General features: G+C 38.3%; 2 protein-coding genes across 2 annotated transcripts; both read left to right on the forward strand.

Annotated features, from left to right (window-relative positions):
- Positions 1–28,587: 28,587 nt before the first annotated feature.
- Positions 28,588–58,562, forward strand: LOC140139935 (uncharacterized). The gene is made up of 6 exons (XM_072161718.1): positions 28,588–28,817; positions 47,887–48,282; positions 49,933–50,277; positions 51,998–52,423; positions 54,658–54,806; positions 56,933–58,562. Exons 1-6 carry the CDS (start codon positions 28,763–28,765, stop codon positions 57,206–57,208), a joined length of 1,647 nt encoding a protein of 548 aa, XP_072017819.1. The 5' UTR covers positions 28,588–28,762; the 3' UTR covers positions 57,209–58,562.
- A 13,023-nt stretch (positions 58,563–71,585) lies between these two features.
- LOC140139937 (uncharacterized) lies at positions 71,586–101,251 on the forward strand. The gene is made up of 6 exons (XM_072161719.1): positions 71,586–71,781; positions 91,656–92,051; positions 93,316–93,660; positions 94,950–95,375; positions 98,195–98,343; positions 99,613–101,251. The coding sequence occupies exons 1-6, from the start codon at positions 71,727–71,729 to the stop codon at positions 99,886–99,888; spliced, it is 1,647 nt and encodes a 548-aa protein (XP_072017820.1). The 5' UTR covers positions 71,586–71,726; the 3' UTR covers positions 99,889–101,251.
- Positions 101,252–141,663: the final 40,412 nt, after the last annotated feature.

Genomic DNA, 141,663 nt, shown 5'->3' on the forward strand with positions numbered 1-141,663 from the left:
AGCAACATTTTGACCATGTTAAACTGTATTTATAATCCCATTAACATCAGGAAAGTGACTTGGTTTACAAAAATTTATGTACAATCACAATTTAACATGACCGAAAAGCGACATGTGATCATTTCACCCCCCCACTCTTAGATCATGCATACTATAAGGACGTGTCAATAGGCATATGCCTTAAGTTTGGGGGGGTGTGTTATGGGTAGATAGAACGGTAATTTGACACTCTAAAATGTTAAATTTCCAAGTTGCGTGTATTATTTTTGCAAGATCTAAAATTAAGAAACCCCATCATTAGAATTAATTGATAAATTTCTCTCTTGGGAATTGAACATTTGGTCATGAGATAAAAATGCCGTTATTTTGTCATCATTAGGCCATAATATAGTATGCTTTGACTTTAAATGTCTATTGAGACCCAATTAAAGGTTCAGTGATTATTTTCAAAACGGTTATAATTGAGTTTTGATCTTATAATTACATTTTGCATCAAAATAATTCCAAAGATGTTTCATTTTTTCAGCACCGAGATAACCAAAAGTGACCACTTCTATGATATTGGGGCCAAAATAGCTCAATTTCAAGCACGGTCTTAAATTGTCAATTCGACGGGAACTTGCGTTTTGAAGCTAATTTCTCGTGCGTTTAAGAATGAAATCGCGTATTTGTAGACGGAAATAGAAAAACAGACTTTTTTTTCTTTGCAAAGACATCAGTTTCAGTCAAAAATCTCAACTTTTGGCACTTAAAATCAGGTAATAATCATGTCCATAGCATTTAAAAATGAGTCTTCGAAGGGCACACACCACTAAATAATCGTCCCATTGAAATACACGGGAAAATGCAAGAAAGTAAGTTTGTTTTTCTACCCCATGTAACAACATTTTTAATATTTTGATCAAACCAATGTCTTAAATAAAGATTAAACTTTTATTTAAATTAAATTTTTTGGGACAAGTTAAGACAAACTTGAGAGATACGAACTCCTGAACAGCGCCATCCCGAATTTCAGCCGACACGCTCGCCTCCTTACCAGTTCCGGCCATGATATTGTTCCGAGGGCCTATTACCCATGCACATTCGATTCAGAAAATTTTCTGAACAGATATGTAATGTTGAGCTCCTATTCTATCTTTTTTATCAAAACAACCAAGAGTCACTCAAATTTGGTTCCCTCGGGACGCCGATATATTTCGCATAGGTGCTATTTTTTACTGGAACTATGAAGGGTTACACCAAATGCCGAAGGATTTAGTGTAGTGCACCCTTATAAGAAAAAATATTTTTGATATTCTTTATTTTTGGAATCAGTGGTCAACATCCTAAAAAGTGTAATTGCTTTTTATCGCTAGTCACTCCAAAGTTATAAAACAGGGCTCCAAACAAGCTCGGACTGAGTGAAAATATGATACTTTTCGCAATTTTCAGCATTCAAGGGCCAGAGCAACATTTTGACCATGTTAAACTGTATTTATAATCCCATTAACATCAGGAAAGTGACTTGGTTTACAAAAATTTATGTACAATCACAATTTAACATGACCGAAAAGCGACATGTGATCATTTCACCCCCCCACTCTTAGATCATGCATACTATAAGGACGTGTCAATAGGCATATGCCTTAAGTTTGGGGGGGGGGTGTGTTATGGGTAGATAGAACGGTAATTTGACACTCTAAAATGTTAAAATTCCAAGTTGCGTGTATTATTTTTGCAAGATCTAAAATTAAGAAACCCCATCATTAGAATTAATTGATAAATTTCTCTCTTGGGAATTGAACATTTGGTCATGAGATAAAAATGCCGTTATTTTGTCATCATTAGGCCATAATATAGTATGCTTTGACTTTAAATGTCTATTGAGACCCAATTAAAGGTTCAGTGATTATTTTCAAAACGGTTATAATTGAGTTTTGATCTTATAATTACATTTTGCATCAAAATAATTCCAAAGATGTTTCATTTTTTCAGCACCGAGATAACCAAAAGTGACCACTTCTATGATATTGGGGCCAAAATAGCTCAATTTCAAGCACGGTCTTAAATTGTCAATTCGACGGGAACTTGCGTTTTGAAGCTAATTTCTCGTGCGTTTAAGAATGAAATCGCGTATTTGTAGACGGAAATAGAAAAACAGACTTTTTTTCTTTGCAAAGACATCAGTTTCAGTCAAAAATCTCAACTTTTGGCACTTAAAATCAGGTAATAATCATGTCCATAGCATTTAAAAATGAGTCTTCGAAGGGCACACACCACTAAATAATCGTCCCATTGAAATACACGGAAAATGCAAGAAAGTAAGTTTGTTTTTCTACCCCATGTAACAACATTTTTAATATTTTGATCAAACCAATGTCTTAAATAAAGATTAAACTTTTATTTAAATTAAATTTTTTTTTACAAGTTAAGACAAACTTGAGAGATACGAACTCCTGAACAGCGCCATCCCGAATTTCAGCCGACACGCTCGCCTCCTTACCAGTTCCGGCCATGATATTGTTCCGAGGGCCTATTACCCATGCACATTCGATTCAGAAAATTTTCTGAACAGATATGTAATGTTGAGCTCCTATTCTATCATTTTTATCAAAATAACCAAGAGTCACTCAAATTTGGTTCCCTCGGGACGCCGATATATTTCGCATAGGTGCTATTTTTTACCGGAACTATGAAGGGTTACACCAAATGCGGAAGGATTTAGTGTAGTGCACCCTTATAAGAAAAAATATTTTTGATATTCTTTATTTTTGGAATCAGTGGTCAACATCCTAAAAAGTGTAATTGCTTTTTATCGCTAGTCACTCCAAAGTTATAAAACAGGGCTCCAAACAAGCTCGGACTGAGTGAAAATATGATACTTTTCGCAATTTTCAGCATTCAAGGGCCAGAGCAACATTTTGACCATGTTAAACTGTATTTATAATCCCATTAACATCAGGAAAGTGACTTGGTTTACAAAAATTTATGTACAATCACAATTTAACATGACCGAAAAGCGACATGTGATCATTTCACCCCCCACTCTTAGATCATGCATACTATAAGGACGTGTCAATAGGCATATGCCTTAAGTTTGGGGGGTGTGTATGGGTAGATAGAACGGTAATTTGACACTCTAAAATGTTAAAATTCCAAGTTGCGTGTATTATTTTTGCAAGATCTAAAATTAAGAAACCCCATCATTAGAATTAATTGATAAATTTCTCTCTTGGGAATTGAACATTTGGTCATGAGATAAAAATGCCGTTATTTTGTCATCATTAGGCCATAATATAGTATGCTTTGACTTTAAATGTCTATTGAGACCCAATTAAAGGTTCAGTGATTATTTTCAAAACGGTTATAATTGAGTTTTGATCTTATAATTACATTTTGCATCAAAATAATTCCAAAGATGTTTCATTTTTCAGCACCGAGATAACCAAAAGTGACCACTTCTATGATATTGGGGCCAAAATAGCTCAATTTCAAGCACGGTCTTAAATTGTCAATTCGACGGAACTTGCGTTTTGAAGCTAATTTCTCGTGCGTTTAAGAATGAAATCGCGTATTTGTAGACGGAAATAGAAAAACAGACTTTTTTCTTTGCAAAGACATCAGTTTCAGTCAAAATCTCAACTTTTGGCACTTAAAATCAGGTAATAATCATGTCCATAGCATTTAAAAATGAGTCTTCGAAGGGCACACACCACTAAATAATCGTCCCATTGAAATACACGGGAAAATGCAAGAAAGTAAGTTTGTTTTTCTACCCCATGTAACAACATTTTTAATATTTTGATCAAACCAATGTCTTAAATAAAGATTAAACTTTTATTTAAATTAAATTTTTTGGGACAAGTTAAGACAAACTTGAGAGATACGAACTCCTGAACAGCGCCATCCCGAATTTCAGCCGACACGCTCGCCTCCTTACCAGTTCCGGCCATGATATTGTTCCGAGGGCCTATTACCCATGCACATTCGATTCAGAAAATTTTCTGAACAGATATGTAATGTTGAGCTCCTATTCTATCTTTTTTATCAAAACAACCAAGAGTCACTCAAATTTGGTTCCCTCGGGACGCCGATATATTTCGCATAGGTGCTATTTTTTACCGGAACTATGAAGGGTTACACCAAATGCGGAAGGATTTAGTGTAGTGCACCCTTATAAGAAAAAATATTTTTGATATTCTTTATTTTTGGAATCAGTGGTCAACATCCTAAAAAGTGTAATTGCTTTTTATCGCTAGTCACTCCAAAGTTATAAAACAGGGCTCCAAACAAGCTCGGACTGAGTGAAAATATGATACTTTTCGCAATTTTCAGCATTCAAGGGCCAGAGCAACATTTTGACCATGTTAAACTGTATTTATAATCCCATTAACATCAGGAAAGTGACTTGGTTTACAAAAATTTATGTACAATCACAATTTAACATGACCGAAAAGCGACATGTGATCATTTCACCCCCCCCCCCCCCCACTCTTAGATCATGCATACTATAAGGACGTGTCAATAGGCATATGCCTTAAGTTTGGGGGGGGTGTTATGGGTAGATAGAACGGTAATTTGACACTCTAAAATGTTAAAATTCCAAGTTGCGTGTATTATTTTTGCAAGATCTAAAATTAAGAAACCCCATCATTAGAATTAATTGATAAATTTCTCTCTTGGGAATTGAACATTTGGTCATGAGATAAAAATGCCGTTATTTTGTCATCATTAGGCCATAATATAGTATGCTTTGACTTTAAATGTCTATTGAGACCCAATTAAAGGTTCAGTGATTATTTTCAAAACGGTTATAATTGAGTTTTGATCTTATAATTACATTTTGCATCAAAATAATTCCAAAGATGTTTCATTTTTTCAGCACCGAGATAACCAAAAGTGACCACTTCTATGATATTGGGGCCAAAATAGCTCAATTTCAAGCACGGTCTTAAATTGTCAATTCGACGGGAACTTGCGTTTTGAAGCTAATTTCTCGTGCGTTTAAGAATGAAATCGCGTATTTGTAGACGGAAATAGAAAAACAGACTTTTTTTTTTTTTTTTTACATCAGTTTCAGTCAAAAATCTCAACTTTTTGGCACTTAAAATCAGGTAATAATCATGTCCATAGCATTTAAAAATGAGTCTTCGAAGGGCACACACCACTAAATAATCGTCCCATTGAAATACACGGGAAAATGCAAGAAAGTAAGTTTGTTTTTCTACCCCATGTAACAACATTTTTAATATTTTGATCAAACCAATGTCTTAAATAAAGATTAAACTTTTATTTAAATTAAATTTTTTGGGACAAGTTAAGACAAACTTGAGAGATACGAACTCCTGAACAGCGCCATCCCGAATTTCAGCCGACACGCTCGCCTCCTTACCAGTTCCGGCCATGATATTGTTCCGAGGGCCTATTACCCATGCACATTCGATTCAGAAAATTTTCTGAACAGATATGTAATGTTGAGCTCCTATTCTATCTTTTTATCAAAACAACCAAGAGTCACTCAAATTTGGTTCCCTCGGGACGCCGATATATTTCGCATAGGTGCTATTTTTTACCGGAACTATGAAGGGTTACACCAAATGCGGAAGGATTTAGTGTAGTGCACCCTTATAAGAAAAAATATTTTTGATATTCTTTATTTTTGGAATCAGTGGTCAACATCCTAAAAAAGTGTAATTGCTTTTTATCGCTAGTCACTCCAAAGTTATAAAACAGGGCTCCAAACAAGCTCGGACTGAGTGAAAATATGATACTTTTCGCAATTTTCAGCATTCAAGGGCCAGAGCAACATTTTGACCATGTTAAACTGTATTTATAATCCCATTAACATCAGGAAAGTGACTTGGTTTACAAAAATTTATGTACAATCACAATTTAACATGACCGAAAAGCGACATGTGATCATTTCACCCCCCCCCCCCCCACTCTTAGATCATGCATACTATAAGGACGTGTCAATAGGCATATGCCTTAAGTTTGGGGGGGGGTGTTATGGGTAGATAGAACGGTAATTTGACACTCTAAAATGTTAAAATTCCAAGTTGCGTGTATTATTTTTGCAAGATCTAAAATTAAGAAACCCCATCATTAGAATTAATTGATAAATTTCTCTCTTGGGAATTGAACATTTGGTCATGAGATAAAAATGCCGTTATTTTGTCATCATTAGGCCATAATATAGTATGCTTTGACTTTAAATGTCTATTGAGACCCAATTAAAGGTTCAGTGATTATTTTCAAAACGGTTATAATTGAGTTTTGATCTTATAATTACATTTTGCATCAAAATAATTCCAAAGATGTTTCATTTTTTCAGCACCGAGATAACCAAAAGTGACCACTTCTATGATATTGGGGCCAAAATAGCTCAATTTCAAGCACGGTCTTAAATTGTCAATTCGTCGGGAACTTGCGTTTTGAAGCTAATTTCTCGTGCGTTTAAGAATGAAATCGCGTATTTGTAGACGGAAATAGAAAACAGACTTTTTTTTTCTTTGCAAAGACATCAGTTTCAGTCAAAATCTCAACTTTTGGCACTTAAAATCAGGTAATAATCATGTCCATAGCATTTAAAAATGAGTCTTCGAAGGGCACACACCACTAAATAATCGTCCCATTGAAATACACGGGAAAATGCAAGAAAGTAAGTTTGTTTTTCTACCCCATGTAACAACATTTTTAATATTTTGATCAAACCAATGTCTTAAATAAAGATTAAACTTTTATTTAAATTAAATTTTTGGGACAAGTTAAGACAAACTTGAGAGATACGAACTCCTGAACAGCGCCATCCCGAATTTCAGCCGACACGCTCGCCTCCTTACCAGTTCCGGCCATGATATTGTTCCGAGGGCCTATTACCCATTCACATTCGATTCAGAAAATTTTCTGAACAGATATGTAATGTTGAGCTCCTATTCTATCTTTTTTATCAAAACAACCAAGAGTCACTCAAATTTGGTTCCCTCGGGACGCCGATATATTTCGCATAGGTGCTATTTTTTTTTGGTTTTATGACGGGTTACACCCAATGCGGAAGGATTTAGTGTAGTGCACCCTTATAAGAAAAAATATTTTTGATATTCTTTATTTTTGGAATCAGTGGTCAACATCCTAAAAAGTGTAATTGCTTTTTATCGCTAGTCACTCCAAAGTTATAAAACAGGGCTCCAAACAAGCTCGGACTGAGTGAAAATATGATACTTTTCGCAATTTTCAGCATTCAAGGGCCAGAGCAACATTTTGACCATGTTAAACTGTATTTATAATCCCATTAACATCAGGAAAGTGACTTGGTTTACAAAAATTTATGTACAATCACAATTTAACATGACCGAAAAGCGACATGTGATCATTTCACCCCCCACTCTTAGATCATGCATACTATAAGGACGTGTCAATAGGCATATGCCTTAAGTTTGGGGGGGGGTGTGTTATGGGTAGATAGAACGGTAATTTGACACTCTAAAATGTTAAAATTCCAAGTTGCGTGTATTATTTTTGCAAGATCTAAAATTAAGAAACCCCATCATTAGAATTAATTGATAAATTTCTCTCTTGGGAATTGAACATTTGGTCATGAGATAAAAATGCCGTTATTTTGTCATCATTAGGCCATAATATAGTATGCTTTGACTTTAAATGTCTATTGAGACCCAATTAAAGGTTCAGTGATTATTTTCAAAACGGTTATAATTGAGTTTTGATCTTATAATTACATTTTGCATCAAAATAATTCCAAAGATGTTTCATTTTTTCAGCACCGAGATAACCAAAAGTGACCACTTCTATGATATTGGGGCCAAAATAGCTCAATTTCAAGCACGGTCTTAAATTGTCAATTCGACGGAACTTGCGTTTTGAAGCTAATTTCTCGTGCGTTTAAGAATGAAATCGCGTATTTGTAGACGGAAATAGAAAAACAGACTTTTTTTTCTTTGCAAAGACATCAGTTTCAGTCAAAAATCTCAACTTTTTGGCACTTAAAATCAGGTAATAATCATGTCCATAGCATTTAAAAATGAGTCTTCGAAGGGCGTCTTCAGAACCTCTGAATACGAGCTGTACTGGTTACCGAGTATTATACGGCAGGCACGCTTTTGGATAAGTTCCATCTGGTCAGCTTGGTGTTTAGTGATACTACTGTGCCACAGAGGACTGGCATATTCTAATACCGGACGCACGTACATTTGGTAGACCGAGGTCAGATCACTAGCAGAAGCTCTGAATCGCTTAAGAACATAGAGCATGTACATTCTCTTTGAAGCCTTTGTAATCATTTGACCAACTTGGATATCCCACTGGAGATTGTTTTGAATTGTGACTCCCAGAAGTTTCATACTGTTAGTGGTATCGACCTTCTTGCCATTGATAGTAAAAACTGGAAACTGGGGCTCATTTCTAAGAGAGCAAACATGCATAATGTGACATTTCTCTGGCTTGGGAACCATATCATTTTCATTGCACCTAGTCCCAAGTTGGTTAAGATCATTTTGCAACTGGGAGCTGCCTTTGGACTTCACACAAACAATTTCCCCAAGGGTTAAATCGTCCACATATTTCCACCGCAGTGGGGCATCAATGGCAGAGTCATTTGCCACAGCAGAGAAAATTATGGGGCCAAAGTTGGTCCCTTGCGGAACACCACCCCATACGTGGAGAGATGTAGACGACTTGCCTTGTATCCTAACAGTCTGTTTACGATTGGTTAGAAAACTGCATATAACCGGTATTATAGATCTACGAACACCAATATCAATCAATTTCGTGATTGCTACATTATGGTTGATCCTGTCGAAAGCCTTAGTGAAGTCGATTGCACATAATGACGCATAATGGCCTGGCTTATCAACTCCTCTAAGGACTGTGTCGACAAGATCAACCAAATAATGCGTGGTGGAACTATTCGGCAAATTGCCATATTGTTTGGGGTCAATATGCGGAGAAAAATCCTCTAAGGTCCAGTCAGCCAAGTATTTTTCAAAAATTCTACCAAACAACTTCGTGAGACTTATAGGCCTCAGTTTATCAAGAGTCTTGGCATTTTTAACCTTAGGGACTGGCGTAATTGACGAAGTTTTCCAAACCCCTGGGAATATACCCTCATTCAGACATGAATTAAAAATGTGAGTGAGTGGCATTGTTAGTTCAAAAGCAAATTCTTTCACAATTTTTGATGGTATGTCGTTTGGGTGTGTTGCCTTACGAGTCTTGATTTTGTTAAGACTTTTTCCAACCTCACTTGGAAGTATTTCTGGTGTAGGTAAGTTAGGGCAATACGCCTGCAAATTTGCAAGATCAAGAATAGGCATTTGGTTACAAACGCTGGCAAAATGTTTGTTGATTATGTCAGCAAGCTCCACTGGATCCTTTGACAAGTGATCCATATTTATAGAAGAGGATGTTTTGGACCCAGTCAGATTTTTAACATGACTGTGCCATTTCCCTGTGCTATTGGTTCTCAGGCCTTCAATATTGTAAAAATATTTGCACCAGGCAAACACAGAAATGTTATTTATTAAAACCATATTTATACAGGGTTACCCTTCAGATAAATCTGCTAAATCTGCCCTGTGTCATGAAAACAATATACATAACAATTTGTAGAATTATACATAGGCCCTATATATGTAAGAATTTTTTTTAAACATAAACATCAAAAATTCATACATCAAATATATCAAAATTCATTAAAGTATTTACATTTCTTTGTTTTATACAATTTATGTAACACTTGTAGAGTAATATATATATATTAAATTAATTAAGAACACAGACAAAATACATCATTCATTAAAAGACATAAAAGTTAAAACATTTGGTTCATTATTTACATTTCTCATTAAAACGAACAGAAAACTTTCCTGATTAATAATATTTTGTATTTGGCAAAGAATAAGGATGCAATTGTAATATTTCTCAATGTGCAATCGTAACATATTGTTCGTAAATAAATATCTTTGTATGCATGTATTTCTTGACAAGTTTATACCGGTACGCGGCCGCGGGGCCCGGGGGCTTGTCAAGCAATCGATCGTACGTCACTAGGCATATGGCACTTTTGCGAGTCTGTTTACGGTACCATTGATTGAACCCACACCATACCCGGCGCTTTCCCGTAAGTCATTCATTTAGATTACATAATGGGTTGAAGAAGTCACACCTTATGTCAAGCAGTCGATCCGGTACGGGTATGTTCTGGGACGAATATATGCGTGCTACTGCCTAGTCACCGTAGGCTACCATTGCATTGATTGAACCCATGTCACGCCCGGCGCTTTCGCGTACTAGTGGCAGCTAATACTCGCGGTGAAGAAAGGTGGCGAAAGTCAGCACAGCATATTTATCGCAAAGCTGCTGCCAGGCATTTGTTTTGCTTGTGCGCATTTTGTCTAAATATTTTTTTCCCATTAGTTTCATGTCAAAGAAGATCAATTCGGTAACATAAAGATGGGATAAAATTATAAATTATAAGCCATCAAATTTTTGGCCATATCAATATTAGGCCCTATATAAATTTTATAGGCCATAAATAATTTAACACTAAATTATATAGCTATTAATAAAGTACTAATAAGGTAACATAATTAATTCTAATAATAATAATAATATAATAATATGATAATAATAATAATAATAATAATAATAATAATAATAATAATAATAATAATTATATAAAAATAATAAATAGGCCTAAAATAAAATAAAAAACGCTGGACTCAGTACCGGTACTGCAAACACAGACAATCAACACTAAACAGTCAACCAATACTATACACATACAACATCCCACTGTACCGCCGGGAGTTGAAGCGATCGATCATCAATCAACAGCAGCACATTACCCGCTGTTTAAAAAGGGGGCGAAAGTGCACGGGTGCGAAATTGAAAGGGGGCGAAAGTGCACGGGTCCGAAATTGAAAGGGTGCGAACCGTCCTGTTTCCATGTAGATTACAAATTAATTTAAAATTGTTAAAAAAAAAAAAAACAAGTTGAAACTAACTTTTAAGCTACGGGGACTTGAACAGCGCCACCCTTATTTTCAGCTTGCACGAATACCTATTTTGTGTGTCTGACACCACGGATAATTACCCTATTTATCAATTTACTATTTCATTGAAATATAATTTTGTTGGATCCACACATAATCGTTCATTTACTCAACGTAATATTCATTCTATTACAATAATTTTACAAATCGCCTTCAATTCCCGGCTTCAATTAGGCATATTAGGGCCTATTGGAATCAGTGTCGGAGAGCAGTCAGAGAGGGGGGGGGGGGGGGGGGTGCAATTTTCTGGGGAAAAAAAAGAATTATTGCGATTGCAAAATGTGCAAAAATAGTCCAATTTAAGTTTGAAATGGCCGAAAATTTGCGAAAAACGGCCCGGTTTAAGCCAGTGGGGTGTCTGAGGGGGGATGCTTTTGCAAAATGAAGACCTAATTAATTGAAACCATTTGGTGGACCATTTAAAATATTAGCTTGAAGAAGCCGAAAATATCTAATTTGCGAAATGACAGGCCAATTGAAGCCACTTTTTCACTGTTATTGTATGAATTATTGGTTTAAGGGGGTACTACACCCCTGCCCAATTTTGTGCCTATTTTGCATTTTTCTCAAAAATTATAGCGTATTGGTGACAAGTAGGCCTAAGATATGTATATCATAGGGGCAAGGACTACAACTAATGCACTGGAAATTTTATTGCAGCACAGACAACAGTTGTGGAGTTACAGTCAAAAATGAGGGAAAACCAATATTTGATCAGTAAATCAATAACTACTACTTGCCTTGAGTTGCTGAATTTTCAGTGCAGTAATTGTAGTTTTGCCCCTATAGGCCTAATATACATATCTTACCTGTCACCAATGCGCTATAATTTTTGAGAAAAATGCAAATATAGGCACAAAATTGGCCAGGGGTGTAGTACCCCCTTAAACAGCATGTGATGGGTGTTAAAACGGGCAGTTGTTTATATACGCAGGGGTGCCTGATGTCCCCCTCAGAAGTTTTGAAATTTTGCACTGAAGGTCCAATTGAAGCCATTTGGTGCATCATTTTTACACTATTATGTCATTGCTTTTTAAAACAGAAAAGGGCCCGAACTCAATTTAAAAAAATTTAAATGTTACACTGACACTTTACTGGCCTAAGACTTTAAGAATTAAATCATGCATGGATCGATGTTGAATTGAAGTCAGTCATGGAGTCAGGGCCGTTCCGACCATTAGGCCAGGTACGGCGGTCGCCTAGGGCGGCAAACGCAGAGGGGCGCAATAAACAAAAACAAAAACGGGAATTGGGAAAGAAAAGGGAAGAAAAAATGAGGGCGGCTATAAGAAAAATTGGGAGGGATAAAATTACAGAAAAGAAGGAAAACGGTCGTGGGCAGCAGTGGCGTAGCGACGGGTGAGTGAACGTGCCCTGGGCGCCACCCTTATGGAGGCGCCGAATTGACCAATTCAGCATCGATTCTGCGCCCCTCCAAGCGATAAAAGTCAAAATTTTCTCGCGCTTCGCGCGCATTTCACTACAAAATCATTTTAAAGATCAATATATAATTCATTATAGCCAAAATTTATTAGTGAACGGCCCTATTGGTGCAAATTTTCAAAGGGGTAACCCCCCTTATCACTTTTTGGTACGCTTTGGTGGGGCGGCAGGAAGAGCCTTTGCCTAGGGCGGCAAAATCCCTAGGAACTTCCCTGCATGGAGTCCGTCTTACTAGGCCTAACTGACTTTGGTGACAAAATGTGACGGGCCCTGCATAATGCATATTTGCAGGGCCCGCCGTAAAATTGGGAGTAAGTGGTCACAGTGTGCTTAGGTGTCAAGAGGGGGTGTGTGTGTGGTGTGATGGGGTGAGTGTGGAGATAAGCTTTTATAATTAGGCCTATGTGCAATATAATTCTGAATATTTATGTTTTTCTTATGCGTATTTATTGTAATACTAGGCGGTTACCCGTATTTCGCGGTTCTCGGCTGTCATAGTTATTGGCTTTTGCAGATCTCAAACCTGGGCTTCCTTGGCCGAAGTTACACCCACCGACCAAGTTTGAGCTGCAATGAAATCTTTGTTTTTTGACCTATGACCTCTCAACCGTAGGTAGCTTCAATGAAATCTTTGTTTTTTGACCTATGACCTCTCAACCGTAGGTCTGACAAAAAGGTCACAATGGAACTTTTGTTTGTTAGTCCAATTTCCACATACCCACAAAGTTCGAGGGGCAATTTGAAATTTTGACCTTTCTTGACCTATGACCTCTTAACCGTAGGTCTGATGAAAAGGTCACCGTGGAAACTTTTGTTTGTTAGTCCAAGGTCCACCCACCTACCAAGTTTGAGATCCATAGGGACAATTGAAAATTTTGACATTTCTTGACCTATGACCTCTTAACCGTAGGTCTGACGAAAAGATCACCGTGGAAACTTTTGTTTGTTAGTCCAAGGTCCACCCACCTACCAAGTTTGAGCTCAATGGGAGCAATTTAAAATTGTTACCTTTCTTGACCTATGACCTCTTAACCGTAGGTATGACGAAAAGGTCACCGTGGAAACTTTTGATTGTTAGTCCCAGGTCCACCCACCCACCAAGTTTGAGCTCCATAGGAGCAATTTGAAATTGTTACCTTTCTTGACCTATGACCTCTTAACCATAGGTATGATGAAAAGGTCACCGTGGAGACTTTTGTTTGTTAGTCCAAGGTCCACCCACCCACGATGTTTGAGCTCCATAGGGGCAATTTGAAATGTTTACCTTTCTTGACCTATGACCTCTTAACCGTAGGTATGATGAAAAGGTCACCGTGGAAACTTTTGTTTGTTAGTCAACGGTCCACCCACCCACCAAGTTTGAGCTCCATAGGGGCAATTTGAAATTGTTACCTTTCTTGACCTATGACCTCTTAACCGTAGGTCTGACAAAAAGGTCATCGTGGAAACTTTTGATTGTTAGTCCCAGGTCCACCCACCCACCAAGTTTGAGCTCCATAGGAGCAATTTGAAATTGTTACCTTTCTTGACCTATGACCTCTTAACCATATGTATGATGAAAAGGTCACCGTGGAAACTTTTGTTTGTTAGTCAACGGTCCACCCACCCACCAAGTTTGAGCTCCATAGGGGCAATTTGAAATTGTTACCTTTCTTGACCTATGACCTCTTAACCGTAGGTCTGACAAAAAGGTCATCGTGGAAACTTTTGTTTGTTAGTCCAAGGTCCACCCACCCACGATGTTTGAGCTCCATAGGGGCAATTTGAAATTTTTACCTTTCTTGACCTATGACCTCTTAACCGTAGGTATGATGAAAAGGTCACCGTGGAAACTTTTGTTTGTTAGTCAACGGTCCACCCACCCACCAATAGGGGCAATTTAAAATTGTTACCTTTCTGTGACCTCTTAACCGTAGGTCTGACAAAAAGGTCACTGTGGAAACTTTTGTTTGTTAGTCCAAGGTCTACCCACCCACCAAGTTTGAGCTCCATAGGGGCAGTTTGAAATTAGACTTCAATTGAACTTGACCCCGTCCTTGACCTTTGACCTTAAAAAATAAAAACTCCTTCTGTCTCATACCAAGCTGCACCCACCCACCAAGTTTGAGCCCCGTACGACCTACGGCGGCCTCACATTAGCAGTCACAGACAGACACACAGATCTACAGACAGATCCACAGACAGAGAATAGCGTATTATTATATAGATTGTATTTTAATAACTTTTATGTGTAATAATAGTAAATAATTTTTTGATGTTTTAAGATTGTAAAAAGTAACGCAATTTGGCTATTTGCCACGATGTTATTTTTATTAAATATGAAATCAAATCAAATCAAATGAAATGAATTTTCACATGCTTTTGGGCAATGCCTAAAATAATCACAGACCGTATATTTTAGATTGACCAGACTGCGGTTTATAGGCATCGGGGCCTACTTATACCTGCAATTTAACCGTTTCCTTCTCCTTTTCTCTTCCCCCTTTTTTCTCTCTCTTACTCTTCTCTTCTCTTCTCTCCTTTAGTTTCCACTTTTTTTGCCCCTCCCCTGAATCTTCGCCTGATTGGAATCATGAAGTTAACCCGGGTTCCGAAGGGGCATTTCGTGGTCCACATCCTCATCCCCCCACTTTTCTCAAAAAAAGTTGAGGTTTTTATATCGCTGGAAACCTCTGGCTACATAATGTTTATGTACAAAATATCTCTTGCAGATTAATTCGTTTAGCAAAGATATCGTGAAATTTGAATTTCGTTCTGGTGCACTACTAGACTTCTCCGTAGTCCACTTGCCAATTGTGCACTACTCTGGCTATTACATTTAAGCTTAAAACTCTGATTTAATTAATGAGTGCACAATTGATAGATTTTCACAGCTGATCTTTTCAGTCACCGTACGCCCTCTGTTTGTTAGCTTCCCAAGTGGACTACTGACTTTGCCTTGAGAGTTAGGCCAATTTCTGGCCTAACTAAAATTGGTGATGATGTAATGCATCTTTAAAAATGAATCTGGTTTGTGATTGGTCGCCCAGATCTCGTTATTGTTTAAATCCTCCCGACGCGTACTGGTACCATTATAACTATACATGGTACACAACTATCTAGGGAATGCGGCGCTTTTGTGCTGGTGGATGAACGTATGCATCTAGCGCGTATTGTACCACCATGCTTAGTCTTGTGGTTAGATTTTATTGATAAACAAGTATGATTGACAGTGTGTGAGTCCCGGGGTAAAGTTCTGCTTAAAAGTGAAAGTCCATAGTCGGTTTTTCGGATAATAAACTGGCAGATTCTAAAATTAGAATAAAATTGTTCAGTATTGAAGTGTCATTATAATTATGCCATTATGATATGTTGCATTCAATAATATAAGCCTACGTAGGGCCTATACTTTACTTTTACTGTCACAAATATAATTATATATAGCCTAAACTTTTTCATAACCATTTTATACTAGTATTTTGATGTACTAAATATCAGTATAATTTCGAGTTTAACTGAATGCGTTCATCATGATTAATAACATTTTTATTTATCAAAAATCGACTATGGCATAGTCTAGTGCACTACCAGAACGAAATTACAACGCATTGTCTATGGAGCAGTGTAATACACATAAGCATGCATAACTCGCAAACGCAAAATCGGAATCAACTGAAATTTTGGGAATAGGCTTTTTCGTGGATATCTACTGAAACATGTCATAAAAAGAGATTATGAGGAATCTGTTATTTAGCATATTAGTTATTTATTGATCAACTGTCTGTACAGGGTGGTCCAAAAGTAACTTAACACAATTTCAAAGTCTCATCTCAAAATTGAAAAGTCTGTTATTGTTTGCAAATTCTTAGCAAACATCTTTCTAAGAGTATTCGGTGAACAACAAATGAATAAAAAAAAAAGAATATGAATTACAAATGTGGCGGCAGTTTTAAGTCAAATGACTGTTGCGTCACAGCACATTATACATCGAGTCCCGGGATCGAGTCTCCCCCTAACCCCCTCCCCGGGCCCACTCCCTGCTCCCTATGGTACGCAGGCACGTAACAATTTGGAGATGGAATTCCGTAACGGGGCATAAAAGAGCTCATATCCAGGGTTCATGTGTATGTAACATGACTCTTCATTTACTGTGACGTCACCAGTTTCCTGCATGGAAATCAATTTTGCTTCGAACGGGGGAAGGACCGTAAATTGGTGTACGAGGCAGCATTGTACAAACACAATTCAGCATCGAAGTGGTTACGTAATTCTCTTGGTTACCGGATCACGCTACTTTGGTATGCCTTCGAGTGCCATATACTTTATGTGGTGATCATTTCGATCGTGGTTCATTACTCTAGCGCGTGATCCCGTTGACATAGTAACATTACGTAACTTCGATACTGAATTTCTCTTTTTTCAGGAGAAATACGAATAAAAAAATTGCAACGCGTGTCAACTTGTAATGTAATGTGCCCCCCGGATGATTGTATTGTATCATTTGAAGGCCTATGATTGTATCATCCAGTGCCCTGCACTGAAAGGATGAACAGCTCTATTATCATGATTATCATTATGATTTAAATTGTGTATCAAATGTATTTCCAAGGTCAGTTTCCAAGTAGGATCTGTAGGTGTTCAGTAATGCGCTAAATACGATTTGCTTCCCATTGTTACTGGAATTCAATATGCATGCATGAAGATGTCTTTAACTTTTCTTTTCTTTTCTTTTCATGGTTTTGGGATGATTTTATTTCGAAAAAATGCATCATCATTACGGTGAAACAACCGGGGAGGGACTCTTTACTAAAAACGGACATCTTGATCATCCAAACGGACTCTGGATTATTATATGAAATGATTGTCATATCCTAGATATAGGTATATTTATGTCATATATTGGAAATGTGGAACTGGGTCCCATACTATAGGCCGCAGAATGATTATGAATTTGTTTGTATTCAGAATGCATGATAGAAAATCTACCTTCGGGATGTTTGGAAACAGCGGAATAACATGGCAGTATTAAAAGATAAATAGATATAGGGCTGCCGGTTGAATAGCTGAGGAAAATTCCCCCAAACATAAAAAATAATAGGCCGAAATAATTATGCTTATCTGTATTGAATTAGTTAGGCTTTTGTCAGAACTGAGGACAGTATAAATTGGGGGGGGGGGAGACCAACATCGCATGAATTGATGGTTCAGTAACCTGAGAAACACCCACCCGTACAAGTAGGCCCTATATGATATATGTTTATCTACCCCGGGACTTGATGATATTAAATTGCTGCATACTTATTCTTCTATTCTTAGGTTTTTGTAAAGAGCTTTATTGGGCGGACAGACCTTTCAAGTAGGGTCGGTCGGTCGGGCTTTTTTTTTTTTTTTTTTTTTTTTGGAAATGACCCAAAAAATCACCAAAATCTGTAAATATTTGCAATTTGGGAAAATACAAAAAAAAAAATTGTTCCTGAAATTGTCGAAATTTGGTTCGGTATTCATTTGTGCAGGAATTTTTTTTTTTCCAAATTTGTATCAATATCTGGGTCGGTCGGGCCCGTAGAACAGGGTTTTCTTTTTTCGTCGCCTTATGGGCGTTCATTTTTTTCTGCCAACAATTCAGCTCATATGTGACTCTTTTCAAGCTCATTCATTGTACATCTGTAAAGAAATGTCCTTGAGCACGAGAAATAGGGAACTAGAAGGTTTTATATTTGTACACAAATACGGCTATACCCGCATGTTATCGGTTTACACAAACTTACAGTCCTTATTTGCTGAGGACTTAGATTGCTGTTGTCAGTCTCTCTAATTCACAGTGAAGCTATGCAATTTAATAGATTGAAATTCACAATACGCAATTTGATTAGGGGATTCCAGAGGGAGTATTCAGCAGAGGGAGTATGTAAATTAAATGGAACAGCCAAAGGTATGTAATTTGAATGGAACAGCCTTAACGCTTCACACATGGTATTTCCAATTATCATCATCTATAATTATTATAGGCCTAATACGCTATTGAAATTCACAATATGCAATTTGATTAGGGGAAAGCTATTCCAGAGGGAGTATGTAAATTAAATTGAACAGCCATTTCAGAGGGAGTATGTAAATTAAATGGAACAGCCAAAGGTATGTAATTTGAATGGAACAGCCTTAACGCTTCACACATGGTATTTCCAATTATCATCATCTATAATTATTACAGGCCTAATACGCTATTGAAATTCACAATATGCAATTTGATTAGGGAAAGCTATTCCAGAGGGAGTATGTAAATTAAATGGAACATCCATTTCAGAGGGAGTATGTAAATTAAATGGAACAGCCTATTTTGTGGCCATTTCAGAGGGAGTATGTAAATTAAATAGAACAGCCAATGGGTATGTAATTTAACTGGAACAGCCTTAACGTTTCTGTCATCTATATAAATGTAAATAAAAATGTTGGTATTTATACAGCGCCTTTCACATGTGAACATGTACCAAAGCGCTTTACATTTATTCCGCCGTCATTAGAATATGTCAGCTGCCATACAATGCCCAAGGCATGCTCATACCTTTGGGCGGCGCTCAATGGACAGTATTCATAACAGCTCCCCATTTCACACCTGGGTGGAGAGGAGTAATCGAGATAAAGTGCCTTACTCAAGGGCACAACACGATGGCGTCTCCGGGGCTCGAACCCGCAACCTTCCGATTATGAGTCCTAGCCCGTTCCGCTCGGCCACCGTGCTCCGTAATATTATTATAATTACGCTATTGTCTGTGAATGGGGTGGGGTGGGTGTTATTAATAATATAATTCTGAGGTGCAATCTGTGTACAAACTCCGAGCCCTGAAGCTGCTTTATTTGATGATAAACGGACGGCCCTTTTTAACATTTGGGGCCATGGGCCCATAATATTTGACTTATGAGGCTCATGTACACACGTTGAAGTATAATTCTCAAGTGCTATCAGTAGACTCAAGCTGGGCACTGTAGCTGCTTTATTTACTGAATAACGGCTGGCTCTATGTTTTAGCGTTTGGGGCCCTGGGCCCATATTATGCGACATATGGGGTTCATATCTACATATAACAATATAATACTCAGGTGCAATCTGTGTACAAACTCTGAGCTCTAAAGTTGCTTTATTTGATGAAAAACGGCCGGGCCTTTGCTTTAACATTTTCAAATATTATCAAGCTGGGCACTGTAGCTGCTTTATTTACTGAGTAACGGCCGGCCCTATGTGTTAGCGTTTGGGGCCCTGGGGCCCATATTTTTGTGACATATGGGTCTCGTATGTACATATCTTAATACTAATTATAGAGAGTTTGTCCGTCTGTCCGCGCGCTATCGCGTGCGCGCGGAGCTATCGCGTGCTCGCAGAGCGAGTACGCGGAGTATCAACGGGCGTGTGCGCAGAGTACCGATGGGCGCAGTGCGGGTATCGGAAAGCATTACAGTGTCAGGTAAGGTGCATCTCATCGGACCAGAACCAGGTATAAGGCCTATAGCCCATTATATTGATCACTATGAGACGCAGGCCTATAATATTATAGTAGTTTAAAAGGTCAGGGCGGGTATATGGGTAACGGGTGTTTGGTAATTAGAGATAGACCTATAATGAGAACCACCCAACCCGAGAACCGCAAAATCTAGTAACAATATAATTCTCAGGTGCTAGGTGCAATCTATGTACAAACTCTGAGCTCTAGAGCTGCTTTATTTGATGAAAAACGGCCGGCCCTTTGCTTTAACATTTGGGGCCCTGGGCCCATAATATTTGACTTATGGGGCTCATGTGCATATGTTGAAATATAATTCTCAAGTGCTATCAGCAGACTCAAGCTGGACATTGTAGCTGCTTTATTTACTGAGTAACGGCCGGCCCTATGTTTTAGCGTTTGAGACCCTAGGGCCCATATTATGTGACACATGGTGTTCATGTATACATATCATAATACTAATCACGGCGTGTCCGTCCGTCCGTCCGTCCGTCCGTCCGTCCGCGCGCTATCGCATTCACGTTCTCGCGGTGCACATTCGCGTGCGAATGCTCGCGTCGCACTATCGCGGGGTATCAGTGGGATTGTGCGCGAAATAAGCATCGCAGCTGCAAAACAAACAAAGTTGATTTTAATCAACTTGACACAACTTAAAAGTTGGGTATTGATCATTGAGAGACGCATTTTATAGTAGTTTAAAAGGTCAGGACAGGTATATAGGTAACGGGTGTTGGGTAATTAGAAATAGGCCTATTACGAGAACTGCCCGCCCCGAGAACCGCGAAATCTTGTATATCTTAATACTAATTACGGCGTGTCCGTCCGTCCGTCCGTCCATAGACATACCACCTAGACCTATAACTGCCCATCCCTTACCACAGCGGGAGGTGAAGCCCCGTATCCAAGGTGATATTGACGGATTGACGGGGTTACTAGGCGCGGAGAAATATTGCGTATATTCTGACGCGCTCGTTTGCGTGGTTACTGCGCGGTTATCGCCCGCGTCAAATGCAGCATGTTCCGTAGACGCGAACACGTCTGCTTATTTGCGTCTGGGTTGCGTCCTTGTCAAAATTGTTGCTATGCAGTGTTGACTTCACTACGCTAAGCAAAGTCATAGGTCTAGGTACTTGTTTGTCTGGGCGTCCGTCCGTCCTCTGTCCGCGCGCTATCGCGTTCGCGTCCGCGCGTTTCGCGTTCACGCGGTGCACTATTGCGTCGCGGTGCGCTATCGCGGAGTATCAACGTGTGCGCGGAGTACAGTGCCCGCATCGGAAAAACATTACAGTGTGACTAACAGGTGCATCTCATCGGACCAATAGGCCTATTTTCAAGACAGGATTAACATAAAAATCATCAGTTATGGTATAACCCGTTTGCGTTGTATTTCGGGGTATTTTGGGGTCCTCCAATGTGGTAGCAGGACAGGGTTTGAAAGAGGCGAACGATGGGTTTTCAGATTATGGGTAGCCTACCGAAGTAAGCGTCACAGCTACAAAACATTAACAGAGTTGATTAATCATTGAGCGACGCATATCGTAGTAGTTTGAAAGGTTAGGACAAGTATTATGGGTAACGGGTGTTGGGTAATTAGAGATATATAGGCCTATCACGAGAACCGCCCAACCCGAGAACCGCGAAATCTAGTAACAATATAATGCTGAAGACCTATTAGTGTACCAAATCTAAACCCTGTAGCTACTTTATTTGCTGAGAAACGACCGGCCCTTTGTTTTAACATTTGGGCTTCTGGGGCCCCTAGCCTAAACCATCTGGGGGCCAAAATGGGCAAAAGGCACATTTACAGCTTAGGGCCCATACATGTGCCACATATGAGCCCTAGTGCCCTTGTAGTTTTATAGCTAGCCTTGTCAATCTCTTGCCCCTTATTTTAACATTTGGGGCCCTGGGGCCCATAATATATGACATATGGGGCTCATGTATACTTGACATTCCACCGCGAGTCACAAAGGAGTTTGCTTTTGAACTAACTGAGCCATTAACTCACATATTTAATTGTTGTTTAAACCAAGGTGTGTTCCCAGCAGTATGGAAAACCTCATCAATAACTCCGATACCTAAAACACCTAATGCTAAAAGCCTTGATCAACTAAGGCCTATCAGCCTTACCCGCCTCAACAGTAAGATCTTTGAGAGCTTTCTGGCTGAGTGGACTATGGTCGACTTTTACCCTCACATTGATAAACAGCAGTACGGTAATGTGAAGGACAGCTCAACTACTCACTATCTAGTGGATGTTGTAGACACTGTCCTTAAAGGTATAGATGAGGCTGGCCATTATGCAACCTTATGTGCTGTTGACTTTACTAAAGCCTTTGACAGGATTAATCACAATATTGCTGTTCAGAAGTTAATTGATATAGGTATTCGCCCAAGTATTATTCCTGTCATTAGTAGCTTTTTGTGTAATCGCACCCAATCTGTTAGAATCAAAGGTAGGTCATCAGCATGTCAATCTATTTCGGGGGGAGTGCCTCAGGGCACTAAATTTGGTCCGATTATTTTTTCCGCCATGGTCAATGATGCTGCATCCGAAGCCCCCCTGAAATGGAAATATGTTGATGACCTGACGTTTGGTGAAGTTGTAAATGCTAAGACAGGTGGTTGTTCACAACTGCAAAAAGATCTTGATGGTTTAGGTACGGTGTACCATCTCCGCCAATTTCCCTTTTTAATTCCCCCTTTTTTTTTTAATTTCCCCTTTTTTTTAATGATTGTCAGACCATGGATATAGTATATGGACAGACCCACTGTGTAGAAGTCAGTGGTCAGACCATGTTTGTAGTATTATTTCATAGACCATTTGTTTTAAATGGTCTATGATTATTTACACCACTGATATAGCCTGTGCCGGAGCCTGTGTGCTAGGGCCGTAGACTTATTTCAAGTCACGGGAAAACCATAAGAATACTAGTATATAAATCGCAGTGGTTTTATCCCGGCCCGTGAGGGGGGGGGGTGTAATTTTCCCAAGGCGTGCCAAAAAAATTGCTTGCTTCCCTTCTCGGCCTGCCAAAAAAAATCTTCGCCCCCCCCCCTCCTTTGCACATGCCAAATGTTTTAAAATTGCCATTAAAATTGCCATGTAAAGGGACGGTATATTCGTACTATTTAATAGAGCTATTTTATGACTATTAGGCCTATGTGACTATTTTTGCATTTTTCTCACAAACTAATAACACACTGGTAAGGAACTGCATTGGCTTCCTGTGTTCCAATGAATTGTTGTTTAACTTATGTTGATTGTATATAAATGTAATAATGATAGGCCTATTGCTCCGTCATATTTATCTGAACTTCTTTCAAATTATGTTCCCACTCGTAGGCCTACTCTTCGATCTGGAAACATGCAACTTCTTCAAGAAACAAAATAAGAGCACATGAGTCATTTGAAATTGCAGCTCCACGTCTATGGAATGAATTGCCTATATATTTTAGAACTGCTAAAAATGTAACTATGTTTAAAAAGATGTTAAAACTCATCTTATGTCGGGGTTTGCTCAGGGAAATTTGAAAATGCCACCAAATAGTGAAAAACTGTATAAAATGTCTAACTTTTGTGTTGATTTGTAAAATAAAACAAAGAAAAGTGATTATTTAGCAGTAATCAACCATTAAACAATCAATTCTAGCATTAATTTTAGGCCTACGATCCAAGATTCTGGCTATAGGCCTAGTGCTTTACAGTGGACACGGAAAATCACGGAATCGTCCAATTTGCAACACGGATTTTAGATTTTGTAACACCATGAACACGGAGAAATGCTTTAGCTATAGGCCGAATAAAGACTTATACAGTGGAAGGGTCTAAATATTTAATATATTATTAACAATTACTATTCTAATCTAATTCAAATTAGGCCTTCTTTAATATAAGCCTCGTGATCACTCTATTGGATTCGGATTGTTTTACTAGGTTTGGATTTAATTTTTGTCTTCACTATAGGCCAAGATATAAAAAAATAGAAAGCTATGCGAGCGCTATCCATGTTGGACAGCTGTGTTCAAATATAAAGTACGGACGAAGCCTTGACTAAGGCTAATGCTCCCCGCGGTATACTAACATGAATCCACTAGCTGCAACATTATACGCACATCAAAAAAAATATCGGGGAAATTAAAAAAAAAAGGGGGAAATTAAAAAAAAAAAGGGGTAATTAAAAAAAAAGGAAATTCAAAAAAAGAGGGGAAATTCAAAAGAAAAAGGGGAAATTCAAAAAAAAAGGAAATTCAAAAAAGGAAATTCAAAAAAAAAAGGAAATTAAAAAAAAGGAAATTAAAAAAAAGGAATTAAAAAAAGTGAAATTAAAAAAAAAGGAAATTAAAAAAAAAGGGGGAAATTCAAAAAAGGGGAAATTAAAAAGGAAATTGGCGGAGATGGTACACCGTATTTAGGTGAGTGGTGCAACAAAAATGACATGCTACCAAAACCTTCCAAATGTCATATTATGCACATCAGTTTTTTGAAAAGGGAGCATTCCTTCAATCCTTTGACTCTCAATGGATCTGAAATGTCACTCAGAATATGAAACTTCTTGGTATCACCTAAGAAAGTGATCTTAGTTGGACTACTCAAGTCAATTCAATGATATCTCGCGCCTCTAGACGAATGTATATGCTTTATGTTTTGAGACGCTTCAATGCTTCGTGGGATGATTTATCTTCCGTTTATCAAATGTACATTCGGCCTATCATGGAATATGCCAGCCATTTATGGCATACTAGTATCTCTAGAGCACAGTCTGAGCAGATGGAGCTCGTCCAGAAGCGGGCGTGTCGTATCATCATGGGCCAGAGCTACACATCTTATCGGGCTGCTTTGGAGAAACTAGGTTTGGTTTCCTTATGTGAGAGGAGAGATCAGCTGTTGGTGCGATTTGGCCAAGGTTTGCAAGCGTCTGCTAAACATTCTCAAATGCTGCCTAAATCCAAAGGAGATCGGCACGGTAGGAATCTTAGGTATGCCCAGCAGATTGATCCTCCTCGCTGTAAGCGAACCAGGTACATGCAATCTACCATTCCTCAAGTTGTTCAGCGTCTTAATAATCTGTGATTTTTGCCTTTGAATGTTATGCTAGTGTATGCATTTTGTTGTTGCTTTGTATGTTGTTTTTATACATGTTTTTAATTGTTACCCAGGCGTATCAGGTCTGTGACCTGCTTTCTGGATTGTTTTATACCTTAATAAATAAATAAATAAATAAATAAATGTATATATACCCCTGGAGCTATCAGTGTACTAACTCAGGGCCCTGAGGCTGCTTCATTTGATGAGAAACAGCATGCTTTGTATTTTTACATTTGGGCCCCTGGGGCCCGTGACCTTTGACCTCTGGGGCCAAGATGTGCAAAAGATAAATCTACGGGGTAAGGCCCATAAGTGTACCACATATGGGCCCTAGGGCCTTGTAGTTTTAGCGCTAGCTTTGTCAATCTGTTGCCCCTTATTTTAACATTTGGGGCCCTGGGGCCCATAATATATGACATATGGGGCTCATGTATACTTATATAGAGTGCCCCTGGAGCTATCAGTGTACTAACTCAGGGGCGTGAGGCTGCTTCATTTGATGAGAAACAACATGCTTTGTATTCATACATTTGGGCCCCTGGGGCCCGTGACCTTTGACCTCTGGGGCCAAAATGGGCAAAAGATTAATCTACGGGGTAAGGCCCATAAGTGTACCACATATGGGCCCTGGGGCCCTTGTAGTTTTAGCGCTAGCTTTGTCAATCTGTTGCCCCATATTTTAACATTTGGGGCCCTGGGGCCCATAATATATGACATATGGGGCTCATGTATACTTGTATTATATAGAGTACCCATGGAGCTATCAGTGTACCAATTCAGGGCCCTGAGGCTGCTTCATTTGATGAGAAACAGCATGCTTTGTATTTTCACATTTAGGCCCCTGGGGCCCGTGACCTTTGACCTCTGGGGCCAAGATGTGCAAAGAATAAATCTACGGGGTATGCCCCATAAGTGTACCACATATAGGCCCTAGGGCCCTTGTAGTTTTAGCGCTAGCCTTGACAGAATGATGTGTTTGATGGAGGAGGAAAAGGAGAAGGAGGAGGAGAAGAAACCATAGAATGGCAATATACCCGTTCATGCTTCGCATGCGGGTATAACCATAGGATGGCAATATACCCGGTACCCGTTCATGCTTCGCATGCGGGTATAAATAACAATAAAAATTCCTTTAAAAAAGGAATGGGCGCCCAATGTGAGCTTGGACGTGATATGGTGAATTCCATGGCATGGTGTTTAGATTTGGTATTATAATGATTTTTTCTAGGGAAGAGTAGAAGATGATCAAATGCAAGAGAAATGTGTTTGATTGGGGAAGGTGTATCACAGGACCGTTTTGGATGAAATAAATTGAATTGGAATGAAGCTGTCGCCATGTCGTGTCAATTTGCGATTATGTGGGATGGGGGAGTTCTGTTTTTGGGGCATATTGTAGTGATGATATTGCTTTGGATATTGAATATAGTTGAATTTCGTTATGCAGGGGGTTATATGATGGATAGTATAGACCACTTGACATCACTGTTTATCAACAAAGGCGAGGGACTCGTCTATCTATATGCTCGAACGAGCCGCCACACTGTTCAATGGCTTTCTTGTATTGTATGAAATGTGGCGGGCGATTTAAAATGCACATGCCCTTAGCAGACTACGATGCGTACGCACACTGCAGGGCAAAGAACAATGTAAATTGTCATAATGCGCGCGCATACTGCCGGGCAATGACGTCACATGCCAAGTGGTCTATAGAAGACACAAATAAGTAAGCTCCCCATGGCAAAATATTGGGGGGGGGGGGTTCCCCCACCCGGGATCTACCCCTATGTTGATCAAAAGAAAAGTTTTTATGAATGTATAACGTCTGTGATACATATACATCATCTACTTGCTAATACACTGAAAATCTAATAGAGATGAAGGATAAAAAACAATTACAGAACATTAATTCTTCATAAAAGTAGCTACACAGCAAACACAAAACGTTTTCGACATCATTCGCAAAAGGTTATAAAAGGTTGTCAGAAAACGTTTAAATGTCGGTTATATAAAGGGTACATTAAGAGTATTTCTAAAACGTTTTCATAACATTAAACATTAATTTACTGCACAGCAAACACAAATGTTTTACAGAAAACATTTAAATGTCGGGTTATTAAAACGTTTTAAGGGGGTACTACACCCCTCAATAAATCTGTGTCTATTTTTGCATTTTTCTCAAAAACTAATAACACAGTGGTAACAAAAGTTATGTATATTATAGGGGCAAGTAATTCAATTACTACACTGGAATTTCAGTGACCCAAGACAAGCGGTTCGTTATTTATGATAAGAAATAAGGTACCGCTAGGATGTACCTCATTTCCGATCATATATACTGAACCGCTTGGATTGAGTCACTGAAATTTCAGTGTAGTAATTGGCTTCCTTGCCCCAATAATATAAATAACTTTTTTTACCAGTGTGTTATTATTTTTTTGAGAAAAATGCAAAAATAGTCACACATTTACCATAGGGGTGTAGTACCCCCTTAATAACATTCCAAAAACATTTGTGAAAACTTGGTACAAATCATTCTAAACAGAATGTTATTTTGGGGTTGAAAAAATATTTTTCAAAAAATGTTTGCCCAAAATATTTTAAATAACGTTTTATAATGTTTTCACGACCTTTATATAACCCGACATTTAAATGTTATTAAAACGTTTTGTAAAAAACATTTTAAGAATATTTCTGTGTTTGCTAGGTGCAAATATTTTAACATAATGTTATTTAAGTGTTGACAAAATATCAAAACTGCTGGGTACCAAACTTTTTGATACAGCTTGTATAGTAATTTGTTCTAATTTCCATGCAAAAGGAGCCAGTTGTTTCATCCTTAAAACAAATACACCATAATTTCAATTACATACAGATAGATAAGACCTTGGTAAGATAAGCATGTTAATTGCTATGTCACTATCACTATCTTGATCTTGATAAGATGCCTACCATGCTGCAGCGTATTAAACAAGGACAAAGTTATATACAACATACATTTGTACATTCATTGAATGACTTTGAAACTTTGGGTACAAAAACTCATAGGCTACTCTGCAAGTTAGGTCAAATTTTGCACTCTGATTGTTTATTTGAGGTTATTGGACTATGCCATTGAGATTAGGCTATTGTAGTCCATAGTGTTGGTCACCGTCTATCGGGTTCTAAGAGGCGGTAAACTGGTTAAGACAGGTCAAAGGTCTCGATTTATTTGGTGTTTTTATAAGTCCATTAATTTTGTATTTTAAACAAAGAATATACGCACAATATTTTATCCCGTGCATATCAGAAAACAGTAATAAAATAAAATCCAAGCAAATTGTGGTTTTATTTTTAAGCTGGGCATACTTTTAGCAAAACAATTGCGAAGTAAATCTAGCAAGAGTGAAATTAGAAGCTTTTCACAAAGCCATGCCTATATATGGGCCCCTCCGTAGAGGGCGCCCCAAAAAGCAAGCCTCCGAATCTCTGTGTGAAAGTTTAATGGAGTGTAACTCAATTTGCACAACAACCACTTTCATCAGAGCCAACGCCCTTTATATCACTATTATCAGATAGTCATGGAAATGGTTTAGTTGATCGCCGGCAGTTTGCTACATATTCTTGACAGGGCACAGACTAATTATTTGCATAGCAGTCGGACTCCTTGGTCCCATCTTTAATTCTGTGCAGTGTCATTAGCCTGGTGGCATTCGAGACTGGGATTCGAGATGGAGGGACATATAGTGTTAGCTGTAGCCACATTGACAGTCCTGTTTTTTACAGGTAGGCCTATGTAGTAATAATTTATTCCAAAGTTACTCAAGAAGTCTTAACTTAACATTTTCTCACCGATAGCATTACATTCGAGGCTTGAGTCCATTGCTAGGCCTAGTACTGGATATCAATGAAACTTGAAACCATGACACATGCCGTGTATTAAAGCAATGGAATTTCGGAAGTAGGCCTAGCCTAAACATCCCAGGCTAAACAGCAGGGGCGTAGCCAGCTTTCTTAGTCGGGGGTTGTCCCGGGGGGTTGCCGATTGCGCGAACGGTGATGACGATTAATGCGACTTTAGACGGATCACATACTGATCTAGCTCTTGATCAGAGCCCTCGCAGTACCTTAGAAGATCCAGAGATCCCCAAGTAAAATAAACCCAAGCAAAATAAACCCAAGCAAGTGACTATTAGTAGCCTAAAGAAAATGTATATAGGCAGGGCTGTCAACTCTCACGCATTGGCCGTGAGTCTCACGCATTGGGTCACTTTCTCACGGTCTCACGCAAAGGTAGTATAATATCACGCCTAGGTAGTAAATCTCACGCAAAAAGCTGGAAAATGAGTAAAATCTCACGCATTGTCATGAATAATTTGTTGCTCCTACCCCCCCATTTAATGGCTGCCTATTTGAATCGCAGCCGCAGAGCGGTTTTGTGGACATAAAAGAGTGGCGTGTCCTGGGGGCTTTGGGTGCTGAAGGCCCCCGCACTTTGTTAAAAATCATGTAAAATCAGCCGTTTTTTGGCCATTTTAGCCATTAAGCATAGCTCGAGATACTCTAGCTATTAAAAATACAGGTTTACATTTTACTAATAGGCCTACTATCTTACAATACATCATCTTGCTGTATTTCAGCTAGAGGGGTATATACAAAACATGGCCTGGCCTGGCCTGGCTAGGCCAACTGAAAAGTATTATTTGTTTGCCCGAAATCCGATGTTGAAACATTGATGATAAATATAAAAAAATACTCATAAAATGAGATTTGGACATTCGTTACACTCATAGAAATGACTTGTTCGCCTTGTTGGCGCAATTCAAAAGGAGTACGTTTGGGCAACTCAAAAATAGTGTAAAAGTTGCCAAAACAAAATTCATTTTAGTTATCGGAACTTAAGAAATGCTGAAAAAGCTCAAAAAGTTCCGTCAACTAATCAACTTTGTTGGCATTACTTAGAAAGTTGATGTAAGTCGTTGCGTCAACCTTTTAAGTAATGCCAACTTCTGAATTAAAGTTCAGGGAACTTAGAAATAAACAAGGTTCAAAGAACCAATTAGTTGAGTTATTGTAACTCAACATGTAAGTTGATGTAACTCATATTCATATTATTAAGTCACTGGTACTTATTGTTTTGAGTTATTCCAATTTGGTACTTTGTTACTTAACTCACGTAATTTGATAATTTTCTGCACAATTAGCAGTATTCATATATTTATTTTTGTAATCAGTGCAAAATTTTGTATACTATAGCACACCTCTAGAAAATTATGCTAACCTAGTTTCATTTTCTGAGTTGTAACAACTCAATAAAGTAAGTGCAAATGAGTGCGACCAACATAAGGCCGTATAAAATTAATGTTTTGGTTCTCGTCCAGAGGATTTTCATGAATTGATGAGGGAGGGAGGTTTTTTTTTTTTTTTTTTTTTTCCAATGTAAAATTAGCATTGTCAGTAGTTTTCGGTTTTCTTCAACAGTGCTCGAGGAAACGATGAGGCCCTTTTTTTTTTTTCAAATGTGAGATTATGAGGGATAAACCCCCTAGAGTACCACAAAAAGACTTGGAAGTGATGCTTGTTCTCTAATAAACTTATTTATATGTATGAAGATTTCATAAATCATTCCAAAGTCTAAAAAAATTGAAAAATCTAAAAAAAAAAAAATCTGACAAATCCCAGAAATTGAGGAGGAGGGACGAGAACCAAAATATTAATTTTACACGGCCTAATGATATCGAGTCAGCGTTAGGCCTACTCAAAATTGTACGCGTTGGCATTACTCGGAAAGTTGACGCAACGACTTACTTCAACTTACTGAGTAATGCCAACGAACAATTTCTATGAGTGTAGTAGGCCAAATTTTGCTCGAAAACCATTTTTCTACATCGATCACCGGTCCTCAACATTTTGGTCATTCAAAAATGTTGAACCGTACCCCAACTCCAAATTTGTGGACATTCATTAGGCCTACTAGGTTAAATTTCGCTCTTAGGTCATTTTGGACGCAAATTATGGGTCATTGAGTGAGAGACCGACCTAAATTATGGCTTTTTTTTAATGGGATCTTTGGGTGGTGAGAGTCCGAAGCCACGAACATTGCATTTCTAGTTATAAATGGTTTCAAATGGCTTTGTCAGTGACGTGCGCAAAGGAGGGCGGGGGGCAATACCCCTACTTTTGTTGGTCATTCGGGGGATTCGGGGGGGGGGACGTCAAAATGTGGCCCCTTACACTCCTAATCAGACTCCATTCAGGGGAACTGAACAACCTGCCCCCCCACTTTCAATGTGCTGCGAACGCCACTGGGCTTTGTTATTTCAAAATAAATAACAAAATGAGTCATAAAATTAAGGTTGCTGTTCATTGAAAAATAAGGGTCTTTGGGTGGCAGGTGGAATGGAAAAACTGAAAAGTCAGGGTCTTTGGGTGACAGAGCTTGTGTTCGAAAACAGTAGGCCTATGGGGGTCTTTGGGTGACAGCGATGTTGACAAAGGAGGTCTTAGCAGCCCTGTATACGCATCACCTGTGGTAGTGCTGGGGGTAGTACCCCCCCCCCCCCGGAAGTAAACCATGATTTTTAACACATTATGCTGCAAATATATAGTACCGTTGATTAATGCAAATAGGTTAGTTGCTAGCTTTTACGGAAACTTGCCGAACGCAGCATAATAGTTTCCACAATAGGTAGTCTATATTACGTTGGTTTATAACTATTTTTTTTATTATCTTTCAATGAAACTTTTTTGAGAAGGAATTAGCAACGGTCTGAAAAGCATTATTACTTTCGAGGTTGTCGCTGCTCGCTAATTCCTTCAGCTTTAGACATATTTTATTGAAAGATGACAAAGAGTGTTCAAGAAGACTGCTCTTCAGGCAATCTTTATCGCCAAAATCTTTTTATTTATTACATTTAAACAGAGTATTTGTAAAGCTTTTAAAGAAATTATGATAAGATGAGATAATCTTCGAGGCCAGATTACACTCAGGACTTTTGAATGTCCAAAAATGTTATGGAATTACTCAATGCAGAAAAATAGATTTAGACGAAATTCAATCTAATAATAGGTCTAATTGAGGGCAAAAATAAATTAAATTGTCCACCCAGCATGGCCAGTAAATTATCCTTATTTACCTCCCTGAGTGAAGCAGCTGGGTGTTTTTTTTTTTTTTTTTTTTACATAATTTTTTTGCAATATTTTAGCGATTTTTGGCTTGTCGAAAGGGGGGGGGGCAAGCAATTTTTGGCACAGATATTTTTTGGGCACCGTTTCTATATTACGCCCTAAAAAAGCTTACGAAAACGTTACAAACACGTTCAAATATGCAAAATTTCCTGCTCGCTGCGCTCGCATTATATGATAAGACAATATAAGGTTTTAAATTCGGGTTCCCCAAAATCTTACATGTGTAAGGGTAGGGGCAAAGATTTTTGGCACGTTGAAAGGGGGGGCAAAGGTTTTTGGCACGTCGAAAGGGGGGGGCAAAGATTTTTAACACGGCCAAAGGGGGGGTTGTGAATTCACCACCCGGGGTACACATAATTATTGCACCACCCCTAAAGTCCATTATAGCATCAGTGAAAAGCCTCATTGATATGTAATTTATGCCAATGTTTTGCTAAAATCAATTCAAAAAGTTCATGGTACTTTTATTTTGCAGAATTTTGCCTTGAAACTTTGTCAAATTGTTTCTAATATGTTCTAATGTATTATATAGTCTAGCATATTTGCATAAATAATGAGCTAATTTGCATAATTAGCTAATCAATTATGCAAAGTAGGGCAGTTAGCTAATTATCTGGAAGTCATTAGCAACACGTTGATCAATTTGAAACCAGTGTTCTATTAAATAAAAATGTTTTTACATATTAACATGATTAATGAGCACTTTCAAGTCATATTGGTTCATTGATTATTGATAAAATAATACAATACAAAGAAATTTAAAATGTGTATATTATAAAAAAAAACGCATGTCCGATTAGCTTAAAACATAATGCGTATTGATCAGTGTTCTTTGCCCTACTCAATTAGTCTATATTTAAAAACATGCATAGAACACTACCAAAATGGCTCAAATACCTCCTTAATGCATCAGACAGCTTATAAACGACTGGTTTGGAGATTATGGCAGGGAACGAGGAAGAGCGAGGTTTATAAATAATATTGTCTAAAATATGATTTTTCACTTAACACACTGATTTAATGAGAAGTAAAGGTAAACTAGACGATCCTGTATAAACAGTGATCGGAGTGCCCATCTTTCTCTCATTGGCGATTGGGCCAGACTCCTCCATGCAATGTTGCTATAGGGGGATCGCTACCCCCTCTTCCTCAGCGAGACTGTTACCTTCCCAGCATTTAAGAATGCCGGTACCCCTTTATACATCTGGTTGGAGAGGAGTAATCGAGATAAAGTGCCTTACTCAAGGGAACAACACGATGGCGTCGCCGGGGCTCGAACCCACAACCTTCCGATTATGACTCGAAGTCCGTTCCGCTCGGCCACCGTGCTCCCTTGGTTTTGTTTCATTTTTCATAACAAAATCCATATACTAATATTTTAATGAGGATATTTTGACAAACACATAAAACTTTTCAGTTGGCCATCATAGGCCAGGCCAGGCCAGGCCATGTTTTGTATATACCCCAGCTAGAGGTAGAAAACCTGGGTGTTTTTTTTCTGAGAACAGTACAAACACGTAATCTTTTCATGACTTCAGTAACGCGACCTCGATGGCCATCATTTCTATTCACCATGTCCATTGAAGTGAGAGAGAATTGAATAGATGCGCGTTCGTCACAACAGAAATTAACACAATAGAAAATGCGTTACAAATCTTTAGAAATAATAAGAAAACCCACTTTTCGACGGGATGAGCTCGTCGATGACCTGGATTTTGCCCTGCTGGAATCTTCCATAGCCCGGGCCCAGTCACAGCTTACTAGGACTGCAACTGCAGCAGCAGATCTAGGCCTTGTCATCAGCGCACCTAAGACAGAATATATGACTGCAAACTGTAACCAGAGAGTTGATATTCTTGAGAGGGCACTCTATTCACGTGGTTTCTTTTCCAACGCTAAAAGATCACGAATTTTGGTGGTTTGCAAATAAAAAGTGTCCGCACTATCGATTGATTACGTAACTGTTATGAATAATTTATTAGGTTTTTCAATGCAATCGCCTCGACCCATTAATACATATTATCTGTATTATCAAAGTACTTGGAATAGCAATCCGGTGAGTTCACTGAACTATACGCCCTAATACTGATGGAGTTTAATGGCGTTTAATGGCGCTAATCCTCTCCATACACAGATGAACAAATACAATAGATGAAGGTCAACACGTATGACCTCCTATGTGACATGTTATATGTGATGTACAAAAACCTGAATATCATAAAGATCAGTATTCGTTTGTGCATATGAACTGCACATTTACGTTGCTAGATATTACTCATTATATATAATGACAAATATTGGTATTATGACGATACGGTATATACATTGTATATAAAACGACTAATAGATCCTACTATCATGGCGTCAGGTCAATGTTCATCATACCCCGTATGTTTCTTAAAATTCATTCATATTTGAGACAAATTGCTGTGCCAATTTTATTGGTGCACAAGTAGATCCGTGTTTTTTAAATTTTCATTTCCTTTTAATGAAAGAATTAAGGTTTTCCACTGCACGGGGGCCACAAGGGTGATACTAATTTTAATGCTATATTTTCAAAACGAATACGTGCTCCCGGTTGGCTCTATAGCGATTTCACAGAAAAGGTATTTCTAGTGCAATGCAGCGTCGGACTCTAGCTGAGAGCGTAGCCTAAGTCATTCCGGACTCCAAAAGGGCTCTCCATACACAAATGAACAAACACAAAGGAGGGTAGTCTCCTCCGTGACCAGCTTGATTTCGATGGAGCGGAACCAAATTGGCTGCGGAGGAGACGGGTCATTTTTCCATGCAAATTTTCCAGTGTCAGCCGCCTGCTGTAACGCCCAACCAGCACTTGAAGTCTATGGTATTGTCTGTCCAATTAACTTAGACACCCAGTTTTTGTTACTTATTTGAAAAAATATACACTTTGAAAGAAATTCATGAAAGAAAAGTGTTAACATTCGCTGAGACCTAACGGGATTTTTGTGTTTCCAAAGCATTGAGTGAGAGTTTACCAGAAATTCTTTTGAAATTGGAAGGTTTTTCTCAACACTTTAAAAATAATCCGGTAGAAGTTGGGTACCATTATTTTGGAAGGTCTCATTATACAGATTTGTAGGTATGGTGATTTTGGATAGTGAATGGATGAATAGTAAGTTAATTATACTCCTCACCAAAAACATTTTATAAAAATGAAAAATATAATTCAGGTCATAAAATGCAGACAGTGTTTCTAATTGGCATATATTTATTCTTAGTGTATTAACTCAGTGATCCCAGCTGTCCCTCAACCAATTACAACAATTCGGCGCGGTATTTGAATCTTCTTCTGTGCATGCTTTTGGCTTGGCACAATTCTAAGAAAATACAAATTGTATGCCATATAAATGTTCTGATATTATTGGTGAGGAGTATAATTCACAATACACTCCAGACGCATAGTAACTTGCCCTATCATTTGTTATAATGCACCAGTTGTGACATCTTTTGAGTTATAGAGGTTGTGCATGAAATTATTGATTGGCTCCAAACAAAGGATTTGAACCGGTGTCCTTCACCGAAATCATGGCACAGTGTAGTCCATTCAATCAAATATTGTCATCAACCTATTTGATCGTAGTGTATTTGTTATGCGTGTGACGACCTCTCGTCTTGCAAACATGCTTTTGTTGAATGCATTTGAGTAGACCGCCATTATTGTGAATTAGTAAAAGGATCAAAGGATCAAGGATCAAAGGGTGGAATCACTGATCAATATGCATGATTACAATGTTCAAACACCCTTACTGTAAATAGATTATCCCATCAAAAGTTTCAAGTCATTAGGAATATTCGGCTGGACCCAGATATCTTGCTGTAAATTGGTCAAAATTGAATAAAAGTAGACAAGGAAGAATATTTTTTTATCGCTTTACTGATAATTTCTGTTAGGTCTGACCGTGTTTAGCCACTTTTCTTTCATGACTTTTTGCCAAAGTGAAAACTTTACGAAATATATCCTAAAAACCGGGTGTCTAAGTTATTTGGACAGACAATAGTACCATCAACCATGTCACAGACTTCAAGTATTTGGGTTCCAAGATGGGCTTTAGTGTTGGAGACCTAAAAAGAAGAAAATCACTAGCCTGGGCAGCTTTCTGGAAACTGGAACGCCTTTGGAGAAGCCCGTCTCTGCCAATCGAAACAAAAATCAAGCTGTTTCAGACAACCTGTGTTACTGTCTTTCTGTACGGGTGCGAGTCATGGGTAATTACCAAGGACATGGAAAACAAGATCAATGCATTTGCAACATCTTGCTACAGAGTCATGTTAAACATCAAGCGTGTGGATCGGATTCCAAATGAAACCATCTACAACCTGACCAACACCACTCCACTGGTTGCCAGAGTCAAGATTCATCAACTCAAATTTCTCGGCCATATACTGCGTCTTGAAGATGGCGAGCCTGTGAAAGAATATGCGCTTTATATTCCACCGCATGGGAAGATGAAACCGGGACGGCCGCGCATCCAAACAGCAGCCAAACAAAATTGTTTCGCTTGCCCAAGATCGCATTAGTTGGAGAAAGCTTGTAGTCGCCTGCTCCGCAGCCGACTGATGATGATGATGATGAGCTCGTGTCCGATTAAGCCCCCCTGAAAGAGGGACTGAGCCCCCCCCCGCAGGAAAAGATCCTGGACACCCTGGTCAAAGATTACAGAGTACGACTACTAGTATTGTTTTGAAATATATTGTGGAACTTTTCAATTTGAAGAAAAAGAAGTTCATTTTTATTAGACTGCGGAACTCAGCCTCCAATGATAGTCATTTATCTATTGTCCGTTTTATGACTTTCATTGATAATACACCCCTTGATAAATTTGTGACTATTTTCGCATTTTTCTCAAAAAATAATAGTACACTAGTAACAAAAGTTATGTATATTATAGGGGCAAGGAATCCAGCTACAACACTGGAATTTGTGACTCAAGACAAGTAGTTATTGATTTATTGATCAAATATTGGTTTCCCTCAGTTTTGACTGTAACTCCACAACTGTTGTCTGTGCTGAAATAAAATTTCCAGTGCAACAGTTGTAGTCCTTGCCCCTATAATATACATACTAGTATCTTAAATCTTAATATACATATCTTACTTGTCACCAATGCGCTATATATATCGAGGGTTGACAAACAGAAGGCCTTAACTCAAAAAGTGATGATGATGAGCTCGTGTCCGATTCCCGTGTATTCATTTTAGTGTCCCTTCTGCACCAAATAATTATTAGCCAGGCGGTGTCGGTGTGTGCCGTAGCCGAGAAGGAAGCAATACGCATTTTGTATCTTCAATCAAAATGGACAATCCTTTCATTAATTTGCTCGGAAAAGAATGGTCATCTATGAAAGAATATGACGAGAGACAAGCAGAGTATTTGGGGAAGATGTTGGAGAGGTATTGAAAGGTAAGACGGCTTATTTATTGTTATTTTCATGATTTCATATGAACGCACACGTACCCGGACTCGCCATTACATGGTGATTAAGCTTAACAAATAACAGTCATCTAGCATGTTAGCATGTTGTTAGCATGTTGTTAGCATTTTGGATGCTTTTGGACAATGTAGGAATTACGTCAGTATTGTGTGACGATTTAATTCTCGGACAGGCTGAACGCAACAGCGAAGATTAAGATGATTGTTATTTGTTAAGCTTAATCATCATGAGCATAATCATGTAATGGCGAGTCCTGGGTACGTGTGCGATCATATGAAATCATGAAAATAACAATAAATAAGCCGTCTTACCTTTCAATACCTCTCCAACATCTTCCCCAAATACTCTGCTTGTCTCATTCCATACCTCTTCCATAAATGACCATTCTTTTCCGAGCAAATTAATGAAAGGATTTTCCATTTTGACTGAAGATACAAAATGCACAGCATGTAAACATGTTTAAATCCAAAACACAAATCAATCTAAACGCATCATAAGGCTAAACACATTTACTGTTTCAATCCTAAATGCTTGTCAATCTAAACATGTTTAAACTCTAAACAGGAGTGCCCTAAACATAAAATTGACCTAAACGTTACAAAATGGGGACGAGATCGGTGTTTAGATTTCGTGTTTAAGGTCTAAACACACTGTATTTACAGTGTACCCCACGGGGGGGGGGGCACTTCAATATGAAATGGATATAGGTGTATTATAGGGCTGGCACTTTCGCAGTAAGGGGCATTCGGTGAGAGCAAAATGTGAAAAATATGGGGTCAATGGGTGAGAGCATGATTTTTTGGCATTCGGTGAGAGCAAAATGTAAAAAATATGGGGTCATTGGGTGAGAACATGACCTTTTTTTTTAAAGGATGGAACCTTTAGGTGAGAGCCAAAACAGCGCCACAGAAACCTTGAACATCGAATTTCTAGTTCTAAATGGCTTCAAAATAAGTAACAAAATCAGTGATAAATGAAATTTGCTGTTCAAATTGAAAAATATGGGTCTTTGGGTGACAGATCAAATGGAAAAATAAGGGGCCTTCGGGTGACAGAGCATGTGTTTGTAAAAAAATATGGGGTCTTTGGGTGACAGCGAGGCTGAAAAAGGGGGTATTAACAGCCCTACATACACGTCACCTCCAAAGTTGGAGTGCCCCCCCCGGGCTAGATACATGACATAGGGTCCCTTGTATCAGTTTTGGACAAAGGTGCCAGACGGGTTAGAATTAATCGCCAGTCTCCTCTATCTGTTTAACCCGGCTGGCAATTCTGAAAAGTAACGTAGACTGAAGATATTTTGATTGAAAAATGTGTTTTTTGTGACCTCTTTCCATTTTTTACCTCAAATTGTCAATATTAAAGTAGCCATAACTTTCAAAAGAAAATTGACTTCAACCTTAATATTTGCTCTGAATAATAGAGGACATATGAATATTTTGAATCTGTGAACAAAAATATTCCATCATACCATATTGAGGCAAAATTTGGGTTAGAGCATGCTTTTTTCATGATCTTGATTTTAAACCAAAAATGCCCGTTCTAACGCTATTTTCTTTTTTGTGTGTTTGTAATTTATTTATTTGGCAGGAAATGTATAATATCAATGTATTGAGCTGGATGTTTGAATTGAAAAAGTTCACATTGACATATTTCTATGACCTACGACTTTCGGAAAACCGTAGGCCATTTCAGCATGAAATACATATTATTTGGATTTGTTCATGTAAATATATAGGCCTATAGCAATTTTTAAACGAATTTTGGTAAACGTTAAATTTAGCAGGTGTTACACCCCCCTAATTACCAAAACGGCGCCTTGCCGCACACTACTTACAGCAAGCAACCTCGCCTTGCCGCCCATAAAGTCCCGCCCTTTTTTACTTTTGTTCATCTTTTTGCCGCCCCCTTTATCTTCCGCCGCCCTTCTTTTTGCCGCCCCTGCTTTTACCCCGGGGGGGCTGGCCCCAAAGCCCCAAAAAAAAAAAAATACGCGCATGCAATATAACAACACATTGCATCTGTATGTTGAAAAAATATTTGAGGAAAAATGCATTATTTCGGTGTTTTCAATTTTGACCAAAAAAGTTGAAATGAAATAAAATAAAAAGTATACCAATGTATTGATATGAATGTGTACATCACAAAAATGAATCATGGTAACTTCCGAAAAACAAAGGTTTTTGACTTATGACCTTGAAAATCAAAGGTCAGCATAAAATGTTTTTTTTTTTTTTTTTTGTCTAAAAATGATAATTTGTTTTCAAAATATTTGTTTACTTGCATTTTTTTTTTAAATTTTGTTTCCCTACTATCCGGGGGGGCACTCAACTTAAATTTTGGTAGGGGTGTGCGGCGCGGAGCGCCGAACTTTGGGAACTAAGAACTGATTTTCGGGCAAAATAGGGGCTTGAAGAACTGAAATTAGGGCCAAATTATAGGCTGTTGAGCTAAAAATTTCTAAATTATTTCCAAATTTGAGCTTAAAGAACTACAATTGTCAGAGTTTGAGGCTCAAAGAACTGGAGCAGATCCAAATGTGGGGCTTAATGAACTGCCGGAGAGCCTGAAAAAGGGACCCTTGAGCGCCGCACATACCCGTACCACCTTAACATGTGAGTGCCCCCCCGGCCTGCTATACACTAGTTTCTATTGCAACTAAAATTATATAGCCTAAACTAGTACCACAATTTTAGGATAGTTGCATGAGTCACAGGTTGGTCAGTTATCATAGCAACTATATTTCCCACCATTTCAATCGATTTTGATGTCCAAACTGCCAAAACGATAATTTATGTTGACCTTCGATTTTCAAGAGGTCATAGGTCAAAAACATTTCTGGAAGTTGTCATGATTGACTTTTTTGATGTACACATTGATATCAATGCATTGGTATACCTTTAGTTTTAAATTTTGTTTTAAAAAATGCCACTTTTTTACCATGTAAAATTTATTTTTTAGGGTCAAAATTGAACAAAATCATCAAAATAATGCATTTCACCCAAAATGTTTGCATCAAGCTAATTATAAAGGCGAAATTTTGTTAACAAATATTGAATACATATGTGACATGCATTCTCCACAGCAAATATGAAGTTCATACTATGTTTACTGTCAAAGTTATATCTGCATTATAAAACTGCATTTTCAACCCAAATATCTCGGCTCACTTTCCAGAAATGCTAGCCGGGTCAGAAAGATGAGACTCTTATAGTAGGTATATCACCCCAAAAATAAGCGCAGCAGAAACATGTTATTTGACGCTTTTAATTGAATCATCGTTATGAATGCTTCAAAAAACAAAAAACAGAATTGAAATCGGATAATGCAAAGTGATGTAACGTCAACTTGAAGATACCCGGAAATCGGGTGAAAATCTGCCACAAATTGCTATAAATTACAAAATGGTAATTTTTGGGATTTGTAATGCTTATTCGGACACTTACTTGAAAAGGTAGCATTGATTTAAGTATCACAGATTAATTGCATATCTTTCCGGACTTCGTTAAAGAAAACAAGATTAAAAATCTCTCCTCGAATAAATGTAATAAATCCACCAAATATACAATTTTAGCCATTTTGACCAATCTGCAGACAAATAAAAGCTTAAAAAATGACTAAGTCCAGCTAATTAATATGTAAAAATAATGCCAACAGAGAACCGTACATGATATGAGGATGCGGTTTTTTTTGCACACATAAGTACCCAAAGTTCTTTCATTTGGTAACAAAAAATACACAAAAAGTCAGTAATTATGCAAATTAGCTAATTAAATCTAATTATATATTTATGCCATTCTTATGTTAATTAGGCATATGTAATTTTTACTTTTTTCAATGTTTTATTTATGTTTTATTCATACAGCATGATTTGTCAAATATGAACCTGCTGTGATGTTGAATAAAGAAACTGCAGTTAATTGCCTAAGTGCACCGAGTTTTCAATTGGTATAGGGAAGTGTTTCACTCATTGTCCAAGGAAAAAAAAATACATGATAACAAACACTGGTATTTCAGACCGGTGGTACTAGGTCCTCTATTTCGAGAGACCTATATTTATTGATTTATGGACGATCTAAAAAAATTCATAAAACAGGTCTTAACTCTTAAACTAGGCAGTGTTTAATTTCGGCGGAGTTGATAGTGATTTAGGAAATGTTTCACCTACCATATATTAAAAAGACAAATTATTGTGATCAATGAAACATAACGAGGAAATCGTTATTTGACATGTATGTTTTCAAAAATTGGCCAACTTTGATCCGCGCGCTTTTTTGATTCACTGTTATGTATGCGTGCACAGTATGACAGAATTATTGTGCAGCCACTGTGACATACCTATTATAGCTAATTTTCACCTGGCTGGCACCGTTGTCTAAGAGCAGATAAACCGATGTGGCCTCTCTACTACTTAGTATTATGTATTTTATTGTTTTTCAAGTGGTGAAATATGATATTTTTACAGTCAAAAATCTCAAAAAGCAACTAAGCCTTTATCATGTTATCTTCACAACAAATTGTACTAAATCAAGTGCCTGCGTCTTTTACATGTTGCATGTAATAAGGGGCTATCATTTTCTTCGGAAAGGGGGTCCCAAATTTACAAAAAGTCGGCGTAAATAAAATTGCGCCCCCCCCCCCATTTTCGGCAACAAAAAATGTATGACCCTACCACCGATACACCTTACACCTAAACAGGCTGAAACTAAAACTATCTGTGGTCATCTTTTTACTCCCTACATTTTGATCCAAAATTTTATGACCCCCCCTATTTTTCTTTCCAAAATTTATGACCCAGTATAATTAGGACACCCCTCCCTTCCGGAGAAATGAGAGCCCCCTAAAATACCATCTAATTTGCACAAAAAAAAGTGTTTGTATAGATGTTAAGGATTTTTTCATTTTGCATTTTTGCGCCTTCAAAATAGCAAATGTACTGTATGTCATTTTCCTACCAATTTGCATGAAATGAATGTATTTTGTTATTTGCGAAAAAAATGTAGAATTAGATTTTTGAATTAGTTTTTCGTTTTGATGTTTTGGCGCCTCTTTTGAGCCAAAATTCCCCTTTGGCATTCTTTTTGATTTTCGTTATTTTGACAAATCTGCATTTTTTTTGGATAAAAATCCGGTACTAATTTTATCTTTCGAATAATAAAAAAAAAATTGTTGGCGCATGTCTTGCCTTAATTCATACTTAAAACAAAGGGCTCAATGGAAATCACATCCGAGTTCCAACAATCTATAATTATTCAGACGACCTTGAGCCTCCAGCATACTTTCCTGCCGCTTGCCGCTGCGGCAAGCGCCAGGGTGTTTCAACCAATGACAAGCCTGTATTGTGTCCGTTTGTCTGCAATGCGCGTGCGCCATGCTGCTCAGCGGCAAGCGGCAGGGTAGTATGAAACCAGCATTAGAATATTTGCTGCTCAAGTTCTATGACAAGCCAACTACCAACTATCTTTAATCAGTAACTGTTTTGACACTTAATTGTGATTACATGCACCACGTTTTGTGGTAATCCGACAACCAATGCCAAGTTGACATCAAATGACATTGATACGACTTTGAACATTCTGACAATCCAATAATGTATACATTGACAAGAGGATTTTGCCTGGATATTTTGTAAGACAACTCATAGTTGAATTTATTACATCTGGGTCATTCCATATGAAATCAAGGAGGCGCCCCACCTGACCCCCTCAGATTTGCTTTATATTTTAGTCATATATTGTACCTGTAAAAATATTAAAAACCTGCAAATTTGAGGTCTGTAGCTCTTACGGATTTTCTATGGCAGCCATTTAAAGTTTGAGTAGGGGGGTCTAAATTTGGACCCAAAAGTTGCCCTTTAAATAAATTTCATCTTTGGGAGTCTGTGCCTTCCTTATAAAAAGAAAGAGAGGTCTGAAACTTTGTATACACACTAACTGCATGCCCAATTTGTCAAAAAATAAAAAATAAAAAAATTCTGTAATTGCGCGTTGTGTCACGGGGTCATTAAATATGCAAGAAAAAATGTAATGTTTTGTAAACTGGCAAGTTTAGCCCCCTAAATTCACATTTTTGTCAGATTAATTATTTTTTGCTATCACTGATGCTATATATAGGATAAATACAATGCATATCCAAAAAATTGAGGCCACAACTCATTTACATTTGGAACAGCGCCCTCACGAAGATGAAATTTATTGCAAATTCAACATTTTCAGGGGCCCAAAGTCGATGTGGTCCACCTTCAAAATTTATAAAACATCACTTTTATATAACTACTAGTCTTAAATTACAACTTTGTTAAGTCCCAGCAATTGTATAGGTTGACTTCATATAAAACGACAAGCCCAAAGTTGACCATTTTCTTATGATTGCATGTAGTCCAAATGTGCCGAATTCGGAAGGCTTGAAAGTCAAATTGGCCACAATATTAAAAATAAATGATTAGATGAGTAGTTATTGGCCCTATTTACTTTTATTTCCATTTCATTTTCAATATATACAGATTTTCTATGGTAGCTATTTAAAGTTGGAGTAGGGGAATCTAAATTTGGACCCAAAAGTTGCCCTTGGAATAAATTTCATCTTTGGGAGCCTGTACCTTCATAATAAAAAGAGAGAGGGGTCTGAAACCTTGTATACACACTAATTGCATGCCCAATTTGTCAAAAAAAAAAAAAAAAAAAAATGTCTGTAATTGCGCGTTGTGTCACGGGGGCATTAAATATGCAACAAAAATGTAATGTTTTGTATACTGGCAAGTTTAGCCCCCTAAATTCACATTTTTGTCGGATTAATTGTTTTTGTTGTCACTGATGCGATATATAGGACAAATACAATGCATATCCAAAACATTGAGGTGAACATTTATTTACATTTCCAACAGCGCCCTCGCGAAGATGAAAATTAATGCAAATTCACCATTTTCAGGGGGCCCAAAGTCGATGTCAACCTTCAAAATTTATAAAACATCACTTTTATAAGACTACTAGTCTTAAATTACAACTTTGTTCAATCCCAGTAATTTTATAGGTTGACTTCATATAAAACGACAAGCCCAAAGTTGACCATTTTCTTATGATTGCATGTACTGCAAATGTGCCGAATTCGGAAGGTTTAAAAGTCAAAATGGCCACAATATTGAAAATAAATGACTAGATGCGTAGTTATTGGCCCTATTTACTTTTATTTTCAATATTGGGGCCAATTTGACTTTTAAGCCTTCCAAATTCGGCACATTTGCAGTACATGCAATCATAAGAAAATGGTCAACTTTGGGCTTGTCGTTTTATATGAAGTCAACCTATACAATTACTGGGACTTAGCAAAGTTGTAATTTAAGACTAGTAGTTATATAAAAGTGAAATTTTATAAATTTTGAAGGTGGACCACATCGACTTTGGGCCCCCTGAAAATGTTGAATTTGCAATAAATTTCATCTTCGTGAGGGCGCTGTTCCAAATGTAAATGAGTTGTGACCTTAATTTTTTGGATATGCATTGTATTTATCCTATATATAGCATCAGTGATAACAAAAATAATTAATCTGACAAAAATGTGAATTTAGGGGCTAAACTTGCCAGTTTACAAAACATTACATTTTTTCTTGCATATTTAATGACCCCGTGATACAACGCGCAATTACAGATTTTTTATATTTTTTATTTTTTGACAAATTGGGCATGCAGTTAGTGTGTATACAAAGTTTCAGACCTCTCTTTTCTTTTATAAGGAAGGCACAGACTCCCAAAGATGAAATTTATTTAAAGGGCAACTTTTGGGTCCAAATTTAGACCCCCCTACTCAAACTTTAAATGGCTGCCACAGAAAATCCGTAAGAGCTACAGACCTCAAATTTGCAGGTTTTTAATATTTTTACAGGTACAATATATGACTAAAATATAAAGCAAATCTGAGGGGGTCAGGTGGGGCGCCTCCTTGATTTCATATGGAATGACCCATCTCTGAGCTATAGCGATTAGTTTTGAGCCAATGAAATACCAATATCAATCGCTCACCGCGCGCGCAGTATGAATTTAGCTTAGTCTATGCTATAGCAGCTACTCTCAGCAGTTGGCTGGGCAATTATAGACCGGTTCGTTTACTGTCCATAGACTATTCCGATTCCACGCATTCCTACACCTCAATGGCCGCCATTGAAGGGGGCCATCCCACCTGACATGATGCAGGCTTTGCGGGAATTTCAAACAATGTTCCATCACCCGTGTGACAAAAGGATGCTGAAAGTTTGGCAGTTACAACACCAGTTTCTGGATCTGGACGTTATCCTCTGAATAAACGGATACCCGCATCACATCAGAGTTGGTGCGGATGGCCCTCAATAATGGTGGAATGAAAAGTGAATTTTGACCATCAATGGGCTCGTCGATTAGTGTATACAAAATAATTATTTACCTGATGTGTACGATGTGTGGTGAGCACACCTACAACTTCAGCTCTCAAGGCTGCTCTATCATTAGCGGGAACATACACGCTTTCTCGGTGGCTACAATGAATTATTCATTGGGTACAGCACTACCCTAGAAATACTTCATGAAGTCCTCCGATATGAAGGACGAAATATTGTAGTGACTAAAAATTCACTTGGTTTTGTCAAGCAAAAATGTCATTTCTGATGGACTTTATATTCGGAAACTAAAGGCAAATAAATTAACAATTACCTGCTAATATTTTAGATAACTATAAACGGTTACCATCATCAGGCAGTAACACAGATCTTTGGGCAGTAATGACTGGCTGACTATCTTCTTCACACTTGGATGATTTTGGCGTTTCTAGAAGACAGTCGTAAATTCTCGGAAGATCTCGGCCCCGTCTGTTAATTGAGCTTTACCAGTTACTTGCTTCTCTAGTCTGGTGGCTGGCTATGAACTCCTTAATCTTCCGATTTAACTTGCTTTCCTTCATCACAAACCTAATATTGGCGGAGTCCAATTTGCGACCCATGTTCTGAAGATGTACTGCGACAGCTCCCAGAACCAGATATGGCAGTGCTGTTAGTTTTGGGTTTCTTTTTCTGATTGGCTTTAGAAAAACTTGATCAACGGTTCAAATAAGTCCGCTTTTTCCAAGTGTCCTCGAGTGCGCGTTTGATGACAACTATATCGCTATCAATCGGGATGCTGGGGGTAAAACAGAGCTGAAACATCATAGGAAACCAGCGACTCATCCTCATCAACATGCAAGTCCTTGACTAGATCAACAAAGTCTTGGGTGCTCTGAATGTGGTGACTTGCCGACAAGTGGTGAAATAATGTCTGCTACAAACCGATCAATGTCATGGGTCACTGAGCCGATACTAGACACTATGGGTCTAAGCGGGGCATCACCAAATAGCAAGCCGTCTCCAATTGGTTACCATTATTTTTGCTAAAGACACGCATGTAAGTCAAATATTAATGATATTTGAGTTGCTATATTAAGGGGTATGGGTAGCATTATGGAGAATTTCCCAGTTCTACTCAGTCAAATTTCCCAACTGTGGTATTGTTGCAAAGATATGAACTGCAGCATTGCCAAAAATAAATGCTATGATTTTTGGTTATCCATATTTTGACCAGAGGTCAAAAGGTCACACAGCCTCGAAAATTACTACAAATTGGGCGTCACATGCCCCTTTAACCCCTGGTCATGTCAGAGCTGCTCTAAATCTCATGTATTGTTTGTACTTTTGCAGTTCATATCTACCCAACAAGACCAAGATTGTGAAATTTGACTCAGTAGAACTGGGGAAGTGCTCCATAATGATACCCCTACCCCTTAATTTAGCAACTCAATATCATCAATATTTAACTAAATACAGGTCTCTAGCAAAAAAAAATAATGGTAACCAATTGGAGACTGCTTGCTATTTGGAGATGTTCTGGAGGGTCTAAACAAACTACCAAAATTGTTTAATGTTGGCTATGATGTCATAATGCCTACTTTTCCCAAGTTGTTTCTACTGATTTCTCTATATAGAGTTATACAGTAAGAAATGGTGAATAAGTAGGGATTTTTTTGAAAATCTACTGCCTGGGCGAAACATGCTCCGATCTTACTGATATTTTAGCACAATAGTAGCCCTAGTAAAATTCTCCGAGAGTTCCAAGTCAATCCGAGAAAAAATGTGGTTTTTGGCCCACCCTAATGTGTACCAACGTGATTTTAAATTAATTCATTTGCTTATTCGTTGCCTTTTTTTGCATCAACAGGTGCATCGGGTCAATCCGCGGGTGATTTGCGACTTCAAGATGGACCTTCCGATACTATCGGTAGAGTTGAGTTTTATGAAGGTTCAGAGTGGAGGACGGTTTGCGGCATTATAGGCACTAGTGGTACTGGCCGCAGTGGTTTTGGATTGGGTGAGGCTGAAGTGATTTGCCGTCAACTAGGCAATTCCACCGCCCATGCTACACCCGTATATGATGGTCCATGGTCAGACGGTACGGGACAGATTCAGAATATAACGAGCTGTCCCAGTGCTGGCATGACAGTCGACGATTGCAACTATGATACTGATGATTCAATACTTAGTTCATCAGAAAAGGATTCTACCAAGACATCACAGTGCACACACAGCGAAGATGTCGGGGTGCATTGCATAGAAGGTGAGTGGCATAAAGGTAAACCCTCCGTCTCTGGTCGGGTCCATGGAGAACGACTGATAATGTAGATACATAGCATTAAAAATCACTGAATTTTAGCGTTCAATATAGGTGTGATTAGTGTAGTGGCATCAATTTGTGTTGAAAGAGGAATTGGTTTTGGGCGCTGGGAATTGGTTTCAAGTTGGGCGTTGTGTATTTAGAATCGGGGGGTGAAGGACTAGGGCATATTTGATATTTTGTTAGGCTATTATGTAATTATGTATCGTTCCATTATCCAGGCCTGACCGGCGTGAAGGAGGGACCACTTACATTTCAAGTTGTAGGCCTATTATCAGAAACCAGGAAAGCGCGGCGTAGCTATGGGTGGGCAGGGTGGGCGACTCGCCCACCCTGGAAAAATCTGGAGGGGGGAATTTTGGAGCGAGAAAAGGAAAGAAGGGGAAAAGAAAGGAAAGAAGGAAAAAAGAAAGAAGGGGAAATGAAAAAACAAAAAGGAAGCCTAAGAGGGATGTGGAAGGAATAGGGAAAGGGGAATAAAAGAGGAAAAAACCAACAACTTGCATGTTTATTGTGGGGAAGCAATTCATGCACAGGGGGAAGGGTGTAAGAAAGGGGAAGAAATTGAAGAATATGAAGAAGGACAGGGAATTTAAGGAAGTGATTTGAGTGGAAGTAATAAGTGAGTGTAATGGAAGGGGCAAGGAATGAGAGAAAGGGGGAAGAAATTGAAGAATGTAAAGAAGTAAAGAGAACGAAGGGTAAAAGGGGGAAATAATTTAGTGAATAGTGAATGTAACAACTTGTTAAATCCACTCAAGATTATCAGTATTGTTTTATTGTATTGTTCTTACATTGTAAATTCATTTTTGTTTCCTTTCAGATAATTCTAAAATCAAAACTTTACATTGCAAAATTTTTACAAATGTATGCAAGGAGGCTCACCTGATGGTATAAAAATGCCCAAAACCCATGAGCTTCAGGGGGCTTCGCCCCCTGGACACCCACCAGGGGCCCTAAAGCGGGCCCCTGGACCCCACGCCAGTGGTCGCTCTGCTCGCTTATGCTCGCTTCGCTCAGTCTATTTAATTAACTTGGGGGAAATTTTTGGAGCCTTGCCCACCCTGGCAAAGAGGGTTAGCTACGCCCCTGGGAAAGCCTGTCTGTATTCACCGTACTCGCGTATCCTGTTTTAAATTGTTCAATAAATTCCCGAAACAATCGTGCAAATCATGTTACGAGGGGCGGTCAAAAAGTTCGAAGAACTCGGTATGCTACTCTGTCGCACGGTATTGAGTTTGGTCTCATTTGAAAGTTCGAAGAACTCGGTATGCTACTCTGTCGCACGGTATTGAGTTTGGTCTCATTTGAAAGCTTGTTCCTTCAAAACATTACTGCAAATATATTGGATTTTTGCATCATTGTATATAGGCAGGACACTCTTCACAGGAAGCCTGCCTCCATGAATTCACAGGTACTACCAGAAGTGAATACAGGGTCATCATGGAAATTTTAAACAACTCCCTAGCCTCCCCCATAACATCTAATGGTGCATCCCTATAATTTTACATCCAAAACCCTACGCTAAGTTGCCTTATTTCAGTTGCTGGCGTCATTTGTAAATGTAATTCTTGTTTTTGTTTTTCCTTTCAGACAGCGATCCAATGCCTGAATTACGGCTAGTAGGTGGTACCAGTACTTATTCAGGACGTGTTGAAATCAATTTATTTGGTTCTTGGGGAACCGTATGCAACTACTTCTTCGGTGATGATACTGCCAAGGTAATCTGCCGCCAAATGGGATTGCCACATAAACACGCATATGACGTACGTGACGTGTTTGGTGAAGGCAGTGGAAGTATTATCTATTCGTCATTGCAATGCGTAGGAGACGAAGAGAGGATTGACTTCTGTAGGCACATTGAGTATCCCATTGACAATGCCTGGCCGCACCAATGCACTCACGCAAAAGACGTAGGTGTCGTTTGCACAAATCATGGTAAGCTAGTAAGGGACACGCACCCGAGTCCTGGATGGTTAGCTTTTCAAATCATTCTGCAAATCTCGCGCTTATCGTCAAGATTTCAGAACAAAAGGTTTATGTTTTCTTTCACTTAAAGCAATAATGTGTGATTTGCAAAAAGAATAGATTCCTATTTAAATGTTTGTTTTCACTGATCACATTATCCCTTTTAATTTCGAGCCAAACAAATGAGGTATAACGAAGAAAATTGCGATTTCAGTCCAGCGCCTACAATGCGTGTAGGCCTACTACGCTCGCCGATCATAATGAGGGCACGGTGGCTCAGTAATCTGAGAGCTTGCTTGACGTGCGTGGGTTCGAGTCCCCGCCGCGCCACCGTGTTGCGCCCTTGGGAAAGGCGCTTTGTCTCGCTTGCCTCACCCCACCCAGGTGCAATGGGAAGCCATTTGTAGGCAGCAAACGTGGTTCCGACATATTCTAATAACGGCGGAATAAATGTAAAGCGCTTTGAGGCTGTTTACGGCATAAAGCGCTATATAAATATCTACATTTATTTATTTTTTTTTATAACATGTAATACTGCACGGAGCATCGCGCTCGACGTGTGCACACATAAGCTTACATCCACCCAAGCAGTCGATCGATGAACTCTGAATAAAACCGGTTTTAATATAAAAAGTTTAATTTTACTGTTATTGAAGCACTTAGTATTTTAGTACACCACTGGGTATTACAGGCATGAGAATTTTCAGTTTAAAAACTGAATTCAGTTTTTTTTATAGTCAAAATTTCCGCAACTTTATTTAATTTCAGCCTGTTTTTGGTACTTTTTGCCCAATTTCACGCGCATTTTCAGTTTTTTCAGTTTTTTTTAGGAAAGTGCAGTCTCATGCCTGGTATTATAATTATGCAAAAAGTGAAATCCGAGTAAAATTGAAGGCGTCGCTGTGAAGCAAATCACACATTATGGCTTTAATTGACATAGTCGAAATGTAACGATAGGCCTATTTATTTCAAAATCATAAATTAAAAATGCCCATTGTTTAAAATTAGGCCTACCCATCATAAGAGCACCGACCAGATGGTTCATGATTCAACTCAATTCAGTCACGTTTGCTACACAGACACGAAAGTGGCCCAAGCTGTTTTATGACTAATTTACACAATTGGCCATATCTTCGCTTGTCGACCACCGATGTTATTGAAACAAAGCTTCAAATAGCTTAAGAAATGCCCGTATGTTGACCTAACTATGAACCAAAATAACTAAAAAATTCTTTTGTATTCCTTCCCTTTTCCCTCTCACTCTTCTCTCCTTTAGAGGGAGCGAGTTGGCGCAGCGGTAGTTCCCTCGCCTTGCACCACTGAGGTCCCGGGTTCAAGCCCCGGCGCGGCCTAAGGACTCATGTGCACTTGGTTTATTCCAATTCCATGCTCGCTCTCGCAGGTTTTCTCCGGGATCTCCGGTTTCCTCCTGTATCGCAAACATCGGTGAATATTGGTTATCAAAATATTTCCTTCACCCGATGGAATTTGGGGAGTGCACAGATAATTGGTGGATGTTACAATCTAAATGCGGATAGGTGTGCGCCGTTCGGCAGCAACTGGCCTATAGTTGATTAGTTGATTGTGATGATTCACCATTGCAGCAAAATTACAGCGCTTTGAGTCCTCTAAGATCTGGAGAAAGGCGCTTTATAAATCCAAAATTTATTTTTATATTTTATTTATTTAGACTGGGTAAATGAAGACTATATGCGAACATATGACGGCGTGATGGATGCTAGCAGTATTAACGAACGATATTTCCGTATTCAAGAGGGAGCCATTGTTAAATTCATATGTTCAACAAAGCACGCACCAGGCCTGAATACACTAAACGACGACCACTTTGATATGGAATGGCACCTAGGGAACCAGGATGTCACGAGTGATAACACTGATGGCATTGACATCGATGAGTATGTTCAGATGTATCAATCTAACGGTTTAGGATTTAATGGCAGAAAAGCCAAGCGCCTCACAACAATGGTCTACACCGCTCGAAAGGAGGACAACTTGAAGAAAGTAGACTGCAATATTGTAAACGAAGATAGCGCTGACTCTGTTCGTATCCAAGATTGGTCTAGCAATAGGCCCTCGATATACCTGCTGGTGTTACGTAAGTACCAAACAGAAAAGTTTCGTTCAATACCTGGTGTGGGGAGGAGGGCACTCGACTTTGGAAGTGACGAGGACGTGCAGACAGCAGTTCGAAACTAGGGGTCTTTCGGTGAGAGCCTTGACACCAAAAAACGGTGGTCTTTCGGTGAGAAGGGCCCCAAAATGGGTGTCTTTCCGTGAGACTGGGAAACATTTTGGGTCAAAATCTAAAAATTGGTACAAAATTTTCAACAAATTATCAACATTTTGTCAAAGTTCTCGAGTTATAGGCAAAAAGAACAAAGGTCAAATTTTGGGGTCCACAGTCGTTTACAATGGAAATATGCTCCAATTGTAATCCAACTGGTCTCAAATTGGTCCTTTGGCATTCAGCGTAGTGTTTACACTCCTCCGGTCACGTGACCATCCGGTGGGTGATCAAGTGACAGCAGGTCGTCATATAGATGGCGGGCAGATCGTATCCGGCATCCTGTTGAGTGACCAGAGGAGCTGAGTGGCAAACACTACGCTGAATGAAGATGTCGCAATGGCATGGCAAGCTACGTCACTGCTCAATACCGACTTTTTCAGCTATGTCAATATGTCATTCCAATATCAGTCTACACACTGCTATGATCGATTTTGTTTGCAACAAATCAAAGTATCTGTCAATGAATTGACCAGATCACCAGGCTGTAATTCTAGCTGTAAGTATATGACACACATGGGCGGGCAATGAGTTACATAAAAATGACCTTGTGTGGTAGTTCCCAGGAAGTGAGTTTTGCCTGAGGCTATTTGTGGTCAAATGTTTATCCCTCACTGAAGAGTTATTACCGTCGATTTGGTTGAAAGAAGAGGTGAGACATGATCAATTCTGTTCGGCAGTGAAACCTAATGATGACATTCATTTGTGCCGATCGTATTCCACGCTATTAGAGTGACATACTTTTCACTTGAAATCGAGTATGGCTTAATTATATCACTCCACTCTCAAGTAATACGATTTCCTTAATTACATACATACATACATACATACATGAGAGCTTTTGTTACACGCCATTTCAAAAGATCACAGCGTGAAAAACCAAAACATATGCAAAATATATACAAGAAGCAATTGAAAACAAAAGAAAAATGAAGCAAGCAAAATTATGTTTGCGGAAACAGGTGGGTTTTGAGGCCTATTTTAAAGGCAGAGACTGTTTGAGCACTTCGCACAGATGACGGTAAATTATTCCAGATCAGAGGTGCATTGTAGGTAAATGCCTTGTCGGCAGCGGATTTAAAAGTCCAACTGCGTATGATCGGCACATTCAAACGTGTGCGATCTGAGGCGGATCTAAGGCCCTCGCGAGGGTTCTTAAGTTCCAGACATGATGACAGGTATTATGGTCCAATGCCGGCAAGGCATTTAAAAACATACAGCATGGCTTTGAATGTTATTCTATCTTCTACAGACAACCAGACACGGGATGAGTTTCCCCCACTTTGATACTAGTGAACATTCCGACCACAATACAAAAACTTATATCGTTCTTTTATCCAATCCGAAACACGCATCATTATTCATTATTATTCGCTATAGGTTTTTGTTGCCTGCAAGGGCAACCTTGATAGCTAGTGGCGCTTAAATTTTAGTAAAAAGTGCTTGTTACTCTTATAATGTAAAAGAATAAAATGAAATTCATTATATTCTTTTACATTATGAGAGTAACAACCACTTTGAATGATTTTGTAGCCCGTTTCTATTTTGTGTTTTCAGTTATATCAAAAACAAATATGTATTTTACATATGCTAATGCTAATTTTGTAAAAATCACAATCTCTAAAATAATTTGTAATTTTGGCAATACCCCATCCAAATTCTGTGCAGTATGTGGAAGAAATTACACTGTTACTTGAAATTTGCAATTAAAGACCTGAGCGCAAGAAGACCATAAGTCCACTTGGCCCCTCAACATGTATACACTAAAGTTGCGTATAGTTTCGTATAGTTTGGTAGTGTTTTATACATGTTCAGGGGCCAAAGCAAATCTTTCACAACCTTTCATGATATTTTCACCCTGGAACATGTATTAAACATTATAAAACCTAAGAAACTATACGCAACTTTAGTGTATACATGTTAGGGGGCCAAGTGGACTTACGGTCTTCTTGCGCTCAGGTCTTCAATTTGTAACAAAATGTCAACGATAAGTATAATTTGATAATAATAAAACGCCATCATAATAAATATTATTATTATTTCAGCTGGTCCAGAACCACAACACTTCAGAACCACCGTAGGAGATGACGTTTGGATTGGGGGATTTGTTGGAGAGATCCACATTCCCATTACCACTTACTACAACTCCTGGAAGATTGTCCTCGAGTTCCCCAAGAAAGTCTTCCGACTATATGTAAGATAATGATCCGCTCTTATTTCTTTTATGACCAGTGTGTTAAGGGGGTACTACACCCATGGCCAATTTTGTGCCTATTTTTGCACTTTTCTCAAATTATAGCGCATTGGTGACAAGTAAGATATGTATATTATAGGGGCAAGGACTACAACTACTGCACTGAACATTCAGCAACTCAAGGCAAGTAGTTATTGATTTATTGATCAAATATTGGTTTTACCTCATTTTTGACTGTAACTCCACAACTGTTGTCTGTGTTGAAATAAAATTTCCAGTGCAGTAGTTGTAGTCCTTGCCCCTATAATATACATATCTTACTTGTCACCATTGAGCTATATTTTTGAGAAAAATGCAAAAATAGGCACAAAATTGGGCAGGGGTGTAGTACCTCCTTAAATATCAAATGCAACATATTAGAGTTTGCGAAATGCGGCTCAAAAGCACACATCAACGTCTATAGGATTATATGGGATTATCTATTCAAAACCACAATGCGTTGAAAGCTTCTAGAAGTCAAAGTGAACGCGAAAATCTATAGTGAGCAGTAAATCACAGATATTGGGAGTAAATTATGCAAGAAAATATGTCAATTTAAACAAAATTACAAGTTACATATTGTCTAGTTAAAGACCAATTTTCGGAAATCTACGAGTACGAAGACTAAAGGAAGGGGCCATGGTAAAAAATGCATATTAACGTACGTATGTAATATCACATACGTACGTAATAATATCACGTACGTACGTAATAAAGTATCACATACGTAGTAATAATAAACACAGCCGAATTAAAAGGTCGTCACTAGTTCCATCCCCATTTAATCAGTCTGATGAGTTTATGGCAAAATAATTTATATAATTTCTATACACTTTCCTTCGAAGGTTGATACCAAATTTTATATCATAAGTTTAATCATCTTGAGCATAGGAACCGTTTTTTGGAAGTTCGTGCAATTTTAAAAATGACAAATTGCTAATTGACCACGTAAAAGCCAATGCATGATATCAGCTTATTATGTGGTCCGAAGCAACTCTACAGGAATCATTGTACACTTGCCTGCGCACAATTAAAAGAGCGGGGTGTTTGATTTGCATTTTGACGTGCATGGGTAAACATTTAATGACAATGAAATTAGACCTCTCAGATGCGTGTAGATGTTGAGAAGAGGTAGTTTATAATCGATTAACCTGCCGGCATATTCAGGCGACGTAATTGTTGGCCCTCACGCTAGCTCCGCCGCGTGATACAACTCCCTATGTCCTTTTTAAAATTGCACGAATTTCCAAACAACGGCTCCTATGCTCACGATGATTAAACTATTGATATCAAATTTGGTATCAACCTTCGAAGGAAAGTGTATAGAAATTATATAAATTATTTTGCCATAAACTCATCAGACTCTTGATTAAATGGGGATGGAAGTAGTAGCGACTTTTTAATTTGGCTGTGTTTATCACATAACGTACGTGCCTACGTACGTTATATCACGTAGGTGCGTAATAATATAATGTATGTACGTAATAATATCACTAATATTGATAATAGTACGTACGTACGTACGTAACAATATCACGTACGTACGTAATAAATGTTTTCATGAAAAGTGAGACGGGAATGAACAGAATCTGCTAAAAGATCCAGGGAATAGTCTTTCTTGTATTTTCATACCTTTTATGGAGGAGGGGTTAAAGGTAGGCATATCGGCTGCCTTTATATAAAATAGTAGGTGATCTGCAGCAATTCCTTGACCATGGAGAGCGAAGGTTCGTTTCTCGGTGGATTCAATTGTCTTCTATAAAGGTTAATTTAAAAATTTAGCGGGGGTGCCCCTCGCGAAAGTGTGGGCGGAATCCGTGAGAGCCCGAAATCCAAAATGGCAGCAATCGGTCTACAATACTGTTCAATTGTTTTCTGGGCGCCGAAATTGTTGGCTATTTCTCTTTCCCCGTCTCAGATGGAAGATCCATTGGCCATGTGTCTGGTTTAATTTATATTAATCAAATAACTGGTTAGTGGATCTTCACATCATTTCTGAGTCATATTAGCTATTTTGAAAAATAATTTTATGAATGGTTTGGCCAATTTATCATTATTATTACTATTATTATTTATTTCCATTACAGGGTGGTAACTTCAACATAGCCCCCGAACCATGTTTACATCGCGGATCATGCACCAGGAGTAAATACACTTGGATTATCTACAATACCTATGAAAATCGCGTACTTAGTCCTCTTAAACATCTCCACTTGAAGTTTGTCGCAGACGTATCCAAAAAGTTACGCAGTGGTCGTGGAGGAAAGGGTCGTGGTAGAGGTATTATCGCTGATGTCAAATTCTACGGATATAACAAAGTCTTCGGCTCTAATAAAACACCTGTTTACGAACCTACAATGTAGACCGTCGTATAAATGTGCCAGTTTCATGACAGAAGGATGTTCATACTTACTCTTTCTGAAGTATACATTTAGTTTCTTTGCCTATGCCCATACCCGTGCATATATCATAGTACCATTGACGGTGGCGGTGGATGCATTAACATTTAGGGGGGAGGGTGAGCATATTTTGTGCCTTGTTTAAATCAATATCAGATTATTTTAGGTCAAAATTAAGGAGCATTTTGGCATATTATGGACTAATGCAATTTTACCCTATTGGCCCAAAACACGCAGTTTTTCGGACTAAGGAAAATACACAGCAATTATTGCTATACTTTTTAGGATTTTTAGGGCGGTACGTCCCCTCAATGGAAAAATGGGGGATGGACATGTTGGTGCGTGTAGATGAGTTCGCGGTACCCTGCAATAGTGCATGATGGGATTGAAAGAAATGTTTTTTCCAAATTGGCATTTGTTGCAGTGGATAACGACTTGCGTGACGTAATGACTACGATTATTGACGTCCCATTTTGTCCTCCGATGGTGATGGTTGAAAATAACATAAGACTATTGTATTTTTTGTAGACTATATGTGACGTGTCATGTCAAAAGCAGACACTTTTGGGCAGGTTATCAATTTTGATGTTTTCACATATCTTAAATATAGAGATATTTTGCTCCACAATGCCGTTTTCCCCAATGTAATCGGACTATAAGCGAAGATATCGGTTCGTAAGTTATGGTATTATGAAATTGAGATATCGGCCTTTAAAAATATTATTGACAATGTTGAGAGTAGGAATTACCTTGAAAAATGTCTCAAAAAATACAAGATGCCAGTTATATTCGGGTCTGAAACTATCAGGCCGCAATACTTTTAACATTAATAACATCACAAATTCACAACAAACCCAAATTGTGAAAAAATCACCCCCGGCAGAATTTTGGCTATTTCTCCATTTACGATCCTACCCAAAAGTGTCTGCTTTTGACATGACACGTCACATATACTTCGCTTCGAAGTTAAATAACTGGAGATTGTAAGAACATCCCAAATTAAAATATCTGCTCTATCAATAGACCTTTCTGTTATCATTTGAGGTGTAAGGACATGAAGGATACCAAAAGCATTGGTTCCACTATTCATGCTAATGTAGCATAACTATATTCAACTATTTTTTGTAAACTATTTTACTTCAAGTTAAATATACTACATGTATTGACGGTGCAGTGGCAGTGGAAACATTAACATGGGGGGGGTACGAGCATATTTTGTCAGTGTCGGTTTTAGATGGACATTTGTGCGCGAAACTCGCCCAAAAATACGATTATTACCCACACTTTTGTCCCATGCAATGATCATGATGATGTGGTGGTGGTTAAAAAATAACATACTGTATAGTATTTTTTAAACTATGAAGTTAAATATACCACTGACGGTGGTGGCACGTGTAGGAGGGGTATTAGCATATTTTGTGCCCGTTTTGAAAATAGACATTTGTGCGCGAAACGCGGGAAATTTTCGATTTCAGATTATTTTAGCTCAAAATTTACATGTAGGAGCGATTTTGACATATTATGGACTAATGCAATTTTATCATATTGGGCCAAAATACGCAGTTTTTCGGGCAAAAAATTATTGCTTTTTACTTTTAGGGATGAACGTCCACTCTTTGGACAAATTTAGGGGGGGCATGTTGGAGTTCGCGGTACCCTGGAATAGTGCACCAGGGGATTTAAAGAAATGGTTTTTCCAATTTGGCTGTGTTTTGCAGTGGATAACGACTTGCGTAACGTAATGACTACGTTTATCCTACCACTTTGTCCTCTGATGGTGATGGTTGAAAATAACATATGACTGTATTGTATTTTTGTAGATTATATACATGTATAATTGACTTTACTTCAAAAGTTAATTAACTGGAAATTTTAAGAACGTCCAAAATTTAAATACCTACTCCATCAATAGACCTTCTCAGCAAACACAAAGCGTTTTCAAAAACATTTGCAAAAGATTAGAAAAGGTTGTCAGAAAAGGTTTACAATTTACGTTTTTATATAACCCGACATGTAAACTTTTTTCATAAAACATTTTGTGTTTGCTGGGCCTATCCTTTGTAATCAAGTGTATGTGTAGCTAGTTGTAGGCCTCATAATCATCATTGTTTGAGCGATATTACTATGTTCGGTGGAGTATAAGTTTACTGGGAAATAAAAGAATGGGTTACGGACACAACTACCTGTCTGTGTGTTGTCTTTATTTTCACTCCCAAAGAAAAATTTCTGACAGCTGGGCACTCGATGCAGCACATCGGAACGAAGCTGAGAGTATTAGAATAAGTTTTCCTATGTTAAGCAAATATCTACCTGTGCAAAGATTATATCTATCTGTGCAAATTCTGACATATTAGAAAGCACTCAACTAGGGCTAGCTACAACCCGGGGGCACTCCCACTTTGGAGGTGACGCGTATGTAGGGCTGTTAAGACCCCCTTTTTCAGCGTCGCTCTCACCCAAAGACCCCATATTTTTTTACGAACACATGTTCTGTCACCCGAAGACCCCCTATTTTTCCATTTGATCTGTCACCCAAAGACCCTTACTTTTCAATTTGAACCGCAACTTTCATTTATCACTGATTTTGTTACCTATTTTTGAACAAACTAAGAAATTCGATTTTCGAGGTTTATTGACGCTGTTTTTTGTCATGTTCTCACCCAATGACCCCATATTTTTTACATTTTGCTCTCACCGAATGCCAAAAATCATGCTCTCACCCAATGACCCCATATTTTTTACATTTTGCTCTCACCGAATGCCCCTTACTGCAAAAGTGCCAGCCCTACACCTAGATCCATTTCATATTGAAGTGCCCCCCCGGGAGCTACAACCCTGATAAGGCCTTATACTCACAAAATTATTCCCACTGCGCTGGCACGTTCACCAAAATTGCTAATATCGTTTGCGACTGGGTTTTGAAACTAGGGAGTATGTGATTTATAAGACGTCTCTGAAAATGATAGGCCTACTGTTGTGACATGACCCTTCAAGAGTATTTGATATCAGAGACGTCCGTGAATTATGAGTGTCCCCGAACTATGAGAAATGGAAGCATGCGTCTATTTAACTTTCATTCAGTCATTTACTTTTTTGGGGGGGGGGGGCAAGAAATTTTTGGCGAGCCGAAAGTGGGCAAGTAATTTTTGGCCAGCCGAGGGGGAAGGCGATTTTTGGCACATTTTCATGGGCGCCTTTTAAATAAAACGCTCTAAAAGGCTTAGGAAAACAGTACGGAAACACAAATATGCAAATTTTCCTGCTCGCTGCGCTCGCATCCTAGACCATTTGAAGGTTAGCAAATTGGGATCCCAAAAATTTGGCATGTGTAAGGGGGGTAAAGAATTTTGGCGGGCCGAGAGGGGGCAAGCGATTTTTGGCAAGCCGAGAGGGGGGGCAAGCGATTTTTGGCGGGCCGTTATTGCACAGCCCTTAGGCTAATGAAAGTCGAGTCCCAGTTTCTCGTTACCCGACCCGGTTCCGAAAATTGCCGGTCAAATAATTCATTATTTCCAAATATTTCATTATTTGATATTTTGTCAAGTTTTAGATAAACAAAAACCATCTGAAACTCGTAAGGAAAAACATATTTTAAACCAGCAAACAAAACGATTTACAGAAAACGTTAAATGTCGGGTTATAATAAAGGGTATAAAATGTTTTAATAACATTCAAAAAATGTTTTTTGAAAACTTGATGCAAGTGTTGACAAAATATTTTGCAAATGTCGCTAAAAATATTTCGCGTTTTAAAAACGTTTTCATGACCTTTATATAACCTGGCATTTAAATGCCATTAAAACGTTTTGAATAAACGTTTTGAGAACATTTTTGTGTCTTTTTATGGATATAAATGCACTCAACTGATGCCAATACATTGATTTCTTAGTACTACCACATGCAGTCTTTGTCTTATGTTGGTTCAGATACGGCATTTACCATGTTTACTAGGGTCAATCTGAAAAACATAGTTTAGATTTTTTAATTTTCTCATTTGGTACATTATGGTTTTTTAAAAAACATATCATTCTTTCACAATTATATTACAAATTCCAATTATGTTAAAAAATTCAATTTTTTTGGCTCGCTACGCTCGCAAATTCTTAAATTTTGGGACTTTTTGTATACTTTTGCAAATTTGTGGGGGGGGTGGCATACCAACATCCCCTGATTAATAATTACTTTGTACAGCAGAGACAATAAAATCAATACCCGGGATCGATAGACGTGAATGTGCTATGCACGATTTGATATTCGGACGGTAAATCTTTGGATACCGGGGTAGAAAATGATGAATATCTCCCGTAATTTTTTATTCTAAAGAAGCCATATTTTTTGCTTGCACTTGAATATATGTGTTGAAACGATATGATAGTCGTTAGCTTGCGTATTGAGAAAGAGCCGTGCGTATTGAGCTCAAAAACTGACAAACATTCTGATTTTTTATGTGTCGAACTATAGCGCAGCGTAGGCCACTCGTGGAGGCAGTCTAAAAGCAGATGACCTCATGGCGTATACCATGCTCACTCACGCACACAGAGGTCAGTCACCAAGCTATTGTCAATAGCCTTAGTCGGATGTCCCTCGGCCCATTATGCGTCTCAAAACTATTAAATAGGTCGGAACAAAATGGCCATGCGTGGCTGTGGATTCAACCTTCCATGGCAATTTCTGCCATGAAGATATCGGGGCGATGACACTGTGGGGGTGCCATTTCATTGGACAGAAACTCTTCTTGAATGCTGATATTAGGTCATTTTTGGTAAACCAAAATACACTGTAAAGTATTAATTAGTCAAAAAAGACGTCTAATTGGACTAATTTATGATTAGTCATGCAAGATATTTTTTTTAATTCAAGAAATGCTGCTGAAATTGTGTAGTTGTAATGCCAAAAGAATATTAATAACAATTCACATCAATTTGCATCATTTTACCATAATTTTCATGACTTAAAATATTATTAAATTACTAATTGAATGACTAATTATTGATAAAAAAAGACTAATATGTGATTACGAATTAATCAATAATTAGTCATTCAAGTAGTAATTTGATTAATGATTAGTCAACAATTAGGCATTCACGTGGTAATTTAATTAGTAATTCACGTAAATGACTAATTAAATCACGAAGTCTTTCAATGATTAGTCATGCAATTTGACATTTTGTACAAATTGACTATTTTAAGTCATGAAAATATTGTAAAATGATGCAAATTGATGTGAAATGTTATTAATATTCTTTTGGCATTACAAATACACAATTTCAGCAGCATTTCTTGAATTAAAAAAAATTCTTGCATGACTAATCATAAATTAGTTCAATTAGACGTCTTTTTTGACTAATTCTAACAGTGTAATATAAAATTAAAATTTGACGGAAAGCTTTAACTAAAGGCATTGATAAAGGTTTCCAGCTTTACTCGATACAAAAGTTGTAATCACAGTCTCGATATCGTGTACTACAAATCGGGCATTATGGACGATTCGTGTCCTGCCTTGCTTTGATCAGTTGTTTTTTGTTTGTTAAAAGAGGGCCCCCTTCATGCCTACCGGTAGTTTTCCAGGCTGATCACAATCGTACAATCACAATAGCGCCCCTAAAATGCTGTTGAATTGGGCATGCAGTTAGTGTGTATGCAAAGTTTCAGACCTCTTTCTTTTTATTGTATAAAGAAGGCACAGACTCCCAAAGTTGCAACTTTTGGGTCCAAATTTGGACCTCCCTACTCCAACTTTAAATGGCTGCCACAGAAAATCCGTTTATAAAACATCACTTTTATAACTACTAGTCTTAAATTACAACTTTGCTAAGTCCCAATAATTGTATAGGTTGACTTCATATAAAATGACAAGCCCAAAGTTGACCATTTTCTTATGATTGCATGTAGTGCAAATGTGCCGAATTCGGAAGGCTTGAAAGTCAAATTGGCCACAATATTAAAAATAAATGATTAGATGAGTAGTTATTGGCCCTATTTACTTTTATTTCCATTTCGTTTTCAATATATACAGATTTTCTATGGTAGCCATTTAAAGTTGGAGTAGGGGGATCTAAATTTGGACCCAAAAGTTGCCCTTTGAATAAATTTCATCTTTGGGAGCCTGCACCTTCCTAATAAAAAGAGAGAGAGAGAGAGAGGTCTGAAACCTTGTATTGCATGCCCAATTTGTCAACAAGTAAAAAAAATAAATGTCTGTAATTGCGCGTTGTGTCACGGGCCCGGACACGGGGTCATTAAATATGGAGAAAAAATGTAATGTTTTGTACACTGGCAAGTTTAGCCCCCCTAAATTCACATTTTTTGGTCAGATTAATTGTTTTTTGTTGTCACTGATGCGATATATAGGACAAATACAATGCATATCCAAGACATTGAGGTGACCATTTATTTACATTTCCAACAGCGCCCTCGCGAAGATAAAAAATTAATGCAAATTCACCATTTTCAGGGGGCCCAAAGTCGATGTTCAAAATTTATAAAACATCACTTTTATATGACTACTAAGTCTTAAATTGCAACTTTGCTCAATCCCATTAATTTTATAGATTGACTTCATATAAAACGACAAGCCCAAAGTTGACAATTTTCTTATGATTACATGTACTGCAAATGTGCCGAATTCGGAAGGTTTAAAAGTCAAAATGGCCACAATATTGAAAATAAATGACTAGATGCATAGCTATTGGCCGTATTTACTTTTATTTCCATTTTATTTTCAATATTGGGGCCAATTTGACTTTCAAGCCTTCCGAATTCGGCACATTTGCACTACATGCAATCATAAGAAGCGCGCGAAAAATGTTGCCATTTTGAAGCTAAATTGATGAAATATTGTGTAAAAGTGGACTAAATTATATGTATATGATCCTGTGCCATTTACTGGGGTACCCAAAAAGGTGGCTTTATTACATTTTGATGTGCAGTTTGGATTTCAAAACACTGTCTCTTGGGTAGGCCTATTCCTTCACTTAGAAGATTCAATTAGGTCTTAAATTGAGGCTAATTTATTCTATATTACTCATGTTTGTATCCTGTTTTAAAATATTTTTCAATTATTTTCTTATGACTTTTGGCATGAAATGTGCCAAGGGTGGCTGAGGATTAGGGGGAGGAGGATTAGGGGAGGGATTCATATTGTAAATATGATTTAAAACCCCTTTAAAAATTTGAATCTAGTAAAAAAATGTCTAATGACCTCCCAGACATCTAAACCAAGAAAAATAAATACAGAAGTTCATTTAAAATACCAATACTTGCTCAGAATGATTGTAAATGTGGAAAAAAGAGGTGGGGTTACATCCTCCCTACTTTGTTTTTGCCCGCACTCTCTCATTTTTTAACCGATTTCCATTAAAAAAAAGGTGTCAAAATGCTCAGAAGGATGAACCACTTCAAATGAGATGTGTAGGTAAAATGTTTGAACCATTTCATTTTTTTACTATGTAACACAAAGGTACCCCAGGTTGTGACACAGGACCATATGTATGTATAATCAGGTCCAAGAACCTTAAGCTTTTTGTGAAAAACATCATCTTTGAGTTCAGCTACCTCTCGTCACTGCTCGTACACGTTTCAGTTTCACCACTCTGAAGTGACTGTGATTTCTTTCTTGCTCTTCTTTTAACAAATAATACATTTTTCAGGGTCTGGAGGAGCATGAGCAGGCTTGAAAATAAGGAGATTAAGTCCATCGATCTCAGCTGTACTTTCTTCCTTTTCCTCTGTCATGTCTGTCAATCTCTACTCACCTGTAACATTAACAAAATTAACAATCAATAACGTAACATTGGTTAAATGGGCAACATTTCATGTACCTATTCGCTACTTGCACGGTTCCGCCATTATGCACTATGTGCGGGAGAGCCTCGAACTGGCAGCATACATGAAAGGAAGAATTATGTAACCTTACACAGAACGTTATGACTAGTTCAATTCCCATTCATGTATGCTGCCAGTTCGAGGCTCTCCCGCACATAGTGCATAATGGCGGAACCGTGCAAGTAGCGAATACCCCGGAGTCAAATCATTTGCAAGAGTTATAACTGTGGAAATATGCGTGTGGTTGCTATGGGTAGCCAGCTTGTATTTTAGGTGTCCAAGACCTCAGATAACCATGGAAACTAGCCTTGATTTTCATACATAGGTGCTAATTGATGACATTTCATTTGGTTTATAGTGGTTGCAATGACCAGGGGCGTAGCCAGCTTTCTTGGTCAGGGGGGGGCACAGTGACATCGCCCCGATATCTTCATAGTAGAAACAGGGCCATGACACTCTATTCACGTGGTTTCTTTTCCAACGCTAAAAGATTACGAATTTTGGTGGTTTGTAAATGAAAAGTGTCCGCACTATCGATTGATTACGTAACTGTTATGAATAATTTATTAGTTTTTCAATGCAATCGCCTCGACCCATTAATACATATTATCTGTATTTATCAAAGTACTTGGAATAGCAATCTGGTGAGTTCACTGAACTACGCCCAAATACTGATGGAGTTTTAATGGCGCTAATCCTCTCCATACACAGATGAACAAATACAATAGGAGAAGGTCAACACATATGACCTCCTATATGACATGTTATATGAGATGTACAACAACCTGGATATCATAAAGATCAGTGTTCGTTTGTGCATATGAACTGCATATTTACAATACTAAATATTACTCGTTATATATTATGTCAAATATTGGTATTATGACAACACGGTATATACATTGTATATAAAACGACTAATAGATCTAGTACTATCATGGCGTCAGGTCATTGGTTCATCATATCCCGTATGTTTCTTAAAATTCATTCATATTTGAGACAAATTTCTGTGCCCATTTTATATGCGTACAGGTGGATCCGGTTTTTTTTGTCATTTTCATTTCTTTTTGATGAAAGAATTAAGGTTTTCCACTGCACGGAGGCCACTATGTGATACTAATTTAATGCTATTTGTAAATGAATGCGGATTCCCGGTTGTTGTTTTTCCACAGTGTGACAACTGTCCACCCATCCAGACAACATCATCACATAATAAAACGTCTGTATTTGTACGATGAGTAAATATTAAACTGAACTTTGCCTTGGAACATTGTGTAAGACGGTGTAAGATTTTGTGGGCGCCCTCAACATTATTATCCTCTTTGTATCCGTAAATGACATGGCATAGACTGTGTGAATTCTATGAAGACTACTTATACATGGGGTCATATCCATGGACACAAGTAACGATAATTGACAACACGATACGCGACTGTATTTAGGGAGGCTAACCACTAATAATTAATAATGCCGGGTAGGGCCTACTCCTGGGCGACTCGTGTGGGCAAGGACGCTTAGGACGGTGACCAAATGAGTCTCAAATTTCACCGGGGAGGGGGAGGGGCACTCAAGTATGATAATGTGTGGCCAACATTTTTAAACACCCCCCTAAAACGAGTTTTACCCTACCAGAAAATGAGAAAACGGACATTTTGATGAGAAACGGCCAAAATGGTGAGAATTTAAATTTTCTCATTCTTTTGGATGAGAAACTTCCTGGTGTGTGTGTCAATCATTATTGTCTTATTAAAATCCGGGACTTTGGTTGACCTGTGCTAGACTCCAGCACATGTTAATGACGCAAAGACAGTTGTGGTAACACCATGGTCGCAGACCTGCAAAAAAGCTCAAAAACAGATAGTAATGAAACCAGTTTTTATTTTCCTTGCTCTATCGAGTTCACAGAGAAGGTGTTTCTAGTACAATGCAGCGTCGGACTCTAGCTGAGAGCGTAGCCTGAGTCCAAACGGACTCCAAGAAGGGCTCTCCATACACAAATGAACAAACACAAGGAAAGTAGTCTCCTCCGTGACCAGCTTGATTTCGATGGAGCGAAACCAACTTGGCTGCAGAGGAGACGGGTAATTTTGCCATGCAAATGAGGTGAGTGCCCTCTCAAGAATAACTACTCTCTGGTAGAAATCGCCATGGTAGGTTGAATCCACAGCCACGAAAGGTCATTTTATTCGGACCTTATGAGATGCATATTATTAGCGAAGTGACCTGACTAAGGCTACTGACAAAAGACGGGGTAATTGATTTTTCGCTCTGTGAGCAAGCTTGTATACGACATTGCGGTCAATGGTTATAGTACTCTCTCCACTTGAGTGATCGTGAGTGCTGCGCGCTGTAGTCCATACAGGGTGTCCCAGAAAAAATTACCGGGCGAATGAATTAGGACGTAAGTCGAGAAATAGACATCAAAATCCCAAAATCTAAAAATTAGCGTATAGCCCATCTTATTCTGCATCTTATACGCTAATTTTACTGGAATCGGTTGACAGATTGCGAAGAAATGAGCGATTACATAACGCATGCTTCAATTCACTTCATTCCAAGTTTGAAAGAAAGGTCATTCAACACAATGCGCACTAGTGGTTAACACTGTCAATGGGCTTCATATCTTGTTTGGTGAAATCCTTTTCGTTCTTTTTAAACAATCTGTTTCTTTCAAAACATCTAATTAGGTTTTGTTCAAATTTGAAAACCTGCACGATATTGAAATGAAAGCTTGCATGTAAGATGATGCTCGGTACTTGTAAATATCCTTTTTTTTGTTAAAGTTGATATAAATATATTGCATAAAGAATTATTGTATAAAGAATTCCAGCTGGTTTAGAAAATTCTCACACACATTAATGTTTTTGGAATAAACCTTAATGTTACATGTTATCAAAAATCAAAACTGTAAGCACTTGATCATTGTCATTCTTGGCTCAAATGTTCTTTGGAAAGATAAAACATAACATATTTGCACAACCTAAAGAATTAAATTTGGAAAGCTTCCAATTGCATAAAATCAAAGTTTTCTCGGACAAACTGTTATTTATCTTCAGTGAAAGCATGAAAAACATAACACAGTCGGATTATAACATAGATAATGTGGACTAAATTTAATGAGATACACATACTTTAGGAAGCGGTGAGCGAGTATGAAAAAAGCACCTGTTGATCAAACTTGGAATGAACTGCATTGATGCGCGCATTGTGTAATCGTTAATTTCTTCGCAACCAGTCAAACGAATCAAGTAAAATTTTGGTATGTGATGCACAATAAAATAGGTAATGCGTTAAATTTTAAATTGTTTGATTTTAATGTCTATTTCTCGACTTACGTTCAATTTTATTCACTCGGTAATATTTTCTGGGACACCCTGTATACAGGACCAACGCAATATAAAATTGATAGTTTTGGTGAAATTTCGAGTTCAAAGCGCACGGCCAATTTTCAAAGCGCACGCTAACGACTATAATATCTGTTCAACACGTATTTTCAAGTGTATGAGACCACATCTGGTTTCTTGAGAAAAATTCATTTACGGGAGATATTCATCATTTTCGAACCCAGTATCCGAAGATTTTCAAAATCAAAATCGTGCATAGCAATTCACGTGTATTCATTTTAATGTCTCTGCTGCACCAAATAATTATTAGCCAGGCGATGTCGGTGTGGGGGGGGCAAAATAAAAATTTTGGGGCACAGACGAAAAAAAACGCAGTTGTATCATACAATACATAGAGACTGTATGTCTTCGAGCTTCCCGAAAAGGGCCTTATTGGGATGATGTGCGCGCGTAGCGAGAAAAAAATGGTAGGCCCTATTTTACACTATTTTCGCCCATTATCCAGCTAAAAAGGGCTTTATTGTTAAATGTGCGCGCGTAGCGCGGAAAATTTTGTATTTTACACTATTTTGGCCCTGAATTTTGCTAGAAAAAGGCTCCTTGCCCTTTTTCTTTTCCTTTGCCCTCCTGATTTTCTCTTTCATTTTTTGTCAGAGGGGCACTTTTTCTTTCATTTTTTTGTTTTTTGGCACTCAATCCATTTAGAGCAATGGGGACGAATGTCACAATGCGCAGAGATAGTATTTATTCGACCATCCGCATCAGGGAGTATTGTCCAGCAAAATATTTGCCAGTATGCCTAATTTGTGTGAACTCAGCCTGATCGAATGAGCGTATTTCGTATAGCGAATAGCGAGTATGTCAGTTTACCCATTTTCTTCGTCTTATCAAATGCTTGTAACTTTACTTCTTGAGGTCACATTGCATTCAATGAGGTGTCATAATGTGCATAATTAGATATTGCATCTATTAAAAAAATGAATTTGCCCACATATGGTTTAGGTTTTTAAAATTTGGACGGTATACGCTGCACTAAAATCGAACACGCGCGATTCCCACTATACTATACTATACGCAGGTATACGGCCTTTTCGAATAGCTCTTATGTGACCCGGTACTATGAAATTACCTTGCTCGATTTAATCTATACGCGTGCACCTGCAAAGCGTGCATCGTATACTCGAATAGTATACTTCTATGCAATCGTAGCCTTATGTGACCCGGTACTATGAAATTGCCTTGCTCGATTGAACTATATACGCGTGCACCTGTAAAACGTGCACCATATACCCGAATAGTATACTTCTACGTGAACGCAGCCTTAGGCGACTTCTATTCTAGAAGGTCTAAACTTTGAATATTTATTTAGTTATTTATTTATTTATTGTGCTAATGGGTCTGAGAATGGGTCTGAGAAGGTGTAGGCCTATATGCCTATTATAAAACTACACATTTATTTCAATTTGTTATTTCGTTTTGTTTATAGAATACAAACTCAGTCAAACTGAAAAAACTGTGAAACAAAAGAACTTTTGTACAAGAAACTATAATCAGGTTACAGAAAACAATTCTTGTAAAGTCACTCATAGATTTTGTCAAGCAAATGCTGATATTCTTGGGAAGGAATGCTGGTATTAAACAAAACTCAAGGTACATTGTAAACCAGTTGAAATAAAAACGAAATCCATAATTTTTAAGTTTAGGAAAAAATAATGCTCAGAATAATGTTATGCATAAAACGTAATCGCGCCATATAATTTCGTGTAACAAAAACTGGTGGACCATCATCACCTATAGAACCTATCCAATAACCGGAACGGTATAACAATTGAAATGGCAGGACAGATTGGTGGACAGATTGTTTTGCTAAATCGGATAGGGTCTATGCCCTAAGTTGAGAATGGTCCGTCCCACTCGATTTGTAAAAAGGTCGTGAACCCTTTCGGTGGACCCAAGTAACTGCCTAAAATGAGGCAAAATTCAAAAGAAATGGGGTTTTATATTGAACTTTGGAATTTGTATAAATATATAAAGTATAAATCACGTTAGGTCTAAGGCTGTGCTAACACTTTTCTTTGATGACTATGGCCACAATTTGTTATTTTTTCAAATATCTTAAAAATTCAAGAATCTAAGCTAATTGAACAGACAGTAGTAGAATTTGGAAGACCTAGGCCTATGCATACCCTACGCGAATCAACTTTCAAACTTTCCTCAGGAATAATAGACAAAGGGATAGGCATCCTAGTCTGCTGCCCTCTTTCGAAATATGTATCCTAGGTCTCACAATAGGCGGATTAGCGGCCATTTTGTCTTCGACATTACGTGTCCTTATATTTTAGTACACAAATATATAAGTTAACAGGTTTACTATTTTAAAATTATATTTTGAGTATACAATATATTCTGTGAGTAAATAGATCAAATGACGATGATTGTTTAGGTATTATACGCTTGATAGAATTAAACTGTTTGACCAGCTAGTATTCTCCTCCGCCGTCAGTGTGATTCCAGTCACTCCACGTACCGTGTTGCGAAGGTGAAGGAGTCTAAAGCTGTATTGACGAACACGCATGCGTTAAAAATATGTAGCCTAGGTCGAACAATAGCGTGACGTAGTTTCCGGCATTGTTCCTATGCACTTTCACCCTCCTGCTTTCCTCTTTGAAAAATGTATACCGGTCTGTAGGACATGGCCAGGACTACTTTTGAAGCTCATTCATTGCACATCTGTAAAGAAATGTCCTTGAGCACGAGAAATAGGGAATTAACAAAAAGCAAGCCTCCGAATCTCTGTGTGAAAGTTATGGAGCGTAAACTCTCTCATTTGCACAACAAGGAACCACTTTCATCAGAGCCAACGCCCTTTATCACTATTATCAATTTAGTCATGGAAATAGAGGCCCTGCATCATTTCATCGATTGGCTCCAAACAAAGGATTTGAACCGGTGTCCTTCACCGTAGTTATGGCGGAGTGCAGTCCATTCAATCCAATGTTGTCATCAACCTATTTGATCGTAGTGCAGGGTTATGTGTGTGAGACGAACTGTCACGGTAGATTGCAATCATGCTTTTGTTGAATGCATTTGAGTGGTCCGCCATATTTACGGGATGATACGTCACATGCAAGGCCTCTATGGTTTAGTTGATTGCCGGCAGTTTACTACATATTCTCGATATTCTTGACAGGGCACAGTTGGGCACAGACTAATTATTTGCATAGCAGTCGGACTCCTTGGTCCCAACACAGTAGTCCCAACATTTAACTCTGTGCAGTGTCATCAACCTGGTGGCATTCGAGACTGGAATTCGAGATGGAGGGACATATAGTGTTCGCAGTAGCCACAGTGACAGTCCTGTTTTTTACAGGTAGGCCTATGTAGTATAATAATTTATTTCAAACTTACTCAATAAGTCTCAACCCCGGGGTCTCAACTTCGCATTTTCTCACCGATAGCTTTACAATCGAGGCTTGAGTCCATTGCTAGTACTGGAAATCAATGAAACTTGAAAGCATGACACGTGCCGTGTAAAGCAATGGAATTTCGGAAGTAGCCATCCCAGGCTAAACAGCAGGGGCGTAGCCAGCTTTCTTAGTCGGGGCATGGAGGTAGTAGCGGGGCACACCGACATCGCCTGGCTAATAATTACTTTGTCAGCAGAGATACTAAAATAAATACCCGGATCGATACACGTGAATTTGCTATGCACGAGTTTGATATGAGAAAAAAATCTTTGGATACCGGTGTAGAAAATGATGAATATCTCCCGTAAATGATTTCGTATAAAGAAACCAGATGTGGTTCCTTGCATATGAATATATATTTTGAACAGATATGATAGTCGTTGGCTTGCGTCTTGAGACAGTAGCTTGCGTCTTGAGTCAAAAACTGACAATATTTCTGATTTATATGTGCCGAATTATATAGCGCAGTGTATAGGCCAATCGTGGAAGTAGTCTAAAAGAATATGACCTATGGTGTACTTTTATATGCTCGACTGACACACAGCGAGGTCAGTCACCGAGCTAATCGGGGCTATTGTCGGTAGCCTTAGTAAGATGTCCTTCGGCCTATTATGCGACTCAAAACTAGTAAACAGGTCGATACAAAATGGCCAATTTTGGCGGTGGATTTAACCTACCATGGTGCACCCGACGAATTCTTTATACTGGGACGATGTGGTCGCGTAGCTCGCCAAAATTTGTATTTTACACTATTTTCGCCAATGATCTGGATGAAAAGGGCTTGTTTTATTTTGACAATGTAAAGGTTGTCCTGAATTTTGTGACGTTTTCTCCAGTTAATGGCTGCCTAGTTGAATCGCAGAGCGGTATTGTGGACATAAAAGATTGGCGTGCCCGGGGGGGCTTTGGGTGCTGAAGCCCCCCGCACTTTGGGTGACAGCGATGCTGAAAATGGGGGTCTTAACAACCCTACATATACGCATCACCTCCAAAGTTGGAGTGCCCCCCGGGGTAGAAAACCTGGGTTTTTCTGAGAACAATACAAACGCGTAATCTTTTCATGACTTCAGTAACGCGACCTCGATGGCCATCATTTCTATTCACCATGTCCATTGAAGTGAGAGAGAATTGAATAGATGCGTGTACGTCAGAACAGAAATTAACACAATAGAAATTAGCATCTCGTGAATGCGCTTCAAATCTTTAGAAATAATAAAAACTAGACTTAGCTGTGGTCTAACCCACGAACACAGCCGTGTTATAACCCCTATATGACCTTTGACCCCAAAATATATGAAAACGCCCATAGACATTGGCTAATGTCAATGCATGGGTGCACGTGGCACCACTTTGCTATGTTACTTGTGGCAGAAGGGGAATTTTGAAGGTTTTTCGTCTCAGACCGGAAGTGACCCCTTAATGACATTTGACCCCAAATAAAAAAATACCACACATGAATTGGGTAACCACAATTCATGTGTGAACATACCGTTACTGTCCTATGTTTTTCTTAGCAAATAAAATATGTTGAAGGTTTTTCGTTTTATACCGGAAGTGACCCCTTAATGACCTTTGACCTCAAACAAAAAAAATACCATATATACATAAGGTAAACATAATTCATGTGTGCACATACCGTCACTCTCCTATGTTTTTCTTAGCTTATAAAATTTTTTGAAGGAATTTGGCTTTATACCGGAAGTGACCCCTTAATGACCTTTGACCTCAAATCTGTGTATGATTCATAGCCACTGGGTAATAGCAATGCATGTGTGCAAGTTGCGTCACCGTCCTATGTAATTTGTGGAAGAAGTAGCATTTTGAAGGTATTTCGTTTTATACCGGAAGTGAACCCTTAATGACCTTTGACCTCAAACAGAAAAATACCACATATACATTAGGTTAGCATAATTCATATGTACACATACCGTCACTCTCCTATGTTTTTCTTACCTAATAAAAATTTTTGAAGGAATTTGTTTTTTTACCGGAAGTGACCCCTTAACGACCTTTGACCTCAAATCTGTGTATGATTTATAGACGCTGGGTAATAACAATGCATGTGTGCAAGTGGCGTTACTGTCCTGAGAAAATTATAGGAGAAGTAGCATTTTGAGTTGAAATCACATTTTTGACCCCTGTGACCCCTCCGTGACATTTGACCCCACGAATTTCATATCATATGTAGGGGCATGGTCAGTGATGATAATGACCAAGTTAGGTCAAAATCGATGCATGCGTGTAAATGCTAGAGCAAATGTAATGGTCGGCAGAAGAAGAAGAAGAAGAAACTAGACTTAGCTGTGGTCTAAGACCACGAACACAGCCGTGTTGTGACCCCTTAAGGACCTTTGACCCCAAAATCTACGAAAAACCCATAAGCATTGGCTTGTGTCAATGCATGTGTGCACAAAGTATCACTCTGCCATGTTATTTGTGACAGAAGGGACATTTTGAATGTTTTTCGTCTTGGACCGGAAGTGATCCCTTAATGACCTTTGACCCCAATCAAAAAAATACCTCATATACATTAGGTAAATATAATTCATGTGTGCACATACCGTCATCCTCCTATGTTTTTCTTAGCTAATAAATTTTTTTGAAGGAATTTGGTTTTATACCGGAAGTGACCCCTTAATGACCTTTGACCTCAAATCTGTTTATGATTCATAGACACTGGGTAATAACAATGTATGTGTGCAAGTTGCTTCACCGTCATGCGTAATTTGTGGGAGAAGTAGCATTTTGAAGCTATTTCGTTTTATACCGGAAGTGACCCCTTTATGACCTTTCACCCCAAATAAAAAAATACCACATATACATTAGGTTAACATAATTCATGTGTGCACATATCGTCACTCTCCTATGTTTTTCTTTGCCAATAAAAATTTTTGAAGGAATTTGGTTTTATACCGGAAGTGACCCCTTAATGACCTTTGACCACAATTCTGTGTATGATTTATAGGCACTGGGTAATAACAATGCATGTGTGCAAGTGGCGTTACTTTCCTGCGAAATTTGTGGGAGAAGTAGCATTTTGAGTTGAAATCACACGTTTTTGACCTCTGTGACCCCTACGTGACCTTTGACCCCACAAGTTTCATGTGACATGTAGGGGCATGGTCAGTGATGATTGTGACCAAGTTAGGTCAAAATCGGTGTACGGATGTCAGTGCTAGAGCAATAGTAAAGGTCGACAGAAGAAAGAACTAGACTTAGCTGTGGTCTAAGACCACGAACACAGCCGTGTTGTGACCCCTTAATGACCTTTGACCCCGAAATCTACGAAAACCCCACAGGCATTGCCTTAAGTCAATGCATGTGTACACATAGTATCACTCTGTCATGTTATTTGTGACAGAAGGGACATTTTGAATGTTTTTTGGTCTTGGACCGGAAGTGATCCCTTAATGACCATTGACCCCAAATAGAAAAATATCACATATACATTAGGTAAACATAATTCATGTGTGCACATACCGTCACTCTCCTATGTTTTTCTTAGCTAATACAAATTTTTGAAGGAATTTGGTTTTATACCGGAAGTGACCCCTTAATGACCTTTGACCTCAAACAAAAAAATACCACATATACATTAGGTAAACATAATTTATGTGTGCACATACCGTCACTCTCCTATGTTTTTCTTAGCTTATAAAATTGTTTGAAGGAATTTCGTTTTATACCGGAAGTGACCCCTTAATGACCTTTGACTCAAACAAAAAATACCACATATACATTAGGTGTAACATAATTCATGTGTGCACATACCGTCACTCTCCTATGTTTTTCTTAGCTAATACAAATTTTTGAAGGAATTTGGTTTTATACCGGAAGTGACCCCTTAATGACCTTTGACCTCAAACAAAAAAATACCACATATACATTAGGTAAACATAATTTATGTGTGCACATACCGTCACTCTCCTATGTTTTTCTTAGCTAATAAAATTTTTTGAAGGAATTTGGTTTTATACCGGAAGTGACCCCTTAATGACCTTTGACCTCAAATCTGTGTATGACTCATAGACACTGTGTAATAGCAATGCATGTGCGCAAGTTGCATCACCGTCCTACGTAATTTGTGGGAGAAGTAGCATTTTGAAGCTATTTTGTTTTATACCGGAAGTGACCCCTTAATGACCTTTGACCTCAAACAAAAAATACCACATATACATAAGGTAAACATAATTCATGTGTGAACATACCGTCACTCTCCTATGTTTTTCTTAGTTTATAAAAATTTTTGAAGGAATTTGGTTTTATACCGGAAATGACCCCTTAATGACCTTTGACCTCAAATCTGTGTATGATTCATAGACACTGGGTAATAGCAATGCATATGTGCAAGTTGCGTCACCGTCCTATGTAATTTGTGGGAGAAGTAGCATTTTGAAGCTATTTCGTTTTATACCGGAAGTGACCCCTTAATGACCTTTGACCTCAAATAAAAAATACCACATATACATTAGGAAATATAATTCATGTGTGCACATACCGTCACTCTCCTATGTTTTTCTTAGCTAATAAAAATTTTTGAAGGAAATTGGTTTTATACCGGAAGTGACCCCTTAATGACCTTTGACCTCAAATCTGTGTATGATTTATAAACACTGGGTAATAACAATGCATGTGTGCAAGTGGCGTTACTGTCCTACGAAATTTGTGGGAGAAGTAGCATTTTGAGTTGAAATCACGTTTTTGACCCCTGTGACCCCTACGTGACCTTTGACCCCACGAAATTCATGTGACATGTAGGGGCCTGGTCAATGATCATTGTGACCAAGTTAGGTCAAAATCGATGTAAGCATGTGAGTGCTAGAGCAAATGTAATGGTCGACAGAAGAAAGAAGAAGAAAGAACGGCCGGTCGGAGAGAAGACACAGCCGTGACTAACGTCAACGGCTGTGTAACTAGACTTAGCTGTGGTCTAACCCACGAACACAGCCGTGTTATAACCCCTAATGACCTTTGCCCCCAAAATATATGAAAACGCCCATAGACATTGGCTAATGTCAATGCATGGGTGCATGTGGCACCACTTTGCTATGTTACTTGTGGCAGAAGAGGCATTTTGAAGGTTTTTCGTCTCAGACCGGAAGTGACCCCTTAATGACATTTGACCCCAAATAAAAAAATACCACATATGAATTGGGTAATGAACATACCGTTACTGTCTTATGTTTTTCTTATCAAATAAAAAAAATTGAAGGTTTTTCGTTTTATACCGGAAGTGACCCCTTAATGACATTTGACCTCAAACAAAAAAATACCACATATGGTCGAATCCAACCAAAAGTGTCCACGGGCCAAAAATAAAAGTCCGAAATAAAAATGTCTCCACAATTTTTTCCTTTTGCCCATTGATTGATGACATATTGGCCTTATAGGAACCAAAAGTGCCATTACTAATCTTGAAAAATAAATCCAGGACGTGTGATAGTAAATGTGATATCAAAACCCAATGTTACCTACGAATACCACTAGGATGCTTTCACTATCGCAATACTAATCAACCTAAAACAAATGGAATATTCCCATTAACGCTTTTTTCGTGTAATGTAGACCACAGGGTGTCAGGAAAATGCTAACTCAACCAGAAAATATTTGTTTTATTTTTATAACGCGATCAATATGATCTTAGTCAATTTATGCTAGTTTATTTTTGAAAATGAAGTTTAGGTCAGTTTCTGTATTTTATTTATCAAATGAGTATGAATCAATTTACACATTGTATAAGAACGAGTATGATATATGTTTTCAAGAATATTAGGAATTATACGCATACACCTAACGCTTTATACAATGAAAAGGTGAAGAAACCCGGGTATTCGTAGGTAACATGAGCAATTTAACAATATCTATATTGAGTTTATAGGTTTAAATTTTGCTATTATGGTAATGAATTAATAAAATGGTAGTTTTTAGACCTCTTTCAGATGGTACGTCCAAATGAATAAATGCTATTACCTTAGATCAAAATTTTTTTGATGCTTTTAGCCAGATTTTGACCACTTCATTTTGATATACAAGTAGTTACTCAGCAATTTTACATAATAAATAATTGTTGAATAAATCCGTATATGGGTAATAATAGTGTCCTGGGGTACCGCTTAAAGTTTTTGACAATTAATTTCCATTGGTAGGGACACTTCATTACACATGTCATGTATTATGCTGTATTCGTAAGTAACATTTCAGTATTTGTAGGTAAGAATTAGACTTTTGGTGGATATCGCAATCAAAACTTCATTTTATAAAGCACTTTGAATGTATTATTTTCTTTATGTGCGTTTATTGATACTTTAGACCCTATCATGTATTAATAATGTCGGTTCACAGCGGTTGAAAAAGGATTGAAGTAAGAAACAAAGGCACTAAAGTGACTTTAATTTGCTTAATTGCACACAAATCGCTTAAAACCGTTATTACAGACTTGTGAAGTCCATCTTGGAGTCAGTTACGTCTTGTGGCCTTTCGTTTGAGGGCAACTACAATTAGCTTTATACCAGGGTCCATCAATGTGTTGTCTAGATCATGAGACAATGAGAACAGTCGTTTTTCCATGGTATTCGTAGGTAACCTTAGCGAAAACGTCAAAAGTTACCTTCGAATAAATCAATTTGGACACAAATTACTCAGAAACCAGAAGGTCGGTAAACATTTAAAATGAAGCACACATGACAGTTGACAAATCCAAGTATTTATCCCTTCTAATCTTCTTTGACACTGATTTTTCTTTCAAATGAGCAGACCGTCGTCTATTTCAGTACATATTTTTCACCAATTAAGCCGTATTCAGTTTTGCATGGTGGGCATGCATGTGAATTCGCAACTTGCATTGACATTTGATTTGATAGCAAACATACAGGCCTTCGTTATGTACCAATATAGGCATTGGCATGAATGGCGGTGTTTCACAATACTGTCATGATGTCAAAGTGTATTCGTAGGTAACATTCGGTTACCGAAATTTACCTACGAATACTTGCTTTTATTGTTGACATCTCAGAAATATTTAAACGCAGGTTATTGAAACTTAGTAGAAATAAAGAGTGTATTACCCTGCACCTATTGCTTAACTATTGTTTACTATTCTCTCACTTTGTGGAAATGGCACAGCTTTTAACATGTATTCGGAGGTAATGCATATTTTTTACCAAATCTACCTTTGTGCCATTTAGAATTTCTGGCAGCTAAACACAATAATAAAGATGTCCGAATGCAATGCATTTCAGTATTGGACATATCAAAGCTTGTATCAATTGCGCATTTATTAGTGATTTCCATTTTTAAAGATATATCTAGTGCTATGAAAAATTGTATTCGTAGGTAATGTAAAAAATACCACTCAAAAAATTATCACAAAAAATTCATAATTATGTACAAATATGTGAAAATTGAACAGGCAATCTTTGAATACACACCTTTCAGGAAATCAATTTAGATTCAATCCAATGACTTCTTTTCATAACTGATTTAGATGTTTTTAAAAATACTCTAAGAAATGTTTTGAAAAAATGGGTAAAAATAGCATGTTTTGGGGTCTCTGTGTCTAAGTTTTTCACAGAAGGGGTCTTATTATATATGGCGCGAAGCGTATGATCAAGGCGAATAAACACAATACAAAAACGAATGCCAATTGATTAATACTTTTAAGTTATGGCCCTGAACATGCCGTGTACACTTTTCGTTGGATTCGACCATATACATAAGGTAAACATAATTCATGTGTGCACATACAGTCACTCTCCTATGTTTTTCTTAGCTTATAAAATTTTTTGAAGGAATTTGGTTTTATACCGGAAGTGACCCCTTAATGACCTTTGACCTCAAATCTGTGTATGATTCATAGACATGGGGTAATAGCAATGCATGTGTGCAAGTTGCGTCACCGTCCTATGTAAATTGTGGGAGAAGTAGCATTTTGAAAGTATTTCGTTTTATACCGGAAGTGACCCCTTAATGACCTTTGACCCCAAATAAAAAAAATACCACATATACATTTGGTTAACATAATTCATGTGTACACACATCGTCACTCTCCTATGTTTTTCTTAGCTAATAAAAATTTTGAAGGAATTTGGTTTTTTACCGGAAGTGACCCCTTAATGACCTTTGACCTCAAATCCCTGTATGATTTATAGACACTGGGTAATAACAATGCATGTATGCAAGTGACGTTACTGTCTTACGAAATTTGTGGAAGAAGTAGCATTTTGAGTTGAAATCACGTTTTTGACCCCTGTGACCCCTACGTGACCTTTGACCCAACGAAATTCATGTGACATATAGGGGCCTGGTTAGTGATGATAGTGACCAAGTTAGGTCAAAATCGATGAATGCATGTAAATGCTAGAGCAAATGTAATGGTCGGCAGAAGAAGAAAGAAGAAAGAAGAAGATCCTGTAAGAAAAAAGACACAGCCGTGACTAACGTCACGGCTGTGTAAGAAGAAAGAAGATCCTGTAAGAAAAAAGACACAGCCGTGACTAACGTCACGGCTGTGTAAGAAGATCCTGTAAGAAAAAAGACACAGCCGTGACGTTAGCTGTGTAAAAACACATTTCGACGGGACACAGTGTCAACAGCCAGTGTTATAAAATATAAACTTAACTAGACTTAGCTGTGGTCTAAGACCACGAACACAGCCGTGTTGTGACCCCTTAATGACCTTTGTCCCCCAAATCTACGGAAACCCCATAGGCATTGGCTTATGTCAATGTATGTGTACACATAGTATAACTCTGCTAAGTTATTTGTGACAGAAGGGATATTTTGAATGTTTTTCGTCTTGGACCGGAAGTGACCCCTTAACGACCTTTTGCCCCAAATAAAAAATACCACATATACATTAGGTAAACATAATTCATATGTACACATACCGTCACTCTCCTATGTTTTTCTTAGCTTATAACATTGTTTGAAGATATTTGGTTTTATACCGGAAGTGGCCACTTAATGACCTTTGACCCCAATCAAAAAAATACCTCATATACATTAGGTAAATATAATTCATGTGTGCACATACCGTCATCCTCCTATGTTTTTCTTAGCTAATAAATTTTTTTGAAGGAATTTGGTTTTATACCGGAAGTAACCCCTTAATGACCTTTGACCTCAAATCTGTGTATGATTTATAGACACTAGGTAATAATAATGTATGTGTGCAAGTTGCGTCACCGTCCTACGTAATTTGTGGGAGAAGTAGCATTTTGAAGGTATTTCGTTTTATACCGGAAGTGACCCCTTAATGACCTTTGACCTCAAATAAAAAAATACCACATATACATTAGGTTGATATAATTAATGTGTGCACATACCGTCACTCTCCTATGTTTTTCTTAGCTAATAAAATTTTTTGAAGGAAATTGGTTTTATACCGGAAGTGACCCCTTAATGACCTTTTACCTCAAATCTGTGTATGATTTATAGACACTGGGTAATAAAAATGCATGTGTGCAAGTGGCGTTACTGTCCTACGAAATTTGTGGGAGAAGTAGCATTTTGAGTTGAAATCACGTTTTTGACCCCTGTGACCCCTACGTGAATTTTGACCCCACGAAATTCATGTGACATGTAGGGGCCTGGTCAGTAATGATAGTGACCAAGTTAGGTTAAAATCGATGAATGTATGTAAATACTAGAGCAAATGTAATGGTCGGCAGAAGAAGAAGAAAGAAAGAAACAAGAAAGAAGATCCTGTAAGAAAGAAGACACAGCCGTGACTAACGTCAACGGCTGTGTAACTAGACTTAGCTGTGGTCTAAGACCACGAACACAGCCGTGCTGTGACCCCTTAATGACCTTTGACCCCAAAATCTATGAACACTCCACAGGCATTGCCTTATGTCAATGCATGTCTGCAAATAGTATCACTCTGTCATTTTATTTGTGACAGAAGGGACATTTTGCATGTTTTTCGTCTTGGACCGGAAGTGACCCCTTAATGACCTTTGACCCCAAATAAAAAACTACCACATATACATTAGGTAAACATAATTCATGTGTGCATATACCGTCACTATCCTATGCTTTTCTTACCTAATAAAAATTTTTGAAGGAATTTGGTTTTAGGCCGGAAGTGACCCCTTAATGACCTTCGACCTTAAATCTGTGTATGATTCATAGATACTGTGTAATAGCAATACATGTGCACAAGTTGCATCACCGTCCTACGTAATTTGTGGGAGAAGTAGCATTTTGAAGCTATTTCGTTTTATACCGGAAGTAACCCCTTAATGACCTTTGACCTCAAACCAAAAAATACCACATATACATACGGTAAACATAATTCATGTGTGCAAATACCGTCACTCTCCTATGTTTTTCTTAGCTTATAAAATTTTTTGAAGGAATTTGGTTTAATACCGGAAATGACCCCTTAATGACCTTTGACCTCAAATCTGTGTATGATTCATAGACACGGGGGGATAACAATGCATGTGTGCAAGTGGCGTTACTGTCCTACGAAATTTGTGGGAGAAGTAGCATTTTGAGTTGAAATCATGTTTTTGACCCCTGTGACCCCTGCGTGACCTTTGACCCCACAAGTTTCATGTGACATGTAGGGGCACGGTCAATGATCATTGTGACCAAGTTAGGTCAAAATCGATGTAAGCATGTGAGTGCTAGAGCAAATATAATGGTCGACAGAAGAAAGAAGAAGAAAGAACTAGACTTAGCTGTGGTCTAAGACCACGAACACAGCCGTGTTGTGACCCCTTACGGACCTTTGCCCCCAAAATCTACGAAAAACCCATAAGCATTGGCTTGTGTCAATGCATGTGTGCACAAAGTATCACTCTGCCATGTTATTTGTGACAGAAGGGACATTTTGAATGTTTTTCATCTTGGACCGGAAGTGACCCCTTAATGACCTTTGACCCCAATCAAAAAAATACCTCATATACATTAGGTAAATATAATTCATGTGTGCACATACCGTCATCCTCCTATGTTTTTCTTAGCTAATAAATTTTTTTGAAGGAATTTGGTTTTATACCGGAAGTGACCCCTTAATGACCTTTGACCTCAAATCTGTTTATGATTCAAAGACACTGGGTAATAACAATGTATGTGTGCAAGTTGCTTCACCGTCCTACGTAATTTGTGGGAGAAGTAGCATTTTGAAGCTATTTCGTTTCATACCGGAAGTGACCCCTTTATGACCTTTCACCCCAAATAAAAAAATACCACATATACATTAGGTTAACATAATTCATGTGTGCACATATCGTCACTCTCCTATGTTTTTCTTTGCCAATAAATTTTTTTGAAGGAATTTGGTTTTATACCGGAAGTGACCCCTTAATGACCTTTGACCTCAATTCTGTGTATGATTTATAGGCACTGGGTAATAACAATGCATGTGTGCAAGTGGCGTTACTTTCCTGCGAAATTTGTGGGAGAAGTAGCATTTTGAGTTGAAATCACGTTTTTGACCTCTGTGACCCCTACGTGACCTTTGACCCCACAAGTTTCATGTGACATGTAGGGGCATGGTCAGTGATGATTGTGACCAAGTTAGGTCAAAATCGGTGTACGGATGTCAGTGCTAGAGCAAATGTAAAGGTCGACAGAAGAAAGAAAGAAAGAAGATCCTGTAAGAAAAAAGACACAGCCGTGACTAACGTCACGGCTGTGTAAAGAACCTGAAAGAAAAAAGACACAGCCGTGACTAACGTCAACGGCTGTGTAATACTCCGTTGGTGAGCGACGCGACGGGCGATTGGTATTTCACCGAACACAAGAAAAGGAGGCCTACCGTAAAATTATGATTGGCTAGAAATCGATAGTAGTACAAACTCAAAATGGAGACATGTATTCAATTCGATTGAATCGATATTCTATTATTGACGCAGATAAAGAAAGTCGATAAATGTACATTGTATTATAGATACAGCACCTGGGTTTTACACGGGTTCCTTTGTATAATTCATTTCTCAAACAGTTGAAAATATCACAATTTTTACTTTGGATTTCAAAATCTTTACTTATAAAATGCAGTTAAAGATATCCACAGCAAACAGCAAGGCCCCGCTAATTAGTGTATTGCTTTTCGAGTTAGTGTACTGGAAACAAAACCTGCGTTTTACCTGAAAACAAATCGAATTTTCTATAATAGTAACACCATATGTGGTACTGATCATGCGCAAATCGTAGAATAGAAACTAAGCGGCAGGCTCTATGGCAGGGCTATGGTATCTCATATCATGTAAATGGTATGCTTAGCCTGAGTCGCTCGGCCTATCTCGAACAAAATCGCCATGCGTAGCTTTTGAAAAATGAGAGGATTCATGGTACTATCACGGCCATTTTTGACACGAAGATATAGGGATGATGACGCAGTGCGGGATGAGCTCGTGTCTGATTAAATAAATCTGAAAGAGGGGCTGAGCCCCCCGCAGGAAAAGATCCTGGACACGTCAGTGTAAAAGATTACAGGGTGTTAAGGCAAGATGGGCCTATGCACCAAAACACCCATTCTATTCATAGTCGTATTTCATTGTCATTCCAGGTAAAAGAGCAGACTTTTTCGCCAGCCCATTCGGGGCTGGTATCTGTTTCATAGATATCATTGGGTTTGCATGCTCAAGAGATTAACTTTATTGGTATTGGTATGAATTATTTTATTTCACTTTTTGTGGTGGAATGTTTTTAAATTATTGTTATTCGATTTGTAAGGAAAAGTAAGTATGTTTTACTGTTTCAACGAACGAAAAAGAGTGAGTATTGCCAAAGTTATGTTTGAATTAATTATGACTTTAAAAGTTATAGGTTAGGCCTACATACAACAATAACTTATTCTACAGCATATCAACATGGTTTACAAAAAAATTATATCACCAATGAGGTCATATCAGTGGCATTTTCATGGTCATGCTGTGTTGACCACTGAGCATGATAGCATGATGTTTGGTTGCCTATGAGTGCATAATTGATATGTTGATAACAGATCTAACCTGGAGATCTAATGTTGTAGAATCAAAATCTTATCTTAAACATCAGTTTTGTCTTTTCAACGGAAAAAAATCCTATGGAAAATAAAGTTTTTAGGGGCCAGCTATAATATGGGCATAATTTATATATGTAGGCCTATAGTATTGAACAATGTATCCCATATTTTGACATGCACTTATAGAAAATAAATAAATTATTGTCTTAATCTATTAATTATAAATACTGTTAATGACACATAACTAGAGTGAAGCCACTTTCTATCTTTTTTATTTGATTCATAAAATTACATTCAACAAAATGATTGAAGACTGAGAAAACACACAATGCAGACTACTATAGAATGGAGTAGGTAAGATGCCATGTCCATAGCTTTGCAGGAGTTTCGGATTAACAATCAACACATTCAGAAAAGTACAAGTTTAAAAGTGAAGATTGTAGTGAGTGATCAGTCCTTTATAATGTGCTTGCCACTATCTACTTTATAGTAAACTATACATTGCGAAAAAGTGGGTAATGGTGAATCCAACGGACAAGGACACAGAACATATCAAGGATCAATAAATGATACAAGAGGATACCTTGAATATGAACAACAGCAAAGAAAAAAAGCAAAGGTACACCAACTTGATGTGGGGAAACAAATAAAATGCAGACTAGATAGTACACAGGGAGACAAAAACAGCAAATGTAGGCATTAGAAGTACGCAAAGTTCGATAGCCAAAAATTACCAGTTCCAAGGCCCACAGAAGTGCTGAACCTGCAAAAACAACAAGGTTCAATGGTAATACAAAACTGCACTAGAACAAGTGATGAAAATCACTGCATATAAACAGACACGCTAAACCAAACATCCAGAGTAGGCACAAAAACAGGCAAAGTTCGATGGCCAAAAATTACAGAGCCCACAAAAGTGTCAGGAAAACAGTACACTGGAAGTGATGAAAATCACTGTGTACATAGCAGTCAAACAACACCAAACAGACCAAAAAAACCACCGACGTTTCGAGCAGATAAATGCTCTTCTTCAGGGACAGACAACAAAAAATAAAGACTGTCTTCTCTCAGTGAGAGCGAATTCACTATAAAATTATTTTAAAATAAAATGCGGGGGCCCAAACTAGGGGGGCGGGGGCCCAAATAGACAATTTTGCCAGGCTTATTGACAATAATCGTATGGTATTGCATATCGTATGGATTCCAATATCTCTCTTTCCCTCCTCTCCCTCTCTCCCCCTGGCTCTTCTCTCTTGTTTCCTCTCTCTCACCCTTCTTTTCCTTGCACTAGGGGCGGGGCCCAAATATGCAATTTTGCCAGGGGCGATTTCCCCCCTGCCCCAAGCAGCTACGTCACTGGCGACCCCACCCTCCCCCCCATTTCGGCAACAACAAAATGTATGAACCCCTACCACCGATACACCTTACACCCTAAACAGGCTGAAACTAAAACTATCTGTGGTCTTATGACTCCCTGCATTTTGATCATCAAACATTTTATGACCCCACTATTTTTCTTTCCAAAATGTATGACCCGGTATAATTAGGACCCCCCCCCCTCCGGACAAATGATAGCCCCTAAAATACCATCTAATTTGCACACACAAAAAGTGTTTGTAGATGTTTTAAGGATTTTTGCATTTTGCATTTTTGTGCCTTCAAAATAGCAAATGTATACTGCATGTCATTTTCCAACCAATTTGAATGAAATTAATGTATTTTGTTATTTGTGAAAAAATTTAGAATTACGATTTTTGAATTAGTTTTTCGTTTTGATGTTTTGGCGCCTCTTTTGAGCCAAAAATCCCCCTTTTTTGGCATTCTTTTTTGATTTTCGATATTTTGACAAATCTGCATTGTTTTGATAAAAATCCGGTACTAATTTTATCTTTCGAATAAAAAAAAAAGGAAATTTGTTGGCGCATGTCTTGCCTTAATTCATACTTGAAACAAAGGGATCAATGGAATTGTTTATGACAGGCCAACTATCTTTAATCAGTAAATGTTTTGACACTTAATTGTGATTACATGCACCACGTTTTATGATAATCCGACAACCAATGCCAAGTTGACATCAAATGACATTGATACGACTTTGAACATTCAACAATGTACAGGGTGTCCCAGAACAAATTACCGAGTGAATAAAATTGAACGTAAGTCCCCGGGCGTAAGTCGAGAGCTAGATATCGGAATCAAAATATTTAATGTAGCGCATAGCCTATTTTATTGTACATCACATACGAAAATTGTATTTGATTCGGTTGAATGGTTGCGAAGAAATTAACATTTACATAATGTGCGCATCAATGCAGTTCATTCCAAGTTTGATCAACAGGCGCTTTTTTCATACTCGCTCACCGCTTCTATTTTAGAATCCGACGATGTTATGTTATCCATGCTTTCACTGAAGATGTATAACAGTTTGTACGAGAAAAAACTGTCTGCAATTGGAAGCTTTCTAACTTTAATTCTTTAGGTTGTGCAACTGTTATATTTGAGCCAAGAATGACAATGAACAAGTGCTTACAGCTTTACGTGTGCTTTTTGATACCATGCAACATTAATGTTTTAAAAGATTTAAACTTTGCCTTGGGTTATTCCAGAAATTAATAGCACCCCCCCCCCCCTAAAGAAGGTATGTAAATGTGTACCATGAATTCCCAGACCAAAATTGTATCCCAAAAAATGGGAATTCCCATTTTGACAATAAAATGATTAAAAAATTGGGAATTCCCAGTGTCCCTAAAGAAGACAGACAAATTTTTGACAAAAGTTTTGGGAATTCCCAAATCCATGAAGTCTAAAATAAAAAGATGTCTTTTTCTTGGGAATTCCCATGTCTTCTTTAGGGTTGTGAAAAATGACCATTTTTTAGGGGGAGATTCCCAGAGCTTTTTTTTGTTTTTGGAATCTCAGGTCTTTTTAAGGGAGGGGGTACCTTTAATATCTGGAATAGCCCATTACAATTGCTTAGAAATATTCCAAAAACATTAAGGGCTGGGGTATGAACGTTTGGACAGTATTTATTTTGGGACATTAGAGCACATCAGACATATCGAATTGCATTCTGAATACGAAGAATGTCATTCTGATATCAAATAATTTTGATTTTTGAAATTCGCAATTTAATACACATTTTATGGCAAATCATTAAAATTGATATTTTTGATATTTAACAGTACTTGAAGTAAACTTTATAAATCTGATGATTTATACTTAGAGTGTATGTAGCTGGGATGAAAAGCCGATGATCAATTGAAAATTTTGACCTTTCGTATTGAAGATATGGATTTTTTTCCCAAAACACCAAAAAAAATTAGGTCTATTTGGAGAAAAATCCATATCTTCAATATGAAAGGTCAAATTTTTCAATTGACCGTCGGCTTTTCCTCCTGCTACATACACTTTAAGAATATATCATTAGATTTATATAATTTACTTCGAGGACTGTTATATATCAAAAATTTGAAAAATATCAATTTTTATAATTTGTCATAAAATTTGTATTATATTGTGAATTTAAAAAATGAAAATTATTTGCTATCAGAAAGACATGCTTCGTATTCAGAATGCAATTCGATAGGTCTGAGGTGCTCTCATGTCCCACAAAAAATACTGTCGAAACTCAATAAACGCTCATTTTGGATCCCTTAATGTGTGTGAGAATTATTCAAGCCAGATGCAATTCTTTATGCAATGATTCTTTATGCAAAATTTATGTCAACATTAACGAAAATTAGTACCGATCATCATCTTACATGCAAGCTTTCATTTTCAATATCGTGCAGGTTTTCAAATTTTAACAAAACCTAATTAAATGTTTGCGAAAAACGGACTATTTAAAAAGAAAGAAAAGGATTTCACGGTACAAAATAAGAAGCCCATTGACAGTTAACCACTAGTGCGCATTGTGTTAAATGATCTTTCTTTCAAACTTGGAATGAAGTGAATTGACGCATGCGTTATGTAATCACTCATTTCTTTGCAATCAGTCAGCCGATTCAAGTAAAATTAGCGTAAAAGATGCAGAATAAGATGGGATACACGCTAAGTTTTAGATTTTTGGATTTTGGTGTCTATTTCTCGACTTAAGTTCAAATTTATTCGCCCGGTAATTTTTTTATGGGACACCCTGAATACATTCTCAAGAGGATTTTGCCTGGATATTTTGTAAGACAACTCATAGTTGAATTTATTACATCTCTGAGCTATAGCGATTAGTTTTGAGCCAATGAAATACCAATACCAATCGCTCCCCGCGCGCGCAGAATGAATTTAGCTTAGTCTATGCTAGCAGCTACTCTCAGCAGTTGTCTGGGCAATTATAGACCGGTTCGTTTACTGTCCATAGACTATTCCGATTCCACGCATTCCTACACCTCAATGGCCGCCATTGAAGGGGGCCATCCCACCTGACATGATGTAGGCTTTGCGGGAATTTCAAACAATGTTCCATCACCCGTGTGACAAAGGGATGCTGAAAGTTTGGCAGTTACAACACCAGTTTCTGGATCTGGACGTTATCATCTGAATAAACGGGTACCCGCATCACATCAGAGTTGGTGCAGATGGCCCTCAATAATGGCTGAATGAAAATGAATTTTGACCATCAATGGGCTCGTCGATTAGTGTATACAAAATAATCATTTACCTGATGTGGACGATGTGTGGTGAGCACACCTACAACTTCAGCTCTCAAGGCTGCTCTATCATTAGCGGGAACATACACGCTTTCTCGGTGGCTACAATGAATTATTCATTGGGTACATGTTCATGCGCGTATTTTTTTTTTGGGGGGGCTTTGGGGGCGCCAGCCCCCGGGGTAAAAAGTAGGGGCGGCAAAAATGAAGGGCGGCAAAAACAGGGGCGCCAAAGGGGCGGCAAACAGAATTAGTAAATAAAAAAGGGCGGAAAAATATGATAAAGCATACAAAATTTGTAAAATGTGGTGCTTTTAGGGCGCTAGCGCCTGAAACCCTTTGTTTTTTGGTTTTTTTGCTCTTCACTTTTTCAAACGACCGATAAAAAAATTGGGTCAACCTTTTCGGGCTGTTGAGGAAGGGGCGGCAAAATTCAATTTTCTTCAGCCCCCCGGGTTTGGGGCGGCCACGGTACGCCACTGATGTTCACAGCACTACCCTAGAAATACTTCATGAAGCCCTCCGATATGAAGGACGAAATATTGTAGTGAGTAAAAATTCACTTGGTTTTGTCAAGCAAAAATGTCATTTCTGATGGACTTTATATTCGGAAACTAAAGGCAAATAAATTAACAATTACCTGCTAATATTTTAGATAACTATAAACGGTTACCATCATCAGGCAGTAACACAGATCTTTGGGCAGTAATGACTGGCTGACTATCTTCTTCACACTTGGATGATTTTGGCGTTTCTAGAAGACAGTCGTAAATTCTCGGAAGATCTCGGCCCCGTCTGTTAATTGAGCTTTACCAGTTACTTGCTTCTCTAGTCTGGTGGCTGGCTATGAACTCCTTAATCTTCCGATTTAACTTGCTTTCCTTCATCACAAACCTAATATTGGTGGAGTCCAATTTGTGACCCGTGTTCTTAAGATGTACTGCGACAGCCCCCAGAACCAGATATGGCAGTGCTGTTAGTTTTGGGTTTCTTTTTCTGATTGGCTTTAGAAAAAACTTGATCAAAGTTCAAATAAGTCCGCTTCAAATATTCCAAGTGTCCTCGAGTGCGCGTTTGATGACAACTATATCGCTATCAATCGGGATGCTGGGGGTAAAACAGAGCTGAAACATCATAGGAAACCAGCGACTCATCCTCATCAACATGCAAGTCCTTGACTAGATCAACAAAGTCTTGGGTGCTCCGAATATGGTGACTTGCCGACAAGTGGTGAAATAATGTATGCTACAAACCGATCAATGTCATGGGTCACTGAGCCGATACTAGACACTATAATGGGTCTAAGCGGGGCATCACCAAATAGCAAGCCGTCTCTAATTGGTTACCATTATTTTTGCTAAAGACACGCATGTAAGTCAAATATTAATGATATTTGAGTTGCTATATTAAGGGGTATGGGTAGCATTATGGAGAATTTCCCAGTTCTACTCAGTTAAATTTCCCAAATGTGGTATTGTTGCAAAGATATGAACTGCAGCATTGCCAAAAATAAATGCTATGATTTTTGGTTATCCATATTTTGACCAGAGGTCAAAAGGTCACACAGCCTTGAAAATTACTACAAATTGGGCGTCACGTGACCCTTTAACCCCTGGTCATGTCAGAGCTGCTCTAAATCTCATGTATTGTTTGTACTTTTGCAGTTCATATCTACCCAACAAGACCAAGATTGTGAAATTTGACTCAGTAGAACTGGGGAAATGCTCCATAATGATACCCCTACCCTTTAATTTAGCAACTCAATATCATCAATATTTAACTAAATACAGGTCTCTAGCAAAAAATAATGGTAACCAATTGAGACTGCTTGCTATTTGGAGATGTTCTGGAGGGTCTAAACAAACTACCAAAATTGTTTAATGTTGGCTATGATGTCATAATGCCTACTTTTCCCAAGTTGTTTCTACTGATTTCTCTATACAGAGTTATACAGTAAGAAATGGTGAATAAGTAGGGATTTTGTGAAAATCTACTGCCTGGGCGAAACATGCTCCGATCTTACTGATATTTTAGCACAATAGTAGCCCTAGTAAAATTCTCCGAGAGTTCCAAGTCGATCCGAGAAAAAATGTGTTTTTTGGCCCACCCTAATGTGTACCAACGTGATTTTAAATTAATACATTTGCTTATTCGTTGCCTTTTTTTGCATCAACAGGTGCATCGGGTCAATCCGCGGGTGATTTGCGACTTCAAGATGGACCTTCCGATACTATCGGTAGAGTTGAGTTTTATGAAGGTTCAGAGTGGAGGACGGTTTGCGGCATTATAGGCACTAGTGGTACTGGCCGCAGTGGTTTTGGATTGGGTGAGGCTGAAGTGATTTGCCGTCAACTAGGCCATTCCACCGCCCATGCTACACCCGTATATGATGGTCCATGGTCAGACGGTACGGGACAGATTCAGAATATAACGAGCTGTCCCAGTGCTGGCATGACAGTCGACGATTGCAACTATGATACTGATGATTCAATACTTAGTTCATCAGAAAAGGTTTCTACCAAGACATCACAGTGCACACACAGCGAAGATGTCGGGGTGCATTGCATAGAAGGTGAGTGGCATAAAGGTAAACCCTCCGTCGGGTCCATGGAGAACGACTGATAATGTAGATACATAGCATTAAAAATCACTGAATTTTAGCGTTCAATATAGGTGTGATTAGTGTAGTGGCATCAATTTGTGTAGAAAGAGGAATTGGTTTTGGGCGCTGGGAATTGGTTTCAAGTTGGGCGATGTGTATTTAGAATCGGGGGTGAAGGACTAGGGCATATATGATATTTTGATAGGCTATTATGTAATTATGTATCGTTCCATTATCCAGGCCTGACCGGCGTGAAGGAGGGACCACTTACATTTCAAGTTGTAGGCCTATATCAGAAACCAGGAAAGCGCGGCGTAGCTATGGGTGGGCAGGGTGGGCGACTCGCCCACCCTGGAAAAATCTGGAGGGGGGAATTTTGGAGCGAGAAAAGGAAAGAAGGGGAAAAGAAAGGAAAAAAGGAAAAAAGAAAGACGGGGAAATGAAAAAACAAAAAGGAAGCCTAAGAGGGATGTGGAAGGAATAGGAAAGGGGAATAAAAGAGGAAAAAACCAACAACTTGCATGTTTATTGTGGGGAAGCAATTCATGCACAGGGGAAGGAGTGTAAGAAAGGGAAGAAATTACAGAATATGAAGAAGGACAGGGAATTTAAGGAAGTGATTTGAGTGGAAGTAATAAGTGAGTGTAATGGAAGGGGGAAGGAATGAGAGAAAGGGGGAAGAAATTGAAGGAAGTAAAGAGAACGAAGGGTAAAAGGGGGACATAATTTAGTGAATAGTGAATGTAACAACTTGTTAAATCCACTCAAGATTATCAGTATTGTTTTATTGTATTGTTCTTACATTGTAAATTCATTTTTGTTTCCTTTCAGATAATTCTAAAATCAAAACTTTACATTGCAAAATTTTTACAAATGTATGCAAGGAGGCTCACCTGATGGTATAAAAATGCCCAAAACCCATGAGCTTGCAGGGGGCTTCGCCCCTGGACACCACCAGGGGCCCTAAAGCGGGCCCCTGGACCCCACGCCAGTGGTCGCTCTGCTCGCTTATGCTCGCTTCGCTCTATTTAATTAACTTGGGGGGACATTTTTGGAGCCTTGCCCACCCTGGCAAAGAGGGTTAGCTACGCCCCTGGGAAAGCCTGTCTGTATTCACCGTACGCGCGTATCCTGTTTTAAATTGTTCAATAAATTCCCGAAACAATGGTGCAAATATTTCAGTTGCTGGCGTCATTTGTAAATGTAATTCTTGTTTTTGTTTTTTTCCTTTCAGACAGCGATCCAATGCCTGAATTACGGCTAGTAGGTGGTACCAGTACTTATTCAGGACGTGTTGAAATCAATTTATTTGGTTCTTGGGGAACCGTATGCAACTACTTCTTCGGTGATGATGCTGCCAAGGTAATCTGCCGCCAAATGGGATTGCCACATAAAGAAGCATATGACGTACGTGACGTGTTTGGTGAAGGCAGTGGAAGTATTATCTATTCGTCATTGCAATGCGTAGGAGACGAAGAGAGGATTGACTTCTGTAGGCACATTGAGTATCCCATTGACGGTGCCTGGCCGCACCAATGCACTCACGCAAAAGACGTAGGTGTCGTTTGCACAAATCATGGTAAGCTAGTAAGGGACACGCACCCGAGTCCTGGATGGTTAGCTTTTTCAAATCATTCTGCAAATCTCGCGCTTATCGTCAAGATTTCAGAACAAAAGGTTTATGTTTTCTTTCACTTAAAGCAATAATGTGTGATTTGCAAAAAGAATAGATTCCTATTTAACTGTTTGTTTTCACTGATCACATTATCCCCTTTTAATTTCGAGCCAAACAAATGAGGTATAACGAAGAAAATTGCGTTTTCAGTCCAGCGCCTACAATGCGTGTACTACGCTCGCCGATCATAACATGTAATACTGCACGGAGCATCGCGCTCGACGTGTGCACACATAAGCTTACATCCACGCAAGCAGTCCATCGATGAACTCTGAATAAAACCGGTTTTAATATAAAAAGTTAAATTTTACTGTTATTGAAGCACTTTAGTACACCACTGGGTATTATAATTATGCAAAAAGTAGAAATCCGAGTAAAATTGAAGGCGTCGCTGTGAAGCAAATCATACATTATGGCTTTAATTGACATAGTCGAAATGTAACGATAGGCCTATTTATTTCAAAATCATAAATTAAAAATGCCCATTGTTTAAAATTAGGCCTACCCATCATAAGAGCACCGACCAGATGGTTCATGATTCAAATCAATTCAGTCACTTTTGCTACACAAAGAAACGAAAGTGGCCCAAGCTGTTTTATGACTACTTTACACAATTGGCCATATCTTCGCTTGTCGACCACCGATTTTATTGAAACAAAGCTTCAAATAGCTTAAGAAATGACCGTATGTTGACCTAACTATGAACCAAAATAACTTTTTAACTAAAAAATCTTTTGTATTCCTTCCTTTTCCCTCTCACTCTTCTCTCCTTTAAGGGAGCGAGTTGGCGCAGCGGTAGTTCCCTCGCCTTGCACCACTGAGGTCCCGGGTTCAAGCCCCGGCGCGGCCCAAGTACTCATGTGCACTTGGTTTATTCCAATTCCATGCTCGCTCTCGCAGGTTTTCTCCGGGATCTCCGGTTTCCTCCTGTATCGCAAAAATCGGTGATTAGTTGTTTGGTTATCGAAAACTTCCTTCACCCAATGGAATTTGGGGAGTGCACAGATAATTGGTGGATGTTCAATCTAAATGCGGATAGGTGTGCGCCGTTCGGCAGCAACTGGCCTATAGTTGATGCGATCTGATTGTGATGATTCACCATTGCAGCGAAATTACAGCGCTTTGAGTCCTCTAAGATCTGGAGAAAGGCGCTTTATAAATCCAAAATTTATTTTTATATTTTATTTATTTAGACTGGGTAAATGAAGACTATATGCGAACATATGACGGCGTAATGGATGCTAGCAGTATTAACGAACGATATTTCCGTATTCAAGAGGGAGCCATTGTTAAATTCATATGTTCAACAAAGCACGCACCAGGCCTGAATACACTAAACGACGACCACTTTGATATGGAATGGCACCTAGGGAACCAGGATGTCACGAGTGATAACACTGATGGCATTGACATCGATGAGTATGTTCAGATGTACCAATCTAACGGTTTAGGATTTAATGGCAGAAAAGGCAAGCGCCTCACAACAATGGTCTACACCGCTCGAAAGGAGGACAACTTGAAGAAAGTAGACTGCAATATTGTAAACGAAGATAGCGCTGACTCTGTTCGTATCCAAGATTGGTCTAGCAATAGGCCCTCGATTTACCTGCTGGTGTTACGTAAGTACCAAACAAAAAAGTTTCGTTCAATACCCGGGGTGGGGAGAAGGGCACTCGACCTTGGAAGTGATGTGACGGGGATGTGCAGACAGCAGCTTGAAACTAGGGGTCTTTCGGTCTAGAGCCTAGACACCAAAAACCGAGTCTATCGGTGAGAAGGGCCCCAAAATGGGGGTCTTTTGGTGAGACTCTGGAAAATCTTGCAAAAAAAAGGGTGTCTTTCCGTGAGACAAGGAAACATTTTGGGTCAAAATTTACAAATTGGTACAAAATTTTCAAAAATTTATCAAAATTTTTTGAAAAATGTCATCAAAGTTTTTTTTGAAAAATTTGAAGGAAAATAATGAAAAAGCCGAGTCATTCGGTGGGAAATTTGTCGAAAGTTCTTGAAAAGATGCGGTCCTTTGGTGATAGAAAAACAAAAAGGGGGTCATTGGGCGAGAAGGAGTTCAGTAAAACAAAAAAGGGAGTTATTGGGCGAGAGGGAGTTGAAAAATTGGGGTCAATGTAGCCGCACGTCCAGTCACCCGTTTTTAATGAGCCCCCCCCCCCCCGGGTTCTAATATAATAAAGATTCACGGCCCGATTCACGGTCAGACGACGATGAACCAGAGGGTAACTACGTGCAGACAGTGCGGGTGGGAGGGGATGTGACTTTAAAGAGAAATAAAAATAACGAAATGGGCAAACAAGGCTTAAAATCTAAAATTTAACAGCCTATAGCATCCCACAGAGGGGGGGGGTTGTCCCAGCGGGCAGGTGCTCGTTTGATCGTTCAAGTATTATATAATTTTAGGCCAATCAAAATAAGGAAAATCGAGGCTTAACCCGCCAGTTATTGCAACAGAAACCATTCAATCACCATTCATTTTAGAAAAATATATTAAAGAAAATATCAAGTCCCCAAAAGTCCCAAGTAGTGGAACAATGCCTAATTCGCATAAATCCAAAATGGCCGCTTATGCAGGGGTGAAATTTCAAAGTTGGTCAAATCTTGTTTAAAACCATACCAATGTCTTGCTCTCATTATAAGGATTCAGAAAAAGTACAGTTTGACCATTCTCCGACATACAATTCTCGAGTTATAGGCAAAAAGATCAAAGGTCAAATTTTGGGGTCCACAATCGTTTACAATGGAAATATGCTCTAATTGTAATCGAACTGGTCTCAAAATGTTCCTTTGGCAATGTTAAATCTAAATGAGAAAAGTTGCATTGTTTTGGATATTTTGTTACATAGGTAACATCAGAAAATTGGTCAAGGTCAACAGGGCTCAATGGAATTTGATCTTCTTTGCTATGTTACCAAGGTAATAAACCACCTGAGATATGGCAAACTATTCCTTTTTTTTTAATGTTTCTGCAAGCAGAACAATCCAAATTTTAACATTTGACCTTTCCCCTATAACTCAAGAAATGTATATCGGAGGTAGGTCAAACTATACTTTTTCTGAATCCATATGACGAAAGGAATACATTGGAATGGTTTTAACAACATTTGACCAAATTTGAAATGTCACCCCTGCATATACCGGTCATTTTGGATTTATGCAAATTACGCACTGTTCCACTACTAACTGGACTTTCCTGAAATGAATGGTGATTAAATGGTTTCTGTTGCAATTAGGGGTGGGTGATTTTTTTTTAATTTGATTGGTCTATTTTGACATCGCCAAGATAGAGGTTGCGATTTCCAAATGCCGTGATCGTACGACCATCTATCTATTCAAAATCACTCATGTGTGACCTGATCAGTAAATTTTTTGTGGCGGAGCGAGGTCGACCAATAAGCCATATATATCGAGGGCTACCAGAAGTAGCTATATCCACAATTACATGTTACTCATTTCGGCAACATGTGGACGGTTAATTCTGCGCTCTATAATATAATGCAAGTGACTTTGGAGTATGTACGTGGTCATTTGCGTCTAACTAACCATGCTAACTGTTTAAGTGACCATGCATATACACACTTGCATTTGTTATGGACGGCAGAATTAACCATCCATTTGTTGCCGAAATGAGTAACATGTAATTGTGGACATATATACTTCTGGCTCTAAGCCCTCGATATATAATTTACCATTATATAAGACATTCAAGGATATTTAACATGATCCAATTTCATAGTCTGTATTGAGCGGATGATGTAGCTCGCGATGCAAACGCGGCATCTTCATTCAGCGTAGTGTTTACACTCCTCCGGTCACGTGACCATTCGGTGGGTGATCAAGTGACAGCAGGTCGTCATAGATGGCAGGCAGGTCGTATCCGACATCCCTGTGATCCTGTTGAGTGCACCAGAGTGCGTCATCATCATTATCATTATCATCGTCGTCGTCGTCGTCGTCGTCATCATCATCATATCATCATTACCTGACTACTAGCCACAAACCCATACCAAGGAAAATAAAATATCAATTTTGCTGCAAGCCCTCAGAGAAAAGTAATATACATATCAGTATTTTACCTGACTACTAGCCACAAACCCATACCAAGGAAAATAAAATATCAATTTTGCTGCAAGCCCTCAGAGAAAAGTAATATACAAATGTTTAAAATCATGTTTTATTACAACGAATCTAATAGTAATAGGAATTTGCACACAACCATGACAACTGCTAAATTAAGCTAAAATGAAGAAAATATAGACTATAAAAAAGTCTAAAATGAAAATAAATGTTGTTTATACATGTTAGGGAGCCAAGTGGACTTACGGTCTTCTTGCGCTCAGGTCTTCAATTTGTAACAAAATGTCAACGATAAGTATAATTTGATAATAATAAAACGCCATCATAATAAATATTATTATTATTTCAGCTGGTCCAGAACCACAACACTTCAGAACCACCGTAGGAGATGACGTTTGGATTGGGGGATTTGTTGGAGAGATCTACATTCCCATTACCGATTACTACAACTCCTGGAAGATTGTCCTCGAATTCCCCAAGAAAGTCTTCCGACTATATGTAAGATAATGATCCGCTCTTATTTCTTTTATGACCAGTGTGTTAAGGGGGTACTACACCCATGGCCAATTTTGTGCCTATTTTTGCATTTTTCTCAAACATTATAGCGCATTGGTGACAAGTAAGATATGTATATTATAGGGGCAAGGACTACAACTACTGCACTGAAAATTCAGCAACTCAAGGCAAGTAGTTATTGATTTATTGATCAAATATTGGTTTTACCTCATTTTTGACTGTAACTCCACAACTGTTGTCTGTGTTGAAATAAAATTTCCAGTGCAGTAGTTGTAGTCCTTGCCCCTATAATATACATATCTTACTTGTCACCATTGAGCTATATTTTTGAGAAAAATGCAAAAATAGGCACAAAATTGGGCAGGGGTGTAGTACCTCCTTAAATATCAAGTGCAACATATTACAGAGTTTGGAGAATGCGGCTCAAAAGCACAACGTCTAGAGGATTATAGAGAATTAGCTATTCAAAACCACTATGCGTTGAAAGCTTCTAGAAGTCAAAGTGAACGCGAAAATCTATAGTGAGCAGTAAATCACAGATATTGGGAGTAAATTATGCAAGAAAATATGCCCGGAAAATATGTCAATTTAAACAAAATTACAAGTTACGTATTGTCTAGTTAAAGACCAATTTTCGGAAATCTACGAGTACGAAGACTAAAGGAAGGGGCCATGGTAAAAAATGCATATTAACGTACGTATATAATATCACATACGTACGTAATAATATCACGTACGTACGTAATAAAGTATCACATACGTAGTAATAATAAACAGCCGAATTAAAATGTCGTCACTAGTTCCATCCCCATTTAATCAGAGTCTGATGAGTTTATGGCAAAATAATTTCTATAATTTCTATACACTTTCCTTCGAAGGTTGATACCAAATTTAATATCAAAAGTTTAATCATCGTGAACATAGGAACCGTTTTTTGGAAATTCGGCTGCCTTTATATAAAATAGTAGGTGATCTGCAGCAATTCCTTGACCATGGAGAGCGAAGGTTCGTTTCTCGGTGGATTCAATTGTCTTCTATAAAGGTTAATTAAAAAATTTAGCGGGGGTGCCCCTCGCGAAAGTGTGGGCGGAATCCGTGAGAGCCCGAAATCCAAAATGGCAGCAATCGGTCTACAATACTGTTCAATTGTTTTCTGGGCGCCGAAATTGTTGGCTATTTTGAAAAATAATTTTATGAATGGTTTGACCAATTTATCATTATTATTACTATTATTATTTATTTCCATTACAGGGTGGTAACTTCAACATAGCCCTCGAACCATGTTTACATCGCGGATCATGCACCAGGAGTAAATACACTTGGATTATCTACAATACCTATGAAAATCGCGTACTTAGTCCTCTTAAACATCTCCACTTGAAGTTTGTCGCAGACGTATCCAAAAAGTTACGCAGTGGTCGTGGAGGGAAGGGTCGTGGTAGAGGTATTATCGCTGATGTTAAATTCTACGGATATAACAAAGTCTTCGGCTCTAATAAAACACCTGTTTACGACCCTACAATGTAGACCGTCGTATAAATGTGCCAGTTTCACGACAGAAGGATGTTCATACTTACTCTTCCTGAAGTATACATTTAGTTTCTTTGCCTATGCCCATACAGGTGCATATATCATAGTACCACAGACGGTGGCGGTGGCTGCATTAACATTTAGGGGGGAGGGTGAGCACATTTTGTGCCTTGTTTAAAATCAATATCAGATTATTTTAGGTCAAAATTAAGGAGCATTTTGGCATATTATGGACTAATGCAATTTTACCCTATTGGCCCAAAACACGCAGTTTTTCGGACTAAGGAAAATACACAGCAATTATTGCTATACTTTTTAGGATTTTTAGGGCGGTACGTCCCCTCAATGGAAAAATGGGGGATGGACATGTTGGTGCGTGTAGATGAGTTCGCGGTACCCTGCAATAGTGCATGATGGGATTGAAAGAAATGTTTTTTCCAAATTGGCATTTGTTGCAGTGGATAACGACTTGCGTAACGTAATGACTACGATTATTGACGTCCCATTTTGTCCTCCGATGGTGATGGTTGAAAATAACATAAGACTATTGTATTTTTTGTAGACTATATGTGACGTGTCATGTCAAAAGCAGACACTTTTGGGCAGGTTATCAATTTTGATGTTTTCACATATCTTAAATATAGAGATATTTTGCTCCACAATGCCGTTTTCCCCAATGTAATCGGACTATAAGCGAAGATATCGGTTCGTAAGTTATGGTATTATGAAATTGAGATATCGGCCTTTAAAAATATTATTGACAATGTTGAGAGTAGGGATTACCTTGAAAAATGTCTCAAAAAATACAAGATGCCAGTTATATTCGGGTCTGAAACTATCAGGCAATACTTTTAACATTAATAACATCACAAATTCACAACAAACCCAAATTGTGAAAAAATCACCCCCGGCAGAATTTTGGCTATTTCTCCATTTACGATCCTACCCAAAAGTGTCTGCTTTTGACATGACACGCCACATATACTTCGCTTCGAAGTTAAATAACTGGAGATTGTAAGAACATCCCAAATTAAAATATCTGCTCTATCAATAGACCTTTTTGTTATCATTTGAGGTGTAAGGACATGAAGGATGCCAAAAGCATTGGTTCCACTATTCATGCTAATGTAGCATAACTATATTCAACTATTTTTTGTAAACTATATTAATTTTACTTCAAGTTAAATATACTACATGTATTGACAGTGCAGTGGCAGTGGAAACATTAACATGGGGGGGAGGGGGTACGAGCATATTTTGTCAGTGTCGGTTTTAGATGGACATTTGTGCGCGAAACTCGCCCAAAAATACGATTATTACCCACACTTTTGTCCCATGCAATGATCATGATGATGTGGTGGTGGTTAAAAAATAACATCCTGTATAGTATTTTTTAAACTATGAAGTTAAATATACCACTGACGGTGGTGGCACGTGTAGGAGGGGTATTAGCATATTTTGTGCCCGTTTTGAAAATAGACATTTGTGCGCGAAACGCGGGAAATTTTCGATTTCAGATTATTTTAGCTCAAAATTTACATGTAGGAGCGATTTTGACATATTATGGACTAATGCAATTTTATCATATTGGGCCAAAATACGCAGTTTTTCGGGCTAAAAATTATTGCTTTTTAATTTTAGGGATGAACGTCCACTCTTTGGACAAATTTAGGGGGGGCATGTTGGAGTTCGCGGTACCCTGGAATAGTGCACCAGGGATTTAAAGAAATGGTTTTTCCAATTTGGCTGTGTTTTGCAGTGGATAACGACTTGCGTAACGTAATGACTACGTTTATCCTACCACTTTGTCCTCTGATGGTGATGGTTGAAAATAACATATGACTGTATTGTATTTTTGTAGATTATATACATGTATAATTGACTTTACTTCAAAAGTTAATTAACTGGAAATTTTAAGAACGTCCAAAATTTAAATACCTACTCCATCAATAGACCTTCTCAGCAAACACAAAGCGTTTTCAAAAACATTTGCAAAAGGTTGTCAGAAAAGGTTTACAATTTACGTTTTTATATAACCCGACATGTAAACTTTTTTCATAAAACATTTTGTGTTTGCTGGGCCTATCCTTTGTAATCAAGTGTATGTGTAGCTAGTTGTAGGCCTCATAATCATCATTGTTTGAGCGATATTACTATGTTCGGTGGAGTATAAGTTTACTGGGAAATAAAAGAATGGGTTACGGACACAACTACCTGTCTGTGTGTTGTCTTTATTTTCACTCCCAAAGAAAAATTTCTGACAGCTGGGCACTCGATGCAGCACATCGGAACGAAGCTGAGAGTATTAGAATAAGCTTTCCTATGTTAAGCAAATATCTACCTGTGCAAAGATTATATCTATCTGTGCAAATTCTGACATATTAGAAAGCACTCAACTAGGGCTAGCTACAACCTGGGGGCACTCCCACTTTGGAGGTGACGCGTATGTAGGGCTGTTAAGACCCCCTTTTCAGCGTCGCTCTCACCCAAAGACCCCATATTTTTTTACGAACACATGTTCTGTCACCCGAAGACCCCCTATTTTTCATTTTGATCTGTCACCCAAAGACCCTTACTTTTCAATTTGAACCGCAACTTTCATTTATCACTGATTTTGTTTCCTATTTTTGAACAAACTAAGAAATTCGATTTTCGAGGTTTATTGACGCTGTTTTTTGTCATGTTCTCACCCAATGACCCCATATTTTTTACATTTTGCTCTCACCGAATGCCAAAAATCATGCTCTCATCCAATGACCCCATATTTTTTACATTTTGCTCTCACCGAATGCCCCTTACTGCAAAAGTGCCAGCCCTACACCTAGATCCATTTCATATTGAAGTGTCCCCCCCGGGAGCTACAACCCTGATAAGGCCTTATACTCACAAAATTATTCCCACTGCGCTGGCACGTTCACCAAAATTGCTAATATCGTTTGCGACTGGGTTTTGAAACTAGGGAGTATGTGATTTATAAGACGTCTCTGAAATATGATACTGTTGTGACATGACCCTTCAAGAGTATTTGATATCAGAGACGTCCGTGAATTATGAGTGCCCCCGAACTATGAGAAATGGAAGCATGCGTCTATTTAACTTTCATTCATTACTAATTTATGATTAGTCATGCAAGATATTTTTTTTAATTCAAGAAATGCTGCTGAAATTGTGTAGTTGTAATGCCAAAAGAATATTAATAACAATTCACATCAATTTGCATCATTTTACCATAATTTTCATGACTTAAAGTATTATTAAATTACTAATTGAATGACTAATTATTTGATAAAAAAGACTAATATGTGATTACGAATTAATCAATAATTAGTCATTTAATTAGTAATATGATTAATGATTAGTCAACAATTAGTCATTCACGTGGTAATTTAATTAGTAATTCACGTAAATGACTAATTAAATCACGAAGTCTTAAGTCAATGATTAGTCATGCAATTTGATATTTTGTACAAATTGACTATTTTAAGTCATGAAAATATTGTAAAATGATGCAAATTGATGTGAAATGTTATTAATATTCTTTTGGCATTACAAATACACAATTTCGGCAGCATTTCTTGAATTAAAAAAAATATATCTTGCATAAATTAGTTCAATTAGACGTCTTTTTTGACTAATTCTAACAGTGTAATATAAAATTAAAATTTGACGGAAAGCTTTAACTAAAGGCATTGATAAAGGTTTACAGCTTTACTCGATACAAAAGTTGTAATCACAGTCTCGATATCGTGTACTATAAATCGGGCATTATGGACGATTCGTGTCCTGCCTTGCTTTGATCAATTGTTTTTTATTTGTTAAAAGAGGGGGCCCCTTCATGCCTACCGGTAGTTTTCCAGGCTGATCACAATCGTACAATCACAATAGCGCCCCTAAAATGCTGTTGAATGCTGTTGCGTTTAAGGTTACATCCCGTTACATGAATTTTAGTAGTTGCAAGTCATTATTATTTTCAGTCAGCGGTTAGGGTTAAGATTAGGGTTAGGGATAAGGGTTATGATTAGGGATTTGGGTTAGGGTTATAAATTAGGGTTATGGTTGGGATTAGGGTTAGGATTAGATTTCAATAGTAGGCCCTATGACTAACATTAATGTAGCAGCATGGTGAACGTAACCTTAATGGATTATTTTCCCATAAATTTCCGTCAATAACCTTAATATTTAACCCATAATTTCCCTCATCAGGCCCTGCCCACTATCGGGGGCTAATTTATAGTTTAAGCTTGTTGGATATCCATATTTCGCGGTTAGTGGTTCTTGTTTAACACTTCGGTTGTATATATAAATGCGCATATATAAATGCGCACGTGACATCTACAAGACGCCATACCGTATTAAACGATATAAGGTACCCGGATGTACATAAACTCCCCGTGCATAAGTATAGGGGAAAATGACAGGTCGCAAGGAAAATTGCTTTTGCAAAATAGTGGCATTGATTGCAAATGGTAAAATAACTTGACCCGAAAGATAAACTCTTTATTAACGTTTTCCATCACGAAAAAAAAAATTATCTACGGAAAAGCTAGATATAGCTGATTTACAAACTTATATTTCATAATTTCCGTGCTAAATGGGCGTGCCAATTGGCCATATCTATGACGTAGTGCTGGTTTCATACTATCATGCTGCTTGCCGCCGAGCGGCGTGACACACGCGCATTGTAGCTCATTGTAGACAAACAGACACAATCAAGACTTGTGAATGGCTGATAAGTCATGCCTCTTGTCGCAACGGCATGAAAGTATGAAAGGGGACATGATTGGCTTTAAGGTCAGAACTGTGCAGGCGGCGGATGACATGATCGAGCCGGCAACTTGTGAAACCGCCCGGCCGTATGACATTTTCCAATATAGTCGGTTAATTTTGTGGGGTTCATTATCGAACCCCAACGGTTTTAGCTTGTATTTATATTATTTATCAACATAGGCCTATTTGTTTGTGATATTTCAAGCGTTTTAAAATTTCAAAATAATCCCATTCAATTACACGGTTGACGATGAAAATTTACTGAATTTAGAGAATGCAATGCGGCCACCACCTGGAACTGTGGTCGCAATTTCAGTGATTGACAGTGAGGTAACACGAACATGGCACTGGCCATCTGGTCACGTGCGCATTTATATATGCGCATTTATATATACAACCGAAGCACAGTGACATCGCCCCGATATCTTCATAGTAGAAATCGCCATGGTAGGTTGAATCCACAGCCACCCATGACCATTTTATTCGGACCTTATGAGATGCATATTATTAGCGAAGTGAACTGACTAAGGCTACTGTATAGACGGGGTAATTGATTTCTCGCTCTGTGAGCAAGCTTGTATACGACATTGCGGTCAATGGTTATACTCTCTCCACTTGAGTGAGTGCCGCTATAGCCTGCTGTGCGCTGTAGTCCATATAGGACCAACGCAATATAAAATTGAGAGTTTTGGTCAAATTTTGACTTCAAAGCGCACGGCCAATTTTCAAAGCGCACGCTAACGACTATAATATCTGTTCAACACGTATTTTCAAGTGTATGAGACCACATCTGGTTTCTTGAGAAAAATTCATTTACGGGAGATATTCATCATTTTGTAACCCAGTATCCGAAGATATTCGTCTGATATCAAAATCGTGCATAACAATTCACGTGTATGGATCCCGTGTATTCATTTTAATGTCTCTGCTGCACCAAATAATTATTAGCCAGGCGATGTCGGTGTGCGAAGTCCACTGTTTAAACTCCGTTTTTGCTTTACTCGACACAAAATATGTAAGGGGTGGTGCAATAATTATGTGTACCCCGGTCTGGGGAATTATAGGGGGGGGGGGCAAAGACGGGGCACCGACCTTGATTGGGGGCACCGGGTCTGATTGGGGGGGCACAAGCCGTTTTTCGGCCATTTTCCTATGGGATTTTTTTAAATTTCAGATCGATTGGGGGGCACGCAGACCCCCGTGCCCCTATGACGCTACGCCACTGGTAGCCTTGTTCAAGGCCTTCTAAATTTCCTCCCCCATGACCACCACTTGAATCATATCACTACTTTTGGGCCCGCCAAGTCCATGCCACAGACTGCGGCTGAAATAATCATGCGTAAGTCGAACGATCGAACTCGGATTGAGCCTGCGAGCCCGTAGGGCGAGGTTGGCGGTTCGTAAACTCAGTCCGAGCTCGATTTTTCAACGTACGCACGGTCATTAGTAGCCGTAATCTGTGGCCCTCACTGACTTGGCGAGCCCGAGAATGGCCATGAGGGATGGGAGGAAATCTTAGAAGGTCTTGACCAAGGCTACGCCACACACCGACACCGCCTGGCTAATAATTATTTGGTGCAGAAGGGACACTAAAATGAATACACGGGATCGATACACGTGAATTGCTATGCACGATTTTGATATCAGACGAAAATCTTCTGATACCGGGTTAGAAAATGATGAATATCTCCCGTCATGATTTTTTTCTCAAGAAACCAGATTTGGTCTCATAAACTTGGAAATACGTGTTGAACAGATATGATAGTCGCTAGAATGCGCTTTGAAAATTGGCCGTGCGCTTTGAACTCAAAATTTGACCATTTTATATTGCGTTGGTCCTGTTATGGACTACAGCGTGCAGCGTGTAGTACAGCTGCACTCACTGTAGGCAGTATAAAAGTCGATGACCATTGACCTCAATGGGGTATACAAGCTTAATCACGCACAACCAAGATCGATTACCCGGCTATTGTGAGTAGCCTTAGTTATGTCCCTCGACTAATTATTAGTTTAAAAGAGCTTTAAAGGTTTGAACCAAATGGCTAATCGTGGCTGTGGATTTAACCTACCATGGCGATTCCTGCCATGAAGATATAGGGTCGAAGACACTGTGCGCCACTGGTCGTGCACGGTACCAGAACGAAATTACAACACAGTGGCCTATGGAGCAGTAACACACATCATGAATAACTCGCAAACCCAAAATCGGAATCAACTGATATTTTTGGAGTAAGCTGTTTTTCGTGAATATCTACTAGAAAATGTCATCAAAAGATGATGCTAGGATCACGAAATACTCCTTTAAGCCTGATGGCTTAGGAAACATAACTACTAGCCATGCATGCTTCGAGAAACCGGTCTTAAAGTCCAGCGCGCTGTCATTTTACTTTTCATCATCTTGCAACAATTTAGTTGAAAAAAATCCATCAATAGAATCAATGGTAACTTGGCGTAGGGCAATTTTAAATACTGGTACGTATACATAGTACAAATATATAAAAATATATATTTAAACATAAGAAAAGGCAGGCGCATAAAATTCAAGCGCTGGGTAAATTGAAAATATTTCAGATTGTGAACCATATGGACCATTCTATTCTTTTGATTTTTATTATTTTGTACCAATTTAATTGAATCCATTAAGCGTGATAAACGCACTATCAGTTGGAGGCAAAATATATGATGTTGGAATCATGCATCAATTACTAATAAGCACGTTAAAAATTATAAGCATAACCACAAAATAAACTAGAGCGGTTCTCGGGTTGCGCGGTTTTCGGCATACGCGGTTGGTGTGTAAGGTTGTTGGGTGATGGTATGGTAGTGGTTGTGTTTAAATGTGAGTTTCTTTTCAGAACCCTGTATGGTCGAAGCCTGGATGGTGGATGGGGAATACCGTAATATGGAAATGTAATAGGCCGCACAGCTGTGTAATGTGTATGTTTTACAAGATGCCCAGAGCACGGGTTGGGATATGGGATGTCCCCTCGTGGTGTCGAGTTCACAACAGGTGTTGGTATTGATTTACCAAAACAAACCGAGCCGTGTGTTGGAAGTTTTTGTATGTATAGACAGTTTTCTAGCAATGTTGACTGTACCCACCAAGTTTCATGCCCATACGACAGATTTTAGTCATTTGACCTCAGATGACCCCTGACTGACCTTAGATTACCCCCAAAATGACCTTCCAAAAATTTGAATCTTAATGTTGACGTACTCACCAAATTTCATGCTGTTATGAGTTTTTAGAAATTTGACCTCAGATGACCCCTGGGTGACCTCGGATGACACCGAAATGACCTTCCAATAATTTGACTCTAAATGTTAACTATACCCACCAAGTTTGCCCATATAACAATTTTTAGTAATTTGACCTCAGATGCCCCTGGGTGACCTCGGATGACCCCGAAATGACTTTCCAAAAATTTGACTCTAAGTGTTGACTATACCCACCAAGTTAAGTGCCCATATAACAGTTTTAAGTAATTTGACCTCAGATGAACCCTGGGTGACCTTGGATGACCCCGAAATCTATTCAGGTCGAGAACCTCTGGCCGCGCTACTCCCACCACGTCACTGTAGCCCATACGGATCTTCACATTGTTTTTGCTTGATACGCATAAATTATGCAAATTAGGTACTTAATTAGCATATTTTGCGCTGAAAATCTAATTAGATCGAGAACATTTGGCCACGCTAGGCCTACTCCCCACCACGTTACGTCACACTATACCCTATACGGATCTCCAGATAATCTGTTCAAAATGTATTTTGCTTACTACGCATAAATTATGCAAATTAGGTACTTAATTACCATATTTTGCGCTCAAAATCTAAGAAGGTCGAGACCCTCTGGTCATGCTACCCCTACCAAGTTTCATCATCATAAATCTTACGGTTCTTAAGATAACACGTTCATAAGTTTTTCCGATCACACAGACGCCCCCCCCCGGACACACATTAAGTCTCTCCCTGAACATACTGCAGGCGATACAATAAAAATACCATAAGAGGAAATAATCAACAGAACGTAGATTAAATTATGACACTTTTTTACGGATGAGTATTATTATTCAAAAGCAATGTTGGTATATCCGACCTCTGTTAATATCCGGATGCATTTTGCAAACTGTATAATACAGTGTCGATAGCTTTTTAATAAATTTCATCTTCATTTTTCAAAAACGAGTAAAGCTTACTTTATAAGAACATCAACTACAAATACAATTGACCAAGATTAGGCGATACACCATGTTGTTAAAACCCCTGTAGACCCTATAATACTCGGCATCATCGCACATGTTGACTTCCAAACTTCATCACAACATAAACTTCAAAAATGATCCATTCATATATACTGTCCCATTTATTGACACCTTCGGTTTGTATCAATTGCCAGTGAGCTGTGGAGCAAAATACACGTGCTCTGTTCACTATACACAGCAAGTATAGGTAGCTATGTGCACGATATTACAACCGCTACCTTGCCGCATTTGATTTGCAGTTCTGACATCTGGCCTGGGCCGGTTGAACCAACCAGGTCAGACCCAGGAGCGGGGCTAGACAGAATGCTGTGTCGTCATATTAAATTAAATTAAATTTATTACTTTTGGTAAACAAGGGTTGTCTGAGAAGAACAAATGTGGAAAGGTGAAAAGCAAAATGAAAAAAAGAGAAGAAAAACAGAAGGGGAAAATGGGGAGGAACGGGAGGGCAAATGAGACTGAAATTATGATTTCCTTTCTCCATGCTCAAAATTAAATGCTGATATTAAAATTTTCATTTTTCGTTGGAAAGGGTGTGACGCGCCCGAGTGATTGCGTATTGAAACAAACGTTAACAAGCAAAAACAAAATTCCCTAAATTGTTATGCCAAAGTAAATGAAGTAAAAATTATGATGAGCATTGGTTAGGCCATCTTATTAAATTTCTAATCTTAATATTTCGTCTTTTTGTCAAAATTCACAAAGTATGTGATAGCTGATTTATTGCTCAACCGCACCAAGTATTTAGTTTTGTTTAACAGTTGTGGCGTTAAAATACCCAAACAATTAAGTTTCCGACGATACAGTTCTTTCAGGGACACCCTGTATATAGCATGTTTGTACTACAGATTTGATTGAAGGTCACTGATAAACAAACACTTGATAGTCTGTGCCTCAGGCCAGACTGTATGTGGCTATCACTATGTTTGTTAGGATCGCCAGACACAATAGTGGCTGTGTAGGAGACTAGGTCTGTGTAAACGAAATGGACGACTCTACGGTGCGGCAATTCCCCAATGGTGCATAGGCCTATGCTATACTATACTTGGAAGCTTCTTATTCGTGCATTTGACGGACTTTTTTTGGGTTTTTGTTTTTGTTAAATTTCTCCTCTCTTGAACACATATTATTATAGAAAATCTATCTACTTCTTCATTCGCATACATACTATATACCCTGCAACTTTCAATCTACACAGCGGCTAGATAACCCGTTAAACGTGCGAACAGATATTGCAAAACAAAATTAAAGTATGACTCATTCGACCATACAAATATCCCCGTCTACTAGCTTCAAATAGCTCACTTCATGTACTTAATGTATGGGACTCTTTAAACCGCAATGTGTAGGCCTTCACATTTTACTTGGGATTTTGATATAGTACGGTTGTGTCAAGGGTTCTTTAGGGTGGTGCAATAATCATGTGAACCCCCGGGGTGGTAAATTAAAGGGGGGCAACGATTTTTGACACGCCAAATTTTTTGTCCGGTCGAAAGGGGTGGGCAAGCGATTTTTGGTAGGTCGAAAGAGGGGGCAAGCGATTTTTGATACAGATGTTTTGGGCACCGTTTCTATATTACGCCCTTAAAAGCTCTTTTTCCACCCGTCCCTCTTTGCTACAAATGCAGAAATCAAAATGGTAAATAGGCCTATATTTTTAAGGCGAGTGGGATAGCAGGAAGTTGCAGGGAGTAGGATCCCTATTATTTTTTTCAGTTTTAGTCCTTTAACTAAAAAACTGCAGTGTACTAAACATTTGTAAAAGACAAAAAAGGAAAAAAGGCAGAAAAGTTTAGAGTTATGAATTAGAGAGTTGACAGGAAGTTGTAGGAGTTAATGTTTGGTTTGTTGTTTACAGGTGTATCTTCCCAAAATTGATGGTCTGTTGGGTTATTACAAAACATGGTGGATGTAAAATGTTCAGGGTCAGGTCAAGGGTCATCCGAGGTCAAGTGAATAGAGATTGTCAGATTGTCAAGAAACTTACTGGATGTGATCACATGTCAAGGTCACATGATGTCAACAGACCATAACTGTTGGTTTATTATGAAACTTGGTGAATTTAATCACAATTAAGCACCAAAAATATTCAAGGTCATGTCAAGGTGATGTGGGTGCAACTGTTGGATTGTCATGAAACTTGGTGGATGTGATCACATACATTTTCAAGGTCATTTCATTAATAACTAGGTGGCCAATTTGAACACAAAGGACCCAAGTGCAAATATTTTAATATTTTGGTCATAGAAATCGGGAAATTTAATCATATCCACTTTGTTCAAGGGAAAGTGGGCTTGTTAGAAAAAATAATGTGAAAAAAATTTGATCAGGTTAATTAGTTATTATGACTATTAGTTTAGTCACCTGGACCACTTACCCCGTGATTTTTTATGGGTTTAGGTTTCCAAACCTCTCTGGTATACCTTTAGGGAGTGTTCATAAATACTTTGGTGGGGGAGGGGTTGGAAAAGTTGGACGTAAAAATTGTTCCCCCCTAAAAGGGGGATTTTTTATCCCCCCTTTTATGGTATAATTTTTTTGATCCCCCCTTCATGTCCTAAAAAGAAATAAAAAAATATACATCATTAACAGTGGCATAGATTTCTTTTTGAAATTGGGGTTGGACACAATTTCTTGAAGTCCAGTGAATCCAGCACCTTTTGCCGTCAAAATAAGTTTATGGTACAAATGCGCGCGAAGCACACAAAAGAATTTGCCATGAAATATAGTACAAAACTGGAATAAATTTACGCGAAGCGCAAAACATTTTTGTAGTTTAAAATGACCAATATGGGGTTAACTTTGGTTAGAAACCCATATACAGGCAGCAATATTGGGGGATGATTGTATGGACCATCCCCCTATCCACAATATTGGGGGATTGATCCCCCATCCCCCGGGATCTACCCATAATGGTCATTAACTCATTAGCTAAAAATTACCGTTTGGAGTTATTACTCATTAAAGTCATAGTGTTACCCCAGGAGTGTTACACCGAAATTGTAAAGTGCCCACATTTTGTTGATTTTGTAGCTTGAGATTACAAAATTGAATAGTGAACATTCATGGACATGCCTTCTCGTACATTTTACCCCGGAATTTTAACCTCAAATTTTTTGATCCCCCCCTTATTAAGGACTGATTTTTACCCCCCCCACCAAAGTATTTATGAACACTTAAACTTTTTCTTCTGCACTACACATATTGGATTCCTATGCGTTGAATTTCAAATGAACCACTTACCCAAAGCCCGGGTAAGCATGTCCATGCGAAATTCAATTTCTAATTTATATACTAGATATTTTAATATACTAGATATTTTAATATACTAGATATTTTAATATACTAGATATTTTAATATACTAGATATTTTAATAGACTAGATATTTTAATAGACTAGATATTTTAATATACTAGATATTTTAATATACTAGATATTTTAATATACTAGATATTTTAACCTCAAATGTTTTAAAAGGTGGACCACAAACCCACTCTCTCTACGTATTCATGGTATTTTTGGATGGTTGTTTTGGGGTTTTGTTGTCTTTTTTTACCAAAAGGGGAATATTGAAAATGGGGACAAGTATATAACATGATGTGGGGGTCCGTTTTCGAGACACCCGCCGGGGGGGGGGCGGTGACACCCGTATAACAATGGTGTATCAAGACATTCAAAGTTGTAGTTCAAATAGTTATGTTATCAAGTTTGAGAAAATGTAAGAAATCTAATCAGTAGGTCTTTTTCAGGCGGCGGATGACATGATCGAGCCGGCAACTTGTGAAACCGCCCGGCCGTATGGCATTTTCCAATATAGTCGGTTAGTTTTGTGGGGTTCATTATCGAACCCCAACGGTTTTAGCTTGTATTTATATTATTTATCAACATAGGCGTATTTGTTTGTGATATTTCAGGGCGTTTTAAAATTTCAAAATAATCCCATTCAATTACACGGTTGACGATGAAAATTTACTGAATTTAGAGAATGCAATGCGGCCACCACCTGGTCTTTTTGACATTGCGGGAACTTTATTTACCGCGCCACGGCGATATTATATAAAAGGTAACCCATATGACTATTTATCAATATCCTCGTTCAATATACACTTTGAATATACGAGCCCAAATTGTCAACATTTCAGGATTCTGATTTTGGCAGAGAGGGAGGGGGTCGGCCGAGAAACAAAACTAATGCGTTAATATCGATCATTTGGTTCTTTCCCTAAAACGTTTTAATAATTTGTGAAAAATGCTCCCCTAAAGGGTATAAAACGTTTTGTGAAAACTCTCCGTAAAAGATATAAAACGTTTTGATAACATTCGTAAAACATTTGTTGAAAACTCTCCCTATACATGCTATAGGGTATAAAACGTTTTAATAACATTCGAAAAACATTTGTGAAAATTTGATGCAAAACATTCAAATATAATATGTAAATTATTTAATACCTTTCTATATTATAACTGCAGTTTTGTTTTTCATATACACAACGTTTTAAAAGTGATTTCATGACCTTTATCTAAACCCGACATTAAATGCTATTTAATGTTTGGAAAACCAAAACGTGTTTCTAAAACGTTTATAACGTTTTAGGAACATTTTTGTGTTTCTTGGGATATTAGAAACGTTGAGTGCATGCGCTTTTCATCCGAATTGCCTTAGATCATGTAGGCCTATAGGTAACACATTGAGTACTACTATCTTAATTACTATAAATTCACCGGAATCTGTGTGTGTTTGTTTGTTTGTTTGTCTGCCTGTCTGTCCGCCTCTTTTCTCGGAGACTAGGTCGCAAGTGCATCTTGCAGGCAGTACAAGTTTGTATTGGTTAGTGGGTTAAGGTCACCCAAGGTCATCAAGGTGTCAATTATAGTAAAAACTGCATGGGCATGTTGTTGTTGCTGCTGCAGGCAGAACAAGTTTGCATTTTGTTAGTGGATTTACAACCCCGGGACCCTATCCTCGGGTCTTCTCTCTTGTCATGGTCAGTCTCTATTATTAACCCCGCCTATTTTCTCGGAGACTGGGGTCGCACGATCCTCAAACTGGTGGGTGGGTGCATCTTGACCCCAGACAGAACAAATTTGTATTGGTTAGTGGGTCAAGATCAACCAAGGTCATACAGGGGTCATGGGTTCAATTAGCAAAAAGTGTCGAATGGTCATGGAACTTGGTGGATACAGTCAACATTTAGGGCCAAATTTTGGATGGTAAGTTTGGGGTCATCCGGAGTCACCCAGGGGTCATCTTAGGTTAAATTACTAAAAACTGTCCTATGGGCATGAAACTTGGTGAATATGGTCAACATTCAGAACCAAATTTCTGGAAGGTCATTTCGGGGTCATCTGAGGTCAAATTAGTAAAAAAAACTGTCAGATGGGCATGAAACTTGGTGGGTACAATCACCATTTAGAGCCAAGTTTTGAGAAGGTCATTTAGGGGTCACCAGGGGTCATCTGAAGTCAAATTAGTACAAACTGTCGAATAGGCATGAAACTTTGTGGGTACAGTCACTATCAGCCAGGTAATCGTGCCCAGCCGTGAACCGCCAAATATACGGGTAACCGCCTAGTAAATTACAATATAGCCTAGGCCTACAGGCAATTCAAAAAGTTGACAATATTTTAGGATATACGTATAGGCTACTTTCGGATTTCTTATTTTTTTGTATTTTACAAGCTGTGATTATTTGTGATATTATCAAGCAAATTTACCAGTAGCTACCAGTTATCATGCATGGTTATACTGTGTTCTTGATTATGCTGAAATTATACAAATTTTAGTGGTTCTCAACTTGTCAATTTTCATTTTTACTAAAAACAATAAACTACAAGAGCAATATTGTAGGCCCTACCATTCTTTTAGATCGTTAATTGGCCCCATATTGTTTCGTGTATTTTGATCAATTGCTCAGCTTCATGGTCAGTGAGCACATAACTCACTAGACTATGCCATAGTCGAATTTTATTAAAAATATGTTATTATTAGTCATGATGAACCCATTTCGTTGAACTCAAAATTATACTGATGTTTATTAAAATTAAAGTATTCAATAGTAAAATGGTCATAAAGAGTTAGAAATATCAGACGATTAGTGACAATAAAAGTAATTGAATGCAACATTATCTTGCATAATTATAACGGCTCACTTTAATACTGAACAATTCTGATTTTGGAATCTACCAGTTTATTGGGCTATTCCAGAAAATAAGTGCACACCCCCTATAGAGGAGTGAATTTGAAATGAGAGAAAAACTCGGATTTCCAAGCTTATCACTCTACAAAAGTCTGGATTTCCGGTCACAAATAATCAAAGAAAAAACCCGGATTTCCATATTCTTCATTAAAAAGTGAAAATAACCCGGAAATTTTAACCACTTTCATGTTGAAGTTTCGAATTCCAACTTCATATTGTACAGAAGGGTATAGAGGAGTGGCATTAAATATGAGGAAATATCCGGATTTTTTAGTGACAAGTGGGTAAAAGTCCGGATTTCCAAGGGGTATAGAGGAGTGACATCAAATATGTTTAAAAATCCGGATTTCCAAGGGGTATAGAGGAGTGACATCAAATATGTTGAAAAAAATCCGGATTTTTTAGTGCAAATGTAAAAAGTCCGGATTTCCAAGGGGTATAGAGGAATGACATTAAATATGTTGAAAAAGTCCGGATTTTTTAATGACCGTGTCAAAATTCCGGATTTCCAAGGAGTATAATGGATGGCCTTAGATACGATGAAATGTCCTGATTTTATCGACATTTTAGCGACAAGTAGGAAATGTTCAGATTTCCAAGGGTTGTAGAGGAGTGGCATTCAATTTGATCAATAGTCTATTAGAAAAAAATATTTTGAGGTGATAGACATTAATTATGATAAAAGCAACAAAAATTAAAAATTAAAATTTTTGACTGTGAGTGTATGGGGAACAATTTGAATACAGTATGTATTTTTTAGCCACAGTCTACATGGTTGATTTTTTACTGGTTTAAAAGTTTAGGACTTATAATTTCTCTTTTATATTTTTACATATTAAATAAATGTCATTTTTATTTTTAACATGATTGTGAATTTAATATAAGCTGTACTATTGTGTATGTTGTTTATTATTGAAGTTTATGGGCTACTAAAGTACTATTGAAAACTTTTGAAATTCCTTTCTTTTCAAGACATATAAACCAACTGCATGATTTTTGAATCACACTTCTGATAGTAATCTGATATGCGTGTATTAGACTATGCTTTATCACAGACACAGGCAGAGCAGGGTTGTATATCTGATCTTTAACCTTGAGCCAACCACTATTTAACCTCTAGCTCTTTGATACTGTATGTAGCGGGGAAATTTGATTTTCTAAGGTGGAGTATTTGCACTGACATACAAATTGCATGTATACTTAGTATACTAGTACATGTACTTTCTATGGCATTGGCATTATGCTTTTGGCATTTTGCATATATATATACTTATTTACACCTATTGAATATGTATATAATTAAATACACAAATTTGTTTGTAACAATTTCCATGAGGAGGTTTTTTTTGCAAAAAGGGGTTTATGGAAGTTCCTGAGGGAAGTTCATTGCTTGAAGGATCAATTCCAGAATTTGGGATCATATTATCCTGTTTTGCCAACTTGCTAGTAACACAAACTATTATACTGAAAAGTCATATTTAATGTTTTATTGGTTATAGGTCTATATACCAAAAACATGTTTTATATAGGGTGTTTTTGTATGCTGTGACAATCAACCCTATAGTAAATTGTACATATTCAGTAAATACCAGTCTATCATGAATCATGATATCAATATGTGACCCGCACTGACAAAACCAGGAACAAGTCGCATTTTTGACATTTCATAATTTGAATAAAAATGTAAACACAAGACAATAAGCTTTAAAATGATACCAAAATTATATAAATAGCATCAATACTTTTCAAGATGAATAATTTTGTAAATGATACCTTGATATTTTTGTCAAATTGCTATTCTGAGTAATGGGCCAATTAGTTTCATAGCATCAATACTTTTCAAGATATGGATAATTTTTTAAATGATACCTTGATATTTTTGCCAAATTGCAATTCTGAGTAATGGGCTAATTAGTTTTCTGCCTATTGAATAGGGATTATCATATTTCAACTGTTATTTATTGATTAAATAAACCTCTTTTAAATAAGTACTTTCAATGATTTGAAAGTCCACTTAGTCCCACAGGTTTATACCATGAAATTAAGAATTCCACAATTTAATTTCTGTATGGGAATGTAATCTTTAAAGGCCTATAACTCAAAAAACATGTCTGGCGACTTGTTCCGGATTTTGTTGGAGCTGGTCACATATGCAAAGGAGTGTTCAGAAATGGGGGTTTGAAAATAATATTTTGTAATGAGTCGAAATGGAACGTCACGGAAATGGGTCCAACTATTTACCAATAATGGAAATAGGTCCAAAATGACCCAAAATAATAATATTAATAATAATTATGATGATGATGATGATTAAGTTTTGTAATCTTAGGCCAAGTAAAAATTGTTCATTCAATCATTTGTGGTAGGTAGGCCCCCTCTAATGATCACAAAACCTTCCAAAAGTGTTTCTTATATAAAGCTAAGTTCCTAGACATCTTTCAAAAAATGTTATAACTCAATTTCAAAAAACTTTGAAATTGAAGTTACCTCAAAAAAGGAAGCGGTAGGGGATGAGAAACATGTTTTTTTTACTTGGCCTTATACCGGTACTGACTGGTATAAAATGAACATTTTATTTTAAAAGTTGATTAGTTGAATTATAACCGACCACAGAGAAAAGGTTCATTGTCTACCCCGGGTGTTCCGGGGAGAGGGGGCACTCCCACTTTTGAGGTGACTTTTTGCATGCTTTGCGCGCAAGTTATTTTTCAGGGTCACTGACAGCCAATTTTTTGCACATGTGCATAATGAACCCAATTTTCTTGGTGCCCTCTTTTTGCGACAAAAACTGCCATAGACTTATAGTATTGGGACTCGCCATAAGTACAGGTACGGGTTTTGGACCATGAGTACGGGTACGGGTCCCAGGCCATGGGTACGGGTATGGGTCCCAGTTCATGAGTACAGATACGGGTCCAAAGTCAAAATAGGGCATGAGTACGGGTACGGGCCCGAAGCCGTGGGTACGAGTACGGGTACGGGTACAGAAATTGGGACTTGAGTATGGGTACGGCTCCCAATATGGGTACGGGTACGGGCCATGGGTACAGGTGATGTAGCTTTCGAGTGTGGACTTGGACTCAAGTTCACTTTTTGCTGGACTCGGTCGGATTCTGCAAAAAAGTACTTGGGTTCGAAGTTGACCCCCGAGTCCGATTCCAGTCCAATCAATCCATGTACAATGTGGAAAAATTATTTATCACAAAACATCAATTGGAATTACATTAATTGTCCACAATTTTCCAAGTAAGTGGAATCATTCATGCAGTTGACATGCACAACTACATCCTCCAGATTACCGGTATCCATTAGCTTAATCATATAATTATTATCATTAATTATGCACATCCAGTTTATTATATCCGTGTTTTATTAATACCGGTATTTAAACCCCCTATAAATCTTCTGTATATGGTAAGGACCTCTGTATTCATTGACTCAGATCACAGACCCTCCTTCTAGGGTCTGTGCTCAGATGCACTAGTCCAAGCCTGGGCACAAAAAATACATGTGATGTGGCTGGCAGAAAATCTCACACCAGTCACATTATCATGTAGTTCCACATGTGTGCAGCATACAAGTAGTGGAGTGTATTTGGATGGGGAATATCAAAATGACTAATAAACATAAAAGCTATATAATAATGATATTTTAACATGATAACTTGAAATTCCCCACAAAAGAACAAATCTTTTTGCTGTTTTTTCTGTATTAATTGTTCAGTCATTGTGTGAATGAGACATGTAGCATATGATACATGAATATGGGTGGCAATGTGCACAGGCTGTTACAGTGTGGGAATGGTTAGTTGGCGAGTTATGTGGCGGTGAGTTAAGGGCGAGTTACTGTTAGACCATTGGGCGAGTTACTGTTAGACCATTGGGCGAGTTACTGTTAGACCAATGGGCGAGTTACTGTACTGTTAGACCAATGGGCGAGTTACTGTTAGACCATTGGGCGAGTTACTGTTAGACCATTGGGCGAGTTACTGTTAGACCAATGGGCGAGTTACTGTACTGTTAGACCAATGGGCGAGTTACTGTTAGACCATTGGGCGAGTTACTGTTAGACCATTGGGCGAGTTACTTTTAGACCAATGGGCGAGTTACTGAAAGACCATTGGGCGAGTTACTGAAAGACCAATGGGCGAGTTACTGTTAGACCATTGGGCGAGTTATGGTTAGACCATTTGGCGAATTTAATTTGTAATTTAAATTTACAAATTTAAATTTACAAATGGGAACATTTTTTTGAAGTTGAATTTCTACTTTTTGCATGATTGTAAATTTGTAATACTCAATGGTGTACAGCATGTGAACTTTAGACTAACCTGGAAGAGCTTTAATTACAGTAAAAGTTTTTGTATAAAACCGGAGATCTTCGGTTTTATTCTGAGTTCACTGATCGAGTGGTGGCTAAACACATTGCGTGCATTAATGAATCATTCAATCAGTGATGTATAAACTGTGCATATCGCTATTAGTCTTACGTCTTGTTTGTTCGTCCTAGCTGTGTGAAACTACGCCAATATTCATGATAAGTTGATCGGCGAGCTAACACACACATTGTATAGGCGCTGGAATGAAATAGCAATTTTCCTCGTTTTGCCTCGCTTGTTTGGCTTAAAATTAAAAAAGGACAATGTGATCAGTGAAAACTAACATTTTAAAAATAGGAATCTATTCTTTATGCAAATCACACATGGCTTTAAAGGAACTGACCAAGATCCAAATTTCCAACCTTTACTTTTTTCCACACTTGCAAACTCAACAACATCTTTGACCAACTCATCATGCCCTCTATGGCGACTGCTGATATAATTGAAGACCGAATTAAAAAGACTAGTTTGCGTCGGACGTCATGATCGGTTGCTGATGCGGGTGCTGATCTGCGCAGTACAGCATTTTGGTCCAGTTGAGAGGACGTCATATGAAAACAAGTCTTTTTTTTTTGGTCTTCAATAATAAAAACAAGCAGAAAACAAGGATGGGCTTCTAATCTGAAGAAGCTACCAGTACGGTAGTGAAATGGCACTAAAATATGAGTAAATATCATCTTTTACTTCCTTTTCCTTAGAACTAGATACAAAGAAAACCAATATACAGTCTTTATTGAATATTCCAAAGATCTGATGTTATTGATTCCCATGATCTGTGCCATGAAAACACAAGAAACTATTTGGGTTTAGTGAATCTCACCACCCCCATGCACACACACCCCCACCCCCATGCACACACACCCCCCCCCCATACACAAAACAACTTAATTTTTGTTTTTTTGATCGAGTTCTGATGCTTAGTTTAGTCATATAATCAGAATGACCCCAAAATGACCATGCCATTTCTTGTCTTCGTTCTGTAATCATTCCCACCAAATTTCATGAACATACAACGATCTGTGGTGATTTGACCTTGGATGGTCCCGAAATGACCTTCACATTTTTTGTCTCGCTTCAGTGTTCGTTCCCACCAAATTTCATAAACCTGCAACAATCTATATAGTGATTTGATCGCAGATGACCCTGAATGACCCCAAAATTACCGTAACCCAACTCCCACACTCTACCCTACCCACCACACCTTAACCCACCCCAAGCTACAGTATAACTGCTTTCTACCCTGTTCCTACACTACACCACCACCATCTTTATAGCATATAATTATCCACCCAATGGTCTAACCGTAACTCGCCAATTGGCCTAACAGTAACTCGCCCAATGGTCTAACAGTAACTCGCCCAATGGTCTAACAGTAACTCGCCCATTGGTCTAACAGTAACTCACCCATTGGTCTAACAGTAACTCGCCCAATGGTCTAACAGTAACTCGCCCAATGGTCTAACAGTACATTAACTCGCCTAACGTTGTAACAGTAACTCGCCCAATGGTCTAACAGTAACTCGCCCATAACTTGCCATCACTTAACTCGCCATTTATCCATCCCCTACAGTGTAGCAGCATTCATGATCATTTTGTGGAGCCAGGGCTGGGTTTATCTTTTTCAGGGCCATGGACCAAGCTTAAATAAAATTATTAAGGGCACTTGCTATAGCTTTCTATCTGGATCCATGTGTTAGGGACGCACCATTAGATTCTCAGGGTGGGGTAGGAATTTTTTCAAAACAAAAACTTCACTACATGAGCACAAAAAACAACTTTCCCCACCAACACTAAAAAAAAAAAAAAACCTTCCCCACCTAACTGTGTATAATGCATGAAATTAAAAAAAAAAAAAAAACTTGCCGCCTTTGGCGGCGAAAAAAAAAATTCTTCCCCGACCCTAACTTCCTACCCCCCTCTGAGTATCAAATGGTGCGTCCCTTACTCCCCACCCACCACTGACACTCCTAGTCAGGACTTATGTCTGGCCTTGGAGGAATCTGCTTGTTTTTCACCTGCCGTGGTGTGAATTCACATACATTTGCACCAAAACTACATGATTTGGATGCATTTCTGTGTTAATAAGTTCACAATTACACCCACTTGGCACCACCAAGGATCTAAATTCTGTAATTGTAACTAATTATTATAATGTCAATTTTTACCAATACATATACCGTATTCGTTCCAATAAGCGCCCATGCCCTAATAAGCGCCCACCCAGGAAATTTCCAATTTGCTATTATTGGGTACCATCAATGTTGAAGTGACAAATAGACGTCGATACGGTGACATGGCTGGAGGACTACAAGTCCTGTGTAAACTTGCAATACATTTTCTACATCAGAAAAGCTACTAGAACGTCTCAGGACTCTTTTAAAACATACGTAAATTTGTCTCTATTCAACACCCCTTACGAAAAAATTATGTAAACTAGGTAAAAAATAAGCGCCCACCCAAAATGACTTTGTTAAGCGCCCACGCTTATTGGAATGAATACGGGAGGTCCATTTGAAATTCAATTACAAAATTTGACCAAGCTGTATTACATTTCAATACTAGGCCTACATGCAGTAACCCAGCAAACACAAAACGTTTTCGACATCATACGCAAAAGGTTATAAAAGGTTGTCAGAAAACGTTTAAATGTCGGGTTATATAAAGGGTATATTAAGAGTATAAAACGTTTTCATAACCTTAAAAAACATTTTTTGATAATCTACTGCTCAGCAAACAAAAATGTTTTACAGAAAACGTTTAAATGTCGGGTTATATAAAGGGTATAAAAACGTTTTAATAACATTCCAAAAACATTCTTGAAAACTTGATACAAAACATTCTAAACAGAATGTTATTTTGGGGTTGAAAAAATATTTTGCGAAAAATGTTTGCCCAAAATATTTTCAATAACGTGTTAAAAACGTTTTCATGACCTTTATATAACCCGACATTTAAATGTTATTAAAAGGTTTTGAAAAAAACATTTTAAGAACATTTCTGTGTTTGCTGGCTTCAAATATTTTAACATAATGTTATTTAAGTATTGCCACAATATTTGGCAAAAATGTTTGCAAAAATAGTTTACAATAACATTTTATGAAAACATTTAAAAATATTGTTGTAGTGTGTTTTCATATACAAAACGTTTTAAAACGTTATCATGACCTTTATATAACCCGACATTTTAATGTTATTAAAACGTTTTTACCTAAACCAAAAGCCAAAATATAACTTATTTAAAACGTTTTTAAAACGTTTTTGTGTTTGCTGGGAAGTTACACGGCAAATGAAATAAAGTGTCCAGCTTGTCCGAGTCCAAGCCGAGTCCTTTTGTGTCCGAGTCTAGACTCGAGTCCAACTCGATCCGGGGGTGCCGAGTCCGAGCCAAGTCCGAGTCCAACAAAAATAAGACCCGAGTCCGGTGGACTCAGTCAGAGTCCATGCCGGGGTTTGGTGTTGGGAGTCATTTAACTTTATGTGACAGGTATCTGTCTACTGGCATTGCTTAGTAGGGGCCTATTTGTATAAAATGATGCTCTAAAAGGGGTCACAGGGTATAACAAAATGAAAAAGGAGTAATTTGGTATAACATCTTGAAAAAATGGGTCATTTGGTAGAACATTTCCAAAAAATGGAGAAAAATTCTAGATTTTGCTGAAATAAGAGAATTTGAAAGTTTCCTCTTTATATTTTATGGCATTTTGAAAATTATTGAAAGATAGCCAACCTCAAATGCCCGGCTCAAATGGAGCCTATAGTGACAGACTCATAGTAGGGGAGACCTGGGCAAGTCCGCCCTCGGGGCAAGTCCGCCCACCCCATGTTCAATCTCGTGACTGCTGGAAAAGTACAATGATGATGTAATGAGCTGGCACACGTCATAGCTAAGTACCCAAGAAAACAAGACAGTCCGACACATTTCGCCAGAATAATATTATTATTATCGTCAAAAAACATTTTTGAGTCGAGGAAGTTTACATTTTAAAAATTAGTAATATTGCAATAATCTCAAGACCTTACAGAGACGGTTTTGGTTCTTAAATTCAGTTGGAAGGTGAACGTTTTGCCAACATATTATGCAATTAAAAGATCAACATATTGTGTTTAGTCATGTTAGTAGGCATAACACAAGGTAAAGAAAAAAAAGTACCGTTGGGGCAAGTCCGCCCTGTATGTGAAGGGGCAAGTCCGCCCTGTGTTTTCCCCAGGCGGACTCCCGGGGCGGATTCGCCCCATCGGCGTATTATGCAAAATATTGATAATAATACCTTTAAGAATGGTAAAACTACATGCAAGCATATTTTTTTAAGTTAAGTGGTATCAGTATTACTCATACCACCGTTCTAAAACCATAAATGTCGAAGTTGTAAATAAAGGTTTGTTCATTTTGGTCCCCTACATTTATTAGCTTACATTATACCCCTCCATTAAATTTAGTAGACTCTTTGGAAGAGAGTGAGCGCCTATTATACCCTTTACTAAACGTTTGCATTAAATTTATAATTGTTTTGCAATATTATTTCTTTTTATCAGGGCGAACCTTCCGCCACCATAGGGGCGGACTTGCCATTTCAGCACGGGCAAGTCCGCCCTGTCATCATGATTTTTATTTACCCTTCTCCTGCCGTTACTGAAAGCTCAATGTTCTTACAAATGTGGTAGTATTTAGCTATAGTATACAGCTTAGTAGGTACTACACCCTGTGGTAAATTTGTGACTATTTTTGCATTTTTCCCCACCAAGAGTCACACACTGGTAACAAAAGTGATGTATATTATTGGGGCAAGGAATCCAATTACTACACTGAAATTTCAGTGATTCAAGACAAGCGGTTCATTTTTTATGATAAGAAATGAGGTACATCCTAATTGTACCTTATTTTTTATCATAAATAACGAACCGCTTGTCTTAGGTCACTGAAATCCCAGTGTAGTAATTGGATTCCTTGCCCCTATAATATACATAACTTTTGTTACCACTGTGTTATTAGTTTTTGAGAAATATGCAAAAATAGTCACAAATTTACCACAGGGGTGTAGTACCCCCTTAAAAATGTAAAAACTATAGCCTTCTAACATGAGAATAGGCGAGATTGAAGAAAATAGGGCAGACACGCCCCGGTCTCCCCTACCTGTCACTTGTAAAGTTGAGTGCCCCCTGCCAAATCCATGTCGAATATTAAGTTATAATGTTATAATTTTATAGCAAAGATTCCAATAGAGAATTTTGAACCAATTCCATAAATATACATTTACACTGTCATTGTAAACAATAGAGAATTAAGATTAATCAAGCTGCTGCACAGTAATGCTGTGGTCAGACTCTTCTCTGTTCTTTTACAATGAGACAACTATACCACCCCACACCACTTCCCCTATACACACCCACTGTCAAACCCCACCCCACACAAGTGTCACAGTCATTTCCATACCCTAGGTAACTCCGAAGGTAAAAACTACATGTATCACATGACAACAGTCCGCTGCAGGGGTATTTGTGTGTGTGACCAAAGTATTCTAGTAGCTTCTAGTGTGACACACACTACATGTAAGTGGCCAGGTACTAGAGAAGTGTCACTAGGTTGCATGTGCAGCATACGTTGTCATCATCATCATCATCTTCATAATAATATTAATACTTATAGAAATTCACCGTTTCAGAAATATGTTTAGTGTGATATTAATCAATTATTCTAAACATCTTTTTTAAAATTCTTAAATTGGATAAATATCCCAGACAAATGTTCAGTGACTGCCCGTAAGTAGTGAACACAAACATTAGCCCTATGGATGGGGTGTACATGTCTGTGTGCATGTTTTCTCTCTTTCAAGAGTTTAGCTCCATGAAAGAAGTTTTAGATATTTTTATACAGTCAAAATGTTTATTAAATTCTGTATAATTATCAATTATTTCATTAAAGATAACAGTATTGATTCTGGGAAGTGACAGATAAATCTAAATAATTTGGTGGATATGTAGGATATTATGACAGATCACAGATTTGACAGCCCCAATTAATTAGGAAAATGGGCAAAAGTGAAGTCAACAATTTTGAATCAAATTTGAGATCTATTTTGACATTTTTAGATAATCATTTCACATTTTACATGGATTTAATTGACATTTTGTGTCCAAGTTTGAGCCGAGCCAAGTCTGTTTTTGTCTGAGTCCAACAAAAAGTGGACTCGAGTCCGGACTTAGAAGTAGATTTCGCAACTCATTCATTTTACACTATTCAATATGCAAGCTACATTATGTTGAGAAAGGACTGGCATAAGGCAAAAATTGTTGTGTTGCCCTCAACCGCCCGACCCTAAATCCTGAAAAATCAGGGTAGGCATTTTTTTTTTATGAATGATGATTTTTACAGATTTGTTCAAAAAATCAATGTTTTTCACTTAAAATTAATATGTTATTGAAAGACTTAGTCTTTACTTGATGTCTAACAGGTATCCAGAAGTCAAAATTGACAAATGTCCCCTAATTGAATAAGCATTATTTAATATTTGAGGGAATTAAAAAAAACTCAACACAACAATTTTTTTTTGCCTAACTTCACTGTGTACCCGGGCTGTGCTTCACCCAGTATCAACAGGTATTGAGAAGTTGATGCATATTTACAATTTAAGAGACTGAAAATTAATAAATCAGCCGCTTGATAGCTTGATAAATGAGAAATTAAACTTACTTGATTTTTTATATTCTGTATGATTTGTTTAAATTACAACCTCTTTACAAAAGAAATCTTGAACTCAATTATTTAAATTCATTAAAAGTAGCATTTCATCCAACCCTAAATTGTCAATCAATTTACAGCCGTTTTAGCCCAATTATATAAAAAAAAATTGAATGAATAATTTTGACCCCAAGTTTCCAAACCTGCCAACTTGATGCAAAAAATTGTAACTTTAATCAATATCACATGTGGTTTGTTCAGGGACCTGTGGTATTGAAGTACACATACATGTACTAAGGGACCGTTCATAAATACTTTGGTGGGGGGGACTGGGCAAAGTGTGGGGGGGACACAAAAAGTTTTGAGTTGCACAAAGGGGGGTACCAAAAAGTTTTGGTTACTAAAGGAGGGGGGGTCAAAAAAGTTTAAACAAGAAAATACCAAAAGAATAAGAGCATACAAAATTTTTGCGCGCTACGCGCGCATATGTAGGCTACTCTCAATTTCCAGTGGCATAGCCATAGCGACAGGGGGAAGGTGGGGGCATGTGCCCTGGGTGCCACTCTTAGGGGGCGCCGAATTGACCAATTCAGCATCGATTCTGCACCCCTCTAAGGGATGAAAGTAACAAATTTTGCGCGCTTTGCGCGCATTTCAGGACAAAGTCATTTGAAAGATTAATTTAAGACAGATATTCAGCTTCATTATAACCAAAATCAATTAGTGGTAGGCCCTATTTGTGCTCCGCGCGCAATAATTATTTCAAGAATCAGGAACGACATCTATCCTTAGCCCTGGGTGCCACAAGCCCTAGCTATGCCACTGTCAGTTTCCCTTTTTTGTGTTACTTTTATTTATTGATTTGATTATTGGTTATACGAATGAAACATGTATTTTCAAAAAATTAGAATGCATAAATTGAAATTAAACTTCATACAAGTCACAGCATGCGAAAAACACCTTCAACTCATGTTTTTAGGAAACAGGCCTATTTAAAAAAAAATGTATGAACAAACATGTAGGCCTATAATTGTAACTATGATTGTAAGAGTTTGCACAAATGGAGTAGCCCCCTACCCAGACTGTATTTTAACCTCTTGGAAATGGGGGGGGGGGGGGTCAAAAAAGTTTTGTATGTATAAAGAGGGGGGGCAAAAAAAGTTTTAGGTTCTCTGGAGGGGGGGTCAAAAAAGTTTGACTCCAAAATTTCCAAGTGCCCAGCCCCCCCACCAAAGTATTTATGAACGGTCCCTAAAGCTGGAGCATCAGAGCTGCTGGGCTGGAGCACAGGGTGGCAGTTTGAACCAAAATCTGTGTACACTGCATGTGAAACAAATAATATTGTATTAAAACAAGTAAAATACCCCGTGGTTCTACCTGGTTGAAGGTATGTGGGGATATGCCATGATTTTGGGGTCCTTTTCAACAATTTTGGTATTCAGTGATTTGGGGGGGGGGGGGAAGTGCCAAATTAGGGTAAATTTGGGTGCTTTTTGTGAAAACTTGGAATACTCATAGTCGAGTGGCGAAAGCAGCAAGAAGTAGGCACAATTTTTCAGCCTGATGTGTCAGCAGGCCCGTACGCAGGGGGTATACAAAAAGTATACAAAAAGTCCCAAAATTTCAGAATCTGCAAGCAAAAAATCAGGTTTTTTACGCTTTTTTGCCAAAAGGTCAAAATTTGGGGAAGAAAGTCCACTTTTCACAAAATTGCCCCCCCCCCTTGTAAAAAAAAACCCCACTTTTTCAAAATCAGCACCCCAAAAAAATCCTGCGTACGGGCCTGTGTGTCAGTGACGTAATGCGTTGAGGCAGCTGATCCATGCGCGCATCTATTGCGCGTCTTTAATCACGTGTGTGCGTATGCCAGCACTTTAAGCGTCCACCAGCTACATAAATAAATAAATAAATAAATAAATAAATAAAGCTGTGTAGCTGTGAAGCACATGAAGCTGTGTAATGAAATGCACACTGACATCACTGCTATATCAGGGTGAAAAATGGTTTAGAGAAATGCATGGCACATCCCTGTAATCAAAATTACACCCCCCTCCTCTGCGGGAATGCCTTTTCTTGTTTGGTTGGCGTTAATGTGTGTGTGTGTGGCGGGGGTCATATGATTTTCATGTAGCTCGGAGGGGGGGTCATATGGTTTTTTATTATCGGAGAAGGGGTCATATAGTTTTCGGCAGTGACTTTCTGTCTGCTAGCCCCTCCAGTAGAAATAATGAACGGTCCCTAAACTTTGTGAGAAGTTGAAGTGGGATATATCTAGGCAAAATATGTATTATGATTATAAATAAATATTCTGTTATTAATTGATAATATTATTACGACTCAACTATTGTGACAGATAAATCTAAATATAGACCCCTTGGCAAATAAGTGAAGCCAACCAATTTAGGATCAAATGATCAAATGACTCGGCTCCAAGTTTGAGTCATATTTATGGGTGGTGGTGGGGGAGGGGAGGTGGTCATCTCCTATTTCATAAAAAAAAGGGATACCAACCCTTTTTTTATTATTATAATTATGATCTTCTGGCCACTAGAAGATCATGGCCACTATTTTTATAATCTTCCCTGTTTTGAGACCCACCCCTGCAGATACCAGACATTTGTACGACCCTTTCAATTCACAGACACAAATACCCAGATATCTGTATTATTTTGTACATGTACATTGATTAAAAATTGTCTTCTTGATGGTAGTAAAAAACAGTGACCCACTGACCCCCTCCCCTTTCCGAAGAAAATGACTGCCCCCTTGTGTCCGAGTGTGAGTATAGCCAAGTCTGTTTGTGTCGGAGTCCGAATCCGACAAAAAAATGCAGAGTCCAGACTCAAAAGATGAAAATCTGGATTTCCGGAGCTTGGATGAATAGAAAAAGTCTGGATATCCGAACTCCTCTATAGGTCAAGCGTATGGCTATGTCTGAAAAGTCCGGATTTCCGGAGCTTGTATGCATAGAAAAAGTCTGGATATCCGAACTCCTCTATAGGTCGAGCGTATGGCTATGAGGGGAAAATGTCTGAAAAGTCCGGATTTCCGGAGCTTGTATGCATAAAAAAAGACTGGATATCCGAACTCCTCTATAGGTCGAGCACTATGTAGGAGCATGTTTGAAAGTCCGGATTTCCGGAGCTTGGATGGATAGAAAAAGTCTGGATATCCGAACTCCTCTATATGAAAAGTCCGGATATCCGGAGCTTGGATGGATAGAAAAAGTCCGGATATCCGAACTCCTCTATAGGGGGTGTGCGCTTATTTTCTGGAATAGCCCATTGATAGCGAACCCCGAAATTTCGACTATGAACTTTGAATTGTAAGCAGAACTTTACCCCTGGACTTTGCTCTCTAAAACACACTGTCAAGCATACTTGTTTATCAGTCCATTAACCACAGATGTTTGATGAGAGATTAACTTTCGCGTCAACACAAAAGCGCCGAAAATACCACAGACAGTTGTTTACGGTGTAGTTAATGGTAATGGCGCGGGCCCAGACGATTTAAACCATAGCGAGGTATGGGCGACCAATCACAAGGCAGATCCATTTAAAGATGCATTACATCATGGCCAATTTTAGTTAGGCCAGAAATTGGCCTAACTCTCCATAGAGTCCCGTGTTAAAAATCTTAACCGCAAGGCAATGTCAGTAGTCCACTTGGGAAGCTAACAAACAGAGGGAGTAGGGTGACTGATCAGATGTGAAAATCTATCTAATGTGCACACATTAATTAAATCAGAGTTTTAAGCTTAAATACAATATCCAGAGTATATGCACAATGGGCAAGTGGACTATACGGGGTAGTCTAATAACTCACCCATTAATGGGCCTTACAATTGAAATTGCCTCGTGTATGCCCTGCTTAAGAAGGTAAAGCTTTCTATTTTGATTAATTTTGGTTCGTCTTCATTGTAGTTTTTGTGTCATCATAGCGCCATGAGCATCTTTGAATAATGCATACCGGTCAAAAATAATTCTTTTCTGGATCAGTCCATATTTTTTTTCAATTTTCATATGCAATATTAAGTTTTTGATTCTTGACTGAGTAGGCCTATGCTGGAAACTGCTAGCAATGTCAATTTTACATGGGGGAAAACACCCCCTCCTTCCTCCCTTTCCAAGCGGTGGGGACGTGAAACGAAATTTTAATTTTATGTGGCCTTATATTATTATTATCCTTATTATTACTATTATATTTAGATTTCAGATGCAGAGTAGTTGGTCTGCGGTAACGTGACGCAGTGGAACCAAGGACAGCAACAGCGCCCTTGACGTTTAATTATATTAAAGGCCCTTTCAGTGATTTCACAGGAACATTAAAAAAAATGGAAATTTGTCAGAGTTGCTTAGAAATAAAGAATAAGTCTACAGAATTTCATTAAACCACTTTTCCCTGAATACATCGACAAATTAGTCAAAAACAGAAGTTTTAGAAAGGTTTTCTAACTCAAATCAGATCGACTCGAGAAAATCGAGATTTTCGTACAGTGCGCCACCAATCGACTGGAAAAACTTCCTAGTCCAGTGTTTCTAACACGGGGAAGTAGAGTCTAAATTGATTTAAAACAGACGCTTAATTTTTTGTAGTAGAAAACAAAATAAGCAATTAAAGGTCACCGAGGCAATTCAGGCAAACTAACGGTCAATTCAAATATGAAAAACAGTTAAAATTGTGTATTTTGTTTAAAATAGTAGCTACTGATGTAATAAGTAGTAGAAACAATACGCAACGCGTGTTGGTACGGTGGAGAGTGAGCTTCTTTCGATCTCGAGTCGGACTTTTTGTACTGTCAGTATCAAAAGTCCAGATTCATGTAAATGCTTTATTTTGTCTACCGTACACGGCTTTCGACCGAACCACTAGCAGGCTATGTTAGCACATCTATGCCAATTACAAAGGTACCAAAATCTGAATTTTGATGATTTTTACGATCGTCCGGATGAGCAAATCACTGAATGGGCCTTTAACTCAAAGTCTTGAAGTAAAACAATTAATTATAGTCTTCTATACACTGACCATGCGTATTGCAACATCCTCAAAATAGAGGTTTTCGGTACAAATGAAACCCACAAAAGTTTTGAGCGTTTTCCCCATCCCAAGAAAATCATGCACCTAATGTGCTGTGCGGAGTATCGTTAAGGGATCTGGAATGAGCGTTTTGAGCGTTTCGACAGCATTTTTTGTGGGATATGAGAGCACATCAGACATATCGAATTTCATTCTGAATACGAAGAATGTCTTTCTGATATCAAATAATTTACATTTTTTGAAATTCACGATATAATACAAATTTTATGACAAATAGGCCTAACTGAAATTTGATATTTTTCACATTTTTGATATAAAACAGTCCTCGAAGTAAATTTTATAAATCTAATGACATATTCTTAAAGGGTCTGTAGCTGGGAGGAAAAGCCGACGATCAATTGAAAATTTTGACCTTTCATATTGAAGATATGGGGTTTTTTTTCCCAAAAAAGACCTAATTTTTTTGGTGTTTTGGGAAAAAAATTCATATCTTCAATACGAAAGGTCAACATTTTCAATTGATCGTCGGCTTTTCACCCCACCTACATACACTTTAATAAAGTTTACTTCGAGTACTGTTAAATGTCAAAAATATAAATTTTTAATTATTTGCCATAAAATGTGTATTACATTGCGAATTCAAAAAATCAAAATTATTTGATATCAGAAGGACATTCTTCGTATTCAGAATGCAATTCGATATGTCTGATGTGCTTTTATGTCCCACAATAAATACTGCCCAAACGTTCATACCACAGCCCTATAAGCTTTGGGGTCTACTTTATAGAACGCATATAATCTGCGATATTGCAAACAGTTCTAGGTAGTTGCCCTCAGCGCACTGAATGGTCTATTGTTCTATTGTGTCCGATTTGAGCGCTGACATATTGGAAAATGTTGCCAATCAATATTCAAGAGAGTGTACATTCAACGTCCAATTTTCGAAATTGGGTGACTTGTGCTTGGCAGGTGTAAAATACATCTGACTTGGCGTTTTAAATACGTAACGCATAAAGGCATTGACATCATGGAATGGCTGCCTATAGTGCTGTTAGTGTTAGGCCTTTGTGGGGGGGGGCTGTGTTTAGTTTCTATAATAATTATTATAAGGCCTACATTTATTTGTTATTCCTTTCTTTTCCTTTCTCTGTCCTTATTCTTTCCTTGCTAAAGTATCACTCCCTCTTCTTATCTCCCTTCCCTTCTCCATCCCCTCATACTTTTTGTTCCTCTTTCTCTCTTCCTCCAGCCCCCTCTCATTCCTCATGTCCCCTCCTCCACCTCTTCCTCCCTCATCCCCTCCCAAGACCTCTCACAAAAGAGCTGCCCCCCCCCCCTTCAGTACGCCACTGTTTATGACATTCTCCTTCTTAAAATAAAATAAAATTTCAATTTGTGAAACAACTTTAATATAGGCCTATACCGGTATACTTATTATATGTTGCATGAAGGCCTATAGGTAGCTATTACCATTATACAGTAATTCAGTATCGAAGTTACGTAATGTTACTATGTCAACGGGATCACACGCTAGAGTAATGAACCACGATCGAAATGATCACCACATAAAGTATATGGCACTCGAAGGCATACCAAAGTAGCGTGATCCGGTAACCAAGAGAATTACGTAACCACTTCGATGCTGAATAGACATGCAGACATGGCAGCCTTGATATGTAATCATTCAGCAAGCGCATTCAATTTATTTAAATGAAGCACCTACAGTCAGTGGGGTGACAACGAACTGCATCAGCGGCTAATGTGTGCCTTTTGAGCTCACGGCTACTCAATTACGCCCTTGAGTGGTATAACAACAAAAGGTACTTTTCGTTATAGTAAGCGCTTTCACGCGACTTTCGTTTGATCACTTATTGACAGTAGTCTGCTAGGTAAAGCGTTAATACACTGTCTGGTCAGCTTACCGATTTAATGGTGGAAGCCCTTTGTCCCAAACAAAAGGTACCTTTCGATGAATAGCTTCTCAGATTTCAAATCGGCACAAGTGTACAATGCGTTACATAATCTATTGCCTCTCCATTCTTAATAGCTCCATGGTTGCCCTAGCATCACCTCCTAGCCCTCCGATCCGACGTACATGCCTTACCATACACGAAACCTCTATTTTGGCGATGTTACGGTATATAAAGTAAACACGGTAAACGGGATGAGATAAACATGTAGTACGTGTATTGCACAAAATGTTACAATCCAAAGAAAAATGGTAAAAATATAAGGGATCTCTTTGTTTACACGATATGTCAGTAGAAACATAGATCATCTAAATGATCTATGCCGGGGATCTATGGTAGAAAGCACATAGAAGTGAAGACCTGAGCGCAAGAAGACCGTAAGACCATTTGGCCCCTCAACATGTATACACTAAAGTTACGTATAGTTTCTTAGGGTTTTATCATGTTTATAATGTTAAATGCATGCTCCAGGGTGAAAACATCATGTAAGGTTGTGAAAGATTTGTTTTGGCCCCTGAACATGTATAAAACATTAACAAACTATACAAAACTATACGCAACTTGAGTGTATACATGTTGAGGGGCCAAGTGGACTTACTGTCTTCTTTCGCTCAGGTCTTCAAGTGTCTAGATCAAAGATGATTTACATATTAGTAAAGAAATCCTAGTTGGTCCATTTTCCCCTATATGCCTATAGGCTACTTAGCGTAGTGTGAGCAGCACCTCTTGAATTTGCTATGACTCAATGTATAGAAATTTAACCAGGAAAGTTGGGTATGCCCCAGTCACTTTAAAGAGGAAGCCCCACCAGCATGACCAGAGCCGTTCTTCTGCGGTGAACCAAACCTGCCTGGTTATCAAATTAATCAGCGATAAGGTTATCTTTGAATTTGACAGGTGCTAATTGATGCAATAACATTAAAACATCAATTAGCACCTGTCAAATTCAGAGATAACCTTGTTACTGATTAATTTGATAAACAGGCAGGTTTGGTTCATCCCAGAATAACTGCTCTGTCGGGGCTTCCTCTTTAACAAAAAAAGCTTTAAAAAAAGTCCTGACATAGACGATCGCATCATGCTACACACCACCAGTGAAAACACGCAATTTTCGATAGGCATATTCCTCAGTTTCTCTTCTAGTCGACAAACATGATTTAAAATTGTAACATTTTATGAGATATACCTTGTAGTAATCACTGCCAGTTTAGGGACCGTACATGTCTCGCTTGTCCGCGTGCGATTCCGGTTAATAGTATGTGACCAGGCCCGTAACCAGGATTTGGGGGGGGGGGCTGATATTGAAAAAGTGGACCTTTTATTAAAATTTGGACCTTTTTTGACCACTTTTTTGACCAAAAAAGCATAAAAACTTTCAAATTTTTCGCTCGCTACGCTCACAAATGGGTCTTTCTGTGGGGATTTGGGGAGGGGCGTCCCACAGCCTACCCCCTGGTTTACGGGCCTGTATGTGACCATTCAAAGACCCCGTTCACCGAGCCGTACACTGCCGGAAATCTATAAATCATAATTTATTAAACCACAATTTTATTGTTCGTTACGCGTTCAAACGTTTATGATTAGACAAAAAAAAAATGAACGATTTTTCTTGTAGAATTAAAACTATGAGTATGAAACCATTATGTGTCAGAAGCCTTTTTATTATATCAGGTGGCATGAAATGCCACACTGATATATTGTTGAGCAGGCAAATCTTCTGCTTCTTCTGCTATTCTTCTGATTCTTTACAACAAGAAGCAGTGACCCAAGCTCCTTTTAAGTTGTACACCATGCCGCCTTCTCAACTGGCGGCGCGCGCGCCACATGTGGCGCACGAAGTGCCGCCCGGTAAAATTACAAATTTTTTCACATAAATTTCAAACCAAAAAATGAGGAAAATACCACACCCGAGACTTTAGAAAGCCGTAAAATCTCACAGATTCCGGGGGCGCTGCCCCCTGGACCCCCGCAGTCGGGGCTTTTACACGGGACCTAAGTTCCAGTATCCATAAGGCGGACCACTTGACCCCACCCGCTATGCGTTCGATCACTCGCAAAATTCTCTCTTAACATGTTGGCACTTCATGATCACCAAAATTTCCCAGTTGGCACTTCAAATTAACTAGTTAGGGGTGAAAGCTCATGTAGGGGTTATTAGAGGTCATTATGTGAAAATCTTTAAAATGCTACTAGTGCCTGACCTTAAGCTTAATATAAATTGTACCTCAGCTTGGGGTCAACCCGAGATCAAGGGTCACATGATAACTTTGCCAGATTGGGCTTAAACTTGGTGCAATGCATCCTTGATATGATGGCAACATGACGGTCAACCTGGGGTCACCCAAGGTCAAAGGTCAAATAAGGTAGGGGCTTAAACTTGGTGCAAAGAATGAGGTTATCATGAAAAAGTTAACCCGAAGTCAATGGTGTGTCAAAGGTCAAATTCAGGGTTCAGACCAACCTTAAACTTAGTGCAACTCATGCTTAATATGAGGGGAGCTTTAAGAAGTCAACCTGAGGTTATCCAAGGTCAAATGAGATCACATGTTAAAATTTGAACGACTGGGCTTAAACGTTGTGCAAAGCATCCTTGATAGGCCTATGAGGGTAACATGAAAAAGTCAACATGAGATTAAACTGGTCAAATGAGCCTCAGCAGTCACCGCCTGATATTCGTGGCCCTTGAGCCACAGTAGCTCTAGTTTAATTTGGATGCGGCTTGCAGCTCAAGCTGAGTTATACTCCCACCGTTGAGCGATGAGCAATTGGTAGGCCTATTTGACCAAATAAGGTAGCACACTTTTCCCAACACAAAAACGCGCTCTACCCCATTAGCTCTCATTGGCTAAAAACCAATCGCTAGATCGCTCAGCGATGTAGTATAAATCCGGGTATAAATTCACCTTTAGGGACCGTTCACAAACACTTCGGGGGGCTGATGCAAAAAATTAATCGCAAATTTTTTTCGACCCCCTCTTTACAGATCTCCAATATTTCAGGGTCCCCTTTTTTGACATGAAATTATGGGTCAACCCCATAGAAAAGCATATAAACTCAATTTCAGCCCCCCCCCCCGGGTCAAAACTTTTAAGACCTTTTTTTGCATCAGCCCCTCTAACAAGTGTTTGTGAACGGTCCCATAGGTAGCAGGCAAAGATTCGTGAAACCTTATAGATAGGCGGTTACCCGTATTTGGCGGTTCTCGGCTGTCGCGATTACCTGGCTGATGGTGACTGTACTCGCTAAGTTTTATGCCCATAGGACAGTTTTTACTAATTTGACCTCAGATGACCCCTTGTGACCTCGAAATGACCTTCCGAAATTTGGCTCTAAATGTTGACTGTACCCACCACGTTTCATGCTCATACGACATTTGTTACTAATTTGACCTCAGATGACCCCTGGGTGACCCCGGATAATCCCAAAATGACCGTCCAAAAATTTGACTCTAAAAGTTGACTGTACCCAACAGTTTCATGCCCATACGACAGTGTTTACTCATTTGACCTCAGATGACCCCTGGATGACCTCGGGTGATCTTGGCCCACTAACCGAAACAAACTTGCTCTGTCTGAGGTCCAGATGCACCCACCCACCAAGTTTGAGGAACGTGCGACCCCTAGTCTCCGAGAAAATAGGCGGAAAACAGTTTTTACGAATGACTCAGATGACCCCTGGGTGACCTTGACCCACTAACCAATACAAACTTGTTCCGTCTTAGGTCAAGATGCACCTACCCACCAAGTTGCATGCCCATATGACAGCTTTTACTAATTTGACCCCTAGATGACCTCTGGTGACCTTGACCCACTAACCAATACAAACTTGTTCTGTCCCGGGTCAAGACGCACCCACCCGTCAAGTTTGAGGAACGTGCGACCCCTAGTCTCCGAGAAAAACAGTTGTTACTAATTTGACCCCTGGATGACCCTGGGTGACCTTGACCCACTAACCAATACAAACTTATTCTGTATGGGGTCAAGCTACACCCACCCACCAAGTTAAAGGAACGTGCGACCCCTAGTCTCCGAGAAAATAGGCGGACAGATACACACACAGACAGACAGATAGACGATGCGTATTATTATATAGATGAAACCGCAGTCTGGTTTTAAAATGTCGATCATACGTTCGCACGACATACAAAAGTATACTTTTTTTATATTTTCGAAGGATGATAGTCAAGGATGAAACATGTCGGTTTTTGAACTACATTTCTGGGTCCAATGTTAAAAAAACGTACTCAGTTCAAATGTGGCCTTTGTATTTTTTCTTTATCTAAAGTGATTTTTGGCTAAGTTTTTGACACCACCAAAGCTGTGTTTATACTTAGATTCCTTGACTATTTTTCTTTCTAAAGAAGTGAGTTTTTTGTACCCTGCGTGTAACATTAGAGACTAGGCAGTCACCCGTCTTTCGCGGTTTGTAAAAACAGAAGAATTCTTGGTTTGGTGGAAGATTTCAGTCAGTTTAAATTAGAATCTCGCTCCAGTGGTCTTTCACACCAAATTTCATGAACCTGCACCAATCTACGCTCGTATGGTTATTTGACCAAGGATGACCCCAAAATTTCAGGAAAGAAGAACACATTGTGTTTGGCCTGTTTAGTCTATTTCTTCTTTCCTGGATTGTCATTTAAACATTTTAGTGTTTTTTTATGTTTGTAATTTATGACAATTAAAATAAATATTATTATTATAATGACCTTGACATTTTTTCTCGCTTCGGTTGTCGTTCCCCAAATTTCATGAACCTGCAATAATCTATGGCAATTTGACCCCGGATGACCCCAAAATGATCTTGACATTGGTTGTCTTGCTTCGGGGGTCGCGGTCGTTCCCACTAAATGTCATAATCCTGCATCGATCTATGCCGGTTTGACCCCAGATGACCCCAAATGATCTCGGAGACTAGGGGTCATTTCGTGCGTTCCTCAAACTTGGTGCATGGGCATGAAACTTGGTGGGTACAGTCAACATTTAGAGCCAAATTTGTTAAGGTCATTTTGGGGTCATCCGGTGTCATCTGAGGTCAAATTACTAAAAACTGTCGTATGGGCATGAAACTTGATGGGTAGGCCTACAGTCAACATTTAGAGCCAAATTTTTGGAAGGTCGTTTCGTACGTTCCTCAAACTTGGTGGGAGGGTGCATCTTGACCCCAGGCAGAACAAGTTTGTATTGGTTAGTGATTCAAGGTCACCCGAGGTCATGCAGAGGTCATCTGAGGTCAAATTAGCAAAAACTGTCGTATGGGCATGGAACTTGGTGGGTACAGTCAACATTTAGAGCCAATTTTTTGGAAGGTCATTTTTGGATCATCCGAGGTCATCTAAGGTCAAATTAGTAAAAACTCTCGTATGACCATGAATCTTGGTGGGTACATTCAACATTTAGAGCCAATTTTTGGGAGGTCATACAGGGGTCATCTGAGGTCAAATATCTAAAAACTGTCGTATTTGAATTAAATTTGGTGGATACAGTCAACATTTAGTGCCCAATTTCGGAAGGTCATCCGGGGTCACCAGGGGTCGTCTGTGGTCAAATTAGTAAAAACTGTTGTGTGGGCATGAAACTTGGTGGGTACAGTCAACATTTAGAACCAAATTTTGGAAGTCATTTCGGGGTCACCCAGGAGTCATCTGAGGTCATCTGGTGGGTACAGTCAATATTTAGAGCCAAATTTTATTATTATTTTTAATAACATCAGAGATTCAAGTCGTCTTTCCAATACTAGGATTCGACTTAAAGGGGGGGGGGGTCTAATGACAAACACGTACCATTTGCATACCGTCACTTATAAAGTTGAGTCATTTCCACTACTCGGGTGCCCAGTTATGTGTAACATCAGACACTAAATAATGTTATTTTTCAAACACCCAGATGGGTGCAGCACGTCTCTCAGAAGACCCGGTAGTCAGAAGACCAGCTATTCAGAATTAACCCATTATTCAGAAGGCCTTCTGAATAACGGACTTTCTGAATAGTTGGCTTTTTTGTTGTATATGTAAAAGTCACGCTGCTCAGAATTTTGTTCTGACTAGCGGGTTTTCTGGCTAGCGGTCTGTATCCGTTAGTTACCCAGACGACCCGCTACTCAGAATGCCCACAATTCAGAATTCTAACTAGTGGGTTGTTTTAATCATTTGAAAGAACTGAGTTAGGCCTGTGTTTTCTTAGTGGCGGGTTGTCTAAATAGAGGGTGTGATTCTGCAAAGGGCCCTTTAATCAGAAGGCCTGCTACTCAGAAAATATTTTCTGAATAACGTGCCTTTTGATGAACGGGTTTTCTGATTAGCAGGTCTTCTGGTTAGCGGGTCAATTTAAAAATGAAAACAAGCCCGCTATTCAGAATTATGAATAGCGGACATGACTGACGGGTTTTCTGAATAGTGGGTCTTCTGAGCAACGGGTTTTTGAGTGACGGTTACACCCCACCCAGATTTCCAATAATCTATAATATCAGATAGGCCTACTTTGATCAGATACTAATATGGTTTTCCCCATACCTGCAATCCCGGTCATAATTGTTCGAACACTTTAACATGGGTACTTCAAATATGCCCCCCCATTCCCCCGATCAATGTTGTTAGTTGTTTTTTTTTTTTTTTTTCCCTAGAAACATCCAACATTGATTTGTTCAATGTAGTAGTAGGAAATGGTTCAGACTTCACACAAAAGAAAGCGAAATTTTTATATAATTATCAAGTATAACAGAAATACGGTTTCAAACAGTCCTTTGATACAAGTGTTCCAACTGTTTATGTCCGGGATTGTGGGTGCCCATTACCCGTAACAGAGATTAATGTTATCCTTCCAATACATAGGTGCCCAATTGTGTAACATAAGAGAATATTGGTGTATTTCCAATACCTGGATGCCCATTACAATCAGCAACCTGGACAACCGATTCTTTTGTTATGCAAGGCTCACTCAGTCATTTAATGAGGCAATACAAACGATCGAATTTGGTGTGTAAAATTAATTTTCTCGGCCAAATGAAAAGCAATCATTTTCATTTTTTCAGTAAATGTCAGGAAAAATTGTAGTGCTTGATACTGTATTTTTTTTTTCAAATCCTAGTGTTAAACTTAGGCGTGAAATTTAGTCATTTAGTGTAAGATTTTCTATTTTGATAGGCTTAAAATCTGCCCGCGAGCCTTTGTTTGGATCAACCTTTCAGCTTTTCAAAGTAAGATAGTTCGCTAATGAAGGATTTTCCCAACTTTCTAACGCACATATACGAGCGATATATCATAGTTTTGTCAGAATTTCCGTTTTGATTTCACCATCTTGTACTATCGGCTGCAAATTTTTCAAAATCAACGCGTGAAATATAAGGCTAATACTAGCATTGTGGATCGATATCCCATGGGTTTAATAGGAATACCGGCATGGCTATATGCCAGAACTTCAATATAGCAAAGAAATTCCCAGGCCTATAGCGCTCCTACTGATCATGTTTAACCAGAACACCCAATTGGGGATTTGGGCTACCAAATCGCTGGTCGAACAATTTGCTTTCAATGGAAAATTGACCTGGATAAACAACAAAGGAAATATCGATCGACTATTTCTGCTGGTTGCTCTCGAGATAAAAGTACTGAGTTTGACATTTTCGGAGCATGAAGGGAAAAAGGGTAAAATACAAACGGAAATTCTGACAAAACTATAACATATAGACCCACACGATGTGCTTTACAGAGGTGGGAAATATCTTTCTTTAGCAAACTATATAGTTTGAGACGCTAAAACATGAATTCCGTAAAAAGCTCGCGGGCGAACTCAAGGCCTATAAAAATAAAAAGTACCACACTAAAAGACACAATTTGATGCTTAATTTTAACACCAGGATTTAAAAAATGTATATCCAAGCACCAAGTTTTTAACTGACATTACTGAAGAAAAAAAATTATTTCATTTTTTAATTTCATAGCAAAAAGGTGTATCTCTGAATTGTGCTGATTTTAACATGTATCGATCGACTTTTAGCGCGACTAAGCATTTCTAAAGAATCGGTTGTCCAGGTGGCTGACTGATTAAACGTAGGACCTACTCAGAGAATAATGTTGTCATTCCGATACCCGATTAATGTCTTTCCTATGCCGGCTGTCCAATTGTGTGTAACATCAGAAACCAATGTTGTTTTTTCAATACTCTGGTGCCCAATTATGTGTAACATCAGATAAAAATTAATGTTATTTTTCAACCACCCGGATTTCCAATGTGTATGTGTAACATCAGAGATTAATGTTGTCTTTCCAATACCTGGGTGCCCAATTATGTAGGCCTATAACATCAGAGAAAAGCACGAATAGAGACCACAAAATACCGCGAGGATAACCACTGCGCAGGTGATGCGACGGCACCATCACCCTAAGGGGGCGCAACACTAAATAAGCGTCCCATAGGATAACGTGTGATTTTGGCCTACTTCGAGCGCCATTCCTGACGTCCCTGCAATACTTGACAAAATAAATTT

This window comes from Amphiura filiformis, chromosome 18 (genome assembly GCF_039555335.1).
Source record: "Amphiura filiformis chromosome 18, Afil_fr2py, whole genome shotgun sequence".
NCBI lineage: Eukaryota > Metazoa > Echinodermata > Ophiuroidea > Amphilepidida > Amphiuridae > Amphiura > Amphiura filiformis.

Excerpts from the sequence above, each read along its gene's own strand:
- LOC140139935 (XM_072161718.1), top strand. The coding sequence starts at position 28,763 with ATGGAGGGACATATAGTGTTAGCTGTAGCCACATTGACAGTCCTGTTT. Across the intron at positions 28,818-47,886 it reads GACAGTCCTGTTTTTTACAG|GTGCATCGGGTCAATCCGCG; the intron begins GTAGGCCTATGT and ends TTGCATCAACAG. Across the intron at positions 52,424-54,657 it reads GATATACCTGCTGGTGTTAC|CTGGTCCAGAACCACAACAC; the intron begins GTAAGTACCAAA and ends TTATTATTTCAG.
- LOC140139937 (XM_072161719.1), top strand. The coding sequence starts at position 71,727 with ATGGAGGGACATATAGTGTTCGCAGTAGCCACAGTGACAGTCCTGTTT. Across the intron at positions 71,782-91,655 it reads GACAGTCCTGTTTTTTACAG|GTGCATCGGGTCAATCCGCG; the intron begins GTAGGCCTATGT and ends TTGCATCAACAG. Across the intron at positions 98,344-99,612 it reads AGAAAGTCTTCCGACTATAT|GGTGGTAACTTCAACATAGC; the intron begins GTAAGATAATGA and ends TTTCCATTACAG.